Genomic DNA, 144179 nt, shown 5'->3' on the forward strand with positions numbered 1-144179 from the left:
AAGGAAGAAGAAAATGTAAGAAACATATTTGTAAATTTATCCAACATTATTAGCACTTTTTAGGTCCAGACAATAAATAAGATAATGAACCAAGCTCTTATTTGCATTGTTGTTTGTTGATTCCTGGGGTGAAAATGCTCATACAAAAAAAAATACCAAAAAAATAATAAAAACAATTCAATATATTTGTACTTTTGTAAAATTTACTCTATTTCTTCTCCAGTCAGCTTTGGCCTGACATTTGGTCTATAATTAGACAGTATTCAGTTTCTTTTCATTGTTCTTTTCATTTATGTTGTCATAATTATCATGTAAATTTTTTTCTAGTTTTTCTTACTTCATTTTGCATCAATTTTTCTCAATTCTTCAATCATTTTATGGCATAGCAAGATTCCACTACATCTATGCACCAGCATTTCTTCACGGCATCTATTTGATAGGCATCTATTATGTTTCTTTCTAGTTCTTTGCTCCCACAAAAAGATATGCAATGAATATTTTGGTATACATGTGGTCCTTTTTGTCTTTGATCTCCTCTGGGCACGTACCTGAGACATCTTAGATACCATATTTTTGTTCAGTCACATCCAACTCTTCATGACCCTATGGACCATATCATACCAATTCTGTCCACGGGGTTTCTTGGCAAAGACAAAGGAGTGGTGTATTATTTCTTTTTCTAATGGATTAGGGAAGAGGTTAAGCTAGTTAGTGTCTGAGGATGGATTTGAAATTAGGTTTTCCTGAATCTATATCCTGTGTTTTATTCACTAAGACACCTAACTGCCTCCCAGATATCTAGACATATGGATAGTCAGAAAAAGCAAGTTTAATCTTGATAAAGACTCTAAGGAAGAAAAGTATATTAGATTTTCAGCTAAAGTAGGGGAAGAACAGACAAAGGCAATGTAGAAGGGTGGTGAGGCACATTAAGCAGGGAAAATACTTGGCCAAGAGATCTCCAGCCCCAATGTCCTTTCTCTCTTTGGAAGGTCCACTATATCTCTGGTCAGTAGCTGCCAGACAGAACCAGGCTGGTGTCTTGATTTCTTGGCTCTTCTCAAGGTATAGTATCTCTGCTGGACCTGCCAGTCTCTCATGATTTCTCTTCCATGAGCAACCACAGACTTTTTTCCACCTTTAACCCCTGGCATTGCCATGTTCTCTTCATTTGGAGTGTTATTTGTGTTTAGGTTTTTTTTTTTTCAGTTAGAGTATTGCAAAGCTCTTAAAGTTTAGTAAAACAGGTTGGCAGAAGCTTCTTCCCTTTGATTCTCTCAGAGCTTTAGCTTTTAAGTTGTCTGTTATCTACATTTCTGAGATTAGAGACGGCTTTGACTTTCCTGTCTGCTTCACTCAAAAGCCTCTTCCTTCTATAAGCCATTCAATGTTACCTTTAGCGTTATGAGTTTCATTCAGTTCAGTCATTTCCAAATCCTATGCTCCTTTGGGAATCTTATGTATTCATATACATATATAGATATTGGTATTGATGTATTTACACAAAGGTCTAACTCCAGCCTATGTCTTGATAAACTATTTCCTTTTCATTATTCTTTTGGTCTTTTCATATCAATCAAAGTATTCAAGACTCAGAGGCAGCTAGGTAGCTCAGTGGATTGAGAGCAAGGCCCAGAGATGGAAGATCCTGGGTTCAAATCTGGCCTTAGACACTTCCCAACTATGTGACCCTGGGTAAGTCACTTAACCCCCCTTGCCTAAACCTTACCTCTTTTCTGCTTTGGAATCAATACCTAGTATTGATTCTAAGACAAGATAAGAGTTTAAAAAAAAGTATTCAAGTCTTCATGTTTTCTAAGGTAGGGATATCTATTTTGCATCTGAAGGCTTCTCCTTTTGCTGAAGATTGATATAGTCAACATGTGAGTCCATGGGTACACATATATGTCTATAGTTATACATGTGTATAAAATATGCATCTGTACATGTATTACATATGTAGATACATATACGTGTAATCATACTATGTGATTTTTAAATATGGTTTATATATGTAAATATAAATATATCTATTTCTAGGTTTAATTTTATATAACATTATAAAACTATATAATATGTTTGTGTTATATAATATATAATTTCATGACATAAAATTTATAAAATAAAATTATGTAATATTTAAAAATATTATACTTAATACAGAGTTCAGTTTAGAGTTGCCAAATTGCTCTTACAAGTTTAGCTGCTAGTAGGTATCTAGTTATAGTAGAAAGAACAACAGATTTGGCATCTGAGTTCCTGAATTTGAGTCTCTACTCCAGTCATTAGCTAAGTCTTCAATTCTTAGGACTTCTTAGGTTTATTCTAAGTATCAGCATTTGTAATGCATTTCAATATACTTGTTAACCAGAGAGGTCAATTCCGGTTCCAGGAATCTGTGAATTATTCAGTGATATTCAAAAGTAGTGGAAAATCATAGTTAAGTGCTAATTCAAGATGAATCTCATAACCGAATCCTAGTCTAGAATTCTTTCTACATGCTACTTGTTAGTTGATAAACTTATTATCATAGTACTTTGCATATTGAAGATACTTAATAAGTGAGCAATGAATGAATGGGAATGAAATTGAGGAGGACTAGGAAAGGAGGGTGAGATAGGTACCCTGATAGTCAAAGGAGCAGTATCTGACCTGCTCTGATACATAGACAATATTTCCTGTAAGTATTGGGAAATTTGACTGGTGTATAGCCAATTAAAAAAAAAAAAACAACCTGATGAATTCTTGCAAAAAGACAAATGTTTTAGGAAATGAAGTATCAGCCTTACAGACAGTTTTTCTAAAAGCCCATCAGCTTTTCAGCCTCCTTCTTACACTTAATGTCTTAGTGATGCTATCTGACAGAATGTAATGACAGTGAGCTACAGTAGTAGGAATACATAGAGTATGTGTCAGGAACATGTTTCTCATTAAAATGAAAGTTCTTGCTTGGCCTCAGCTTGATATCATGCTTTTATTAATTTCTTTCAGGGTGGGAGCGCTAATGATGTTCCTGAAGCAATCTTATTGTTGACACCACAGAAGAATATTTTCTGTATTGGATGGAAGATTGGAATTTTAATGGCTTTTTTTATATATGTGGACATGACATGTTTGAAAATTAGGAAACCAAAATATATAAAACACTTTTATTATGCCATTCCCTAGCTCAAGAATTTATAATGGCTCCCTATCACTTACAGGAATCAATTCAAACTCATCTTGGAATCTAATGTCATTTATAATTTGTCCCCTCTTTACCTTTCTACTTTAATTGTTAGCCTTTTGGTATAATTGGGCTGGTTTCCTCTAGTTTTTGTTCCTTAAATTTCACACTCATCCCCAATTCCAAGCATTTGCACATGTTATAACTATTCTTAAAGTGCCTTTCCCACTCCTTTCTACTTTCAACACCTAACTTTTGTCTTTATATCCCTAGTGCTTAGCTCAGAGCCCAGAACACATTAATCAGTACTCGCTGAATTAAATCAAATTCATGAATGTTTTAATTGACTTATATTTGCTACCATAAAGCCAAGATGTAAATTTAAATTTAAGAGCCTCTCTTTAGCCCACTCTTCTTCCAAAACATTCTTATCACATATGCTAGGAAGTTTTCTTTGTCTGCTTCAATGTATTACAGAAATATATGGATAGTAGTCACATCTATGGACAATTTAAAAAAAAAATTTACAAGAAAACTCAAAGTCCATCAGAACAGACATTTTATATCTACAGATGATTGTAATTTTCACCTTTCAACAACTAAAGAACCCTAGGTTTGAATGCCCACCATCTAAAATGACTAACTTTATAATTTAAACTAGAAATACTTCTATTAACTTTTTGTTTTCTTGGTGCTTAGAAAAGAATAAGTAAGTCCCATTGCTAACATAAGTCTTTGTGTGTACAATTTTGGCATGTAGCATGATTCAAGACAGTCAAAAGTGATGAACTGTCTCGACATATTAAAATGTAAATTTGACTGAAGAAACAACCTGCAAAAATTTATGCTTCTGCATTATCTCTGTGATTAAATGTTACTTGTTTCAAAGCTAATGTTTCTGACACTTTCAATTATAGCTTTTGGAAGCTTTATTCCACATCATTTAATCTATTTTAAATAACTTTCTTGTTTAGGCTTTACTTAATGATATATCTGTTTAGCATCCATCTCCAATGCAAATGCAACAATAATCAATGCCCAGTTTATAAATGTGTATTTTCATGTGGAGAATGAGTTTTTATTTTTGTTCTTAGATTGATCTTAAAATCCCAAGATCTAAAAATATATATTGAGTTACTATCACTTTCTATAAGAGGTTAGTTAAATAAATGAAATAGTCATTAAATCAGTAAAGGTCAAATCAAACAGAACACAGCTACTAAAATCATAAAGAACTTTATGAGGTTAAAGACAAGAATTGTATTTGTCCCTTTGTTTTTTATAAGGGGGTTAAGAATTAGAGGAGAAAACAAAACAAGTTATTGCTGAACAAGACACGAAATGTTTTACATTACATATACATACATTTGAAATGGTAAATTCAGTAAAGTATACAGTTTTCATGTCAGTTTCCTTTGGTAGATAAGTCTTAGAATTGAAGGCAGTCAAAACACAACCCCACCTCTAAACTGTTCTAAATGAGATGTCTTTGTTCAGAGAAAATTATAAGTGAAGTGAAGAAGAGGAAATTGCAGTTTTTAAATAGATCTCTCAAAACTAGGAGATAAAAGAACATTCAATTGCACTCACTGGGTGCTGATTTGACTGGGTAGTTCTTTGTAACGTGAGCTCCGCCATCTTGTGGTCAACTGTAGGGTGGAATTCACCTAGGGACCAATATTGGGAGAGAGGAGAATTCAGGCAATGGTGGGAGGAAGGGTGATGGTCTATGGGGTGATGACCAATAAAAAAACTTCCTTTTTGGAATAAAAATCTATCCCTTTGTATCGAGTATAAACCACTGTGACTCTCAGCACAGAAGAATCTAACCATCTTCATGAAAGAGTTGTCCCTGCAAAAGGAATAATGATAGTTGGTGTATGTGGTGCTCTTACAAAAATCTCATTTACTGTTTATAGCATCTTGTGAGGAAAGTATTTTCTTTGGGACTAAACCTATGATTTTATCAGTATAGGGAGCTCCATCTGAGAAACTTCATTCATTAATGCATATGGTCATCATAGCTAACATTTGTGTCATGTTTATTATATGCCAGGCACAATGTTCAGCACTTTCCGATTATCTCATTTGATCCTCACAACAGCCCTGGGAGTTAGTAAATGCTATTATTTCCCCCATTTTACAGATGAGGAAATTGAGGCAAATAGAAGCTAAGTAACTTGACCACAGTCTCATAGCTAGCATCTGAGGCTAGATGGATCTTCCTGATCCCAGACCTGTTGCTTTATCTGCTGTGAGCATTGTACTCTGTGATAGTCTTTTTAAAAATTTATTTATTTTAAGAAATATTTTCCCATGGTTACATGAGTCATGTTCTCTCCCTTCCCTCTCTCCTTCCCCCGTCCAGGGCAAGAAATTGACAAGAAATTCCACTGGATTATATATGTATTAATTTTTAAAATTTTTATTCCACAAGAAAATGAGGCTCAGAATGAAAAATTACTTGGTTAGGTTCACATAGCTAGTGGGATTCTAATCCAGGTCTCTCCTGACATCAAGGCTAGCACTCTTTCCATGTACTATATTTCCTCAATATTAGTGCAATTGTAAGGTGGAAAAGACATGGTGATGGCTTTAGTTAATAATTTCCACCTGACAACTTGATAGCAAGGTTTAAAAAGAGAAAATAAAAGTGAAGAGAAAATCATACATGTGCTTGCTAAACAGACTCAAAGATGTTTTCTCCCTTTGTAGCCCATGACTCCATTTTGAATAGTCTGATAATTAACAGCCAATTTTCTTTGTGCTTGTCATTATAAAATGGGCTCATTCAAAGGAGTTTTATGACCAGCAAAGACTTTTCTCTCTCTATTTCTTCCTGCATGTTTTATTATTATGATAACAAAATAATGTTGAGGATGATGTCACTAGAAACATTCTTACCAATTATTAAATCTCCATCTAGGAAGAGTCCCTGTCTATGACTTTACTTAATAATCTTCACCTGAAAACCAAAAGCAGTTTCTGTAACCAGATTCTCAATCACATGTTGAGTAGTCACATCTCCAGCCACCACTTACAATAAACTGCCAGACTATTGCCACACTAACTTCACAGTCCCAAAGATCAGTCAAAAGTTAGAATTTGGAAGCTAAAGTGAAATTTCATATTTCTAATGTAAAGGGAAGAGCCATTAATAACTCATGTACTTTTTACGAAGGATGGTGATTTAATGCCTAGTGGTATCATTCTCGACATTATTTTTGTTATTATAATACAGGAAGAAATATAACATAACAATCTAATATAACATAAAAATCCCTTGAATTGGACCCAATTTATGACAAGCAAAGAGATAATTGACTTTGTTATCAGACTTTAAAATGAAGTCATTAGTTACAATGGGAGAAAACATCTTTCCATTCTATTTAGTAAACACATGTATTATTTTTCTCTCCTCTTCTTTTTTGTCTTTTTAAAAATCTCCCTGATATAATTCAGTGGCTATCAGTCACATTGATCCTGTGTCATTTTGTCAAATAGACAATGTAAAAAATCCTATTGATTTCTATGAAACAGAATGCTTTAAGATCTACTCTATCACGTCCTCTCCATCCTAGTGGAATAATTTGTTAATTTAGAACAAACATAACTTCATTTTTCCTCCTTCATATTGTCTTTCTGCAGAGAGATAGACATGAGACTCAAGAAAAGACAAAGAACATGTATCTTTTTATTTGACTTGGAAGGACTGGGTTAGCTATCCAGGGTTGCATATCTATAAAATTTCCCTTGAGATTTTCAGAAGCAAATAATATAAAACAAAACCAGAAACGCATGGAATAGAAATGGTTGAAAAAAGGCTTGGAAATCAAAACATTCTTTTATGTTCAGATATACTCTAAAGTATCTATGTTTATTTAATTCTTTTGAATAGCTTATTATTTTTATTTTTCAAGTAACAAATATGTTTATTTTATTAATCTGTCTCTCCCACTACTACCCTTCAAGAAAAAAAACTGGGCAATTAAAATCTCTCAATAGTGATTGTATAGTCTGAAAAAATAACTTCTTACATTAGCCATTTAAAAATATATTATTCTTTCTGCCTTTTAAGGCCATTCATCTGTCAGGAGGTGGGTGCCATGTTTCATTCTCTTTCTTTTGAATTTGTGCTTTATTACTGCATTGATCAGAGTTCCAAACTTGCTTTACAGAATGGGTGGGTCAATTTATAGTTCCACCAATAATGCATTAATTAGTATACTTGTTTCTTTACTGCCCTTAAACATTTGTCATTTTCCACTTTTGTCATCATCACCAGTCTGATGGTGTGTGATGAAACTGCCAAGCTTAAAATACTCTTCATTTTACTTACCTGAATTGAATAATTGTGATTTTCTTCCTCTTCTTTCTTCCCAGGTATAGTTACTTGTCCCTCCTATTTTAGTATTATCCTAAGACCATAAAGATAGAACAAAACCACACAAAGTCTCTGTCATTAACTTTTCTCTATGGCTTTTAAAGATATTGGAGTTTTGAGAATAAATTTGCTACCTGTCCTTTAACATGTAAAGAATTCATGTCCACATACTACTCCCTTTCAATTCTTTAAATGGGTATCTTTCTTTGTTTCTCTTGGCACCTGAATTTACAAGTATAGGCCCTGTTTTGGCTTTTTAAAATCAGGAATTCTTGAAAATCCTCTATTCTATTAAAGATCCATTCCACCTATTTACCACCCCACCCTCCCACTCCATTGTATTATAATTAGTTTTGCCAATTAGATCATTAGTGGTTATAATCTTTTATTTCTTACCTTTTCAAATATTGCTTTCCATTCTGTGAAGTATGATTTAATCCTTAATATACCTCCTTTATATTTGAATTCTTTTTCTTTGTTTTCTTGTGTGTTATTTTCTTTGACCTAGAAGCTCTGGATTTTGACTATGATATTCATTTTACTTGGTGTTTCTTTCTAAAAGTGACCACTGGATTCTTTCTATTTTTCACTTTGCCCTCTAGTTCTAAGAGCTCTGAGCAATATTTATTTATTTCATTTTATTTTCTGAAATGTGGTATTCAAAATGTTTTTTCTAATTATACTTTTGAGAGAGCCTTATAATTCACACACTGCCTCCCCTTATCAAACATTTTCATGAATTATTGAGAAATATGAATGTAAAAGTAAAAGTGCAAAGCCAAATAAGATATGAAATTATACTAAGGAAAAATCAAAGAATCCCACCACATATTTTTACAAAATTATTTTTAGATTTATGCCATTTCATTTTCACATTGTTTCTTCTCTATCCTCTTTTGAACTACTGTTCATCTCCTTTAGGGGATACAGTAAGTCTGCTGAAGAGCCACTCTTGGGTTTCTGCAGAAATCCAACCATATTCCCAGTGCCTAGTCTCTCTATGTCTCTTATTTGAAATAACTTCAAAGCACCATGGGATTAGAATAGTACTGTGAGTAGTGCACTGAATTCTGTTCTCTAGAGTTCAACTGAAAGGATCAGAAAGTATCAATTGTCTGCCTGGTTCCCTGGCTATTATTTAGCATTTGAGTGACTGTTAAGAGTTGAGCTCTCTGAAGAGATGGGGCATGAAGTTAAAGATGTCTTCTATCAACTGACAAAACAACAATTACAATTTGCCTCCAGGAGACAAAGGGGAGAACAAATTCCTGATGGAGTTAAGAATTTTTTTCCCATGGAGGCATTTATTATAATTATTATTTTTATTGCTGCTCCTAGTATTGCTAATAGTTAATGCTGTTACCATGGAGTTTGAAACTATCTTCTGATACCGATTGGCAAAAAGATGAATGTTCCTAATAAAGAACACAGTTAAGGGAAAAGCTTTACAGAGAGAGACCTAGCTGGCATAAAAAAGTGTTACTTTTATGTTTTAAGATACTGTAAATGAATTTTTAAATTATTCTTTAAATTTGGAGAGTCTCTGAACATTACAAAGTGTACTTAGTACTTGCTGCTTTTACAGGAAAAAATAAAATTATAAATTTCTTTCATTTGGAGTTTGCATAACATTTTCAATTCTTCTGGGGTTCTCAACCAAATGTGATACCCAAAGGCACCAAGATATGTGTAGACTTTTAAGAGGGAAAATGGAGCAATACTTCAAAAACAGGGAGAGCCCAGAGACAAAGGCAATGTTGGACTTCCATTTAACGAAATTTGTGATAGATGTGTGACTATAGAGGTCAAAGAGATGAATACCCTGAGGAAGTGAATTAGCATATATAGGGGTGGGTTGGAAGAGAAGTATTTCATGGCTATGTCTAATCTTTACTAAGACAGGCAAGCTATGGAATGTGTATCCTTTGGGGTCTTCTTGAATTATAGTGGAATGAATGTGGGAAAAATAGTCTTGGGGGTCTGAGATTCCTCTACATCAATGCTCAGGATATTTTCTGAAAACCACAATTGTTCCTCCATTCCTACCCCACAAGAGATAAACTTTGTGATTTATTGTTGGGGAGAGAGGGAGGAGGAAATCATCCTCTGATGGTCAAACTTCTACTACTGAGCTTTTCTGAAATTAGCCAGCCTGGTCTTTAGATGACTGCAGTCTATTCTTGTGCCCATGCTCAAAAACCTTTCTAACTTGACCAGATCTGTCAAAGCTTTACCTTTCCAGGCTTAGCCTTCAGTTACCCAGGGGACCACCAATTTATAAGAAGACTCTAGGGAAGGATTTCCATAGGGATTGATTATTATAAATGGAATTTAAAACTCGGTCTGTTCTTATGCAGAGCTTATTCCATGTAGATATTTTATAAATTTTGACTCCTAGAAGCACTTAATACAAAGAAGATATAAAACTACACAAAGTTCCATTGGTGGAAATCTTATTGAGACAAAAAGGCATTATTCACATGGCAACTGAACAATAAGCACAACTATATTATTGAAGTACCTAGTTCTACAATGTGTTCATTTTGGTTTCCCTTCATGACCTTTAAAAGACAAAGAAGAGACTCCCCTCTCTCCCACAGTGAATGGATAGCATTTAGGCTAGAGGACCCAGATTCCTTTGGCAACAAAAGTAAACAGTATTCACTGACCAACTAATAGCCATGTGCCTACAGCAAGAATCCAAAGGAGGTTGGATGATCAATTTTAATTTGGGAGTGCCCAAGTCAAGTTCTACAAAAGGTCACATTTTAATTCAATGGCTCCAGAAACACATTTGTCATGTAGCCTTGAAGTTTATGCTTTTCTATTCCCAGGAACCAATCAAATGATCAGGCCATAGTAGGGCCCATGTAATTTTTTTAAGACAATTTATCAATTAGGAAATGGAAAGCAACAAAACAAAATGAAACCAAGCATGTCACAAGGGCATAATATATTATACCTTTTGGAAAATCTTTCTTTTCACCTTGAAAAAGTCAATTTTAAGTAGAATTTACAGCATAAATAGAAATAGCAGAAAAATTCATGAATAAGCAAATATCAGAATGCTATTCTTGAATCTATCATGCCTCTTTCAATGGTCCTCAAAGATAAGGTACATATGGGGATGGGGAGGAAGGCAGAATCTATAGCCTTTTTATACAGCATTCCATTCACACTAATGGTTTGTCTAAACTGCTAGTGTCAGCACTTTCTAAAAGAGTCTCTATAAATTCTCCTCTGAAAAATTGTTTTCTATTCCCTTCAAACTGATCCTTTTTACAAGAATTACACACAGACAATGATGGAGAAAAATTTTTTGATGTCCCGAGAGTTTTCCTGCTATCCAAATTTGAAGCAAAACATTTTAAGTTTATTGAATAAATCCAATGCTTTGATGATTATAGACAAAGACTTATGGATATTGACTTATTTTTTAAACTTCACTTGTGATTTCATCAGTGTAGAAAAATTCCGGAGAGAATGCTCCCTCTACTAATCGATGCCAGTCAGCTATGGATTCTGCCTTAGAGAATTGACCAGGGGCACTGAGAAGTTAAACTTCTTTCTTCAAAAAGGAAGCAGACAACCCCAAAAAATTGTATACAAGATTACATCAGTAGAGTAAGATCCTATTAAGGAGCTTTTTCTACCATTGTAGATTGCCATCTTCTTTGCAGCTTATCTTAGTGAGTTTCTAGGGGAAAATCATAAAGGAAAAAGATGCATGAAAATAAATTTTTGACCAGTTTGTCCTTTCTAAAATTCTGCCTTCAAATTGAAACTAGTACATGATTTCTAGAAACAGATAAAAATCTATATATAAATTTAAGACATGCATTGTACTAGATATAGCATATAAATATGAGTTTTTTTCCTTCTTTAGTAATTAAACAGTTTTTGATAATTTATATAAGTGTAATGCAGTTGAGCTAACATATCCATATTTTGGGAAAGGTATAGGATAAAGTTTCTTTTGGTGAAAAATCCATTTATAATTTGATCTTGGGAAACTGAAAGGCTAGTTTAAAGCTCTTTGGTCTTTTCCTCTCTTCCTGTCTCCTGCCTTCTTCCCTGATAACATGCTACAGAGGAGGTTAGATCTAATGCCTTGTATACAAATAGTTTTATATAGCAAATAGAACAGTTCTGTGCTATTTTTTAATGCTAGAATGTGAGCATTCACAAATATACTTTAATTTCCAAAATCCATTACATTTCCACCTGACTTTGTACCTCAGATATATTTTGCAACACTTAAAATTATCATTTGATTTCTGACCATACCAACAGGCAAGATCAGGCTTTACATGTCAGTTACTTTCAAGTTATTTTTCTGACTCCAAACCTAGCCATTAGGCCTCATTTCTTATTTTAGACAACTCATAAAAATTTGCACCCAAAGTGACAATGATTTTATATAGCCTTACTGAGTAGCACATTCTGAGGAAAGTGTTAGCCATTTCAGTCTTAGATGAATTAATTATATCATGAATTTAAAACATTGACAATAAGTTATAAAAAATGTCTATTTTTAAATTCTTCAAAATACTTCTTAATCTTTGTGATCTGTGAAAAACAGTTTTGTTTAAGAGCATCTTTAGGGTCATTTATTACACCTGAAATCATCCCCATTTAAGTTTTATTTTATGAAATCATCATATATAAACTATTTGGTAACCATCTTCATTTATTCATCCATTCTGCAAAACCTTATTAATTTTTTACAGAGCATTGAAGTAGATTTCTGGAGAAGATTGTTATGATGGGATTTTGGGAGAGGAAAGAACAAAAGGGAATATATAAATAAATTCATATTTATTGGTTGGGAAGGGCAGGAAGGAACAAAGGTTTAGGAGTGAACTATACTTATATTAATATCTATAAACTATCTAAACTATCTTATTAAGCTAAGAATTAACTTCCCAATATCCAAGTCTCATGCCAGGAGTCCAAACAAATGGGCCAGAATCTTCAGTTGGTTGATATCCAAGTAGGTCCAGACATCTTCTTATTGATGCTGCCAGCAACCAGATCCAAAAACCTCTTTCCTCTGTTGGGCTCAGGAGAAAATCTCTTCCAAGACTTACACTCAGGTCATTCCAGGAGAGAAGTCAGTTGGGCATAGAATCTTTCTTCAGATCTCTAGCCTCAGACTCCCATGTGACCCTTAGTCACATGCTCCTATCAATCACTCTGAGGTTTGCATCTCTCAGTTTTTGCAAACCTTCCATCCTTTATCACAAGATACAAAATTTAGATATGTGGTCCCAATTTTTAAAGAGCAGATAAATAAAGAAGGATGACACCAAAAGATGTTGTGAAGATTGGATTTAGCTATTTCCTGATTGTAATAATGTTGGTACTTCCCTCTTTCTTGATAGCAAAGATAAAATTGTAATTCCCCAGTCTATTTTTATATTTTAATCCCAAAAATGTTAAATCAGTATTTAAAGTAGATCTACCCATTTTAACTACAAAAAGGTGTTAACTAACCACAAAAAGGTGTTAATTAACTACAAAAGGTGTGACACCCATTTCATACATTGAGTGGGCAGTCCTGGAGAGAAGCATCTGCTGTGATTGGTAGACATAAAAATTTAGGGGAGGTGACACAAGAGAAAAAGGTCTTTAAATAGATGAAACAGAGGCACACAAGGGTCAATCAAGAATGAACAGTCACTCAGATGAGAGTCTGGAAGACAGACACTTGAGGAGAGACTGGAAGACAGACACTCAGACTTGGAGTAAAGATTACTTGGCTGTGGAACTGGACCCCTGGAGGAGCTCATGCAGTAGACCTCAGACTGCTTTCTTTTTAGACAGTCACTGTGGTGAGTATAAAGGCTGACTTAGTTACCTTGCCTTGCCTGGAGGTGTGAACCTCTGTGAAAGCTCATTGTCTTGAGACTGAGACTCCTTTCCCCTGGCTGGGGCTTAGAATTTCTACCTGGCTCTGAGGAAGCCAGAACTCTCTCTTCCTCTCTTTCTCTCTCTCTCCTTTTCTCTCTTCCTTAATATCTTCCCTGTATTGTAAATAATCATAAATTCCATTTACCTGAATAATTCTTTTTGGGATTTAGAAATTAAATCCCTGGTGACCACCAATTGAATATTAAGTTCAACCATAAATCTAACAATGTAGTTAATATACAGGACAATATATAGGTTTTAATCATCAAAATGTAAATTGTTTCATTTCTTCCTTAGTTCCTTTAAAAGGATTTATTAAATCCTTACAACAAATTTAAAGTTTTAGAGCATAAACAAAGACTCTAAATTTGTTTTAATGGATGAATTTCATATGATGTAGTTCTTGTGAAAATACATTGACTTATTAGAGTATTTAGTCTAATTGTAGGAGGTATTTGTTTTGTTTTTGATTTTCAAATTCAATAGTTTGCATTTCAAAGCTATTAATAAAATTAAGCTGAAATACACAATTGTCCAAGGCATAGGCATTTATAGAGAAAAAGCACTTAGTAAATAAACTTTCCATTTTAAAAAAGCACTCAAGTAATGTATGGAAACATTGCAAGCTACTTCAATTTATTGTTATTTAAAAAAAAGAAAAACTTATAATGGTTCAACACAATTTCAGAACCATTATCAAGTTTATTCTATCTACTGATAAAAAACATTTTGTGGAGAGGACAGAAAAATAATGCTCCATCATCTTGAGGGAAAAAAATACAAAGTCAATCTAAATAATAATATTCTTAAAGCTATGTGTTCATTCAAAAACAAACAAACCCCAAATCATTGAATTTAACCTTTTTTTTTTCTTTAATGGGTCACATGAATAAAGGAAGTCAGATCAAATAAATTTTTGGACCTAGTCTCTCCCTCTATATATAGTGATATTAGTTAGTTTCTTTTCTTTCCTGCTTCTCAATATTAGAAACCTGGTTTCTTGGTGACTATGTGGTTGCAAGGTAAGATTTTGTTATGTGGCCATCCCTAATTTCCTTTCAGACTGCTGCAGAGGGACACTCTTCTGTATTTTTAAAGAAAGTCACATGTGAAGGAAAATAGGAGTTTCAAATAGAAAACCTTTGTAGACTTTTGTGCAGTCCTCTATTCAATCCAAGTAGCAATATGAATATAATACAAAAGAAAAGGTCAATTTTTCCAGTGACTCTTACCATTCAATAATGCACCTTCCAGGGGCAATACACATACATTCTTTGTATGGGAAAACAGTTTTAAATATCTCTTTTGTAAATAAGAACAAAGCTCTCTGAAATTGTCTGGAGTAGATGTTCTTAGGTAATATAAGATTTAAATTCCATATGTGTTTATCAAGTTTACTGAGCAGATAATGCAGAGACTAGGGGAAAGGACCATGTTTTTCTGGGATGGCAAAGATCATTAAAAGGAATAGTTTTTTTTAAAATGTTTTTAATATAACTTAAAATTTATGAAAGTAGATGAAAAGGGTTGAAATTCAAAACCATTTTCCCTTGAGTGTATGTATGTTAGTGACTTGTCTGGACCTGGATGCATGAAAGAATATAAAAAAATAAACTAATTATGTTATTCAGAAGATGACTCATTGCCACTGTGGGAGTTATTTCTGAATCAGTTTCTATGTGTAGTCAGACCATTGCCTTATTAAAGATCAAAATCAATAACAAACTAGAAGGAGACACTGTAAACAACTGAGACAACTACAACCTAAGTTATGTAACAAGTTATTAACTCTAAAAAATGGGAAATCATAAAGGACAGAGAAAAACACACACTAACATTATTTCCTAAGGAAATTTAACTGAAATTAAAAATTCATCAGAACATGGATGCCAAGAGACTAAAAAATTTCTCAGCTGGTAAACACTTGATCTCTTTGCGGACTTGAAAGACATGATAACCAAGAGCAACATTAGTTTACAAATATTAGTGTTAATGAAATCTTGTGGAGAACAAAAATGGGGGCAGATTATCAATAGTATTGCCTTATAAAATGCCAGAAAACAGTGGGGAAACAAGTTTATAGAAATCTTGACAAGAACTCACCTAAATAACAATATTATAAGGTTTTAAAGGATGAAATTTGAAAATAACATGAGGAAATGTGAAATATGGGAAAATGGGAAAAATTATAAACATTTCTATAAAACATTCTTTTCTTGGGGGCAGCTGGGTGACCCAGTAGATTGAGAGTCAGATCTAGAGAAGGGAGGTCCGAGGTTCAAATGTGGCCTCAGACATTTCCCAGCTGTGTGACCCTGGGCAAGTCACTTACCCCCCTCCCCCTCATTGCCTAGCCCTTACCGTTCTTCTGCCTTGGAGCCAATACACAGTATTGACTTTAAGACAGAAGGTAAGGGGTTTTTTAAAAAAAATTCTTTTCTCCATTGGTGACAATGGAATAATCACATCTGTCCTCCATTTTCATATTCACTAATGTACTACATAAGAAAATAGAAATGATATTAAAGAAAACAAAATGAGAAAAATACCTATAAAAGAACAAGTATATTCAGAAAAGGTTCATGATAGAAATGATACAATTTTGAGGACATTCATGGATTTATTTTAAAGATATGTAAAATAGGAAAGGATACCAAATTCTTGGGGGAAATCTATGGATTTTAAAACTTGGAAATGGTAATTGAGAAAATATAACTACTGCTAACTCATTAATTACTTTCTCATATCTGTAAAATCTTTGTGAGAATAATCTGTTCATATATTGAAGACATATTTGATGAAGGTATGAGAGAGGAATGGATAGGCTTTTGCACATGATATTCTACAGAAGACTGTATCTTTATAGTTATACTGCAAGTACACAAAAATCCCATTGTGTCTATTGTTTAACTATAAAAAAACATTTATCCAATAGAACTAACTGTTCTAAACCTAAGAGGTTCTCCTCCCACAGGGTGTTTCTCATTTGTAGCTCTGTTTCCAGGCTACTCTCTCAGACTTGCATTTGCACTGGCAGGTTGGGTCCTCAAAGTGAGATTGCTACATCAGGTTCTGGGTTACTACTTCTAAAACCATAGTTCACAAGCCCCCTACAGTGAGCTCTCCATTAACAATCATCCAGTAGATACTCTTAACTCTTAGTATTTACTCAAATGGCATAGCAAAAATAATTGTTACAAAGTATTCCTCACAAAAAGCTGTGGTATATTCTCTCATAAATATATTCAGAATCTGTGGGGGAACATGAGCTAAAAGGCACAAATGTAAAATGGTATTGAGACACACATGTGGCGGAGAGAGCATATGTGGTCAAGGTATAGAATTACAAAACCACTATATCCTTTCTTTCTCTAGTTCACTGAGGGCAAGATACCCGGTTCAGAGCTGGCTTTTCTCAATGAGGGACCTCTTCTTAAATTATGGTAACCATCCAGTTACATTTCTTAAATTCCCCTTTGGCTTTTCAATGACTATGTGGGATTGGATGGAGGTAGTGAGGTGGTTTGCTTTGAAGCCAAGTTTATTCTCTAAACTAGCCTTTTCATAAGAAATTGTGCTCTTCAAAGTCTCAGACTCTTATAGGGTGTGGTATGCTTTTTTTTACACCTAAAAAGTCTTCACCTTTAGTTTTATTTCACTGCATGTGTCTTTGTCCCTTATGGCCTTCAGCTTTTGCCATATGTAACTGGGAAAAATAATACAGGATTGCTGTATATATAACCTATTTGAACATATATATATATATGCTATATATATATATATATATATATATATATATATAACATATTTGAATATGTTACATCAGAGATAATTTTGTTCCATGAACCTTATAAAGAAAGGCATAAATAGGAAGGATGTAGAACAATGGATAGAGTACGAGGTATGGAATCAGAAAGACTTAGCTTTCTGAGTTAAAATCTGCCTCAGACACTTACTAGCTGAGTGATCCTTGGCAAGCAACTTAACCCTGTTTGCCTCAGTTCCTCTCCTGTAAAATAGTTGAAGAAGAATCCGCCCTCAGGATCTTTTCCAAGACCCCTTTGCCACCCATGGGATCAGGAAGAATCAGACAAGACGGATATGACTGAACACCAACAAAAAAAAAAAAAAAACAGGAGAATGTGGGCTTGCTAAAGGTGGTCGCCACTATTGTAGAGGAAGTCTAAAACAGAGTTGAAGGAGAGGAGCATATATAGATTGGGAGGTCTTCCATATAGTCTTGTTTGCAAGGGTTTTAGTACTAATTCCACTAAACCTCTAAAATGAGTATCATAATGATTCAAAAAGAATTTAGCCTAACCAAACAGATGAAGAATGCCTATTTTCCATTCCAAAATATATAGGTTGAACAATCTACAGAGCTTATAAATCAACACAGATTTTTTGAATATAGATGGATGATGATCTGGGATAAGGATTAAATTGGAGTAGAGTGGAATATATTTGGGAAATGGTCCGATGCTTTTAATGGTGTCCAGTTTTGCCTTGAAGCAAATAAATGCTTGCTGGAATATTATATTGAACTGGTCTGTTAAACAGCTATTCAGTAATGTATAGAAGTTGGAAAGTAGACAAAAAGGTCATCAATAGACCGAGTGTGAGAAAATCTAGAAATGATGAATTATGCACCCCAAAAGAAAAAGATTTTTGATACCTCAAATTTTGAGCCAGAATGCTGTCACCCATTCCATTACAAAGCTTTTTTTCATATACTTCTTGATTTGTTCCAACTATATTACTTCATACTTGTTTGTTCGTCTCGGTGTAAATTTGTCCTGTCTCAGTCACCATGAGCTCCTTGAAACTAAGAATAAGGTTTTGATTTCTTCAGTGTCTCTTAATATCTGTTTTCTGTATACTGTGATTGCTCATTAATTAGTGTTGCCATCTTAAAGACAGAATTTGTATTACTAACAAGTGGTGCCTGATGTCTTTAACATCTGACCACAAGTATCCCTTGTCTGTTTCTTGGATGGCTGTGAAGAGCATATGGTTCTCATCATGAATTCCTTCTGAAAGGTAAGTCCCAGTATGAAAAGGTTGAATGCCAAATGAATTTTTCTTGTAAGTAATAATATAAATTGAATTAATTCATTCTAATACCCAGAAAAACCTGATTTTATAAGGTATTGTATACATTGTTATATTTTACTAAATAAACATGAATAGCACATAAGCATAAATAAAACCAATAAATAAAATAAAATAATTTAAACTTAACTTTACCTGTGTTGAGAGGAGTTCATGGCCTAAGGGTGTGATGGAGAGTAGAAATGTTATTGTGTGAAAGACAAGTCCCCTCCCATATTATCTGAGGGCACCTGTCCTTCTGGAGTTCTTTCTTTTTCTCTTTTTTGTATCTTATCGTCACTGAACCCTACTTGAGATTCACCAGGTATAAGCTTCACAAGAAACCTATCCAATGATGTTTGTTTTTGCCTGTATTTCAAAATTCCTCTAAAGTGGGAAACGGGTCATTTAACAAATCTATAATTCTGCTCATTTAAGCTTTATCAGGGTCATATTTTTCAACAACGTTTTGTACTTTGACCCATTTTGCACATATTTCCTTGATTAATGAAATGTACATCTTCCTTTGCCTCCTCCTCACCTGAAGAATGCCCCCCACCTCAGCTAGTGGTTGCTACTCCCTTTGAAGTTCCTGCGGCTTATCAGTGTTGAGCTCTTCTTTATGCTCCTGAACTAACACATGACCCTTCTTTTTGGCAGAAGTGGGCATATGCTTCCTGAGATCACAATGCCAATAAGCTTGTCAAATGCCAAGCAAACTTCAAATAGCATGACAAATGTTCCTCCTCCTATCCCAAATTTGATGAGTTTCAAAACCAAAGTCGCAGGGTTTGACTGGGCTTATATTCTGGGAGGGAAAAGAAGCATGCCACAAAGGGAATGGCTGGAGGAGCTACAGAATGAAGGTGACAGGAATTTGTTTCCCTGTGCAATTGTGTTCTTTGCCTTGCCTCCTTTTCTTGCTACTACTAGGATTGCCTGAGGATAGAGAGGATAACTTCCTTTTAAAGGCTTGCTTCTGCAGAAAAATATAAACGGTAACATGTGATATGTGCCATAGGAGAAGCACAAGGCATAAAATGAAACTAAACTCCCTGAAAGGGAACAGGGACTATTGTCTTGGTATCCTCAGAGATGAATTATCTTGGCATTTATAGAGAGCTTTAAGGTTTCCAAAAACTATTGTCTTAGTTAAACCTTACAATAAGCCTATAAGGTAGGAATGCAGATGTTATTCTCCTCATTTTATAGCTGAAGAAACTGAGGCTCAGAGAGTATAAATAATTTGTTCAATATTACACAGCAACTGAATGTTTGCATTTGAATATTGATCTTCCCATAAACTGAGGCTAGTATTCTTTCCATTGTACCATAATATCTCTTAAAGAAAGTGTGGAGGAGGCAGGTTTAGAGATATGAGGTCCTGGGTTCAGATCCAGCCTCAAACACTTCCTAGCTGGGTGACCTTGAGCAAGTCACTTAATCTCTATTGCTTACTCATTATCCCCCTTCTTCCTTGGAACAAATACTTAGTATTGACTTTAAGACAGAAGGTAAAATTTTTTTTAAATTAAAGTACAGAATTCTGAGTAGGGAAAGACCACCTGTATTTATCAGTAGGTATGTTATCTCCTCTTGGTTTTAGTCCATAACTTCTTGGCATCTCTGTTCCCAGTTTGTTTATTGACAGTCATTTTCTTTTAATGATTTTTATTGGATTTTTTATTGCAAGTTTTCTTTCCCCAAAGTATTATAAATATTATTTCTGCTTTGTGTTTTATGTCATGATTTTTGTGTGTGCTAAAATCATGTTTTCTATTCTTTCATGCTCTCTCACAAGTTTTTCTTCTGTTCCTGCCTTTCATTTTCTTTCTCCCATTTCACATTGTATTCACTGCTTCCTCTTATCTTTACTCTTCATGGACTTTGCAGTTATTAAAGATCCCATTCTAGTCATGCTTTCATTTTTTATTTCATTAGAAATCTAACAAAGAAGATTCACAAAACAAATAATAAAATCAAATATCCCCACAGAAGAATGAACATTTATGCCAGGCAATCATTAGCATTTTTCCCCAAAGGAGTTTGCTATTGAAAGATGCTTTGCCCAAAGAATATAAATACTATTGCATGATAAAGCAGAGTTTTAAAGTGGGTCCTGGAAATGATCAGACTATAGTTTTCATTTCAGTTTTTCATGTCTGTTATTATTGAATAAAGAGTTTTTTTCTTCTTCAGAGTTACTGTGTGGATGAAATAAAGGAGACAAAAGAACCATAGGATTGGGTCAGGAAAACCTGGATGCAAATCTTGCTTTAGGTACTGTAGTACAATGAGAAGAAATATGGATTTAGAATCAGAGATCTAAATTTGAATCCTACTTCTGTAATTTACTACCCATGTCATGTTACTTTCCGGCTCATTACTTTCTGGGTCAGGTTACACATCTGTAAATTGAGGGAATTGAAGTAGATGCCTCAATGACCTCCTATGTCCCTTTTAGTATTAGGTATAGAATATCATCCTAATATTAGGTATAGAACTATCATCCTAATTATTGTGTGACCATGGGCAAGTCACTTTCCCTCTGTGATGTTTCCTTATACTCAAGACCTCAAGTGGCTGCTGTGAAGTTCAAATGAACACTGATTGATTGAATGTTTGGGAAGAATTCCAGGAAGAAAGAAAATAAGCATTTTTTAAGTGCCTACAATGTGCTAGTCACTGTCCTACTTGACTTTAATAGCTACCTAGTTCAATCCACATCAGTCCTAGTAAAACTTTAGTCATCTGGAAAAGGGACAGAGATGTATGAGCAGGATTCATACTTGAGAGGTATGAACAGGATTCATAAGACTAGGTGCTAATAGGAGGAAACAATACAATCAAAAACTTGCCACTAAGATGAGAAGGATGGAGACCAAGAAAAAGTCAAGGGCTTTGTTATTTAAAAGGTGACTGGTAATCTTCCAAAGAGTGGGTCCTCCCAATACTTCCTATAACAGAGAATTTATTTCCATTTCTATCTGCCTTGCTTGCATTTTGCATTATGTTTCTAAGATCCGTGGGGAATTTATAGACATATAAGAGATAAAAATACTAAAAGATTTTGACTATTTTAAATGGTCAAAAGATATGAATAAACCACTTTTAAAAGAAGTGACAGACTGTAAATGATCACTTCAAAATGTTGCAAATAACTAATAGTGAGTACAATAAATAGCTTCAAAATACTAAGAATTCATCTAAAATCTTGATATTTAGCAAAAGAAGAAAACCTGAAATGGTTCATATTGGAGGGATTATAGGAAAATAGGCACACATGCATTGTTAAGGGAGCTGTGAAAAAGATCATTCTAAAATTGTGAAAGAAAAGTGACTAACCTGTTCGTTTTGTTCATACTCATAAGCATGAATAGTAGAAGTTTTCTAAATAGCCTGTTCCCTGAGGGGAAAGGGAAGTCCATTGAGAATGCTCTTTCTAAGTATTCTGGCATATATACCTTATCACTATGCATGCCTAAATTCATACTCATTGACCTAGATATCCCACTAGGATATTCTGTAGGTGGACGGAGAAGAGATAGAAGTCAAAGAGATCTAACATATAAACAAAGGTCCAAATATGTCAAAATCTACATAGTAGGTCTTGATTATCAGATAGAACTGGAAACAAAGAAGCTATCCATTAACTAGCTAATGACTGGAAAAAAACTGTGACATATAAATATAATGTAATATTTATTGTGCAATAAGAAATGATGAATATGAAGAATTAAGGGAAACATGGGAATATTAGTATGAAGTGATATGGAGTAAAATAAACAGAATTAAAAGATGATATAGGCAGTGACTTCAACAAGGAAAAGAAATAGATGAACTGGGTCACTGACAAACTAATAATGGTTTCAAGAAGAGATTGTTAAACATACTTCCTCTTTTATGGTAGAAAGGCAGAGGACTGCCAGTAGAAAATGCCATATAGAGAATCAGACAAGGTCACTTGATTGTCTGCTCAGTTGTTTTTCTTTGTTACAAAGGAGGACTCAGCCTTGAGGTGGGTCGAACGTGGTTATTTAATGGCCATAAGAATAGTAGAGAAAGAAAAAAATATATCAATAAAGCATTTTTTAAACCCTTAACTTTTGTCTTAGAATCCATACTGTTAGGGTTAGGCAATGGAAGTTTTGACTGGCCCAGGGTCACATAGTTAAGAAGTGTTTGAGTCCATATTTAAATCCAGGATCTCCCATCTTTAGGTCTGGCTCTCAATCCATTGAGCCATCTCACTATCCCCAATAAAATTTTTTAAAAGTACTATATTCCCAACCAAAGGGAAGGTTGGATCTCACTGATCTGAAAGCCCCTCCCTAAAGTGCATGGCTAAGATAGTTTCCACTGTTAGGTAGCCCCAGTCAAGTTATGTGGCAACATTATACTAGTGAACCCATTTTAGTGTGAATGGTATGAGTCCATCATCCCTCTAGGGTGGGAAGGTGGGATTCAATGGTGAGTTCTAGCACAAATCTTGCTGCTGGAACTCTGAATGGCTGTTGTAAGATGTAAGGTGACAGGGTGATGGAAGCAGAACCCTTGCTACTCTAATGTAATTTAAAGGGTTACTCAACCACCTCCAGAGACGTGACTCTTTTCTGAAGTAATAGAAATTAATCTGGCTTTGTAGCTGCACAACTTCAATAGATTTACAACATCAGAGGGAGAGAAATCATTTAATCATTTAGTCTGGTAGTTCAGCCAGTAAAGCAACATAGCATAAGGAGCTCTGGGGATGTAGTTCCCTCCACTGCACATCAAGAGTAACATAACTGTATGATTTCACATCAATAGTGATACAGCTTTTCAAGTTATCTACAAGGAGCTCCATGGGAATTTTCTCAGACCACACATTTTCTAACAGTATTGTGTGTAATGACCTACATGGGTCATTACTGTGTAAAATCAGATTTCTCTGTGGGAAATTACTATTATTTAATGAATGCCTTTTAAAATGTATACGCACAAACCTAAATCTGGGCAAGCTAGAAAAAGTAGTGTGTCATATGTAAGGCATATTCTTTCCTTCAGTTCTTTTCAAAGGAAAAAAAATGGCTATTAGTTGGGAAATGTGCAGGTGAACCAACAAGATGCGACAAGGAAAACTGTAAGCATTGTATGAGGAGGGTTTCTTAAACTGAGGTCACTGAAACTGTTTTTGTTTTTAATATTTTAGTAACGATAGTTCAATGGAAGTGGTTTCTCTAATAATCCTATGTATTTCATTTTCCATATTTAAAAGCATCATTCTGGAAAGGGGTCTATAGGCTTCATCAGACTACCAAAAGAGTCAATGACAAACAAAAATGATTAAGAAGCTTTGCAGTGATTAGTCCATTCAAAATGGGCAAAGCATAAGGGAATGCTCTTGGAAAGAGAATGTTCTAAGAATGGAGGACAGAATGTGCAAAGCCAAGGAAACAGAAAATGAAGTTTTGTCTGTGAGGATGGTCAAGTAGACTAGTATAACTGGATTGTAAAATACTATTTGTCCTCACAATAAGCCTGGGAGGTAAGAGTTCCTATTTTACAGATGGGGAAATGGAGGCAGAGTGGTGAAAAGATTTGCCCAGGTTCACACAACTAGTAATTGCCTGAGGCAAATATTGAACTCGGTGTTTCTAACTACAGGTTCCTAACTGCTTTATCCACTATACCATTCAGCTGCCTAACTTTGCTATTTGTGCCTTGAGCCACTTCCTTGAAATTTTACTCTTTCCCTTCAAATTTTCCTAGAAGACTTTTGTTCTTTCTTAGTCTCTTTTTTATTCCTCTTAATGTGTATGTCATATCCTTCTTCCTTTGTATGAGAGTATAAGCTCCTTGGGATCAAGAACTTGCATCTTTGTTTTCTTTGCACCTTTGTGATGTTAGCTTTAAACATACAGTAGGTGCTTAGTTAAGTATTTGTTGAACGAGTTGAATCTAAGTTTTTTTTTTCTAAAATTAAAAACAACTGGTGGGTGATATACATTAAAATACAAGGATTTAAGTTTCATCTTATTTTCCACTCTTTGGAGGTGAAAAATAAAACCACCGTTCTAAAGGTAATGGAGGAAGAGGAGAAGCAAGGAACCTAGATTATTTGCAAAAAGCATCATCAATGGATGCATAAAAGTCCTAACACTGTTCCTTCATATTATGACGTACTACTTCCCTTTATAGTCTATCTGTTAAGACTTTTATAGTTTGTGGGAGATTCTTAAGGCCAAAGCTCACAGGAGGCTATGAGACTGATAAGAACATTTGTTGACTTTTCTTTTGACCTACCAAATAAGGGAGACCCTTGAGAGAATAAACTATTAGTTAGGGAGAAATACTCTGAAAATAGGTTTATCTTACTGTATTTCTAGCCCCAAATCTCAGCTTTCTCAGTTACAAAGGTGAAAACCCAGGCAATAACTATTTCTTAACACCAGTGACCTTGAAGGTCCCTGGAGGAATCAGCTAAATTAAGAATAAAATATCGTGTTGTTTTTATCAAAACCTTAAGTAGAAAATAAGCATCATGTCAATCCAGTGGCTGTTCAACTACACCCTTTATAACTCTAACCAATGTTAAGAAGATGTGTTTAGATTTACATTGTGTATATTTTAAACTGCCATCTTAGATTTTTCTGTTTCTATAAACCATGCTACAGCTAATCTTGCTTTAAATGATGCTGAGACAGAAGAAAAGAACAAGGTATTTTTTCTTCTCACACATAAGGAGCTAAGTAAGATTTGAGTCCCAGCACACTTCCAGACACTAGATCCCCCCCCCCTCTCTCTCCATTCCCCTGCTTCAGAATGATTGATTGACCCTTCAGTTTTACATAAGGAACCACAAGACCAGATGAGACTCTTCTTTATAGTAAATAGTGAAATATGATGAAAAGACCATTTTTGCCATTTTTCAGCATTGTTTGCTTTTCTTCCCCTTCAACCCTCTCTTACCACCGCTCCTTTTATTACTGTATTTCTGAGAAAACCATGTCTTCCACACAAAGAGCAAAGTTATGGGCTAAGACAGATATGTCTTCAATGCTGCCTTTCCAAACAGAGCTGTTTTGTGACAGCATTTGAGGCACTACTTCTGCCTTTTACTTTTTGCGATTTGGTTGATTTAGAATGGTGCGAGGACATCACTGCCATAGAATGTGTGAGGGAAATGAATGCCTGATTAATTAACACACAAGCATTTATTGATAAGTGTGCTAAGTATACAAAGACAAAAAAGAAATGGTACTTGCCCTCATGGGGTTTACCTTCTACTGAGAGAGAAAATATGTAATCTGTGTTTTATTTGGCAGCTAGTCCCTAGAGGCAAGAAACTTGAGTTAAAATTCAGTCTCAGATACTTGCTAACTTGCTGTGTGAACCTGGATGAGGTACTTAAATCACTGTATGACTCAGTTTCCTCATCTGTAAAATAAATATAATAGCACCTAGCTCCCAGGGTTGTCGGGAAGATAAAAATGAGATATTTGGAGACTTCCAGTCAAGATGGCAGCTTAGAGAAAGCTAAAGTTCGGCGCTCCAGAAACCCTTCCTTACCGATCTCAAACGGAATGCTCCTAGGGCATCGAAATTCAAAACAAACAGCAGAATAGACCCCAGAAACAATCCTCCTGGACCTGGATCAAAAGGTATGGTCCCCCAAGAATCCGAGCCCGAGATCACTTGGATCTAAGGGGAAGGCAAAGGGAAGGTCCCAGGACCCATCCCCCCCAACCCAGAGTGCTGAGTCCAAGGCAGCAGCAGGAACCTCAGGGCAGGCAGATGGGCCTCGGGAGCCGGCTGTTCTGAGGGCTGCCCCCTGAAAATGACCTGAGCCAGTTGTAGGGGCACCCAGACAGCAGGGAGGCAGAGAGAGATGGGGGGAGCCTGTAGCCCCCTGACCAGAACCTTCCATCTGAGTCTCACTGAAGGTCCTTGCCTGAGGGCATACTCAGTCTGAGGTTAATCCTATCACCAGCCCTCAGAGCTCCAGGAAGCCTCGGGCCCTCCCCCCTCAGAGTGCTGGCTGAGGCACAGAAACAAGGGCCAAGCCATAGAAAGGACAATCTGCCTAGGGCTAAAACCTCTGAACTCCAGACAGAGATAAGAAAAGCTAATTCTCCCCACTCAGATAGAGATGGCAAACTCCACAGAATCACAAAAAACCCAAAATTCCAAAAAAAAAAAACAAGAAGAAGGGGGCGACTTTGGACACATTTTATGGAGCAAAAATACAAAACACAGAGGAGATAGAAGAGGAAACACAAGCAAATGCCCCAAAACCTTCCAAAGGAAATGGAAACTCTCCACAAACCCATGAAGAATATGAATCAGAAATGATCAAAAAGATGGAAGCCTTCTGGGAGGAAAAATAGGAAATAATGCAAAAGAAATTCACGCGTCTACAAAACCAGTTTGACCAAACTGAAAAGGAAAACCAGGCTTTAAAGCAAGAACTAATAAAGCAAAGCCAAAAGACCAAGAAATTAGAAGAGAACATAAACTATCTCACCGACAAGGTCATAGACTTGGAAAATAGAGGGAGAAGAGACAATTTAAGAATAATTGGACTACCAGAAAAGCCAGAAATAAACAGCAAACTCAACATCAAAATATCAAAATCAATATAAGATATAATAAAAGAAAATTGCCCAGAGATCCTAGAACAAGGGGGCAATACAGGCATTGAAAGAGTTCACAGAACACCCTCTACACTAAACCCCCAAAAGACAACTCCCAGGAATATAATTGCCAAATTCTAAAGCTTTCAAGCAAAAGAAAAAATCTTAAAAGAAGTCAGAAAAAGACAATTTAGATATAAAGGAATGCCAATCAGGGTCACACAAGACCTTGCAATTTCTACTCTGAATGATCTTAAGGCATGGAACATGATCTTCAGAAAGGCAAGAGAGCTGGGTCTTCAACCAAGAATCAGCTATCCAGCAAAACTGACTATATACTTCCAAGGGAAAGTATGGGCATTCAACAAAATAGAAGATTTCCAAGTTTTTGCAAAGAAAAGACTAGAGCTCTGTGGAAAGTTCGACACTGAAAAACAAAGAGCATGGAATACCTGAAAAGGTAAATATGAAGGAAAGGGAAAAGGAGAAACGTGTTATCTTCTTTTATTCAAACTCTCTTCTATAAGGAGTAGTTTTATATCAATCTATGTATACTAACATGTGGGGAAAATGTAATGTGTATATAGGGGGAAAGAAAGACCAAATAGAATAATCTTTCTCACACAAAGATTCACATGGGAAGGGGAGGGGAAGGAAACTCATATAAGAAGGAGAGGAAAAGAATTTTTACTTAAACCTTAATCTCAGGGAAATCAACTCTGAGAGGGAAAAACATCCAGATCCATTGGGATCTTGAATTCTATCTTACCCAACAAGGGTAGGGAGAAGGGAAAACCAGGGGGGGGAGGGGCAGAGGGAAAACAAAAGGGGAGGGAAAGAGAGGGGGGAGGGGGAGGGAACAAAAAGGGAGGGACTAAAAAAGGAAACATATCAAGGGAGGGGACAAGGGGGACTGATTTAAAGTAAATCACTGGACTAAAAGGTAGAGCTGAAGAAGAAAAGGTTAGAATTAGGGAAGGATATCATAATGCCAGGGAATCCACAAATGACAGTCATAACTTTGAATGTGAATGGGATGAACTCACCCATAAAATGTAGACGAATAGCAGAATGGATTAGAATCCAAAACCCTACCATATGTTGTCTTCAAGAATCACATATAAGGTGGCTTGATACCCACATGGTCAGAATTAAAGGATGGAGTAAGACCTTCTGGGCCTCAACTGACAGAAAGAAGGCAGGAGTGGTAATCATGATACCTGACAAAGCCAAAGCAAAAATAGACCTGATCAAAAGGGATAGGGAAGGTAATTATATTCTGTTAAAAGGGACTTTAGATAATGAGGAAATATCACTAATCAACATGTATGCTCCAAATAAAATAGCACCCAAATTTCTAATGGAGAAACTAGGAGAATTGAAGGAAGAAATAGACAGTAAAACCATATTAGTGGGAGACTTAAACCAACCATTATCAAATTTAGATAAATCAAATCAAAAAATAAATAAGAAAGAAGTAAAAGAAGTGAATGAAATCTAAGAAAAATTAGAATTAATAGACATATGGAGAAAAATAAATAGGTACAAAAAGGAATACACCTTCTTCTTAGCAACACATGGCACATTCACAAAGATTGACCATACATTAGGTCACAGAAATATGGCACACAAATGAAGAAAAGCAGAAATAGTAAATGCAGCCTTTTCAGATCACAAGGCAATAAAAATAATGTTCAGTAATGGTACATGGAAAACCAAATCAAAAACTAATTGGAAATTAAACAATATGATACTCCAAAATTGTTTAGTTAGAGAAGAAATCATTGAAACAATTAACAATTTCATCGAGGAAAATGACAATGGCGATACATCCTTTCAAACCTTTTGGGATGCAGCCAAAGTGGTAATCAGAGGTAAATTCATATCCCTGAGTGCATATATCAACAAACTAGGGAGAGCAGAGATCAATCAATTGGAAATGCAAATAAAAAAACTTGAAAGCGATCAAATTAAAAACCCCCAGCAGAAAACCAAACTAGAAATCCTAAAAATTAAGGGAGAAATTAATAAAATTGAAAGTGATAGAACTATTGATTTAATAAATAAGACAAGAAGCTGGTACTTTGAAAAAACAAACAAAATAGACAAAGTACTGGTCAATCTAATTAAAAAAAGGAAGGAAGAGAAGCAAATTAACAGCATCAAAGATGAAAAGGGGGACAGCACCTCTGATGAAGAGGAAATTAAGGCAATCATTAAAAATTACTTTGCCCAATTATATGGCAATAAGTACACCAATTTAGGTGATATGGATGAATATATACAAAAATACAAACTGCCTAGACTAACAGAAGAAGAAATAGAATTCTTAAATAATCCCATATCAGAAAATGAAATCCAACAAGCCATCAAAGAACTTCCTAAGAAAAAATCCCCAGGGCCTGATGGATTCACCAGTGAATTCTATCAAACATTCAGAGAACAGTTAATCCCAATACTATACAAACTATTTGACATAATAAGCAAAGAGGGAGTTCTACCAAACTCCTTTTATGACACAAACATGGTACTGATTCCAAAGCCAAGCAGGTCAAAAACAGAGAAAGAAAACTATAGACCAATCTCCCTAATGAATATAGATGCAAAAATCTTCAATGGGATACTAGCAAAAAGACTCCAGCAAGTGATCAGAAGGGTCATCCACCATGATCAAGTAGGATTTATACCAGGGATGCAGGGCTGGTTCAATATTAGGAAAACCATCCACATAATTGACCACATCAACAAGCAAACCAACAAGAACCACATGATTATCTCAATAGATGCAGAAAAAGCCTTTGATAAAAAACAACAACCATTCTTATTAAAAACACTAGAAAGCATAGGAATAGAAGGGTCTTTCCTAAAAAAATAAACAGTATATATCTAAAACTATCAGCTAATATCATCTGCAATGGGGATAAAATAGATACATTCCCAATAAGATCAGGAATGAAACAAGGATGCCCATTATCACCTCTACTATTTGACATTGTACTAGAAACACTAGCAGTAGCAATTAGAGAAGAAAAAGAAATTGAAGGCATCAAAATAGGCAAGAGGGAGACCAAGTTATCACTCTTTGCTGATGACATGATGGTCTACTTAAAGAATCCTAGAGATTCAACCAAAAAGCTAATTGAAATAATCAACAACTTTAGCAAAGTTGCAGGATACAAAATAAACCCACATAAGTCATCAGCTTTTCTATATATCTCCAACACAGCTCAGCAGCAAAAACTAGAAAGAGAAATCCCATTCAAAATCACCTTAGACAAAATAAAATACCTAGGAATCTATCTCCCGAGACAAACACATGAACTATATGAACACAACTACAAAACACTCTCCACACAACTAAAACTAGACTTGAGCAATTGGAAAAACATTAACTGCTTATGGATAGGACGAGCCAATATAATAAAAATTACCATCCTACCCAAACTTATTTATCTATTTAATGCCATACCCATTGAACTCCCAAAATATTTCTTTACTGATTTAGAAAAAACCATAACAAAATTCATCTGGAATAACAAAAGATCAAGGATATCCAGGGAAATAATGAAAAAAAAAACATATATGATGGGTGCCTTGCAGTCCCAAACCTTAAACTATATTACAAAGCAGCAGTCATCAAAACAATTTGGTACTGGCTAAGAGACAGAAAGGAAGATCAGTGGAATAGACTGGGGGAAAATGACCTCAGCAAGACAGTATACAATAAACCCAAAGATCCCAGCTTTTGAATCCACTATTCGATAAAAACTGCTGGGAAAACTGGAAGACAGTGTGGGAGAGATTCGGTTTGGATCAACACCTCACACCCTACACCAAGATAAATTCAAAATGGGTGAAGGACTTAAACATAAAGAAGGAAACCATAAGTAAATTGGGTAAACACAGAATAGTATACATGTCAGACCTTTGGGAGGGCAAAGAATTTAAAACCAAGCAAGACATAGAAAGAATCACAAAATGTAAAATAAATAATTTTGACTACATCAAATTAAAAAGCTTTAGTACAAACAAAACCAATGTAACTAAAATCAGAAGGAAAACAACAAATTGGTAAAAAATCTTCATAGAAACCTCTGACAAAGGTTTAATTACTCAAATTTATAAAGAGCTAAATCAATTATACAAAAAAACAAGCCATTCTCCAATTGATAAATGGGCAAGGGACATGGATAGGCAGTTCTCAGATAAAGAAATCAAAACTATTAAAAAGCACATGAAGAAGTGTTCTAAATCTCTTATAATCAGAGAGATGCAAATCAAAACAACTCTGAGGTATCACCTCAAACCAAGCAGATTGGCTAACATGATAGCAAAGGAAAGTAATGAATGCTGGAGGGGATGTGGCAAAGTAGAGACATTAATTAATTTCTGGTGGAGTTGTGAACTTATCCAACCATTCTGGAGGGCAATTTGGAACTATGCCCAAAGGGCAACAAAAGAATATCTACCCTTTGATCCAGCCATAGCACTGCTGAGTCTGTACCCGAAAGAGATAATAAGGAAAAAGACTTGTACAAGAATATTCATAGTTGTGCTCTTTGTGGTGGCCAAAAATTAGAAAACGAGGGGATGCCCATCAATTGGGGAATGGCTGAACAAATTGTGGTATATGTTGGTGATGGAATACTATTGTGCAAAAAGGAATAATAAAGTGGAGGAATTCCATGGAGACTGGAACAACCTCCAGGAAGTGATGCAGAGCAAGAGGAGCAGAACCAGGAGAACATTGTACACAGAGACTAATACACTGTGGTATAATCGAACGTAATGGACTTCTCCATTAGTGGCGGTGTAATGTCCCTGAACAATCTGCAGGGAACCAGCAGAAAAAACACCATTCATAAGCAAAGGATAAACTGTGGAAGTAGAAACACCGAGGAAAAGCAACTGCCTGACTACAGTGGTTGAGGGGACATGACAGAGGAGAGACTCTAAAGGAAACCCTAATGCAAATATTAACAACATAGCAATGGGTTCGAATCAAGAACACATGTAATACCCAGTGGAATCACACGTTGGCTATGGGGGGTGGGGGGGAGGAAAAGAAAATTATCTTTGTCTTTAATGAATAATACTTGGAAATGATCAAATAAAATATTATAAAATTAAAAAAAAGTTCAGGATAAAAAAATGAGATATTTGTATAAGAGTTATGTGCTACATGTTTTGCTCATGTAGGTTTTGTGTGTTCAAATGGATCTTTTTTAAAAAATATTCTTAAAATATTATTTACAGATTACATGTAGATACAATTTTAATAATCATTTTCTGACATTTTGCATTTCATGTTCTCTCCCTCCTAAAGACAACAGGTGATATTATATAGGTTGTACGTATGCTATCATGCAGTATATACTTTCATGTTTGTCATGTTGTCAAATGGATCTTTTTTGGATGTGGCTAGCAGGGTATTATGTACCATTAACTACATGTTCTTTCTTGAAAGTATCTCTTTCCATTCATTTCATCACACTATATAATATGGTATAGTGCAAAAGTACTGACTTTGGAGTCAGACATGGGCTTAAATCCCATCTCCAATGTGTCCATGAGCTAGTCAATCAACAAACATTTATTGTGTTTACTATGTGCCAGGCACTATGTTAGATAATTTCTGAGTCCCTTTTAGCTGGAGGTTTATGATTCTATCATTCTACTCTCTTTGATTAATCTTTTTGCCATGTTTACTTCACTTCCTTCTCCCAAATATGTTACCACTTTTAGTTTTATTTTCTTTTACAATATTTTTTTTAAAAATCTGTACATCTCAACCATATTAATGACTTCCAGCTGCCACCTACATATTGATGACTTTAATATTGTAATATAGGAGCAGAATGGGGTCACTCACACTCTCTATGATGAACTAGAGAGAGATATGAAGGAGCTAAAGAATGGAAAGAGGGAAGATTGATCCCCCTTTCTCTTCCCCTTGGGGGAATGTAGCACAAACTGTCTTCAAGAGGGACAGAATATGTCTTCTCAGAGATTAGATTGACTGTGGAGGTTAAGGACTGAAAGAGAAGGTCTGAGAGAATAAACCCACTGCCTCCCCACTTTGACCATGGCTATTGTAGGAGAGCAGAATAATTCTCTTGCTCCTGGATTTCCCAATCTCCCAACTGCCCTCTTTCTCCTTTTGGGCCCGAGTCACTCTACAGACTGGTTTGGAGTTGACTCTTCTCTTTGAGGGGAAAGAGTAAGATTTCCTCCCAAGCCTCAGTCCCCTTCTATAATGTTAGAAAGTAGTTCTGAGGGGGCAGCTGGGTGGCTCAGTGGATTGAGAGCCAGGCTAGAGATGGGAGGTCCTAGGTTCAAATCTGGCCTCAGACACTTCCCAGCTGTGTGACCCTGGGCAAGTCACTGCCTAGCCCTTACCACTCTTCTGCCTTGGAGCCAATACACAGTATTGACTCCAAGATGGAAGGTAAGGGTTAAAAAAACAAAGAAAGTAGTTCTGATCTAAAAAGTAACTTTATTCTAGGGGACACACAAAGCAGGGAGAATGGGGTTGTTGAATGAGGAAAGTAGAAATGGGAATCCCTATAAGCTAACAACTGACCCCCCCACTCAAGATCTTGAGGATTCAGGCTGTCTGCCTGACCCTCTTTTGGGTCAGTTGTGGAGCTGTCCTTCCTTCTGATCTAATCTAGTTGTAAGATGAAATTTAAGGACAGTTTTTTGGGGGATAGAGAGGATCTTTAGTAGATGGCTTTTCCCAAAAGTCCCAATATACTTTTATCATCTTCAGAAGGAACCAAAAGAATTTAGGGTTCACTAGATGGTGATCAATGTCCTGAGAAGCTCTCTGTATCAGAGGCTTCCTCATGGACCATCTACCCCAGGAGGGCTCCCAAGAAGAAGGGAAGAAGTGAAGTAACTGTTTTTGAATCTTCATAGCTCATCTGTTCTTTTCTTGGAATCTTGGGTCTTCTTTGCCCTTCCCCCATTTGGGTTGCTCCTTGGTCATGCTGGATCTGATTTCCTCTCTTACAATATACATCTATATGTTCAGTTCTGACATCTTGTGTGAGTCCCAGTCACACACTTACTGCTTCTATTTCTACCTGGGTGTACTACTATCCTCTCAAGCATTCTATATGTAAAGTCAAACTCATTTCCTTTCCTTCCTACCTGCCTATCTTTAAAAAAATGATGAACCTCTTGTCCATCTTGATGGTTTCATTTTTGTTCATGGAAATTTTTCTTCCAGTTACTAAAGTTTGAAGCTTGTCGTCCTTGGTTTGTCATTTTTGTTTCCCTTCCTTCTTTTCTCCAAAGTAGTCATTGAGTATTATTAAATCTTCCTCTGTAATGTCTTTAAAATCTATACCTTTCTTTTCATTCCCACTGGTGCCACCCAAGCATCTCCTCATATTGCCTAGATCAGAGAGGTTTCTAAGTTGTCTTGGTTCACAGCACCATCGGTATTTGAGTAATTTTTCATGGCAACTCTAGGCCAAAAGAAATTCCTGTCTATGAAGTAGTTAGATCCAAACAATTTGCAAGTATTTATCTCCTAATGACTTACTATTTGAAAATATAACACACATATGTATCAAGGAAAATTATCTCCTCCCCCTGCTGAGGAGCTTGATCTGTCCATCAAACATTCCTGAGATAACACATTGGCACCAGGTTTGTGTCTGTGTATATTCTGTACATCAATAAAAGTCAAGGTTTTAGGCTTGAGAGGGGGAGAATTAAGAGAACCGAGAAGAGAATGAAGAAGGAAAAAGTCAGGAACAGAGCAGGTAGGTGAGGGGGGAAGGGGAAAGAGACTTGCAGGCTAGGGACCATGCAGTCAGGTTACTTATAGAAATGATTGTCTATGCTTCCTAATAAACTTTATAAAATATATATATGGGTAGAAATATTATTTCAATTCTTACACATATTATAAAACACACACACATATATACCCACAATAACTTCCTGAATTCAGCCTGTTTGCAGGTCCAAAAAGAGGAAGAGGGAGGAGTTACCACCACTTAAATACAATCACTCAACATGTGGGAACACAGGAAAATGGAATCTAGGGAATTTCTAAGGGACTTTGGGGGGGATGAAGTCTAAAGGCTCAAAATCTCCATTTAAACAATAGAAAGAAATGAAACACAATCTGATGTTGAAACTGTGAACTGCCCTAGTGTCTGAAAAATGTGAAGTACTACTATATTTCCCTTCAAATTTTCAAATACCCTCATAGCACCCTTCTGAGTTCATTCCATTGCACAGTTTGGAAGCCCTGGGCTTAGACTGCTTCAACCTTCTTCTAATAGGTATCCTTATCTCTCATTTGTTCACACTCTAGTCCATCCTGCACAATTGCCAAAGAAAACTTTCTAAAAACATGTTTGATAATGTCACATCCTTTCTTAGAAAAGGACAGTGGCTTCCCAAGGTCTATGATAAAAAACAAACAAACAAATGAAAAACTACATACACCTCGGGGCAGCATTTTTGTTGTTGTTGTTATAAATCATTTGCATCTTGTCTGATTTTGGGGGGATCCTATTTGGGATTGTTTTGGCAAAAATCCTGGAATGGTTTGCCATTTCCTACTCCAGCTCATTTTATAGATGAGGAAACTGAGGGAAACAAGGTTAAAATACTTACCTAGGGTCACACATTCAGTAAGTATCTGAGGTTTGATTTGAACTCAGGTCTTCCTGACTCTAGGTCTGGTATTCTATCCATTGAACCATTTAGCTGATAACAAAGTAGACAAATCTATATTTCCAATCTTCTTCCTCCTTAGTACTCTCCTGATATTTATACTATATCCTAGCTAAACTGGAGTACTTACTATCTCCCAAACATAAACTATGCTTTACTTCTACCTGGAATGTCCACTGTCCTTATCGCCATCTATTGAAAACCCTCCTCTGAAAATATATTTCAGATGATAGCCCCATCATGTTTTCCCTGACCACCAATTAGAAAGAATTTCTCCCTTTTCTGAATTCCTATATGATGTTTGTACAAATTTTATTAAACTTATCATATACTGTCTTTTATTCTCATTTTTATATGGTTTCTCTTACCTGGCATATCATATAAGCCTCATAAATCTAGGGATGTGGATCATCTGTAGTACTCAGCACAGTGTATGATCTTAGGGATTGGGTGTTGGCCATATTATGTAGCTTTTTACAGAGAATCATAGAATCATTGATTGGGAGTTAGAAGGGATTTTAGAGACTATATTCTCCAACATCCTCATTTTAAAGAGGAGGGAACTGAGGCTCAAAGAGGAAAAGTTCCTTTTGTAATATTTATGGGGGAAATGTAGGAAATTGAAGAACAGGGGATATGGAAGGTTTAAAACAGGGAAATGAGGAGTTGAAGGGATAGAGGGAATATGGCTGCTGGTCAGGTAAAAGGTGAGAGACACCCCTACTGAAAGGCTATATTTGAAAATTGAGGTTCCTGAGAAATGGGCCACTTATGATAGCCTGGGGGGAATGTCTTATATATTGATTGATGTGGAAGATACCCCAGAACAGGTAAGCATGGACCCCCCTGAGGGACCAGCCTGCCCTCAGAACAAGGTCACCCAGCAGGGGTCCAATAAGGACTGTTTAGGGTTGAATGGCTGTCCTTGGGTTCAGCTCCCTTTATGTTCCCCTAAAATGAGAGTCCTCTTATCTGACTGCAGTTATGTAAATAAAGATGAATTTAATAACAAGGTTGGATTGGGAGGTATCAGGGAAGAGGGAGTCTGGATTTCTTTAGATTGGGTTTGAGTCTCTCTCAGCTTTTGAGTTGAGGCCAGGCCTCACAGACTGGTGGCGGGTTTCTTTTATTCCTGTCTATGCTAATCTGTGCTAGTTTTCTTAATTTGAAAGTTTTTAGCAGTAGACAGCAAGATGGAGAAAAGTTCTGATTTTCTGAATTGGTTGGGCCTGTCTCTTCATGCTGAAGCTTCTAAAGACTGGCCTTACAATTCAAACTGCTCCCTTTAAATCCTTTTGTTGATGACAGGATCACAGGAATCCAGGCAGAGCACATAGTTGGGGAAATCAGGAATAGAGGCACTTCAATCCAGAGAGAAGGGAGAGAGGCTCCTTCCAGTCAGAGGGCCAGGAAGAGAGTGAGTCAGGAGACCAACTGCCACCCCCAGTTGCCCCTCCTTTCACCAACTGTCATTCTTATCAATATCTTCTCTCTAACATTCCAATTGCTGTTTGTTCCACCTGATTGGCAGAAAATCTAAAACTTGCTTATGTTTTCCTTTCCACAATCGTCCCCTTTTTTTGTTGTGACCTTCCCAAGGTCACTTATTTTTATTATAGTTATCAATCTACTAAATCTAATTTCTGATTAGTTCCCCCAAATAATTAACTTCCCTAAATTACTCTATCACTATTCTATGCTAACTTTATCTACTCTAAGGAATTCTATGCAGGAAAGTTTGGGTAAGGGTAGTTTTAGGGTTTGACTATAAATTCAGTACAATAAATATTTGAACAAAACCATTACAAAGAAATTTGAATCTTAGTGCTAATACTATTTACTCTTGCTAAGTTAAACTAATACAAACAGTTTTCCTATTTATATATCTATTATTATTTGCAAACCATTTTATCTATGTATATATTTCCATTAAACACAATTTCAGCATCAGCTTTACAATAAACAATTAAAAGTTTACTATCTGCAAATGAAGCTTAAGTCTATTCTTAAGTATAACTGTCTATGTTATGCTTAACTTAACTTACTCCTAATCTATTCCCTACTTATTATAATTATTCTCTAAATCCCTAGTCTAATCTATAACCTAATCGTATGCACAACACATATACATGCTATGCTAAATATTTACAGACTATATCACTATGTTACGAACCTAATTATAGTATATACATTATTTATGAAGATTATTTACATATAATACAATAATATATATAGTTCCCTAATCTTGATGTCAGCCAAATAGAAATATCTATTGATCTTTCTATTTGGCTAAGACCTTATGGAACTAACTATATACATATTTACATTTTGCATAAATATAATTTCAGACACTTGTTTATTTAAACAAGGTCTCCCAATATGCCAGATTGTGGTTTTGTGTTTTGTGTCTAATAGTGTTCTGTTGAATTTATACTTGTCAAGTTTCTTCAGATTTCCACTTCTCATGTTGACTGAAGGATCTCTTCTTTCTTCCAAGTTATGTGGTGTTGCATGCTATTTCCCAAATATGTGAAATTAATTTTGTTTTATTATTTCAAAGCACTTAGTCTTACATACAAGTCTCATTTTCTGTGTGTCCTCTTCTTATATAAACAAATTTACAATGTTCAAAGTCTTAGCTGTCCATTTCAGCTTTTTCTCTTTGTTTCTTCTCTCTAGCAGCTTTTCTTGATGCTTCTCCTCTGGGATGGTTTAAAATCTTTTCCTATGGACTGGTTTAAAAACTTTTCCTCTGGGCTGGAAAGTTGTCTTCTCGTTTTGGCATGCTTGACTGCTGGGATCTTGTTATCTCAAACATTATGTGTCACTATTGTTTCTTTGTGGTGTACTTTTTGATGTTTATCAGTTTATGTTTTCATTTCTCAGCACTATATTTTGTCTAGCTCTCTCCTTCTTCTATGTCTGTTACAGTGATGTTGAATTTTTCTGGTTTTACGTGGGAATAGTGGAACCATGAGTCTTTCCCTAGAATTTCTATAGTTGTTGGGGTAGTAAGCAATACTTCATGTGGTCCAGTCCATTTTATGTCTGTAGCCAATTTTCTATTGAAAAATTTTAAGCATATTTTGTCTCCTGGTTTGATGTTGTGCAAATTGTATTCCAGGGGTATTCTTTGTTGTATCAAGCCCATTTCATGCAACTCTGCTATTCTTGTTTGTAAAGCTTGTATATATTTTGTTAATTGACAATCTGATTTGTGAGAAGTTCTAAATCAGAGAGAGGAAAGTGTGATAGGATCATTACATTGTTTGCTTCTTCTTCTGTTTGTTTTCTATCAGGTATATAATTTTGTTCTACTTATAATTCAGAGTCTTCTTCCTCAACCTCATACTTTTCATAAATTTCTTGATAATTCTTGACTCCCAATGCCTCTAGCATTTCTTTTAATGAGTTTGTGTATTCTATGTCCTGAACTAACTCTTCTGATAGGATCATTTGTTCTTGATTTGAGTTGTTAATGTAATCATCTCTTGTAAAGCTTTGTGATCTTTATTGTAAAGTTTGATATATTCATGAGGTTCTTGGTCTTTCTCTCTTTCTCAGTCAAATATTATCAGATATAGTGGTTTTGTGTGATTTGTGAATTGCATTGACCCTTGCTCAGTGATTTCTATATTCCCCAAGTCTTTTGCAAGTTCCTGCCTAATAGTATGCTGTAAGTCTGTGTTCTGTGTTGATAAATTTGATTCTTGTGTGTTTGTTCCTTTCTGTGGATCTGCTATCATATCCCAGTTTTGTTTTTTAGCTACAGACTTCTCTTGTTGCTTTGAACATTCTTTTTGTAATCCATCATCAGTTTGCAATGAAAGTGCATTGTCATGGAGTCTTAAAGATGATGTGATAATGTTTGTGTTTGCTTTTTCTTGTACAGTTGCTCTTGGTTGGAATTCTTTTACATAAAAATTTAAAGTTGACTTTTCTATTATGTCATTGGTATGTTATTTATTAATATCATCCTTACATTCAGTGTCATTGTCTCTAGGATGTCTGCTAATTTGAATGTTCTCTGTTATTGCATTTTCCTCCCCATTGGACCATTCCGTTGTTTGCTCATGTGCTTCAATTAATTAATTTGCAGTTTGCTTAGAATCTCTAGAACCCTCTACTATTTGTGTCTCATATGGTTCTGTTTTTAGTTTTGCTATTTGTTTTATGCTTTTTGTTTCTAAAGTATATTCTTTCCTTTCCATTAAGTTACTTTTGTCTTGTGCAGAGACATGTTGCGATTCACTGTTGTTTGGATCTAATCTTTCATATTCTTTGCTTTTTAAGTTATAATGTCCTAATAAGTTTAAGGTTTGTATATTACTTTCCCATTTCTTTGTATCTTGTTCCACTGTTCCAAAATTTTTCTCTCTAATCTCTGTTACATCGTTATCTAATTGGATTTCTTCTTATATCTGCTCTTTAGTTTTATTTTATTCTTTTGGACCCCCAAATTCTATTTGCATGTAGTATCTTTCCTTTTCATTTCCCCTATTTCCTTTCCCATTTTTCCTTTTTGATGTTACCCCATGTACCTGGTTTCATAACCAACTTTGTTTGGAAGCACCTGAGACTACTTGCAAATAACTTGGTTTCACTCCTTGTTGGATGAATCTCTCCATGGTTTCTAAATTTGGTGCTTGCAATGAATTCTCACAATTACAATTACAACATTTTGTATTTGTTTGTGTATTGTTGCTGCTATACTTTATGTTGCTTTTCCAGAACCTCTTTTTGTTGTTAGCTTAGACTGATTGTGCCTTTAAATAGCAGTCTCAAACCATGTGACCAATTTTTCCACATAGGAGACATTAGGGTACATTTCTCCTGTGATTGTTTTATGTATAATTTCTTGTGGGTTTGTATGATTACAGAGTGGCTAGATTTTTTATTTCTTCAATTTATTTATGTTTAATTGTGCTATTTGCCTCCTTGAGCTTGGTTTTAAGCTCTTTTATTATTTCATCCTTTTCCTCTGGGATTTCTTTATGACCTATGAATATGTAAGTTGCAGTTTTTCTTAAATCTTCCAGACTTAGTGTTTCCCGCTCTGGGCATTAAAGCTTAAAATATGATCTAATAGGTATGTTATTGCCTTTCACAAATTTTCTCCTTATGTGTTGGAGATTTTGTTAAGTTAAATTTTCCAAACCAAGCATATCCTCTGCTACTTCAACACTCTATCAAGGAACTTTAATGAATGTTCCCCACTCTCCTGTCTCAATTTCTCAAATTGTCCCCAAGTATCTGGTCTTTGTGAAAAACTTTTCATTGCCTCTAATAGACCTTCTCTGGCATTTTTATAGATAACACAGATTTGCTTTATTAGGTTATTCTAAGTCTGTTCCTTACTCTGGCCATGATGTTAAATTTGGATTATTTCTAGTTTCATCAATAAATTGTTGCTTTTCCCTTTTTAAAAATAATTCTGAGAGAAGAATTCCAGTGTCCTGGAAATTTGGATCAGAAAGCCTAGTTGCTCTTTTAAATTCTTTCCAACATGGTACAGGATCTGAAAACCAGGAAAGCATCTGTTTGTTTTTTTTTCAGACTTTCAAGGTCTGCTACTTTAAATGGCTTATGTGTTTTAATATGAATTATGCCTTTGTCTGGTTGTAGGCTTGTTTGGTCTCTTAGTGGCAATATTGGTGTTCCCCCTTCAATCCCATATGTCTTTTCTTACTCAGTTACATTGTTATTTTTTAGGGGTGTCTTGTTGTGTGTTAATATATTTACCACTTTGTTTCTCCTCAGTCAGTTGCTTAATCATTTGCTTTAGCTCTGTGATCTCTTCCCTAATGGCTAAAACTATCACTGTCATTTCATTGTTTTTTGCTTTTTTGCCATAAATTAGATGCACACCTTTTTTTTTTCAGGCCATAGTATAATTGGATTAAGAAGAATAATACTTCAGAATATGTGGGAATGAATGAAATCAAGTAATCTACACTTATCTTCAGCCACTGAAAACTTTCATAGCTATTAAGCAAAAAATACATATAATCTGGAATCTTGACAAAAAATAAGTTGAAACCATATAAAAGAAATGTCCAATCAAGGTCAGATAACACATGGCAAATATTAGTTTCTTTGCCGTCTTGTATCTTAAAAAGCCGTTTGCAACGGAAAACAAAATGTTTTTAAGTCTGGCCCTTTAAGAGTTGTCTCTTCCCTTTAGAAGGAGTGGTTTCTTTTGGCTGTGGTATTGCTAGGCAGATTAGTTGCACTCAACACTACTCTTAAAATGTCTATTTTCCATAGTCACACAGACTTTTGAAATGTGTGTAGGCTTGATTTCTCTGAAACTTCTCTGACACTTCCAACTTCTTACTTTTTCCAAAATTCTTAGCAAAATAGGCTGGAAAAACCTAGCTGGCTCTGCCCAAACTGTAATATTATAGGGAAAATGTAGGGGATTGAAAAACAGGGGATATGGAAGGTTTTGTAACAGGAAAATGAGGAGTTGAAGGGAGAGAGGGAATATGGCTGTTGGTGAGGTAAAAGGTGAGAGATACCCCTGCTGAGAGGCCATATGTGAAAATTGGGGTTCCTGAGAAATGGGCCACTTATGATAGTCTGTGTGGATGTCTTCTCTATTGATTGATGTAGAAGATATCCCAGAGCAGGTAAGCATGGACCCCCCTGAGGGACCAGCCTGCCCTCAGAACAAGGTCACCCAGCAGGGGTCCAATAAGGACTGTTTAGGGTTGAATGGCTGTCCTTGGGTTCAGCTCCCCTTATGTTCCCCTAAAATGAGAGTCCTCTTATCTGACTGCAGTTATGTAAATAAAGATGAATTTAATAACAAGGTTGGATTGGGAGGTATCAGGGAAGAGGGAGTCTGGATTTCTTTAGATTGGGTTTGAGTCTCTCTCAGCTTTTGAGTTGAGGCCAGGCCTCACAGACTGGTGGCGGGTTTCTTTTATTCCTGTCTATGCTAATCTGTGCTAGTTTTCTTAATTTGAAAGTTTTTAGCAGTAGACAGCAAGATGGAGAAAAGTTCTGATTTTCTGAATTGGTTGGGCCTGTCTCTTCATGCTGAAGCTTCTAAAGACTGGCCTTACAGTTCAAACTGCTCCCTTTAAATCCTTTTGTTGATGACAGGACCACAGGAATCCAGGTAGAGCACATAGTTGGGGAAATCAGGAATAGAGGCACTTCAATCCAGAGACAGGTAGAGAAGCTCCTTCCAGTCAGAGGGCCAGGAAGAGAGTGAGTCAGGAGACCAACTGCCACCCCCAGTTGCCCCTCCTTTCACCAACTGTCATTCTTGTCAATATCTTCTCTAACATTCCAATTGCTGTTGTTCCACCTGATCGGCAGAAAGTCCAAAACCTGCTTCAGTTTTCCTTTCCACACTTGCTCAACCTATTCCTTTCACAAAGTTTATAGGTAGCAGAGCTAAGGCTTGAACTAAGGTCCCCTGGATTCATATACCTATAACTCTCTTACTAAGGCATGCTGCTATTCTCCAGAACCGTCGCTCAATAAATATTAGTTAAGTGAATGAATGAAAAGAGAGATTTTATGACTTTCTTCCATTATGTATATACTGAGTCCTTTATTGATAGCTCTCATGGGTAACCTTTTCAATGTAAGAATAATTTAATGCATCTTGGAGCTTCAGGGTATAGAGAAAGGGGCACTGGACTAGAAATGAGAAGACCTGGATTTTAGCCATTGCTTTGTCATTCACTCAGACCTAGATTTATATCACAGTCATGGACAAATTGGGTAACCTTACTTTTCTGAGTCTCATATGTAAAATTAAATGACTGGATTAAGGAATATCTAGGGTCTTTTCCAACTCTAGTGTTCTATAGTGTTTCCTATAGATTTCATAGAAGAAATCTTTCTACTTTTTATTATTCTCACTTGCTCACCATTATCATTCCTTTTAAGTAGTTTGTCAGAGAAAAGGTGCTAACCATATTTCTGTGATCCAGTTAGTAGTCATTGTTTTTCCCAAAACATGCATGCACTCATGCACACACACACACACACACACACACACACAGACTTTTGTGTTAAAGTTGGAGTAATTACAAATGTATCTACAAGACAAAAAGATAAAAATTCCCCCACCACAAATACCCCTTTCATATACTTAGACACATACACATATATACTAAGTCTTCATCATATAACTTCATCATATAACATTAAAGAGAACTTTATTGCTTAAAACTTTCACTTGGCATCCTATTTCCCAATCCATGCTTAGCAGAGTAGACATAAGTAAATATGAATTTTGTGACTCTATAGCAATAGAGATCCTTCCCTCTTCAGTACATTGCAGTGACTTCACCTGAATATAATGCCTATTCCAGAAGAAGTAGCAAACACTGATTCTGACAGAAAGATACAGCAACTGCAAAGCAGTGGTGATGTGAAAGTCTTGGGAAGGACCAAAGAGACAAACATCCATTTGGAGCCACTGGCTAAGATGGAGCAATATCAAAGCTGAGAGAAAGAAGACTAAAATACAGGTGAAGCCAGACATTTCCCTTAAAATTCCAAAACAGAAAATCTGAAGAAATCCTAGTATAACAAAAGTATCAACTGAATCATAAAAAACAAAAGAAGACATGGGAATGGGATAGAGAATTAACTACTGAAATGAGGGAACAGTCGAGATTAAATAACATGTATCTGTAATGAACTAGTCAACATGGAATTGTGATTTCCTCCAGTTCTGTTCTGCTACATATCAGTAAGATTGGAGGTACATTGTAAGAGTAATCCAAAATTGGAATTTGGCAAGATGAGAGTAGCACTGGAAGAGGAGAGCAAGGGATTTGAGAATAGAGGATGGTATTGAGTTGGACTAGTTCACTTAGAGGTCAAGATTAGGAAAGCAGGAAACTATAGCCAAAATACTTAGGGTAGAAGCATTAAATTTCAAAGTAAAGATTGAACATAGGTTTAGGAGTAATATTAGGTAGAAATTGAATGATATAAGATAAAGGAATGACAAAGTTCTTGATATCAGAAATAGAATAATTGTGAGTGATGGAAAAATGAAGTAGGTCATGGGTTGTTGAGAAGATTGGGGAAAGTCAGTGTATCAGATGGGAACATCAATCTGTAAAATGATATCTCCTAGAAGACAGTCATTGAATCCATTGAGAAAGTTGGAAAAATTTCTTACGAGTCAGTAAATATAACTATAAGATCTGAATGGGTGAGAAATTTGGATAGAATGACTGTATTAGCAAGGGGGACTTTGAAAAGGAAGGAACCAATGTTCAGCTGTTGGGGATTGAATTATACAGGACACTTCCTCCCCCTTTTTCTAAGCTGAGGTGTTATCAATGGAGTCAGTCAGTCTAGATTAAAGGGTAAGTCTGTTTCCCCTCAGCCACCTTCTTAACTGATGGATTTGAAGTTCCTCTCCTAACACATAGACCCTGATTCAAGTTATATTATAAATCAAGATATCTAATTTATTTGGGTATAAAATTTATTGAAATGGTAATGGAAAAGTAATGAAAGGACAGAGGGAAGAGGAAGTCACTAAGATTTATTTCCTATATAGCTTTTGAGGGTTTGATGTTTTTTTCAGGAATGTTTTTTCAGGAATAAGCTCTGGGTTCCCCTAAGGGAAAAAAAGAGCCTTTATCCCAAAGATTTGTTTTCAGTTGAGAATTGAGATCTTCTTTCTTATGTTCAAGCAAAGGATTTAGAGACTTGTATATATTCCCCGCCAAGTAGATTTCCCTCTCAGCTCCAAAGAGGCAAAGATCAGAAGAACTTTGGTTTTTCTCCTCCAACTGCTTTTGAGCCTGAATGGAATTCCATTCTATCCCCCCAGGTCTTGTGAAGTTGCATTTGCTCCTCTTCTGAAGCATTTCTTCCAAATTCATTATTTCTTTGCTTCTGGATCATTCCCTTGTAGACATGACTGGCAAAGGAGGAGATGTTGTTGAGTAATGGTGGTAGGAGTATTTGAAAGTAGGGATAAGTGAGAGGAGAGAGGATTATTTCAACTTCATTTCCAGGACCAGTGAGTCACAAATTATGATTAATTAAATTTATATCCTTCCTAACACATACTGCAGTATTTTGCATGTAAGAAGTACTTAATATACATGTAAGAACAATAAATATGAAAACTAATGAGAAGCTATTTTTGTCACCTGGAAATTGCAATTGGTAGAAATCTTGAACCATGCTAAGTAATTAGAAAAAAATGTGATTGATAATAGTCTATATTGTTCTTAGATTGAAAAACTAAAGTATTAAAAAAACTGATCAATAATATAAGAGACTAGATTTTGGCCCCACTAATAACTCTAAAAGGGCAACTAGGTATCACAGTGGATAGAGTGCCCAGCCTGGAATTAGGAAGACATTTTTCTGAGTTCAAATCTGGACTCAGACACTTACTAGTTGGATGACCCTAGGCAAGTCACTCAATCCTGTTTGCCTCAATTTTCTCATCTGTAAAATGAGCTGAAGAAAGAAATGGCAAACTTCTCTATTATCTTTGCCAAGAAAATCCCAAACATTGTCACAGTCAGATACAACTGAAAATGACTGACCCACAAAGTAACTATATAAATGTATTATAACCTAGCTGAAAAATTCATTAGAAAAAAAGATCAAATGCATACACTGAACAAAAGGTGCTGCAACTCCATCATTTTAGGGATAATTGTACAAAGCTATATCTAATTTATTGCTTAGAAAAGGCAAGGTGTGGTGAGACAGAAGGCAAGTAGTAATTGAAAATAAAATTAATGACATTAAATATTATCACAAATGTATAATAATGGAAAATTTGGTATACAATAGGTAGAAAATATGTATGGCAACATAGGAAACAATTAAATAGATAATTGGATGATGAGACAGATTGGTTGCTATGAATTATACTCAAAGGCATAATAATGCTCCTAAAATTATCACCATTCATTAACCCTCAAATTGTTGATAAAGTTTGATGGAGAAATTAATTTAGTACAATAATGTAAGCAAAAGACTAAGAATATTAAATAGCTACTACAATATCCTAAGACATAACATTATTAGCAAATTATAAACAACGGCCAACAAATCAGATACCTTATCATTCAGTCAAACTAAAAATGTAGTAGGAACATAAATACAGAGTATCAATTCCAAGACGGAAGGTGAGAGTTTAAAAAACAAAAACAAAAACTGTGGACCCTCAGTTTATATTGGATAGATAAAACAATTATAGATTTGCTTATATTTGTAGGAAGGTAGATAAAAGATCTTGAACTACTTTAGACATTATATATTCCAATCTTTTTTATTTAATTTATTTATTTTTAATATTTTATTTTCCCAGTTCCAAACTCCTTTTGTAAATGAGGAAACTGAGGCCCAAGGAAAGAAAGTGACTTACTCAAGGTCACATGATTCAAATACCACTTCAAGTCAGGAATATTTTCACCTTATCATCCACACAATACCCTCAACCCCCACAACCAGTCTTCTCTGATTTTAGGAATTGTGACTCCTGAGATAATTTTCAACACATGAAGGTGTCAATAACTTTCTTATCATAATGTGAAATTCCTCCAAATCTCTCAAGATAAAACTCCTTTAATTTACTCTGGAAAAAAAAAAAAGCAAACTCAATTCTCTCCACTATCTCAAACCTCTGCTTTTCCCCATCTTGGCAGTACAAATCATTAGAGGTTGGCATGAGAGGCTGGTAAATGCCATGTCAAATTGTTCATTCAGTCTGTATTTTAATGCTGCCACCAATTTACTTATTCAATTCCATTTAATAGTCTTATACAGTCTTCTCTGGGGAACCCAGCTGTCATTGCAAGAATCATTGATGTAATGTCACAAGGTCTTCTTGGAAACTTATGGTGATGAATCATTTTTCTTAGGGTAATCTTCAATCATCTCTGACCCACTTGGTGACATTATTTCCCTTTATTTTATTCATATATAGTCTATGAAGAATACATATATTCTACAAATCAAGCCACTAATATCCTCTCCATACCAGCAAAGCTATAAATCATAACTGTCTCAAGGGCAGACATTTGATTATTACATGTATGATTGTCAGAGACTCCAAATTTGGGAGGAACCTCTGAAGCCATCTGTACTAACATGAAACTTGCATAGGAGTCTTCTTTATTTTGATCTTGATTAGCAGTCATCTAATCTTTGCTACAAAATCTGTGAGAGTCTGGAAAAAAAAAATCTTTTCTGGGGAGTGGGATAGGGACCTAGTCTTTTTTGTGGTCTACTAGTTCTTTTTCAGTCTCATCCCTTCCTCCTTCCAGTACCTTCTCCCTTCCTGGAAAGTCCTTGTAATTTTAAACACCAGAAATTTCCATCTTCTATGTCACCATGCTAATTAAAACTCCCAGTCTGTGGCACCAGAGGAGAGAGACCAAACAAGTGTGCCCTGCTCTAGTTGTATATTTGTCTTATTAGTAACTGTGATTGAATTCTACCTATGAGCACTGGCTGCTTCTTGTCCCTTCTTCCCATACCCTACTTCCTTGTGCCTTTATTTATCTCCATTTAAACAGTATGGCTTTTTGCCACTCCCTACCTGCCCTCAGAATAGACCTCTAAAGTGGGCATCTATGTAAAACTAACTTCCTTAACTCTCTTAGCCTTACCTAAAGGGTGTCAAATAAAGGACCTATTGTTTTGCATTAATGGCCTAATTCTGTAATAATATTTTTAACTTCCTAGAAATGAACCAGCTTAATAGAGATCAGTTTTTGACTCATGATTGCAGTTGACATTAATAAAAACTTTTTGAGTATGTACCTTTAATATATGTATATATATATATATTTATTAATTATATGCATATATGACTATATTCTACATAAAATAAAATAAATACAAAAAAGCATTTTAAGAAAGATGAGATAAAGGTGAAATAAATGATATACTATCCTTGGAGCAGGAAGACCTGGGTTCAAGTTCTGATTATGATACATGAAGTTAGTGCTATTTTCCCATAACTGTCTTAAACTTAATTTCCCCCAAACTAAATCCTTTCCCTTTCCTGTCCTCTCCCCACTACAAACCCTTCCTTCTGGTCCTGTTTCTCTTTTACTGTTGAGGGTAACACCATCTTCCTAGTCACTCAAACTTGCAATTTTTCATGTCACTCCATCTACTTCATGATTCCATAAACTCTAATGGCTCCTCATTATCTTCAGGATCAAACATAAATTCTTCTCTTTGACTTCATGGCCCTTCTTACTGGTCTATTACTTTTTCTGTCTTAAACCATACTCTGTGTACTTTGTAATCTAGTGGCTTTGGCCTCCTTCTTGTACCTTAAACAAGACAAGACACAACTCTCATGACTCAGAGCATTGTCATGGCTGGCTTTGATGTTCTCCCTCTTAATTTTCACCTCTTGGCTTCTTTCAAGTCTTAGTTAAAATCCTACCTCCTACGAGAAGCCTTTCCCAATCCCTTTTAATGCTAGTCCCTTCTCTGATGATGATCTCTAATTTATTTTGTATATATCTTGTTGGTACATAGCTGTTTTCATGTAGTCTCCTCCCTTAGATTGTGAGTTCCATGAGTGCAGAAATTGCCTCCCCCCACCCCTTTCTTTGTATCTGTTGTCCACAGTCTTCAGAGCATAATTAAGTGGTTAATAATATGATTTTTGACGTTTTGTATGAACCTGGGACAGTTTCACGAGTTGTAAGATGAGGATACTATCATCTACCTTTCAGAGTTATTATGCTGTTAAAATGATGCAATATTAGTAAAGAATTATTTATTAAAAATTATCTATGTTATAGTTTGGAATCATAGTTTGTTTCCTTAAATATGTATGTATACATATGTATATGTGTGTGGAGGGAGGGTAGACTATCAAGATCACATATGGAACTAAGGATAACAGATGTAGTTATAAGACATTATAGAGGGTAAAGCTATTAATAGACTTGCTTTCAATTTTTAAGGGAAAAAATACATGACATAGTGAGTTAATGATTTAAATAATGTTTAGGGGCTAGAGAAAAGCCATGTATATGTCATTTATGTGACTGTCATTTGAGAAGACAATTACATACTGAGTCTCATTAATTCATATATAAATATATTGTTAGTATTCAATACATTTAGGTGATAGATGCAGGGATATATGTTTTACTCATACCTGGAGTACTAACACTATTCAATGGAGTAATATTTTTAAGAGCCCTAAATTTGTAAAGTTATAAATAACTAAACTACAGAGACAGTAAGAAGCTAACTATATGAATAGTAGCTTGGTAAATAAGGAATGTTAATTAGACCATAGTAGAAAAAGTTGAATAGTTTTCTTTTAATAAATCTGTCACTAAGCATAAACCACAGAAAACTATTTGTTTTTGAAAATTAGAACCCTGATTTCACATGGGCTGTCTATAAGTGAGTCTAATACAGTCAAGTTGTCAGAATTTCTCTGACATGTCATTTGGGCCCCAGAAAACTAGTGAATTTGGTTTATTGTGCAGGACTTGGACCAGTCTTCAAGTCATTTTCCTTTACAGAAGAATTAATTTATTGTTGCTTTGCCCAGTAAAGAAAGACCAAGAAAAAGTAATCCCAGATCCCAATTATGCCTTTGGCCCTACCTAGGCCTACTCTACTTGGATCTCTGTGGACAGGTAGGAATATCTTTTATTCTATTTTTGGGAAGCAAGCAAAAATAAATGAAGAAGCCTGGTTGGGTGCATGTTCTCATCAGTTGACTGTACACTGCCATGTTTGTAACTTTTGTTTTTTAAAAAAAACAATAATAACAACAAATCAATTGTCAATTCAATCCAATCTACATTCCCAAATTTCATATAAAATATTATGAATGACTTTGAAGGATCTTTATATAACTTTAATCTATTTTCTTATGATGGGGTTTGTACTGGATCACCTCTGAAGAAGACCCTTCCAGGTTGTTATCCTAACTATAACTTAACCTTTTATTTCAGCAGTTCAAAGATTTAGAGTTGGAAGGGATCTTTGAGGTTATGTGGTCCAATCCTCTTATTTCAAAGATGAAGAAACCAGAAAAGTTGCAATGTCACTCCCAAAGATATCAAATGTCAGAACCTAGTCCAAAGACTCTCTGCCCTAGCCTCCCACCCCCATTCACTCTGCTCAAAGAACCTGCCCCTAGGTGGAAGTACAAAGGAGGCAGAGTTTACAATCTGGATGCTGCTTAAATACATATCCCATACACATCTTCCATGCTCAAAGGCCAGTTCTAAAGAAAGGGTTTTAGGATGAGGTTAAGGGAAAAGTGGTGTCAACCTGGAAAAACACTGAAAGAACCATGAAAGCAGTTACAAAGAGCAAGTCTTTAATCAGGACAAAGGAGACAGTTTTTATGGTCATCACACAGAATCATAAACCTACACCATACAGAGCCTTAGCTCTGGGGCTCTGGGAACAATGTCTCTGGGGAAATACACCATGAATGGGAATGTCCAATAAATTGAAGAACTTGAGGTCCGGTATACTCTGGGGAATAAAATGAAAGGAAGGATAATGGATTGGTTTACTGGGAGACTAGGGAAGGAGGATTCCAGCCATGGGCTGGAATACCAGGGAGAGGCCTAGATACATGGCCAGAGACTTCTAAGGCAAAAGAGAATTTAAGATTTGATTAGGTCTATCACTCTATTCAGGATGCTCAATGGGTGCTTTAGGGTTTATTGTTCAGCCTGGGGAAAGGGTCTCTATCAGAGAGTTCCTAGAAGGCAAGTTCCCTAGGGTCAAAGGTAAATTTTGGGGTACCATAAAATAAGGTTATCAGTGGGAAGAAGCCTCCTGGGATAACAGACAAATTAAACTATCCATTGGGAGTTCTAACCACTTGATTTGGGTCAGCAAGGCGTTCTCCTCAGGAAAAGAAATAGAAAGATCCCAGTTTGGCTAGGGGAGTAGGGGGAGGAGAGATTAGGGCTGGAGCCGCAGGGTGCAACTGCTTCTGATTGGATGCCCTCCCTCTCTTCATTAGTTGCAAGCAAGCAGCTTGGGGGGCGGGGGGGAAGGAGGGCGTAGCCGCTATGGTGACTCCACCTTGCGGGTTTGTCGCGAGAACACCCAAACGAGCCCTGTGTTTAGGGCTTCGCATTGGTTGGGATGTTCATTACTCCTCATATCAGTCACCTTGCACCTCAGCTCCTTCATCCAATCACCTTTCTCTGGGCGGAGCCGGCAGTGACGCAGCCGGCTTGGAGCTCGCGGGAAAAGAGCGCGGGCGCGGGGCTTTCAATCTCTCTGAGGAGGTGAAAGTGGGCCAGCATGAGCCTCTGGGTGGACAAGTATCGGCCCACTTCCTTGGGGAGGCTGGATTATCACAAAGAGCAGGCGGCCCAGCTGCGTAATCTGGTGAGCGTTTTGCCGGCCGTGTGAGGGCCGGCGAGGAAGAGCTTGAGCTTGGGGGAGGGAGTACTTGACCCCTTCCTCATTTCTCCCCATTGTCTGGGAGATGTGCTTGCTGGCGGGGTATGGGGAGCGGGAAAGGGATGAGAAAGGTGGTGGTCCTCAAGGAATCCCTTCTTCCTGCTCGCAAGACAGGGGCCTGAGCCTTAAGGGACCGAATTGTGACAGTCGATAAAACTTCCCTCCTCCTCACCTCGCTCCACTTCAGGTGACCGAACCTGCTAAACCCACTTCCTCCTTTCCACTTCAATTTACCTGTCAGATTGATCAGTGAGTCAACAAACATTATTAGGCCCTTATTATGTATTGAGTTGCACTGAAGATAGAAAGAAAAAAAACAAAGGTAATAAAAAAATAACAAAAATAGTTTCTTCTCTCAAAGGAGATTAATATACATACACAGATACAAACTGTGGAATAAGTGGAAGATAGCCATACACATACGATTTTTCTTGCTCTGCCTATTTTCTTTAACTTAACTGGAGTAACACTTTCTTTGATTTTTTTGTTTCTTGTTTTTTTCCCCAGACTAATCTCTCCGACTTAAACCTAGGACTTCATTTTCACCCACAGACATGCTGCTTTTATAATGGGAAAGCTGAGGGACAAGAGTTGGGTGCTTTTCCCCAAGTAATTTAGCAAAAGAATTCAGGGTGTCTGTTTCTAGGAAATTCTGTGATAAAAATGAAGCACTGAGTATGTACATTGATTGGTAGAATCATGTAAAATGGGAGAGGGAGTTGGGATGGGGTTGACTGAGGATACATATACTCATATATAATAAAAGGTAGAATGTGATAAATACCATAAGAAAAATAGCAGAAAAGTGTTATGATTTTCCAGAGGGGGAAGAGTTCTGATTGCAGAAGATCAGTGAATTAGTTAAGCACCTATCGGTGCTATTATTATCTCCATTTTACAAAGGAAGAAACTAAGGCAGAAATGGGTTGTCACATAAATATTAAGTGTCTTGAGACAGTATTTGAATTTCAAACTCAGGTCTTTCTGACTAGGCCCATGGCTCTATTCACTCTACCACCTTGCCTCCTTGGAAGCCCGGAATTTCTGGCTATGTGAACTTGGGTTAGTCACTTTAACTCTTCTGTACTTTAGGCAACTATAAGAATATCAGTTAGAGATAAGGTACTAAACTGCATTTATAGGGTTTCCTCATTAGAGAATTCGAGTTCCAGACCTTATCCCTAATCTACAGGTGAGGAAACTAAGGCCTTGAATGATTAAATGACTTCCCCTTAATCACTATGAGCAAAATCTGAGGTGAAATTCATACTGCATTTTTCACATTCCCAAGTCCAGTGTACCTTTTACTGTTTCCATACTTTTTTTCAGAAGTAGGATAGCATGAAGCTGTATAGCTTATAGGAGAGTATTTAGAGAGAAAGATGAAAACTAGATTGTGGCATCTCCTGGAATGCCTTGGATACCAGAGTGGTAAGTTTGAACTTGACTCTGTTGGCAATCACTGGAGGATTTAAAGCAGGGAAATGACAGCTTATTTTAGGAAGGTTACTTTGTCAACAATATGTAAAAATATTTAGGCAGGAGGAAGAGGGAGAGAAATGACTCTTGGTCTAGAGCCAGTTGCATTTTATTTGTATTTCGTATCCTCAGAATTTCAATTTTGAAAGATACTAAACTGTCTACAGCTGATAGCCCTATTTTAGGATATGATGTCCCATCTTATCTCTGAACTATTTGAAATCACTCCTCTACATCAACTGCTTTGTAAGTCAGACTATTTCCAAAATTGCTGGTCTTATCTGTCACAAACTCTAAGATGGTTTGGCTGCTGCTTTCTAAGGTATCTAATGTTCCTTATTTGTCTGAACTAAGTCCAGAAGAAAAATGTCAGTGTTTCCTCTGTTGTTTCTAAAAAAATAAAATTATCCACACAACTAAATTAAAAATTTTTCAGCTCTGTTTTAAGTAGAAATCAACTGCCAGAAAATATATGAATAGATGATATCTCCCATCTCAGGTTTACATCTTACCTCAGTTGTCAGCATTGCAATCTATGTTGTGAATTCATCAATTTATTTCAGATGTCCTGGCAACATAAGTTTACCATTATATCAATTTTTGATCTGCACCCAAATGGTCACTACTATACTTTTGCCCCACATCAGGTCCAAGAATTGCTATTTAGGTGGACACCTTTTTGATCTATGGACCTTAAATTTCATAGCTTCTTAATTTTTGAATTGCTGCCATGCCTCTTCTTACCTAATCTGTTCTTGATTATAGTATATTATTCTGTTGTCTTAATCAGGAGTTACATAACATCAGGAGTCCAAATCTGTGAATCTAATTAAGGTTTCTTATCTTGGGCTCTGTGAACTTTTGGGGGGTAATATTTTGATAAATATTTTAATATAAATTGATTTACTTTATAATTCTATATATTTTATTTTATCCATTGAAAAACATTATTTTTATATTGTAACCGATTTCCAGAAGGATTCATGACACAAAAAAGATTAAGAACTCCTAATTTAAGACTACTTTTATAAAGATGGCTACATCTTTATTTTTTAAAATGCTACTGTTTGTAACATTTTCAGAGCTTCTCTTTTATAGTTTACTTCAGAGCCAGTTTGTGGGCAACACAAGAAATCCATCTTGTTATTTTATAGTTACGTTGGTTTTTTTATAGATATCTTGGTTTTGATCCAAAATTGTAATATTCAGAGGTGCATTTAGTTATTTTATCCACTTGTCTTGGTTCTGATTAATTTTGACTGTTTTTCAAAATTTATATAGCTTAGAAGCTGATGGTAAGTACAGTATGGTTGACCATTGTGACAATTTTGGCCTTGAGCTGTTAAAAGTTCTGGAAATATGTTGGGTCTGTTTCCTGTGTCCTGTTTGATTCTTCTTATTGGATAGTAAAAGTCCCTTTAGAGGTTTATCAGAGAGGATTTGTCATGAATACCTGGAAGCCAGAATAGAGAAGTATATGGAAGGGATTGACATGGAGGTCTTAAACCATAAAGGCCTTATGCATATTTTCCCTTGCCCTGGAATCATTATGATAGTAAGGAACATTTATTACCATCTTCCTTAGTATGAATCATTTGTATGATATGGAAGCCAAAAGTAATGACATCTAAGCTGCATTAAGGGAGGGGATTGTAACATGCCATCCTCAACACTGCCTTTTGTAGCATATGGATGTGATATGCTTGCAATGTACCATATTACCAATGGCTGTGTTAACATTTTTAAAAAGTTCTTCACAAAATCTACGAAAGGAAGAACACTTGAAATGGAAATATTGCCAGAGTCATAAAGAAGAGAGACTTTTTATTAGAATTAGATTTAAAAAAATTGATGTAATTGAATAGCATGACCATGGGCATAGTAACTCTAAAATAGGACAAGATGTTAGAATATCTGAATCTTATATGTACAGAATATCATAAAACATGAAGTAAAAAAAGACAAAGATGCATCAGCTTTTTGTGGTTTGCAAACAACTACAAAGAATAGTTGTATTACATGTATAGAAGTGTTTTTTAGCTGTTTGGATAGAAGATTATAGTAAAAAATACATTCTTCCTAGAGCAGCCATTCAGATAAGGTTCAAGTTTATTTAAGGAAATGAAAGAAAATGGAAACACAGCAATTAAATATGTTTTTGTTTTAAAGAAGATGTTCAAAAGTTGATAAACTGATAAAAAAAATATTTTGATTTTGATGAGACAGAGTTGTTTTGGAAAAGGATGCCTTCCAAAATTTATGTTTGTTAGAAAAAAGAAAAAAAAACTCAACCTGGATTTAGTGTTTTAACACTTATTAGGAGGTAATGAAGAAGAGGATTTAAAATTAAAACCAAAGCTTGTTTATTGGACTTGAAATTCATTTATTGAGGCTATAACTGCTGATCACTTCCAGGTTTTGGTGGTCAAATAAGAACAAGTTCTTTTCAGAGTCTGGTTTCCAAGTTATTTTAGCTCAATTGTTGAAAAATATTATAAAGGCAACAATATTATATTTAAGATATTTCTAATTTTAGATAAGGTCCCAGGTCATTCAACTACGTGGTTCTTTGTATAGAAATGTAAGCATGCAGATTTGAGGAGATGTGGATAAAGCTCTGTACCTAAAGTGTACATATGAAGATTTAATTCTTTAAGAGGGAGCAGTTTAGTCAATGTTGCTAAAATATTATAACTGGCAATACTGATATTTTTGTTATATTGTTGGAGTATATTTATCTTTCAGTTATAATCAGTACTTTTTTGGTTTTGAAAATTTTGCTTCATGTAACTACTCTATTTGTAATAAATTAATCAAAGATATACTTTTTGTAGCATACCAGCTATATTAGAATCTTGAAAGTATGATTGGTGTATTGATATTGTATCTTATGCATTCATTTACCAGACTAGTGGTCATGTTACTTATTGATTACTGTATTGCCATATCTTCAGTCCAAAGGACAAAAGAATTCCTGAGCAGGACATTATTTGCCACAGGTTCTTAGCTTACACATTGTTAGACCACATTCCTTACCAAGTCACAAGCTTGATTAGCCTCCTCCTCTTTGATTATGTGATTGTCAATTCAACACCTATGCTATGTCGAATGTTCATTCACCTTCCACTCCACATTCCTAAACTCTCCAAAAAAAGTTTGAGGGCATGGCGCCATAATGTAACCTCCTGTAGTTACATCTTACAATTCTACTGGGTGGACACCTGAGAAGGAGATTGGAAACAGTGAAAATGGATAGAGGAGAGAAAGAGACAAAGGAATAAAGACTCAGAGACAAGGAGTTAAAAAATATGGGCTACATGTTGCAGTGCCCCTCTGATGGAATTGAAGGAGGGCTCTACACATGCCCTCAAACTTTTATTGGAGAGTTTAGGAATGTGGAGTGGGAGGTAACTAATGAAAATGTGACATGGCATAGGCTTTAACACTGGCTCAATTGACAATCACATAATCAAAGAAGAGGAGGTTAATCAAACATGTGACTTGGTAAGGAGTGTGGTCTAATGCTAGTTAGTACCCCATGGCAAACAATGTCCCGCTCAGGAACTCTTGTAACCTTTGGACTGAAGATTTAGAAATAGAATGACCAATAAGTAACAGGACCATGCATCTTGTATATGAGCACTTAAGAAACAATATCAACACACCAATCATACTTTCAAGATACTAATATAGTTGGTATGCTATATTTTTCTTATCCTTTGTTATGTTAGTCAACAGATATTTATGTAAAAAATTCATTTCATATTTCTACTGGTCTGAAACCAAAATATGGTACCATATTTTACATCTAACTCTAATGTGGAATAGTATGAATTTAAATAATGTGAACACTTCATGGGTTTCATTGTTTTCACTGCACTAATTTGCTAGAACTTAAACATTAAAATGATACAAATCTCAGGTCAGTGTATTTTGCTTAATATTTTCAGAGCTGACAGGGGTGTTGATTAAGTGTTACTATAGAAAATTTCTTAAGTGTGGCTTTTGTTACTTAAGTTCAATAATGGTTACAGAGGCAATTTGTAGTTACCTTGTTCATATTTTTAAGCCTTTATGTCATTGCCTCTGGCAGGTAACATTGTAGTGAGAAAAGCATTAGTTATAGAATAGGAAAAGCCCTTTCTATCATTGCTCAAATGAGATCATATATTTAGAGTGATTTGTGTACCTTAAAATGCTATATGACTGTTATCTGTAAAATTAGAAAGGTTGAAATAAATTATCATGTTAGATTAGGAAAAAACACTGGAAATATTTAATCTTTCCTCATTTTACAGAATGAATAACCTGAGTACTAAAAAGGTTAAGTGATCTGTTCAAAGTTACACAAATAGTTAACTGTAGAAATGGACGTAACTAGGTCCCGGTCTTTTGTATTTCAATTTACTATTCTTTTCATTAAATCATATCTCTCAAAATGAATTAACTACCTCCAAGATTACCTACCAACACTAATTTTATAAATTCTTTGTATGTAGAAAGCCTTTGAACACATTTCTTCTCTGAGGTCACACATTCACTGTGTGTGATCAACTCATTATCTTCTGCAAACACAATGATCAGATGGAAATAACTATCCATAGGAAACACTCTTTGACTTGGATCTTTTGCTAGATTTCTTCAAGAGAATATAACTATTTCAGTTATATGCCTTGCTTGGCATTTGTGACAAGAGGATGATTGCATGAGAATTATTAGTGTTATATCTTTCAAGGAATCTATTTTTTTAAAATGTAGAATATTTTTCCATAACTACATGATTCATGCTCGCTCCTCCCCAGCTAACAAGCAATTCCAATGGGTTATACATGTATCATTGTTCAAAACCTATTTTCATGTTATTCATATTTACAGTACAGTGATCTTTTAATGCCCAAACTGTAATCATATCCCCATCAAACCATGTGATCGATCATATGTTTTTCTTCTACCTTTCTGCTCCCACAGTTCTTTCTCTGGATGTGGATAACATTCTTTCTCATAAGTCCCTCAGAATTGCCCTGGATCATTGCATTGCTGCTAGAAGAGAAGTCCATTACGTTAGATTATGCCATAGTATATCAGTCTCTGGGTACAATGTTCTCCTGGTTCTGCTACTTTCTCTTTGCATCAATTCCTGGAGGAATTGATTTCCAGTTCACATAGAAATTCTTCAGTTTATCATTCCTTTCAGCACAATAGTATTTCATCACCATCAGATACAACAATTTGTTCAGCCATTCCCCAATTCATGGATAACCTCTCATTTTCCAATTTTTTTGATACTACAAAGAATATGACTGAATATTTTTGTACACATATTTTCCCCTATTATCTCTTTCGGGTATAAACCCAACAGTGGCATGGCTGGATCAAAGGGCAGGCAGTCTTTTATTTATTTGTTTATTTTATTATTTTTTTCATTGTAAATTATTTATTTAGTCAATTTAAGCACATGAAGAAGTGTTCTAAATCTCTTATAATCAGAGAGATGCAAATCAAAACAACTCTGAGGTATTACCTCACACCTAGCAGATTGGCTAACATGATAGCAAAGGAAAGTAATGAATGCTGGAGGGGATGTGGCAAAGTAGGGACATTAAATCATTGCTGGTGGAGTTGTGAACTGATCCAACCATTTTGGAGGGCAATTTGGAACTATGCCCAAAGGGCAACAAAAGAATATCTACCCTTTGATCCAGCCATAGCACTGCTGAGTCTGTACCCCAAAGAGATAATGGACAAAAAGACTTGTACAAAAATATTCATAGCTGTGCTCTTTGTGGTGGCCAAAAACTGGAAAACGAGGGGATGCCCTTCAATTGGGGAATGGCTGAACAAATTGTGGTATATGTTGGTGATGGAATACTATTGTGTTAAAAGGAATAATAAAGTGGAGGAATTCCATGGAGACTGGAACGACCTCCAGGAAGTGATGCAGAGCGAGAGGAGCAGAACCAGGAGAACATTGTACACAGAAACTAATACACTGTGGTATAATCGGAGGGGGTGGGGGGAGGAAAAGAAAATGATCTTTGTCTTTAATGAATAATACTTGGAAATGATCAAATAAAATATTATAAAATTTAAAAAAATTATTTATTTAGTCAATTTAGAACATTATTCCTTGGTTACAAGAATCATATTCTTTCTCTCCCTTCCCTTTCCCCACCCTTCCCATAGCTGGTCTGCAATTCCACTGGGTATTACATGTATCCTTGATCAGAACCTATTTCCATGTTGTTGATGTTTACATTAGGATGTTCATTTAGAGTCTTCATCCCCAATCATATTCCCTCCACACATGTAATCAGGCAATTGTTTTTCTTCTGTGTTTCTACTCCTACAGTTTTTCCTCTGAATGTAGATAGTGTTCTTTCTCATTGATCCCTCCAAGTTGCTCAGGATCTCTGCATTGCCACTAATGGAGAAGTCCATTACATTCGATTGTACCACAGTGTATCAGTCTCTGTGTACAATGTTCTCCTGGTTCTGCTCCTTTCACTCTGCATCAATTCCTGGAGGTCATTCCAGTTCCCATGGAATTCTTCCAGTTCATTATTTCTTTGAGCACAGTAGTATTCCATCACCTACATATACCACAATTGGTTCAGCCATTTCCCAATTGAAGAGTATCGCCTCATTTTCCAATTTTTTTGCCACCACAAAGAGTGCAGCTATGAATATTCTTGTATAAGTCTTTTTCCTTATTATCTCTCTGGGGTACAAACCCAGCAGTGCTATGACTGGATCAAAAGGCAGACAGTCTTTTAGTGCCCTTTGGGTACAGTTCCAAATTGCCCTCCAGAATGGTTGGATTAATTCACAACTCCACCAGCAATGCATTAATGTCCCCACTTTGCCACATCCCTTCCAGCATTCGTTACTTTCCATTGCTGTGCCATGTTAGCCAATCTGCTAGGTGTGAGGTGATACCTCAGAGTTGTTTTGACTTGCATCTCTGATTATAAGAGATTTAGAACACTTTTTCATGTGCTTATTAATAGTTTTGATTTCTTTAACTGAAAATTGCCTATTCATGTCCCTTGTCTATTTATCAATTGGAGAACGGCTTGATTTTTTGTACAGTTGATTTAGCTCTTTATAAATTTGAGTAATTAGACCTTTGTCAGAGGTTTTTGTTATGAACATTGATTCCAATTTGTTGCTTCCCTGCTAATCTTGGTTGTATGGGTTTTGTTTGCACAAAACCTTTTAAATTTGATGTAATCAAATTATTTATTTTACATTTTGTGATTTTTCTTTCTAGCCCTTGCTTGGTTTTAAAATCTTTCCTTTCCCAAAGATCTGACATGTATACTATTCTGTGTCCACATAATTTACTTATAGTTTCCTTCTTTATATTCAAGTCATTCACCCATTCTGAGTTTATCTTGGTATAGAGTGTGAGATGTTGATCCAAACCTAATCTCTCCCACACTGTCTTCCAATTTTCCCTGCAGTTTTTATGAAATAGTGGATTTCGGTCCTAAAAGCTGGGATCTTTGGGCTTATCATAGACTTCCTTGCTGAGGTCACTTACCCACTGATTCTCCTTTCTGTCTCTTAGCCAGTACCAAATTGTTTTGATGACCACTGCTTTATAGTATAGTTTGAGATCTGGGACTGCAATTTTTTACACTACCAATAAGCAATTAATGTTTTTCCAGTTATTTAGATCTAGTTTTAATTGTGTAAAGAGTGTTTTGTAGTTGTGTTCATATAATTCCTGTATTTGTCTTGGCAAATAGATTCTTAATCTTTTATATTTTCTAGAGTGATTTTAAATGGAGTTTCTCTTTCTAACTCCTGCTGCTGAATTTTGTTGGAAATATATAGAAATGCTAATGATTTGTGTGGGTTTATCTTGTACCCTGAAACTTTGCTAAAGCTGTTAATTATTTCCACTAGTCTTTTAGTTGATTTTTTAGTGCTCTTTAAGATTACGATCATATCATCTACAAAGACTAATAGTTTAGTTTCCTCAATGCTTACTTTAATCCCTTCAATTTCTTATTCTTCTCTAATTGCTAATGCTAGTGTTTCTAGTATAATATTAAATAATAGAGGTGATAATGGCCATCCTTGCTTCACTCCTGATCTCATTGGGAAGGCTTCCACCTTGTCCCTATTGAAGATACTTGCTGATGTTTTAAATATTACTGTTTATTATTTTGAGGTATGGCCCATCTATTCCCATGCTTTCTAGTTTTTTCAATAGGAATGGGTGTTGTATTTTGTCAAAGGCTTTTTCTGTATCTATTGAGATAATCATGTGATCTCTTGTTGGTTTCATTTTTGATAGGGCCAATTATGTGGATGATTTTACTAATTTTAAACCATCCCTGCATTTCTGGTACAAATCCCACCTCATCATAATGAATAACCCTCGTGATCACTGGCTGGAGTCTTTTTGCTAGTATTCTATTTAAGAATTTTGCATTGTAAGAATAATCTAATTAATTTTGGTCACCAGGGAATATCCCAAATAAAATACCCAAGACAGTTTTTAAATTTATGGTGTTTTAATTAATATAGAGGGAAGGAATTAAGGAGAAGGGAGAGGGAAAAGGTGTAGAATTTCTCCTTCATGGTCTGTTCCAAGGGGAGTTCAAAGTCCTCCACCACGAGGTCTCTGAAGAAGATTAGTGGCTTTCTAAGAGGATAGTGTTTGGAAGGTAAAGGAGAAAGAATCAGCCTAAACTCAGAGTTCAGTAAAGATGCCTCATCTGAACTAGGTTACTCACTTCCTCCAGTATGGTATCATGAAAAACTCAGCGCTAAACCCACCACCTAATATGCCGAAGCGCTCAGCACGCTCCACCAGCCACCTCTCCGCTGCCAAAGAAGCCGGAGAGAGGAAGTGACGCGAAATATATAGATGATTTTTACATTACTTTCCTGCGTCTTACATGTACCAATGGTAGCTTAAGCTTGACTTAGGATAGCCAAGGGGTCTGTCAGTTGTTTCTGATTTGTCATTTGGGAGCACATGTCTGTCATAGGCCATCCTTCTAAATACTTAATCCTTAAGTATGGGTGTAGACATTACTGTTTTTGTTAGACGAAGTAGGGTGGAGTAATCTAAAGTTCACAGCATCTATGTTCATTAAGATGATTTCTCTGTTTTTGGTCTGCCTGGCTTTGGAATCAATACCAATTTTTTGTCATAAAAAAGAATTTGGTAAGACTCCTTTGTTTATTTCGTCACAGAGTTTGTATAGTATTGGGATGTTTGATAGAATTCACTTTGTGAATCCATCTGGCCGTGGGGATTTTTTTCTTAAGAAGTTTCTTGATGGCTTGTTCAGTTTCTTTTTCTGAGATGGGATTATTTAAGTATTCTATTTCCTCTTTTGTTAATCTAGGCAATTCATATTTTTGTAAATATTCGCCTATTTCACCTAGATTGTCATATTTATTGCCATATAATTGGGCAAAATAGTTCTTAATAATTACCTTAATTTCCTCTTCATTAAAGGTGAGATCATACTTTTCATCTTTGATACTGTTAATTTGGTTCTCTTCTTTCTTTCTTTTTTTTTCTTTATTAGTTTAACCAGTACTTTATTTTTTCAAGGAATCTTGAATGATAACTTATGGGTACATAATGCCTTGTTGGAAGTCTTTAAGATGACATCTTCATGTATTCAGTCAAATGCTTAGTTTATATTCAGCAAAAAAACCACAGTGGAATCTTTTATTTATTTCATCTTTCAGTAATTCTTAGGAGGCCAAAGGTGTGGTCTGCTATGGAATTCTGCTCACAAAAGCCTACCAGTTTCTCTATTGGGGAAACAAATGAATAAAGATTATTTGTTGCCCATATTATGACATGAAGTACAATATTCTGTAGAATTTGTCCATCAGTATGTGGGCATGTTTTTACACTGTACACGTCACAACTTCCACATGATTTAGCAATGTGACGACAGCCAGAAAAGTGAATGTGTGGGGTGTGTGCATGTATATCTGTATGTATGCATTCTGTGTGTGTGTGTTTGTATCTATCTGGAACAGATAGTGAAAATAGACAATGAATTTGGCTCAAAATTAAACAAGATGGCAAAACAGGCTGGTTTGAAATTACAAAGCTCTTTGAATGATTCCATATTTCTTTACCTAAGTTTTTTTTTTTCCATCTTTTTAAATACTTGTGTTCCACCAGTGTTGTTCTATGGCTTTTAGACAAAGGATATAGCAGTTGCTGAAGAATTTAAGATGAATGTATCACATAGAAGGACAATGGAGAGGCAGGCATGTGATTATTATAGGCTGGCTGTTTCATATATCAAATCAGTAACTTTGAAGATGACCCAGGCATGTGATGAAGACCAGGGTTGATAAATGAATAGGTCAAGTGCTCCACTGGTATTCTTAATTTCAGAAGAAAGAAAAGACAGCCTTGTCCATTGTTAGGTAGAGCTGTTCTGGTGAGCTTAAAGGACAACATTGATGAGAGAGAACATGGATAAGGAGCCATAAAGAATGAGTAGGTATGGATAGGTTGTGATTTCCTAATCTATTTGAGGATAAGGGAAAAAATTCCTAGCAATTAGAACTGACCCAAAATAGAACTAGATACTTTAGTAGTTAAGACACCACCATATCAAAGTTCTTTCATTGGAGACCAGATACATATGTATTGGGGGTCTTATACATAGAAGAACTTTCTGTTGGGGTACAACTTGAAATAAAGACCTTAGGAAGTCTCTTCCAACTGAAGATTCTATAATTCTATGAGGATATACACTTGCTTAGGCTGTGGTTTCAGATTCACTTTTTGGAAATTTATATTTTATATTAGTGTTTTCAGAGATATGAAAAGTCAACATTACAGGGAATAAATGTGTTTTCCCCACATGGAAAAATGTCAGAATCATTGTTTTTCTACCTTTTCCAGGTACAATGTGGAGACTTTCCTCATCTCTTAGTATATGGGCCATCAGGTGCTGGGAAAAAGACGCGAATTATGTGTCTCCTGAGGGAATTATATGGAGCTGGAGTGGAAAAGTTAAGGATTGAACATCAGACCATCACAGTAAGTACTTTCTTCCTCTGAGAAACTAAATGTATTTGTAAGTAGAAATTCACTTAGTATCACAGGTTTCAGAGCTTTTTTAGAAAGTACTTTAAAGGTCATCCAACCCTCACATATGAATAAGTGAAACATATATATTGGAGGAAAGATGACAAACACTTTTGGGGGTGGGTCTTCAAGAAAAGCTTCATGTAGGACATGGCATTTGAGCTAAGCTTTGAAGGTCTTTGATAGCCTAAGAGATTGGGATGAGGAGGATGGGCATTTTATGGAAGAGCAATCTATATAAAGGCTTGGAGACATTTCTCCACTTCTTCAGCACCTACTTTTCAACTTCCTTGAAATATAGCTTTCACCTCTACTACTCTTCTGAAACTGCTCTTTTAAGGTTACCCAGTGATTTATTTATTAACTGCTGAAGACCTGTTTTTATCCTTATTTTCTTTTATCTTTGCAGATTTGACACTTTCAAGTACAACTTTCCTTTAGGGAAGTTCTCTTTCCTTGACTTCTATATCATTGTTATGCCCTGACTCCTACTAATATTACTGGTCCCACTTAATCTAATTTGCCTGGTCCTTGTCCATTTTCCATTGTGTTATTATAGATCACCTTCCAAGATTTTGTTTTTGGTTCTCAAATCTTTTTTTTTGGGGGGGTATGTTTTCTCCCAGGAGAAGCTTCTGTGAATTATCCTATAATCTTTAAACAGGTGACTTCTAAATCGAGATATCTCGTTTGTGGAGTCTTTCTTGATTCTCTCTTTTTAACAACTGTTAAAAACCTAGTTTTGATTGCCGCTAGCAAAACATGTAATTACTCTGTGATAATCTCTATATGATTAATAGTTTACCCATCTGTAAAAAGGGAATAATAGTAGCACTTACCTCACATGGTGATTATGAGGATTAAGTAAAATAATATTAATTAAATAATAATAAAAATTATTTACATACCTTATAGAGTAGAAATGTCAGTTATTTTTATTATTCTTCATCTATATAAATGTTAACCACCTTGTGAATAAGAATCTGCCTACACCATTTCCAAAATGGTCATTTAGCCTTTGCTTGAAAACTTTAGAGAATAATGACCAGCTGGTGTTCAAGGCAGCTCATTACATGTTTGTACAGCTCAAGTTATTAGGATTTTTTCCCTAAACTAAACTAAAAACTACTATTACAAAGTCACTTATTCTTTCCTTTTCTGTCCTGGGTACAAATAAACAAATTCAAAATCTTCCACCTGAAGTACCTGCAAATAGTTTTCATGCCCCTTTAGCTAAATATCACAAGTTCTCAAAGAACCTCAGATTTGGGAGTCACCTCAATGACCATCCAGTCCAATTCATACATGAAAAAGAATCACCTCTATAATATATTCATCAAGTGGTTATCTAGCCTTTTCTCCCTTGGGAGGAGAACCCACTACTTCCTGAGGTATTACATTCCTCTTCATGGAAATCTCATTATTAGTAAGGTTATATGTAATTCAGGTTTAACATATGAGTGTGTATTCATGCATGTATGTGAAGAGGTATTTGTGTTTAGCTACACATCCATACCTGCATATACATGCATGTATAGACACATATATGTGTGTTTACATATATGTATCATTTAGGCAATATATCTAGCCTGAGTAGATAAACTATGACACACAGTTTATCTCCTCGGGCTAGACACACACACACACACTGTACCCATGGCTTTTAATTTGTTCTTCTGGGGCCAAACAGGAGAAGTCTACATTTTTCTTATAAGTTCAAGACAATTATCATTTCCCCACCAAGTCTTCTGTTCTCCAGACCAAACATTCCCAGGTCCTTCTACTAGTCCTTATGTTTACTCTTCTATAGACACTTTACAGTTTATCATTGTTTCTCTGAAAAGGTACCCAGCATGGAACACATTAAACTTAAGTGCACTTTGACCAGAACAGAATATAGTGGCACTAACACTTCATGTACAACTATGTTTCCGCTTTGCATCCTAAGATCATGTCAGTTATTTTGACTGTTTCTATCTCTCTTTTGATTCCTGTCAAACTTACAGTCAGTAAACATTTAAGTGCTTATTATGTGTCAAGTACTAGGCTAAGTGCTAGAGATATAAATAAGAAAAGACAGTCTTTGCCTTTCAGGGAGTTTACCATTTAATGGGGGAATATAGTACCCAAAAGGTTCCTACAGTCAAAACCAAGTAGGGCAGCAGATAGGAAATGGAGTTAGCTGGAAAAGGCTGAACTCTTTATGGAAGAATGTATTGGGGGATTTTAATTGCTCCACCTTTCAGCCCTCTAATCAAAGGGTAGAGGCAACTGAGGGAATGGATTAGGAGGTATAGAATATCAAAACTGAATTAGTCTTATAGATGATCAAATTGCAGGCGATGAGTGTTTCCTGGGGGAGGTATGATATATGTGGAGCCCTCCTTGAAACCAAGTAGAACAGATACATGAAGTCTACTAGAACTTCAAGATAATTTTCAAATAAACTGCTAGCTAGCCTCGACCCATCTTGCAAATGTGAACGAGTTACTTTTTCAAACTCAAGTATAAAATTATACATTCATCCATATAACATTTTCTGTTACTGAGTAAAGTACTTGAATTAATTGAGACATATGAAAGGAGTAATACACAGATCCTGAACCTTTATTTTTTCATAACAACTCTATAAAAGTTGGTAGAGTATATGTTGATTAAATATATTTGGAAAGGGTTGGAAAGATACTCCTAAACTATTTTTTTCATGTTATGAAAGTGACTCTAGGGAATATCTGTCCTTAATCTACAAATTAATCTATAATGTATACTAAATATAGTTTTTTTTTTATATAAAGACCCCATCTAAAAAGAAGATTGAAATCAGCACAATTGCAAGTAATTACCATCTTGAAGTCAACCCTAGGTAAGTTATTAAGAAGTGACCATTCATTTGTAAACCATTATTTCCTTCTGTATTCTCTCACTGCCTTCATAGGTAGATTTTTTTAAAAAAGTTATAATATATGCAACTTGAAATAAAAGTGAACATGAATTTAATGTCATTTACTGAATATAGCTGATATATTATTACAGCACACACACATAATTTAGCTTTCCCTGAACAGGGCAAAATGCTTTGTAGAACATTTATCACATAGGTTTTGTATTGAATTAAATCATCTTTATTTAGAGATTTGACTAGAGAACTGTCTAAAATTTGAAATTTGCCTTGTGGGAATATATATTCTGAAATTGAGTTAATGAAGAGAAATAAATCAAACAATATTTGACTTATTTCCTGTATGTGTTTTGAATGCTATTCAGGGCTGTAGAACAAAGTTCTTTTTTTTTGTCATGAGCCTCCTTGGCAGTCTAGGAGAGCCTGTGGACCCTTTCTCATAGTAGTGTTTTTCAATTCATGAATTAAAATATAGAGGATTGCAAAGTGAGGGAATGGAATTTTGACAATGAAGCTCTGAAGGGAGGAGGTCAGAAACAGAGGTGAGAGGTCATTGGAATGTTGAGGGAAGAGGCAGTTGGGATTTCTTCCTATTAGCTCTGGAGGACTCTTGTCTGGGACTGGAGGGAGCAGCGCTGGCTGAGAGATTCTCAAAAGACTAGATCTTTTCAGCCATTGTCCTCAACTATTCAAAGAAGCCATTTTCCTGATCGTACCTGAGAGAAACTGAGAGAATTGATTTATTAGCAAGTTATCGCAAAGAGATCTTCCAGAGAGAAACTAAGCTTAACCGAAGATCCTTCTGATCTGTTCCAGCCATTCTAGAGACTAAACCTTTTATTTGATTAGCCTAGGGTAGCCATTAAGATCAGAACAGATAGGGAGGTCAGACCAGCCTGGCTGAGGAGGTCTGTGAGAACTTGAACAGTGGGCTCAACACCTGTGAGTTAGGGACCTCCTATTTCCCTCTTTCCCCAAATTAACCATTGATATTCTGTTCAATAAATATTTCAGTTTGAGTAAAACAGTCAAATAAATCTTAAGAAAGCAAAGGGAAGAAAGGAGGGTGAATGAAGGGTTTTGGAGGGACAGTTCTAATAGTTTCAGGTTACAGCAAACCCTGAACCAGAAAGCCATTACTGTCTCTGACAGGAGTCATGATGAAAGGACATCAAGGGGTACTAGGCATTTTGCAAAGACCTAGCAAACCGCCTATACTCGGCCCCAGTGGTGTTCCTATTTATTTATCGGCTCCTGTTTCCCTTTTTCCTTCAAGTTTCCTATCTTGGATAGAGAAACCCTTGACCCTCTGTTAGGAAAGGAGAGTCTCTCCAGCTAGTCGTCTCACACTCATGGGACCTAACTAGCCAGTTCTTTAACATCCTTAGGAGTTTCTCTGTTCCCCCTTTCTTTCTTTTTAACAAAAGGAAACCAATTCTATTGAAATATAATTATCCAGATATTTTTAAAAACACAAGTTTGTAGGCCCCAGTTTAATCATTTCTGTTGTAGAGGATATTAAAATAAATCAGAGGCCTATGTTTTGCTCTTTAAAAACTTATAATGTTTTGTAGTGAACATTAGGTGGTAAACTATGTTCCTGACTACATTAAGTGTAAAAAGAATTCTACAAAGACATAGATTGTTGTGGTCTGGAGACAATGAAGTGATCAAAGCTGGACTTTATAGTTAGTAGCATTTAGATAAGCATAGGAGAAGGAGGAGGAAAGGCATTCTAATATAAGCAGGAAGGACAGCACAGGCAAATGAGCAAGTGGCAATGACTGTGGCACATGAAAGGAAAAATGAGATATAAGTCTAATTGGAAGAGAAGTTGATTATGAAACAGGTATAATTGTCAATGAGCTAATCCATCTTTGTACCACTTTAGTGATGGAAACATGAAAAAAAATCAGCCATTCATTCTACCCTCATCAAGATGGTTACAAGGATCAAAACCATATTACAAGGATTAATTGAAAGAGCTAGTGATGATTAGCTTTGAGAAGACACACCATTGTCAATTTTTGAAAGGACTAAAGGGCCATCTTTTATATGAAGCCTTTCCTAATCCCCTTACCAGTTAGAACACTCTCTTCCCAAACTACTTTGCATTCATTTTCTACCAATACCCAGCCCCCTCTCCCCCCAACCCCTCACTCTTTCCCCCATTCTCCACTGTTAGAATGGAAGCTCTTTGATTGTTTGGGAATATTTCACTTCTGTCTTTGTATGACCAGATCTTAATACATGTTTGTTAGGTGATTGATTTTTATATTAGGCAGGTCTTTTAATTTCTCTGCAAATCTATCTTATGTGTAAAATGAATATTCACTCAGCAAACATGCTCCCACATTTTTCTACATTAGAGTAGAGACAGATCGTAAAGTAGAGTTCTGCCTTTAAGGATTTAAAATCTAATAGATGGGGGTGGGGGGGAAATAAAGCCTTTTTTACTTAATTGTTATGTGTTAACATTTAAAAAACTAGATTACTACACAAGTATTTTAGTTTAATTAAGAATGGGTATAGGATTTAGATAAACAAAAAGGCTTGCATTAGAGATAGTAAAAGGAAAGACATGAGAATAGGAATGGTCATATATTTGGGGAATCTATGCCCATGTTAGCAAAGGCATGGCATGCATGCTCTGACATGCCAGAAGGGGTTGCTCCACTCCCCCTCTCCACCATGCCTGAGAACAGTGTTCACATGTCCCACCCCTCTGCCCAGCAGCCCAATAAGATCACTTCCTCCTCAGTCTGGGATAATGTGGGGGTCTCATAGGCTGCTTGAAGGTGCAGTTTGGCCATGCCAAATGAAATTTTTGCATTTTAGTAACTCATTTTCCCTTGAATTGGGATCAAAGGTAACTCTACTTCATATTGAATTGTGCTTTACATATAGTAGTCAATAAAATAGTCAATATACATTTGTTAAGTGCCTAAAAGGTACCAGCCACAGGGCTAGGACTAAGATTCATATGTATGTGTATTTGAAAAAAAATTATTGATAAACATAACTGTTCAAAATGATCAATAAAATATCAGAAAATGGAAAAATGGCTGCTAGAAAAAGTGTACACATGTAAGTTTCTTAAGTTAATAAAAATAGTTATCTCAATTATTTTTATAGATGAATAAAAATAAAAGGTATGAGCAAAAGTTTTAACTAAGAAGGTGAATAATTGTGAATGTAGTTTAATGACTCCTGAGTGCTTCAGCTCGTTTCAGAATACAGTTACAAAATATAGTATGTTAGAATTTAACAACAGATTACTGTATTTCTGGAAAATGTAATGATACACATTGAATATCATCTTCCTGTAGAAGCAATGGCATTTTCTTGATGATAAGTCTGGTGCCCATCTTTTTATAGAAATGACTAAAAGCAATCTCGTTAATAAAATATTTGATCAAACTCTTGATCTCATGCGTCTGTCAATATAATTTTTGTCACACATACATGTATGTATACATGTGTATATCTGTGTATGTATAGTGATCCATGTACTTAAATATGTATTTTTAAATATATGCTGTCATATTTGTGTTATATATATTATAAACCAAAAGAATAAGATTGAGATTAAGTATTTTCATTTTTTAATGGTATAAAACTTTTTTCTATCATTAAAATACTTTTTTAGTGAGAGTATGATTGAATATGCTTCATTACTTTTGAAAGCTTTGGTTTAACACTGATACAGTGATTGAAGGTCTGATTATAACTTCAGTTTATTTCAAAAATTGGTTTTAATGACTGTCTACCAGTAAAAGTTACCTCACAAAGACAGATCCAAATGGAAAAAGTGTGTCATAACTGGCACTTAATGATGATCATTTTCAATTTGTATATCAATTATGCAAAGATTTTTTTTTGTTGTTGAATTTCACTTGGTAAATGTATATCTTCTATGATGTCAATCACTTGTTACAAATTAATCAAAAGATACTACAATTTCATATATTTAAGGAATGGTTCAAAACCCACTAAAACTCTTTATTTGGAAGATGTTTAATTATTATTGTTATTTTTAAACCCTTACCTTCTATCTTAGAATCAATACTGTGTATTGGCTCCAAGGTAGAAGAGTGGTAAGGGCTAAGCAATGGGGGTCAAGTGACTTGCCCAGGGTCACACAGCTAAGAAGTGACTGAGGCCAGATTTGAACTTAGGACCTCCCGCCTCTAGGCCTGGTTCTCAATCCACTGAGCTACCCAGCTGCCCTCTTTTCTTTCTTTCTTTCTTTTTTTTTTATCAGGAAGGCTCTTGTCCATTTTGTTAGGGATAGTTTAGTTAAAACTTGAAATAATTGTAAATCCATGTAAGAAGTAAATTGTAACATAATTCTCTAAAATGAATGAGTGTAGGTACCACTCAAATCTACATTTTCAAACTCTTACTCTTCCCTCATGATATGTCGTTTTCCATAAATGACATGTGGTCATTTTACATATAAACTTGAGTGAGAGCACCAGTGTTATTTTACATTTTAAATATCAGTAATGTCTGTTTTCTTATTTTTTTAAAGAAAGAAATAATTGTAACAAGAAGTTCTAATATTTTCTTTTTGTATTCCATTGGATTTTGATCTAGACCTAATGTTAGAAATTAATATTCTAATATTTAGAGCTTTTTAAGTATCTTAAACTTAGGTAAAGAGCCAGTAACATGTATATCATTTCAATGTTTCAGTTATTTGTTATCTTAATTCTCCTGTCCTTTCACTAATGGAAATAACTTCTTTATAACTTAATAGTCATTGAGAGTTATGGCAAAAAAACAAAACAAAACCCTAAATCATCAGCCTGTGAACAAACTGAAGATGAGCCTTTTTGAACTTATCTAGGCTAGTCTTCAGAATGCAGATGTATAGATCATAACCTTTCTAACTTGGTATACGATCTGCCAGAGTTTCTACTTGATTGCTGTGGCCTTCAAGAAAAATTAACTTTATGCCACAATTACACAGTGGAATAGGCACTATACCTTATGCTTCTTTTCACAATTTCTGCAACATATGACTAGATGAAGAAACACCATTGGGGTCACAGAATTCAGGTCAGTTTCAAGAAGACAATACCATTTACTAGTTTTTCTACCAGCTGATCTTTTGGCATTTGTTTGCTGCCCTTTTTCTCACTGTAAAAACTCAACTGTGAATAACAGGGTGCTGGAAAACAAAATCAACAGAATCAACAAAAATAATTGTTACATTATCTTTTCTTTTTTTTAATGTAGTGATGCTGGAAATAGTGATCGGGTGGTAATTCAAGAATTATTGAAAACAGTAGCACAATCACAGCAACTTGAGACAAGCACCCAAAGAGAATTTAAAGGTACATAAAAAAATGAACCAGCCTTGGGGAGTGAGAAATGGTGTTATTCAAATTTTGAAACAATATATATACAAGATAAAATGTCATGGAAAATTTAATGACGTTGAGGACAATTTTTTTGTACATTCATTTATCTGTGTTTTGCTATTTTTAGGCTTTTTGCTAGGGACTTCTTGAAAAAAATTGAAGAGAAATGTTATAGTAACTGACAGCTAATAAGTAGTGCCTTAAAATTTACAAGGAGCTTTATTATGGTATCTTGCTTCATATCTTATTGTTTACCAAAAAAGCACAAGTACTATTTCTCTGGGTACTTGCTGAGTTCTAATGCACACATCTTTGTTTTAAAATAACCTTTTACAGTGCTTTTGCTTTGCTTTACTATGCTTTTTGCCTTCTGCTAATGTACAACCATGATTTACACAGACCCCATTCCTCCCTCCCTCCCTCCCTCCCTTCTCTCCCTCCTTCCCCTTCCATCTTAGAGTCAATACTATGTATTGGTTGTTTAAAAAGGAATTCTTTATTCCTTTTTTAATTTAATGGGGGACCTGGAGGTCCTCTTACCAATAGAGATGTGTAGAGATTAACCAGCCCACAGTGACAGAACGTAGAAACCATAGAGACAGGAAAGAGGAATAGAGAGGGAGGGAGGTAAAAAGAGGGGATAAAAAGTTGCCAGTGTCAGTTGGTGAGGTTGATCAGTTATTGACAGTTAGGACTGGCAGTTGCAGGGAAGTTGGCTGCTGGGAATGAGTTGGTCCTTGGGGGTTGGTTGCTGGTGGTGTTGGTTTTTTGGTGATTAGTTGGTGATTGTTATTAGAGGTAGATATAGGCAGTTTTAGGTAGTAATTATAGGTAGTTACAGGATAACTAGTATAGACATTAGGAAATTTTCTTTATCTTTTTCCTATATTTCTCTCCTTTACTATCTATATTCATTTTACTATATACTTTTACTATCTATTTTAATTAAACTAAATTATTAAATTATTAAAAGCTGCTAGAAGTTTTTTCTCTGGCTTAAAGGGGTAATATTAATTTACAACTCTACTATATTCTCATTAAAACTTAAATTATTAAAAGCTGCTTTCTTATTTTGTCAAACTCCTAATTTAACCCTTACAGTTCTAAGGCAGAAGAGCCGTAAGGGCCAGGCAATGGGGTTAAGTGACTTGCCCAGGGTCACATAGCAAGGAAGTGTCTGAGGCCATATTTGAACCTAGGACCTCCTGTCTCTAGGCCTGGGGAACTTTTTTTTTTTTAAATTGAAAAATTTATTTAATTATTTTAGAATATTTTTTTCATGGTTACATGATTCATGTTCTTTCCCTCCCCTTCCCTCCTCCTCAACCAACGCACAATTCACTGGATTTTACTTGTGTCATTGATCAAGACCTATTTCCATATTATTGATAATTGCACTAGGGGGATTGCTAAGAGACTACATCTACCTGGGGAAACTTCCTAATGAGAACCCTTAACCTGAATCAAAACTGGCACAGGGTGAATGAGCCTTTATCCCAGGGTATCAATAAAGTTGGAGAGATGGGATCAGTATTCTTTTCAATAGCAGTTGCTCTCTGCTATGTAGTACAGCCATATCTGAACATACTCCTATATTACCTACAGGATCTTATTGCTTGGAGATTGTAGGGCTCACATTCTATGAGGAAAACGAACTCTTGTATTGACATAGCTTCACTTGAAATTCCACTCTTTCCAGGTCTTTGCATTCTCCTTCCTAATCCTCCCAATACATCTTGAGTGCTATTGCCTCTATCCTTCATCTACTATCAAATAAGTTTTCTGATCACTGTTTGGTTAGTCTTTATTAAGACATCTAATATTCTTTTGAGTTTTCAGTATATTATTAATAATTGCATATTGTTAAAATTAAAATAAGACCTTCTGTTTTCTTTCAGAGTATTTAAAAAAAACAACTATTTACCCTTTAAATAAAATGTTGAATTCAAATCCTGCATGGAACTGCCTTAAAAATTACTATTGGTTAATAATGAGTATTTTTCTTTTGGTGAGGAAGAGGGGGCAAAGATTGGATAATTATCAGTTTGGGAAAAAATGAAGCCTAGTTTAAAATAAAACCTTATAATTAAAATTATGTATTCAAATGTTTCCTTAAAGAGCCAGATTTAATCAGTAAGACCTGAGTTTAAATTCTGCCTTACAACGTTATTAACTATGTGACCCTAGGCTAGCTTTTTAACACTCTAATCCTATTTCTTTATCTTTAAAATAGAGATGATAATAACAGTTTATCTCCCTCACTGAGTTATGTGGGTCAAACCAATATGTGATATAGGTACTATATACAGTTTAGCTATTATATGGGTTAAAAAAAGCTTTAGTTCTAACATGGACTGGTAAGAAAATAAGAATGAAGTTTGTAAATCCATCCCTATTATTAGCAAAACAACTCAGAACACTTGGAGGCCATTAATATTTAGAGGTATCCTATCATGCATTAATAAAGAACATTGGATAGGAAGTCAAAAGTCTATTATGCATTTCATTACTGTGTGCCCTTGGGCAAGTCCCTTTATCCCCAAGGCCATTTCCTTGCTCTAAAATAGGAATGGCAATTTGGTTTGCTTATCTTATGAGGATGTTGTGAGGATCAAAGAAGATATACAATAATAATGTTTCCATTTGCAAAGTAGAAAATGCATACAAACCTATGATGACATTTTATTAACTTTGGGAAATGAATGAAGAAAGTATTTTTTGCTGTTGTAAATGGAAGAAATCTGTTTTTTGTTGTTGGAGGTAGAGGTGTATGTGTTTGATGTATCTTCTATGCTCATCCTAGTATTTCTCCTTTTAAATTAGATTAGCCTTGCTGGTGTTTGAAAATAAGGACATTTCAGAGAAATCTTAAACATTAGTGGTAAGAATAAAGCAAACCACCATGGTAGTAATATGTAAGAAATACAAGAGATTGTATTAGAATATTTAAAATGCCTTCTGTGTACCAAGGTAGGCATAAATATGATATATTTTAATAGGAAGAACTCTTATTTGATTTACTGCATTTTTATGTCTTTGAAATAAATGTTATTATTGCTGCCACGTATGGTGGTATAAATGAAAAATCTAGAATTATATTGCCTGATGTATTTATAATTTCTTATCAGAACACAAGAGGAAGTATCATCATAGATTAAACCAGCAAAACATTTTACAGATAATTTTTCTTCATGGTATCCAGGTTCTATTTTTTGTAGAATACTAATTTATAACAAAATTAAAAGGAAGAAAGGATGTTAGAAATTATCTGGTATACACCTCCCTCCTCTTTATGTCCCTTGTTTTAGTGATGAATGCTTTGAGACCTAGAGAGGTTAAATGAATTGTGTAAGGTCCCAGCTGCATCTAGAATACAAACCTCCCTTAATTCAATGAAAAAACCCTGTCTAAATTTACATAACATTTGCCATTGTAGTATTTTAGAATAATAAATATTTTATGTTAACCATTATGGAAAGTGGAACATACCTTTCTGCTAACCACTGCCCCTCAAACAATTTATTTTCTGACCTTTGGTAGAGAAAGGGAAACCATATGGAGATTTCCTTTTTGAGTTAATTCATTTTAATTTTATGCTTTTTAAATGTTTGTTTCAGTGGTTTTACTGACTGAAGTTGATAAACTTACCAAAGATGCTCAGCATGCCTTGCGTAGAACCATGGAAAAATATATGTCTACTTGCAGGTTAATCCTGTGTTGTAATTCTACATCAAAAGTAATCCCACCTATTCGGAGTAGGTGCCTTGCAGTTCGTGTTCCTGCTCCCAGCATTGAAGATGTAAGTTAACTTGGAACATAAAATATATATTCTTGAAAGATTTAAGTAGTACCTCTTGGACATTTGTAATGTTCTTTGCCACATTAGACAAGAATACCCCTTTAAGTATGACTTTACTATGAACTTATTAAAATCTGAATGTTCATCACCTTTTTTTTGCTCACCTTTCTCCTTACCTTGGAAGAAAGACCCTCTTACTACAGTCTTTAGAATTGGATAGACTAAATGAACACTTTTCTTCTAACTTAATGCATTAATCCTATTTTCTTGGCTAGCATGAGTTGTATTGGGTAATAAATTTAGAGATCAAGCTTTACTAATTTAGTGCATATCTTTTGCATGTATATCATCTGAAATTAATTAAAGCTCTTGCGGAGTAGATAGACAGTAAAAAAGAACTGTTGTAGTGCAGAAGGGATTTGGGTCTCTGGTTATGTACAAAAGGGAATTTAAAATGAGGTTTTTAGGTTTTCCCTCAGTATTTTTCTTACATAATTATCATATAGTATCTACAATTATCAGTAAAAATTTTCATTTATGATATCAAATAGCCCTTCAGCTTGGAGACTTATTCTATAGTGAATTAGTGATTAGTGAATGCCTTTATTATTAATTGAATCAGAATGAGTTACTTTTGTTAAAAACAGATCCAAAACCTCATGAGTTACTGTAGAAGGGCCTATAACAGGTGTCCCCAAACTACGGCCCATTGGCCATATGCAGCCCCCCGAGGCCATTTATCCAGCCCCCACCACACTTCCAAAAGGGGCACCTCTTTCACTGGTGGTCAGTGAGAGAAGCACTTTATGTGGCGATGCTTCAAAATGTGTCATCGCTTACGTACAGTACTACTTTCGGTGGCATAATCCTTTGTGCCTTGTTCTGAGAGTAACTGCATGGTGAGCAGTGATCTGGGGGAGGGGATTCCCCACTGTGTATACTGCTGCACAGTATAGTGGTGGCGGTGATGGGCCTTTGCAAGGTGTGACAGGCCCATCACAGCCAGTGCTGCAGCCGCCTCTGCTATCCCAGACAGCGGTATACAGATTTGTTCATAGTTTTTTGTTTTTTTTTTAAATAGTCCAGCCCTCCAATGGTCTGAGAGACTGAACTGGCCCCCCGTGTAAAAAGTTTGCGGACCCCCGGCCTATAAAGATGTTCTTGAATGGGTGTTGTACTATCTAGGAGAAGGTGATTTTTCTCTTTGTCTCTAGTTTTATTAACTGTCTTCTTCATAGATTTGCCATGTGTTATCCACTGTATGCAAGAAAGAAGGTCTGAATCTTCCTTCAGAGCTGGCTCATAGGCTTGCAGAGAAATCCTGTAGAAATCTCAGGAAAGCCCTGCTTATGTGTGAAGCCTGCAGGGTGCAACAGTGAGTCTAAATGAGAAGTTAATACAGCTAACTTTTTGTAATAAAAGCATGTATATCTTTATGTTAGTTTCCAAAATACAAAGTGATCTTTTTTGTCATATAGGTATCCTTTTACTCCTGATCAAGATATCCCTGAGACAGATTGGGAAGTGTATCTGAGAGAGACTGCAAATGCTATTGTCAGTCAACAAACTCCTCAAAGGTAAAACAGTTTAACTTTTAAATATTTTAAAAATATTATGCAAGAGAGCAAAACCTTAACATTAAAGTAGTTAGGAATTTTAGAATTTTCTGTGGTCTTATACAGTTTTAACAATTTTAAGTTAAAATTTAGGCCTTGTCTGCTTGGTGTCAGGAAAACCCAAGTTCAAATCTGGCCTTAAATACTTAATGAGCTGTGTGACCCTGGGCAAGTCACTTAACCTTGTTTGTCTCACTTTCCTCTTCTTTGAAATGAGCTAAAGAAGGAAATGGCAAACCATTCCAGTATCTTTGCCAAGAAAATCCCAAAGGGTCACTAAGAGTCAGACACAACTGAAATGACTTACCAGAAAACAATCTGTATTTAAAACCTAGAAGAAATTGGTTAGATTAGCTCTTAGGAACCTAGTAATTGAGAAGTATTGTCTACAAATAGATAATAAACAAAAACTTTAATACCTTTTTTATTAAACTCTTGATGTGTGAATGTACTGAAATTATATATTACTTATAACCACTAGTGGGAGTCACTTTGAATTCGTCTGTATTTCTCACATGAATCAAATAGCTGACTTAGTATTTCATCATATACTGCCATCTTCCCTGACTTCTAGTTGTGTAAAGAACATAGCTATAATATATAATAAGGGTACAGAAAGCTCTCTTTTGGCCTGTTTTGCCAACTAAACTAGTTTAATTCTCAAAATGACCAAAAATAGTTTTTCATAGAGAAATGTCTCAGCCTTGAAGGTTATTAATTATATAAGTTAGATAAAAGCAACATCTGCGGAAGGTTTTTTTTTAACTATTCCTTCTGCTCCTATCAGTGAAGTTGGTGAACCATTTCTTCTGGTGTCCCATATGAGGAACACTTCAAAGAAATGACAAACATGTTATGAGTGGACACTGGCCATCCTTCAAATTAGATTATAATTTTGTAATTTTTATATTAAACCTTAAATATTTAAAGATTTAGTTAACATTTTAATTTCTATTTAGTAATACATATCTCTAAAATCATAGAATATTAGAGCTAATGTGGACCTTTAAATTGAAGGCCAGACAGGTTGAAGGACTTGCTGAGAGTCACCAAAGCTAGTTTGTGACATGGCCAAGAATTTGACCCCAGTCTTTAGGTTTCTTGCTAGTGTTGTTCATACCACCATACTATCTATTTAGGGAATGACTTCTTAAAAAGGAAGTTATATATGTCATTTTGAAAAATGACATTCCATTCAATAATCTAAGTTTCAGAGAAAAATCTTGTCAAGCATTTCACAAAAGATAGTGAGGTCTTTTTAGGATGTTTGCATTCTTGATTTTATTTTTAAAAGAAAGTTAGTTTTATATGCTAGTTAATTGACTCATGAGAATTTTTTTTTAGCTTTTATACTTACAGGATATTGGCAGAGTTCTTGCTTTTAATTGATAGGTTTGTCCCATAGCCACATTTTGTTACCATCAAGTTATTGCCGTTTTACATAACCATTCTGGCTGTTGGTAACTTTTCCTGTAATTTTCTTAAGAGATCTTGACAACTAATAAAAACAGTTGTGTAATGGAGAGGTACTGCTATTTCTTCCTAAAACTGATGATGTGGGTGTTATTTCCATTGTGTTATATAAAAAGCATTTTTAGTTGTTCAGTGAAAAGAGTGGAAGGCAACTATGGTTGATAATTTGTACAAATGATGCCAATTTTATTTTCTCTTTTGATAGAAAAAAGGAATGATGAACTGTTGCCACCAATCTGAATCCTTGATTTTTTTCTTAAGTGATTATGACCTTTATTCTAATTTAATATGCTACCTTAGAAGTCAGATTTTCCTCCTAATATACAAAATACAAGATAAATTCTCATTATTTAAAAATGAACAGGATAAGTTTATATCAAAGTTATGTGGTTATTTATGAACCAGTTTTTCAGATTAAAATAATTGAAGCAGTAAGTGCTCTCAGCACTCTTAAGTGATACCATCAGTAATCTCAATATTAAAATATTTCTATATCTTGTGGCATAATCTTGTTTTATTTTAATTCAAGTCAGCCAGCTCCACTGTTACGTAGATTGGTACTATTTAGATTCATAACTTACAAATAAGAGAGACTTAATTGTGCTTTGTAATACTGTGGCAGGATTCCTTAATTTGTAGATTGCTAAAGTCTTACAAATTTAGGAAGACATTCTTTCTACTAATCACCCTTGTGGAAAGGAAAACTGAGATTGAACAGCCATCCTTTGGAATGTGACAGGAGGGGGAGTGACAGTTGGAGTATGAGAAGAGGCTTGTGGGAGAAACTGCTGAAAAGAAGGGTCTTTGAATTCTGTTGAGTGAGGAGCTAAGGACTTTGAACTCTAGATCCCAACCTGTGGAAAAAGCCTTGTCTCCATTTCCCTTACCCAGAAGGAGAGAGAAGATTCCAGAATATTTGATAGTATCAACTAGAAGAAGAACCAAACAACAACTGCTTCTGAAAGGGGATGATCGATCCTTAAACTTCAAGGGATCATCCTGAAGATCTTTTCCATCCCTTGATCTTCCTAAGTACACTTGCCATCTGTTTAGTTAGGATAGTGTGACAAGGAAATCACTTTAAAAGACTGATATATATCAATTTAAGGTCGCCAAGGAATTCAGCTATGTAATTCCTAAATGAAAACTCAAGTCAGCAGTCAACGTTTTATGGAGTTTAATTACAAACAGGAGGAAGAAAGGAATTAGAGATAGAGAGAGGGGGAGAGAGAAAGGGGAGAGAAGGGAATAGGGCTTAAATACCCCTTCTGTTTAGGCTGGGCCAAAAGGCCCAAGCCCTTAGATAGCTGGGGCAAAGAAAAGAGATCAGTCCCTATTACTCACGTGACCAAAATGGAGAAACAGTCTCAGAGGCCCCCACCTTCAGCTTCCTTCAGAGCAAGCTTCTCAGAGCACACTCCAACCACTCAGACAAACTCCTCAACCACCACCTCGAGTCTCAGACCCTTCTATCTTTAAGGAAACCATCCAAGTTCCCTCCCCTCAGTTCTCACATCTACCAATCACTGTCCATCAATTTCCCTGTGCCAATGGAGGCTCTAGCTTAACCCAGGACCGCCCAGAGGTCTCTGGCTTTGCACATGTCTGTTGAAGGTCATAATTTCAAATAATTAAATCTTTGATCCTTTGCTACAGCCCTTCCTAAATCCTGTTAACCTGAGTAGGGTAGAGATTGGAATAATTAAATTTTGATCTATGTTGCAGCCCTTCCTCAATCCTGTTAGGACTGAATAGGGTGGAGATTGATTCCAAGTATCTCCATTGTATCAATTCTAAAATCAATCATGACTCAAAGAAATTCCTGTTCTATGCTTAAGCATAGGTCAAAGTCTTTTCCATTGTTCAGCAAAAGGTTTCTGTCCTAAAGTAATCTTAAGTAGGGAGGAGGAGGAAACTCTCATGCCAATGGGGTTCACATTCTAGTAGCCAAGACCCACTATCAATAGGAAATTTTTCAAGTATGAAATTTCCCAATGGTGAAATTTCCAACATTTATAAGTCTAAGGGGGGCCTGATGATCATTGGGAGACTAGTCTCCCCATTGATCATTTAACATAATCAATTTGTAGTTCTAAATTCACTTCTAACTAAAGATATACACAATATTCAATTTTCTAAGAGAAATTAGAATAGTGAGAGAGGAAATAGAAAAGAAAGGAAAGCAAAACCAATGTTTGCTAGGCGCATTGACAGAAAGCCAAATTAGGGGCAGTCCCTTTTGGCAGTAATTAGAGAAGAAAGATAAGCTGAAGCTGAGCCATTTTCAAATCCCCCATCCACTTCCAGAACACATTCTTTTTCATTTTCTTTGCTTTCTCTTTTATTTTTTGGCAACCCAATCATAATTTCCTATCTCCCTCTTTTCAATTATGGAGGAGAAAATATCAAAACTTTTCTACAAATATATATATATATATATATACATATATATATATATACTCAAGTAAATCATAGTCCCATATTGATTGTGTTCAAAAATATATATGCATGCCACCTAACAACTTGAGTTCTATCACCTTACTTAAAAGAATTATATAATATGTTTTATCATTGGTCTGGAAATCAAAGTTGGTCAGTGTATTGATTATATGAATTGTACTGATTCTGCCCCTATCTTGCTATGTTACCTAGTCTGGATTGCTGTGGTCACTATTGGACTAATCCCATTGCTGATCAGCATAGAGGCTTTGATCTCTGTTTCCAGTGTGAGCTACTTCATCTCTCTTTAAGTATACCTTTGCCCTTTGCTCCTGAGGTTCCCCATATTCTTGCCAGACTTAGCTTTAGCTTTACTTCAGAACTCTGGAGCTCAAGCAAGCCTCAGCTTCCAAACCAGTAGCAAGGATTATAGATAGGTCCCATCACATCCAGCTCTTAAATCATTTCTTATGGCATGATCTTTATTTTGTTTTCCCTTAACCCATTAATGTATCTTGGTATCAAACAGAAGGATCATATTTGGAGCACCTTCAATTCCATTTACTCTTAACTGTATTTTGAAATATAATGCAAAGCTCATATTGAAGAAAGAGAATCCTTGAAATTATTATGGAAATCAGTGGGTAAAAATTCATTTAAATTATTTTGTCACAACTTGTAAACCTTTACTATTGTAGAAAAAGTTGGGAACATATTAGCATGTATAGTTAATTAAAATCATAGTGACAAAAATTTAAATTTTTCTGTGTTCAAAGTGATATAGAAGAAAATTTTAAAAATATATTTCCCCCTATGTCCTTCTTTCTTATCTCTCCCAGAGAATCATTCCTTATAACAGAATTTTTCAAAAAAGAACAAAGTCAGTAAAACCAACATCTCCTGATGTTCTGTGTAATATATCCATGTTCTTACCCCCCTCACCCCACTCCTTATTGCTCCCATAAAAACATTCCTCTGCAAAGGGAAATTTCTTTTCTCTTGCCTCTTATTTGAGGCGAAGTTTGTGTTATATAATTTCACAACTTTTATTTTAAATTGTTTTATGATTCTTTTAATTTACATTTTTGTAATTATATTGATTATTGTTTTCCTGACTTTTTTCATTTTTGCACCAGTTTATATGAATCTTTTTCATTCTTAACAGTACAGTAATATTCCATTATATTCACGTGCCATTTTGTTTAATTATGCCTCATACTTTGTTTTCAGTTTGTTGCTACCACAAAAAAGTGCACATACACATATTTTTGTTTATGTTGAACCTTATTTTGTCAGTCACCTCTTAGGGGCATATACCAATCAGTGGATCAGAGTATGGATATCTTAGTCACTTTATTTGTAGAATTCCAAATTGCTTTCCAGAATCATTGTACTAATTCACAGCTCCACTAGCAATGTATTCGTTCTCTTGCCTTTCTGTAACTCTTCCAACATTAAAGATTCTCATTTTCTGACTCACTGGGTGAAAGTTCAGTTATCATAATTTGCGTTTTCTTACCTTTAATGATTTGCAACATTCTTTTGAATAGCTATTAATAGTTTTCAGTTCCTTTGAGAACTGTTCATTCATATCCTTTGACCATTTTACTGGAGAATGGCTTTTGTTTCTACATATTTCTCTTAGTTATTCATGTATTTTGGAATTCTCCCTCCCTCAATTACTTCCCAATGAAGAGAAACTTGAAGGGTCAGTTTCATAATTTCATCAGTGAATCTCAGATGTAAAAAATTCTTAGTAAAGTAAATTATAATTCACTTTTACATATCTGATTATCTGCTTTGTAGAGTGACACAACATAAGTTAAGTGCTTATAAACATTGTTTGGTGATAAGTTGTAATTATTCCCTATTTTTATTTTAAACAGACTACTTGAAATTCGTGGACGACTTTATGAACTATTAACTCATTGCATTCCTCCTGAAATAATAATGAAGGTAATCTGATTTCTAGTCTTTTAGTCTTAATAGCCCTAGAAAATTGTATAATAGAAAAAAAAATTAAATACATATGTTTGTTTTGTTTCCTGTCACAGTTTTTGGTTGTGTGAAGTTAGTTTTAAACAATTGGATTTTTACTAATTTCATTTTTACTTTACATCAGAGGTAAGGAGGTATTTTTCTGTTGAAATCTGATAACTGAGAAAATTTTGAGTGTCACATACAAAGTATAAAAATTTCTATAGCAGTATATAGATAATTTGGTTGTCTTTTTGCCCTATAAAAGTATAAAATGTTTAATTTACCTATTTTTAAAATTAAGAACAGATACCATCACACTTCATTCATTAAAAAGGATTATAAAAACATATTCCAAATCCATGTTATGATTCTTCAAGTAATAAGAAAACAAAGGGAAAGATTCTCAGAGAAATATAAAACAGGAAGAAAAGAGAGAACACTAAAATTGAGGGAGAGAGCCCTGGAGGTAGGGAGATGCTAAGATTTTTTTTCTTCCCATAATCCACTGTTTTCTTCAACCCAAACCTACTATGTTTTGCCTATATGTACATCTTTGGTTCTCTGTCTTACTCATTTAAATTTCATTCTATTTTCAAAAAGAACAAAATAAAAGAAAGCACAAACTTTACTGTCAGTCAATGTTATTGTTGTAAATGAAAGGTAGCACATTATAGGCCCCTGCCTCTTTCATAATTCTTTGGATATGTGATCTCTATCCCTTGGATTAGAGTACAGTTTATCTAAGCTATCTCATTTCAATTTGTGGCCACTGAAGGGGAAAAAGTTAATTGATCAAAATGGCATTGAAGTAGTTTCAGATAATGAATGCTACATTTCAAATATCTCTTATAATAGTGAAACAGTTGTTCAAGACATTGGAATCCACATGAAATCTGTTACTATTAACTATTTCTCTTAATAAGGCCCCAAATTCCATGAGCTTTTTTTTGGCTAACTCATAACATTACTGACTAATAAAACTGTGTGGCAACTTCTTACTTCATATCATCCTTAGAATAACTACTCTCTGAGCATGTCTCTTTTTCTGATACTTGTGAAGTTGATTGTATTCAAGTGCTGGATTTTATATTTATTCCTATTGAACTTCACCTATTGGGAAGTAAGGAAATAAGCATTTATTAAGCATTTCATGCATTTGTAACTGTGCTAAAGTGCTTTATAAGCATCTGATTTTATCCTCACAACAACCCTGGGAAGTAGGTATTTTTATTTTTCCCATTTTACAGTTGAGGAAATGGAGGCAAATAGGGATTAATTGATTTGCCCAGGGTCACATGGATAGTAAGTGTCAGATATCATATTTGAAATTGGGCCTTACTGATTCCAGGCCCAGAACTGTCCATTTAGCCACCTCACTGTCTCCAGTTAGCTTCAGCCGAGAGCTCTAGCAAAGGACAAGGAGAAACATAAAAAAAATCAACACAAAAATTTTTGCCAGTGAATCCCATTTGTGGTGTGATGAAGCCTATGAACCCTTCCTCTTATAATAATGTTTTTAAGTACATAAAACAAAATACACTGGATTAAAAAAAAATCAGTTCTATTTAGGTAAAGTTTAAAGTCTTTTTAAAACAACCAAATTGACATATCTTGGATTAAGAACCCGTCTATGCTCTCTAGCTGACGAGATCCTTTTGATCCTATCAATCCCGTTTTAGCTATCCATCTCAGCTTTCTGTCACCTGAACATTTGATGAACATACAATCTCTGCCTTAATAAAAGTCACTAATAAAAATGTTAAATAACACAAGGCCAAAATATCCCTGGATACTGTATCAGAGACCTCTGAACATGATGACATTGAGCCATTTTTTAATCCATTTTAATTTTATTTCTATATAATCTATAGCTCACTGTTCTGTCAATAAGAATAATGAGGTACTTTAACAAAAACTATTCTAAATTTTTGATAAACTATACCTACAGCATTTCTTTTACCTATTAGTAATCTAATAAATCTAAATTAGTTTCTGAGTTCATTGTATCAAATTTGGTCTTTAGAAAAATCTCATTTTTCCTCTTTAGTGGAGTTGTTTCCCTATTTGGATTTAAAATTTCAATCATGAACTTTTTATGTCCTTCTTTTATTGAAGCATTTTCATTTGTGAGCTTCTACCTAACCTTCCTCTGAACCCTTTGACATTTACTTTCACAAATCTAGGGAAATATTAAATTATGCTCACATTTCCTGTCCTCTCTCAGAAAGAGTGATAACTTTTCTCCACGGTTGCCATTACTTTTATCCCAGCAACTGATTCCTTCCCATTAGTGAGAATTAGAACCAGAATAGAATTTCCCCTTCATGGTTTCTACCTTTTGAAAGATAAAATTATCAGTCAGAAGGCCTGAATTCAAATCCCAGTTCTGTGCTACTTTCTAGACTTCTATAATCCTATCACACTTCCTATTTTTTATACTCATCTCTAAAATGGGGAGATTGAATTTAATAACCTACAAGAAACTTCCCAGCTCTATATCCCATTATCCTATGACCTAGCTATTTTTCTGCCAGGCTTTGCCTTGATTAAATTTTTCTTCTGCCTGTAATGTACATTACTTAAAGTATGTTGAATACACATCTGATTTTATGCCTTTATTCATTATTTACAGCATAATTTGAAGTAATGTAAATTTTTTTTAATGTTGTAAATTATAGATGATTCAGCAGGAAGACTTGGCTGCAAGTCTTTCTTTTAATTCTAACTGGGTAATCCTAGATAATTAATTTACCTTCTTTGGGTCTCAGTCTCCTTATCAATAAGATGGAGATAATGATAATACCATTACTCTTATGAGGAGCAGATAAGCTATATGTGTAAAATGTACTCCAGATTTTTAAGCATTACATAAAAATGAGTTGTTTTTATGCAAATCCTTAGGACTTTGCTACTATTTTCTGTCTACTTAGTGGAGAGAATTCCCATACCAGAAATTCCCTTCAGATCATGGAATAGTAAGATGTAGAGCCAAAAGAAATCTCAGGAACTTGAATTTAGTCTAATCCCTTTTATTTTACTTATTAGAAACTTGAAATCAAGGGAGGGTAAATGACTTGCCCAAAGTTAGAATCAGAGGTGGGATTTGAATCCAAGTCCTCTTATTCCAGAGTGATTGTTCATTCTATTAAACAAAGATCCTTTACCTATTTGCATAACTTAAAGAACAGTTCTCTTGGGATATGATGTATTTGTAGGAGGTAGTATATTAGTTGGCCAAAAATTGTTTATATATTTATAAGATTTTTTTAACTAATCAATAAGCATTTATTAAGCACTTATTTTGTACCAAGCATTATGTTAGACTTCAGGGGTTCAAAGTGTAAAGATGGGATTAACTCTCCCCTGTCCATTTTTAGATTTACTTAACAGAAGTGTATACACCCCACTTATCCTTATGTGGGGGAGATCTGTGACCCATGTATGCTATAGTGAGTGACGAATCAGAACCCACTGACTGCCCTGGGCAATCCTAAGAAAAACTATAGCTATAATTGGTCCACATAAAAGTGGAAGGAAGGCACAGGAAGTGAGGAAAGGAATGGTCTTTAAAAATGCCCAGAGCTTCATGTGGGAAGAGGGCTTGTGCCTTCAACTTGACCCTGGAGGAACTCTGGCTGAGGACCTTGGACTGCTTCTATTTTCTATTAGAACTACTATGTGGGTGAGTGACTCCTTTCCCTTGCTTGTTCTGGAGGTACTAGCCTCTGGAAAGGACCCTCATTTTGGAGGAGGCCTCGTGGCTGAAACCCTTGTTTAATTTACCTCTGGGCCTCCTTTGCTGAGCCTCTTAAGCCCTACCTGGTTCTGACCCAGGCCAGAGTAAATATCTACTCTCTGAATTTCTTACTTTCACTCTTTCTCTCTTTGTAAATAAATTACCATAAAATCATTTGGAATGAGTAATAATTCCTGGTGACCACACTCTTAAATATCTTATCCAACCCTTTAATTTTAAACCCCCTACATTCTTACCTTTACAAAAGACAAAAAAAAAATGAAACTAGTCTTGCTCTCAAGGAGCTTATATTAGGGGAAGACCTATATATTCTAAAGCATATGCAGAGCATATACAAGGACGTTAAATACATTAACAGTTGGGATCAGGAAAGGCTTTGTGTAGAAACTTGCTAAAGTTGTGTTTTGAAGGAAGGGAGAGATTGTCTTTGAGATGGGGGTGAAAAAGTGTAGTATTTTTCAGGCATGGAGGGTGACCAGTACAAAGACTCACAAGACAAGAGGTAGAATGCCATTTATGATGGACAGCGAAGGAAAATTTAGTTGGAATGTAGAGAAATAATGTTATAAGAAGACTGAAAAGATAGGTTTGGGCTTGGCTGTGAAATGCTTTATATTTATCCTAAAGGTAATAAGTGACCATAGAAAATTAGCAAATAAAAGAGTTACATGGTCAGATCTTCATAGGAGAAATATCAGTATGGCAGCTATGTGAAGGACTAATTAGAGAGGGGCAAAGGAGATCAATTTGGCTGTTATACACATGCAACAGAAGGTGAAGATAGCTTACTTATACAATGTACAGAGAAACTTTCATTTTAAGTTAAATGTTTATTATTTGAAAATTTCAGTGCCACTTGAGTTTCTTCCACTTGGACTTGTAATTATGATTTGTGTGTACATTTTATCAGCAGAAATTATACATGAAAACTGGTGAAAAGGTAGGAAATTTTTAGAAGAATGAAGAGAAATTGGTGTTTTAGAAATGTTTCTTCTTAATTACTAGTTATTTCTCTTTAGGGCCTTCTTTCAGAACTCTTAAATAATTGTGATGGACAACTGAAAGGGGAAGTTGCACAGATGGCAGCTTACTATGAACATCGTCTTCAACTTGGTAGCAAAGCTATTTATCACCTTGAAGCATTTGTGGCAAAGTTCATGGCAATTTATAAGAAGTTTATGGAAGAAGGACTAGAAGCCATGATGTTCTAAAGTCTTTCAATCGGTATCATTTCTCAAAATATCTTAATATTGATATTTTTCATATGCAATTTATGCTGTAAGCCCTGTAGGTCAAATAAATTCATATTAATCACTATGTTGTTTTAAAATTAGTATCTTTGTAAAGTATTTGTCATCATTTAGGAATAAAACAATTATTTCTAGGTCATGTAGTCTAATGGAAGGCTATAACTATGATTATACTTTCCAGTGTAAGCCAGCATGATACTTTCTACTTTTAATAAATTGTAACACAAGATTGGTTTAGTCGTGAATTGTTATATGTTTCTTGATTTCATTAGCCTATATTTTTACAAAAGAATTTAAGTTTGAATCTTGGCTCTACCATTTGCTACCTGTGTGATGTTGTTCAAATCTCTTAAATTCTCTGAGCCTCAGCTTTCTTATTCTTATTATTATGGGGTTGAACTGTAAGACCTTTAAGGTCTCTTATGGTCATACTGTACTTAGTGCTGGTAAGGAGTATTATGTTCAGGATAAGGGTCTCCCTACGCTTTTATGGAGACTGGAGAGAATCCAGTATTGTCAGGCTGCTGGAAACCATTTCTAGAGGAACATTGGAGAAAACCAAGAATGGAGGACACATGAGGGAAGTGGGGAAAGATGAAATTAAATTATTTTTATAACATACTTGGAAGTAGAAGTAAGAATTTTTTATTCAGAAAGCAAAATTAGTACCAGCTATAAAGAATAACTTTCCAATAATTAGAAATATTGAAGAATGAAAGTTAGAATATCCTGGAAAGATGGTAGAGAGATGGGTTTGCTTACATATACCTTCCCCAAACATATCAAAACATTAGTGAGTAATCTCTGCAAATTCAGAAAATAGCTATGAAAAGAATAGTGAAAGAATCCTCCATAATTTTATAAGGCAACTTTTACTGAAAAAAATAACGAAAGACCAACTCCCTGGCTCATTCCAGATGTTTTCACATTCTCTATGACAACTCATAATGACCTTATAGTTGTTATGATTGTTGTAATCTTGGACAATTCATTTTTGAAATTTGGTCCTTTACTATTTTCCAAGGCCATCTACAGAATGGGTAGGATTGAATGGCCCTGGGTCACTCTTGGAATATTTAGCCTACTTTTCTAACTTCTTAGTTCCTGTACTGGCATAATGTAATTTTATGACACAACAGGTTGCTTTGATTTTAGACACATAGTTTTTAGGGTTAACTTCTTGTTTTAAAACTTCTAATGTAAAAATAGACTCGAACCCAGGACTTAAATCCCCAGAAATCCTTGCTTCTCTTCCCCAAAATGCTTTGTAATCTCACTGAATTCTCACCTGGACCGAGATTGAGAAGGGGTATTTAACCTGATTGGAAAGGCTTTTGCGGGTCTTTCCTGTTTCTGCTTGCAAGCAGATGCAGCTCTTTTCATAATGTAGGTGAGGTTGTCTAGGCCACTGGGCCTAGACACATGCTTTCTTATCCTGTATTTTCTTTAATCCTTAATCTTCAATAAACCTCTAAAAATATAATACTCCTTGCAGAGAGAAACTAATTTCTACCTGCCTCAGCTTCCCCAAAATTTTAATCTTTACAGTTCTGAAATTTTATTTTCCCAAGAGTCACTGTGACATAGGAGTTAAAGAGCTGTTCTGAAAGACAAACCTGGGTTTAATTCCTGTCTGACATATGGCTGTGGAACCCTCACCTAATCACTGAATCTCTCAATGCTCTAGGCAACACTCTAAGACTATTAGTTGCCAAGAAGGTGCTGACTTCACTGGTACATGTTTTCTTAACTGGGAATCTTCTCTACCAGTGATATGGTAGGTTTAATCATGATCCCCTTTTATTTTTCTTTTGTCCTTGCTTTTAAATTATAATCCCTTCATTTTCTTTACCATCTGGTAAGAGATAGGAAGTATGAATCCTCTATATTCTTTCACTGTTGGTTAGATTTGAGATATCTTTCTTAGTGATTTCTTTGAAAAATTATAGTTGTGTGAAAAAGTGACTCTGAATCACTATTGGTTAGAAACATGCAAATTAATATAACTTGAGGTACACATCACACCTATCAGACTGGCTAAAATGACAGAAAAAGATTGCAAGAAATGTTGGAGATATGGAAAAATTGGGTTACCCATGCATTATTAGAAGAGTTGTGAAGTGTTCCAACAATTTTGGAGAACAGTTTGGAACTGTCCAAAGGGCAATAAAACTGTGCGTACCCTTTCACCCAGTAATACCACTAATAGGTCTGTATCCCAAAGAGATTTTTAAAAAAAGAAAAAATATATAAATATATAATACACACATACACAAATGTAGCCCTTTTTGTAGTAGTAAAGAATTAGAAATTGAAGCTATGTCCATTAGCTGGGGAATGGCTGAACAAGTTGTGATATTTGATTTTAATGGAATACAATTGTATTGTAAAAAATGTTAAGCAGGATGATTTCAGGAAAACCTGAAAAGATTCATATGAACTGATGCAAAGTGAACTGAAGAGAACCAGGAGATCATTGTACATAGAAACAGCAATATTGTGTATCAGCTGTGAATGACTTAGCTATTCTCATCAATTCAATGATAAAAAAACAATTCTGAAAGACATAGGTTGAAAAAAAGCTCCCCACTTCAAAGGGAAAAACTGGTGGGAGACTGAATGTAGATTGAAGCATACTTTTCCCCCCTTTTTTTGGTCTGTTTTCTCTTTTGTAACATGACTAATATGGAAATATGTTTTGCATGATTGTTATGTATACTCCATGTCAAAATACTTGCCTTCCCAAGAAAAAAGGAGAGAGGGTGAGAATTTGGAATGAAAACCTTAAAGAATGTTAAAATTGTTTATGTAATTGAGAAAAAAAAAAACATGCTATGGGGGCATCAAGATACAGACAAACATTTTTCAAAAGAAATGAGTACTATTGAAATGAGTACATGAAAAACATGAAAAAAATGTTTCAAAGCTCTAATAATAAGAGAAATGAAAATCAAAATAATCCTGAAGTTTCAACTTCAAACCTGCAAATTGGCCTAAATAAATGACAAAATACAGAAATAACCTATGTTGGAAGTGCTCTGGAATGATGGGTGCACTAATGTTAATTTGTAATACTTTTAAAATAATTAGTTTATTTAAGCCTAAATATCAATGTGATGGTTACTCTGGACCATATGGTTTTCTCCTCTTCATCTGTAGGGAGTTTACTTTAGACAAAAAATTATGAGTTCAGTCACAGTTGCTCTGAGCACTTAGGAAAACATCTAACATTTAGTCAGTCATTGGGTTTTCTAATTTTACATTTACCTTGATTGCTACTTAAATTTGAACTGTTATGATTGAAGCAAATTCTATTTATTAGAAACATTTGGTTAAAGGCAACATATTATTGTGGCTGACAGGAAGGAAATTGGAGAAAGAACTGATCTTGGAACTTTCCTCATGTGGGTCCATTGCTTTCTTGATACTTGACAGGTATGTTGATTCCTGTCAAACCAATAACTTGTTAATATTCTGGTAAGCAAATTGAAATGATAGAAATAAAATAGCTAAAATACCCATAACTTTGTTGATTCTGCTAGTAGACATCTATCCCAAGGAGTCACTGACAAAAAGTAAGGTTCCATATACACAAAAATATTTATAGCAGTGCTTATTTTTTGTGATAGTAAGTAATTGGAAACAAAATGAATGCCTATTAATTAGGGAATGGCTAACAAACTATAGTACATGAATATAATGAACATTACTCTGATTTTAGGGGGAAATGAGCATTATCAATACTGGGAAGCATGAAAAAGACCTACTTAAAGAGATGCAAAATAAAGTCAGCAAAGCCAGGAACACACACACAATGCCTATACAACAATTCAAATGGAAAGAACACCTATCATAAAATAATTGAAAGTTGTGGCTAAAGTATAGAAAACAATCTTGGCCCTAATGAGAAGATGAGAACAGAAATTCCTCATTCTTTTGCAGAGATGTAGGAGGCTTTTTGACTGTAAGATCCCTTAAACCATCGGATATTTTTTATGTGTTGATAAGATTTAAGAAAAAAATTGTTAAGGAAAATTCTTTATTATAAGAGATAACTGGGAATATGAAGGTGAGAAATACAAGGGATCTGGCAATGCAAAAATTAAGGATCTTGTTAAAACACATTTTTTCCCATTTTTTTTATGTTTTCACTCAATTATTTGATTATTCATCTCAGCCTGGAGCTCTTGGAATTTATCCTTAATTTTCAAGGTATCTTACAGAATTTGTGCTTCATCTTCCTTTGCTTCCTTTATTGCAAAATTCTTGGCCTTTGCCTTTTTCTGTCTTAATCTTATTGCTGATTTTTCAATGGTGTCCTTGCTGAAAATTGTTCTGAAGAGCCTTCATGGGTATTCTCTGTTCTGTCAGATCACCAAGGTTGTAGCGGTTCTTTTCCCTGTGGAAGGCAATGGTCACATGTGGCAACACTGCTATGGATTCAGTACAATTGACCATGAAAGTAGGACCTATTTGATAGGACCTCATCAAGGAAGAAGCTATAGAAGTTTGGTAAAAATTAGGCTTAGAAGTCTTAGCCCAACAACTTGTGGTATTTACCACAGTAAGTTCAAATTGGATACATGATTTTAATATAAAGATCACACCATAAAAATGGTAGAAGAAAACATAAAATTAGGTAACCTTTGCATCCACAGGAGAAAATTTTGTATTAATTCTGAACTTATATATATATATACATATACATATAGAGAGAGTATTTATATATATATATATATATATATATATACTCATTACAAAAAACATTGAATGTGAAACTAACTCCATTTCATGCTGCTTGCTTTAAAATCTGTACAGATATATACATATGTGTACAGACATGCATATATGTGCATATATATATAATTCCATATTTTAAAAAATCATGTTCATCTGCTTTCTTCTAAGCTTATTTCTATACATTAAAAAAGGTTTCAATGTGCCCTCCCCACCTTTTCTGGACAGCTCTGTTGTTGCCTCCTTCCTCATCTATCCCATCCAGTCCCTGCAATTAAAAAACAAGAAAAAGAAAAAAAATAACCTCATGCCATGTAAACATAGTCAAGTAAAATGAATCCACAGAGTGGCTATGTCCAAGAACGTATGTCTTTTTGGAGCCCCTCAAGTGGGTAACATGTCATTTTAGGTAGACATGGTTAGGAATTGCATTGATCAGAGCTTTTTATTTATTGTTTTTCTTTCAAGGTTGTTTTTCTTTACAATTGTCCAGTTCTGCTTATTCACTCTGAATCTGTTCTTACTACCAGGAGTTTCTGACAACATCTTTTGTAATAATATATAATATTATTACAAAATAGTATTACATTTTGTTCTGTCATTCTCCAATTGATGGGCATTCCCTTAGATTCTAGTTCTTTTCTTTTTCTCACTCCTCCTACCTCTTATAGTGCCTTCTCAAGACCAAGAAGTCTTTTTTGCTTTTTTTAACCATGAAGGCTATTTCCTCACCTGGGGGGATAGGATGATACAACAAGGAACAGAAGATACCATAAAGGATAAAATAAAATTTTGACCACTTAAAAGTAAAAGGATTTTGTGTTCAATGAAAACAATTGGAAAAGAAACAGCAGAAAAAACATTTACATCAAATGTCATGGATTTCTAAGATACATAGGCGATTGAACCATTTACAGCATCAATATCCATTCTTCAAATTTATGAAGAGCCAAGAGAACAATATACACAATAACTACAACAATGAAAATTAACGGACCACCAAAAGGAAGCTGAACTAGTAATTGAAAAGCCTATGAAGTTTCCACAGAAGAGAATGAAACACAAAATACTGTATATATATTCTCAGACCACCTGTATTAAATTAACAAAATACTTTTTTTTTTTATCATGAAAGTGTTGTTTGTCTCGGGTGAGGTAGGAAGCAACTGATTTAAAGACAAAACATCTCAAATTTTAAATTCAGTTATTTTGTGTTCTTGAGTAGTGACTACCATTTCACTAGAAGCTTTTACTTAAAACACTATCACAAATATATAAGGGTGATAACCAAACCTCAGGAACCTTTTAAATGTGAACAGTTTGAGAGGCAACAAAGAAAATCTGGCTTAGAGTCAGAAGACCTTTTTTTGGGTTTCGATGTTAAGCATATACATAAGTACATACATACACACACACATATATATATTTGAGCAAGCCCTTTAACCTAGAATATAATGGCAAGTGTCTAACAACCAGCTTCAAAAAATAAAATGTATGCATAAGCTATTTTAAATTTAATCTGCATTATTAACATTCCTGTCATTTCTTTAGACAATCTACAAAACAAGTCAAATGCTGATTTGTAATGTTAGCCCATTTCTGTGGCATAAATACACAATGAAGATATAACAGTCAGCCCTTGTGATCTGGTATGAGCTAATTCCAGCACATCCCTGCCCTCAATTTATCCAATATATAGTTATCTATATTTAAAAAAAAAAAAGTAGAGATAATTTCTTCTAAGCCAACTTTAGAGTCACAATCTGGCTCCTATCTATCTTATATTAATTAGTCCTATCTTATATTAATTAATGAATTATATTAATTAGCACTTATAATGCCAGGCAAACTGTCTTGCTAATTATTATTTGTACACATTATTCCATGTCTTCCCCCATGCTTGTTTCCCAAACCTGGAATGCACTCCCTTCTAATCTCTACTTCATAAATTCTCAACCAGGGATTCATGGTGCCCTCTCCATCCTCCATTGCTAATGAATATTTATATATTTTGAATTTTTATATATATATGTGTACCCTCAAGTAACCAACAAGATAAAATGACTGAGGAAACAAAGGTTTGATCTGAGCATATCAATTTATTATTGTATGCTAATTGCCTAACAAATCAGGATCAAGTTCTTTTGTCAGCTCAGAGCCAGACCCCCAAAACAGGGAGAGAGAGACCATTATACAATAAAAACAATAAAATAATACCAATTAAAACGAAACAAAACATTAGGTAATTTGATTTCTAATTGGATGAAAGGTTAGGGACTTTCCAAATTGGGAGAGGGAGAGGGAACAGCTACAATTCCCTTGAATTCAGGAAAAGAGGTGTCTTCCCCAAGTATCTGTCAACAATCAAAGGAACATGGAAATAGTAATTGATCACTGTGGGACCAATTTTCAGATAAGCCGTATGGATTGTTTGCGATGTACAATTATAAAAACTCCTGAAATCAATCTCAGAATCTGACTGTTTCTGGTCACCAGGAGCTCAGTCCTTGGTTAAGGGTCTCAACAGCAGGTACAATTTCCCAATCATGAAGAGCTAGGTTCATACAATGCAATAAGGTTTTCACCCAGTTCTCACAACTGAATATTTTTCTTGCAGGGCAGAATTTGGATTGGACCCATAATTGAATAGAAAAGGAACAGGGCTAATTTCAGAATTGTCACATGATGAAGTCAGTGGGGTTCACTTAATTCCCACAATTAGCCACTTCCTGTTCTAATCCCCCTAATCCCTTCAATTTTCTTATGCCCATGCCTTGAAGCTATTGCTGGGAGGGTCTGTTTTGGTTTTGTCTTTCTATCCCCTGCAGTGTCTTATCCATAATAGATATTTAGTTCATGCTTAATAGATATTTAATACATGCTTCTAGAATGAATGAATCAAATGAGATTATGTATATGAAAACACATTGTAAACTATAGAGTGCTATCCAAATGTACATTGTTATTAAGATATTATATAATTGACTAGGTAGCATTAGTTCAAATTTAATTTCCAGAATTTTTTCTTATGCAAAGAACTTTCATAATAAAAATGATCCACTGTATTTAGGTGGTATTCTGTACTGTGCCTGAGGAAGACAGGAATTGGGTAAGGTTAATTTGAGTGTAATTGTGAAAGTACAGCAGTGAGTATTATTAAATATATTCCTTTGGGGGAGAAAACTCCCATTGGCACTTCTTCTGTTCCTTGCTTCCATATACTATATGATATTTTTATGGTTTTTTTGCAGACTGATCAGTTGAGTTTATTTGATTTTGGAATCTTTTTTAAAAAAAAAGTTTTCTAACACTATTGAAATTCTAGTAAAATTGTGTAGTATTAAATGTGGTATATACTTTATCGATATTTCATTGGTGTCAGGCTGCATATTCACAGTACTGGGGACTTTTTAAACCATTGTTAATGTTTAAATTACAGTCTTACCCCACTTGATACTCATCATTGCCAGAGGTATATACTGGTAGCTTGTGTTTAAAGCAGGTATTTCAATGAAATGATTGCTTTTTGTATCCATATTTCTTTTGATTTAACAGGAATATGGGAATTTTCAGCAATATTTTCAGAGCTACATCTGGTAGAAAAAGACTTCATGACCCATCCCGTTTTGGCCACCATTTTTCAGTACAACATTAAAGGGCCTATAGCTGGAATCAGAGAGCTGGATTCAGATTTTACCACTTATATCATTTGTGTGACTGCTGGGCAAGTTACTTTATCTCTGGGCCTTTATTTCTAGTGTAGACAGAAGAGTACTGGACTAGATGGATGGCCTTTTGGCTTCTTTCCATTTCTCTATTGATGATCCGATAGAAATAATTATCAAACCCATGAGAGTGAACCAACTCTGTGATGGAGAGAGTGTAAGAGAAAAGCAACCAGCCAAAGAATGGACATCAAACATTCACACAGGCATGCACACACATCTTTGCACATTGTTAATGAGGATTTTTAGAAGTGACAAAATAGATCTGCAGAAAAGCAAGAGGCTTGGAACTTTTGGGAACTGCCAATCAACTGAGGTGGAGTCACAGTTCCGTGGAATCTTGAAGGGAGCAGTTAAGCAGCTTGAGCTGTTTTTGAACCTCACTTCTTCCTTCTCTGAAGGAAGGTGGAAAACTCTCTTTGGGGCATTGCCTATTCAGGAGACTGAATGCTGAGAAGACTTGGGATTTAGCTGAGAAGAAACCCATCAACCTCTTGCTGTCAACATCTCTCTTTAGGGAAATTAACGTTGTTTCTTAAATTCCAATTTATATCTCATCTTCAATCAACAGGTATAATTTATAAAATTAGGGAATGCTATTTTCCTCTCACCCCCTCCCCTCTCCTTATTTCTTCTACCTAAAAGAATAAAATACCTCTTAGTTACAGATTTGATCGTGGGATTTAGTTATTAGGGGAAATCTTTAAGTTTACCATTCTGAGAAGAACATTGCAAGACCATTGAAGAGGGAACAGGAAGTAAAGAAAGGGAGGGGCTCAAGATCCAGTCTCCCCTTTAGCTTATTTCCGAGTGGTAAGGTTCCAACACTTCCCTACTACCATAATTCTCCCAAGAGTGGTATCTATTACAACATACATGCACATAATGTATCCTTGCGTGTGTGCATGTGTATACCCTCCATCCTCCCCGTCCCCAGCTGCTGGAGTCAGTCTTCACTGAGTGGGTTACCCAAAGCCCAGAATGGGTCATTTGCTTTTATTTTACACCTTTATTGGAGAACTGGTTCACTCTTGTGACTTCATTAATCACTTCTGTGTCTGCATGTCTATCTCTATGATTCTGTTGCTGGGTATGAATGGAAATGTGTGTGTGTACATATATACCTACATATTTTTGTATTTAGATAAATATACATTAGGGCAGCAAGGTGGTGCACTGAGACAGAGTGCTGGGATTGTAGTCAGGAGGATCTGAATTCTAATATGACCTCAGACACTTAATAGTTCCATGATCCTGGTCAAATAATTAACCCTTTTTGCTTCATTTTTCCTCATCTGCAAAATGACCTGGAGAAGAAAATGACAAACTACTGTATATTTGCCAAGAAAATCCCAAAAGTAAGACATGGCTGATGATTTAAACAAATGTAACCATGTCTTTCCCTGTGGAGGTATGTTTGTATGTTTCCCTCAATGACTTTTTCCTTGAATTTCCATTTGAATATGCTTCCATTTCCTAACTCAACATGCCCAAAACCAAACCAATGTTCTTCCCTACATGGATTCCCTTTCCCTATTTCTATCAGTATTGCAACCCTTCTCTTTGTCCTTGTTTGCAGTTTAGAGCCCTTTGCCACATCTCTACTTCGTGTTTTCCTTTGCATTATCTCTCATTTCATCTACTTCCTTTTCATCCCCTCACCATATGTATGTGAAGTACCATAATAGCCTTCTAGCTGATTCTCTCTGGCTCCAGATTCTCCCTTTGCTAATTCAGCCTGAAAAAGAGTGCCAGATTAATATTCGTTTAAATTCTGCCTTTAAAATATCATACCTCTGCTCAGAAACATACTTTGGCCTCGAGCTATCTACTCTATCAAGTTTTAAGTTTTCTATCTGATTTCTGAAGCACTTCATAAAGACATTCTGCTCCTAAATTTTCACTGCTCTCCAACGTGCACTCTACTTTAGTCAGGACAAGTCTCTTTGATTCTGTTTGGTTTTGGTCTGGAGCTGTGATTTCAGTGTAGGGAACCTCTAATTCAGATTGGCAATTTATTTGTAGCTTACAGTTTTAGACCCCTCTGAGGAATAGAAAGGCTAAGTTACTTTGTCCTCTCCTCTGACAGCTATGGACTTTCTGAGTAGGTCTTTCCGATTCTGAGGCTAGCTCTCTCTCTGCCCTCCCTCCAAGCCTTTCCTCTGCTCTCTTTGCATATTGTTTCTGTTTCCACATTCTTTCTTCCTCCTAGGAATGAATGCCTTTTGTCTTTTTGCCTACATAAATCCTTTATTTTCAAATTCCAACCTATATACTACCTTTTGCATGAAATTTCCCCATCTAACACTTCTCCAATGATTTTCCCCATGAATTCCTATATTTGTCGCATATACCGTATTTTTGGATCCAATTATATTGTCTTCTATTTTTCAAGTGTTTATATGTTTGCATAAATAGAACCATAAGGTGGAGAGAGGTTAGTTCCCAGGGGCTGGTTGAACTCATCCACCTAAGAACTAAGATGCTAAAGCATAAAGTCTATGTGTAAGAAATCTTACACAGCCTTTTGGCTTCTAGTCACTCCCTGGAAATGAAGATCACAAACGGAGTACTGAAGATTGAGAAGACAGTATGCCAAGCTTTGAAGTAATTGAGGAAAGTAGAGTGTTCTCAAGTTCCTGTGAGCGTAAATAAAATGAGATAACATATCAACAAATACAGTCAATATATATATCAACATAACAGGTCAAGAATGAGAAGAAGATGCATATAGAACTAGATGCCGTGAATTTTAAAGAGGGAATGATGATTAAACAAAGGTTTGTGAGCGAGGGGCATGAGAGAGAGCAGCCAGCTGTAGAAAGAATGGTAAAAGATGTGATAACCAGGTCTGAACTATGACAAAGAAAAGGAAGAGATTACAAAGGAAGAGATTCAGAACAAAGGACTGGAAGAAGACAAAATGGGAAGAAAGCAGAAGTTTGAAAGGGACGAGTGTTAGGAGAAACTCTAAGAAAAGGGGTTAGTGTGAGGCGTGGCTAGAATTGGGAAAGTAGAAGTTAAGGGCTAAACAGGTAGGACTTGCTCATTGTATAAGAGGAAGCTGACTGAGTAGGGCAGAAACCTACAGAGGAGGTGAGGGTTCTAATTAGAATGTTTGGATGGAACTTTCAGGAATTCTTCTCCCAGTTGCCTCCCAGCAGACTGATTTTAGGCACTGCATGGGAGGAGAGGCAATAAACACTTATTAAGGGCCTCTTATTCGCATTTGGTAGATTTGTTCTTACCTCTTCCTGGGAGTAAAATAACATTTGCATCATTGCATTGCTGAATCTGTGTACACTTTCATATAGCCAGGGTTTGGGCTTTTACTCTAGCATTACCTAAAAATATTCAGGGAACATTTTCTCCCTGTGCTTAGAGGGTTTGGGGTTTTATCTAGTTGGTATTGATAAAAATATGTTGCTTCTTAATGCAGTCTATTTGAAGGCATTGATTCAGTTTTCTGAAATGAGCTTTTCCCTGGCATGTAACTAATAAATATATATTTGCCACGTTCTTGTATAGAAATCAAACCTTTCATACAGAAATTTTATATGTAAGTCAGATTTAAGAAAAAAAAAGTATCACATTTAAGTCAATACAATCCATATCAGAATTTTTCCATCAGTAAATGCTTCATGTTTCTTACAACTCCAATGTATATATTTTATATAAAGGTAGTGGCACAGGAAGAAAAGCACTGGCTCTGGAGTCAGAGGACCTGGGTTCAGATCTCTCCTATGATGCTCACTAACCATGTAACCTTGAGAAAGTCACTTGTCCTCCTTAGGCATCAGTTTCTTTAATTGTAAAATGAAGATATTAGACTGGCTGGTCTTTTCTTGCTTTAGATCTAAGATCCATAGTATGATTCTGTGATCTCTGAGGCTATGATCCTAAGTGTATTCATTCTATTTTAGCAAAAACCCATAAGCAGTGTGAGAAAATATAAATGTTATAGGCCTTACCCAGACTTATAAACATAATGAGAGAGAGAAATGGTCCTATAGAGAAGATTTATTTCTGATATTGTATTATTTCTATTTCTTAGTAAAGCCTTATATAATCTTCTAATTGAGGCTTGGTCTGTGCTTCAAGCCTCTTTTCTCATTGTCCTGACATTCTCATATATTCACTGTCCCAGAGCACCTTCGAAGTTGGGATGGAGATTGTGAGTCCATTTTGTTTGGTGTATAAGAACTGGATGAAGCCAAGCATGTCTTGTGCAACAGAATAGCATCCTTAGGTCCCCCATTGAATGAAATATGGAGGTCAAAACTTAACCATACCCAACTTGATAATCCCATCTAGTTCTCCAAGGCTATGATCAGGCACAACTCCTCTCACAATTATGCAATACCCAAGTAAAGACTATAAAAAATTAGACCTTCTCCTCATTAGCAATTCACTAATTAAAGATTTCTAGGGGAGGACTGAATGATGAGATTCCAAAATTTAATAATTCAGGGTACTGAATGTCTTTGACTTTGAGCACTGAGAGGTTCTCGACCATTTAATTTGTTGGTTATTGCTAGCCTGATCAATAAATTGTTCGTTCTTTCTTTCCTTCCTTCCTTCCTTCCTTCCTTCCTTCCTTCCTTCCTTCTGTTTTTGACAACTATATTCTTATAAACATATCAGTTGCTTGTTTTCAATTAGTCATTTAGGCCATATTGATATCTTGGTTAAGGATGGCTAATAGACAGCCTTCCTAAAACACTGGTTTTAGGAATTTCTTTAATTTCTTGATTAGGTTAACAGAAAATTATTGCTAATTTCTTATGTCTAACAGATTAAAGAGGTTAGCTGCAAGAGCAGTAAGAAGGGAATAATGCCCAATTTATAGAATGTTAGAAATAGGAGATAATATCCAAGAAGATGGAGAACATTGAAGGTTCTTTAGACTTCCACATTTTGGTGTATTTACACGGGAATGAATCATACCAGTAAGAGAAACCTAGGGACTATGAATTCCTAAGTTAAGAGTTATGAGAAGAGATATTGCTTTCTATCCTTTCTTTCAATGAAAGATGTTAACTTGGAAAGAAAAAGGAGAACCGGTAAATCAATAACTGCCCAAGTACAAAGTACTCAAGATTGGATTTGACTTTATAGACCTCAATTTAGTTTCCAGATTAATGAAGTCCTTACAAAGAATGCCTGATTCTGCCAGTCAGTCAACAAATATTTATTAAATGTTTACTGTATGACTACACTGTGCTAAACACTATAGATAGAAATACTAGCGAAAGAGAAAGAGGCTGTGATCTGATTGAATCTGAGAAGTATTTGGCCACAGGCTCACTGATTTAATCAATGGAATTTTACATTAATAACTGAAAAGAAGTAGAGAAAAATACTCAGATAAAAATGTGAAAATGTACAAAGAATAATAGTTGCAAAGTCAATGAATGAATATTTAAGTGCCTACTATGTGCTAGCTATCCTGTTAAGTACTGGACATACAAATAAAGACAAGAATAGCTCTTTCCATCAAGTATTTCACAATCTAATAGAGGTGCCAACATGCAAACAGCCATTTACAAGATGCTTATGTGCTCTGGCCAATTACACACAAATTTCTATGGGCAGACTTCCTATATCAGTGATAGGCAACTTTTTGAGCGTGGTGTGTCAAAATTCACCAAAAAAACAAGCATAACTTGAGTGGTGTGTCACTTTGAGAAAAAAAAAACCATAATTTTGTGATATTTATAGTTTAAATAACCAAAATGTATAATTGTAATATATAACTATTTAATAAACCAAAAACTAGACTTAGAAAAAGTCACAAAATGTAAAATAAATAATTTTGATTATATCAAATTAAACTTTTTGTATAATCAAAACCATTGTAACCAAAATTAGAAGGGAAGTAACATATTAGGAAACAATATTCATAACAAAAACCTCTGACAAAGGTTTAATTACTCAAATTTACAAAGAGCTAAATCAATTGTACAAAAAATCAAGCTATTCTCCAATTACTAAATGGGTAAGGGACACGAATAGGCAGTTTTCAGATAAAGAAATCAAAACTATTAATAAGCACATGAAAAAGTGTTATAAATCTCTAATAATCAGAGAGATGCAAATCAAAACAACTCTGAGGTATCACCTCACACCTAGAAGACTGGCTAACATGACAGCTATGGAAAGTAATGAATGCTGGAGGGGATGTGGCAAAGTAGGGACATTAATTCATTGCTGGTGGAGTTGTGAATTAATCCAACCATTCTGGAGGGCAATCTGGAACTATGTCCAAAGGGCACTAAAAGACTATCTGCCCTTTGATCCAGCCAAAGCACTGCTGGGTTTGTACCCCAAAGAGATAATAAGGAAAAAGACTTGTACAAGAATATTCATAGCTGTGCTCTTTGTGGTGGCCAAAAATTGGAAAATGAGGGGATGCCCATCAATTGGGGAATGGCTGAACAAATTGTGGTATATGTTGGTGATGGAATACTATTGTGCTGAAAGGAATAATAAAGTGGAGGAATTCCATGGGAACTGGAATGACCTCCAGGAATTGATGCAGAGCGAAAGGAGCAGAATCTATGAGAAAGAACACTATCCACATTCAGAGGAAAAACTGTGGGAGTAAAAACACTGAAGAAAAACAACTGCTTGATTACATGAGTCAAGGGGACATGACTGGGGATATAGACCCTAAAGGAACCTCCTGGTGCAAACATCAACAGCACGGAAAAATAAGATCTGATCAAGGACACATTTAATACCCAGTGGAATTCCATGTCAGCTATGGGAAGGGCAGGGGGAGGGGAGAGAAGAATAGAATATGATTTTTGTAATCAAGGAATAATGTTTGAAATTGACCAAATAAAATAAAAATAAACCAAAAACCAATTTTTTAACCTACCTACTTAGTGACTTCTTTGTTCATCTGTTTCTTTTGTTGGTCTTAATATTATTTAACTTGTGTGAGGTGCCGTGAACTAAGATAAGTGAGGGGGAGGGGGAACTCTTTTACTAACCTGCCTATTAGTGACTTTTTTGTTGCTGAATTTCATTGGCTAAATATTCAATTGAAGTTTGGTATTTTGTACACTTCAAGCACAAGTAAGTGCTAACTTTATCTGTCAATCTGTTTCTTTTGTTGGTTTTGATATTATTTAATGCCGATAATAAGATCTTACAAAAGTACATAGAGGGAAAAATTGTGAGTAAATCCATTGCTATATTTTTCAGGGTGCTAAAAGTGTTTGGTAATCAGTTCCAGACACTCCTCCATTGTATGTGGGCTGGAGCCCTGCCCAGTCTTCCCCTGGCCTGGCCCCACCCCTCCCTAGCCTGCTGGCCCAGGGAAGAGCACCAGCCTGCCTGTCCACAGGAACTCACTCCTCCTCCCCACCCTGGAGGGAGCCCCATGAGCTCCAGCAGCCTGGTGCTCACTGCCTGGTGTTCGCCCCCTGCCCCCCATGGCTACCTAATGGAGTAGCACTCCCCTCCAGGTCAGGCCAGGGCATGGCCAGGGCCATGGCTGCAGGAACGGGCCTGAAGGTGATCTGAGCTTACATGAGGTCATGTGTCATCGAAAATGGCTATCAGTGTCACTGCTTCCATGTGTGTCATAGGTTTACCATCATGGTCCTATGTTGTTCCATGAGCAACAAAATGGAACATTTTCTCTGGTCATCATGACCTCTTAAATTTCTCCAAGATAAAAATTGTGCACCAAAGATAAAAATCCTCATCCCTCTTACCTCAGTTTCCCATTCTGTTATCCCAATAAACCTTGTAGGCAGCTCCCCTATATACCAGGATTCCTGTGTGGCATCCCTCAGCATTTCTCATTTCTACCTCCATTACAAATAAGCAGCCTCAGGTTCCTATAGTCAGACCTCTCTAGACACAGCCAGCCAGAGGACAGCAGTCATTGTAAAAGGAAACAATTCCCTTCAGTTTCCAAAGTTCTCTACTTCAATAAGAAATCGTTTCCTTCAGTTTACTCTTCTATTTCAGTGTGTGTGTGTGTGTGATCCTCCTTCCTTCCTAAACCTTGTGAGGACTCATCTTGTGTGAATCTTAAAATTTCTCAGACTCTACCTTGGAACATTTGATTAAGACTATTCTCCATTTTAAACAATGAAGGTACTTGGTCAGGAATGTATTGGGAACTCTAACATTACTCCACCCATACTTAGGCATACTTTAGGGGAAGATAAAGTTGTAAACTCCTGATGGAACAACTGAGGAAAAGTCCTTAACCCATACTTTAGTAAGGCAAAAGCCCTTAAGCTAGTTCTATTTTTAGATCTAATACAAAAGGGTGCTAAGTACCTATGAAGGTCAAATTAATGACTAAAAGGTCAAACAACTTACAAAGGGCAAGCTTAGCAAGAGGTGTGAAGTACTCAGAAGATATAATCTACCCAGAGAAGGTGAGAACTAAAGAGTGGTGAAAACTAAGAATGGGAAGTCCTGGGAAAAAACATCTACTGTGATTGGTAGATGTGAAAATTTAGGAGAGGTGACACAAGAGAAAATTTTCTTTAAAAGGAAGGAGCTTGAGGCCTCTGAAGCAAGTTCAGCTTTGGAAGCTGAATTGGTGGAGGTCAGGAGTCAGAGCTGGCCTCTGAACTCAGTTCAGGAGTTGAGGATTTCAGTGAAGAATTGGAGTTTTGCTTGGGACAAAATCTTGTGGTGAGTGATTAAAGACTGACTTAGTTTCTCTCTTAAAGAGAAAGGCCTAGGCCATTTTGGCTTAGGCCCTAGGCCTTTTCCTACTATTTCCTCTTACTCTTGTCTCTTTCCCTTCCCTTAATTCCTTCATTTGTATTAATTAAAATCTCTATAAGCCGACTTGGGTATTTCATATTTGGGAATATTTCCCATGGTGACCACTTATTTTTGATTTAACTCAAGACACTAAAAATTATATTTACAGTTTTGGCAATTCAAAGTCTTGAACCCACATTTTCGTGGTCACACTTGAGACTGCTGTGTTACCCAACAGAGGACTCTGGTGTTGTGAGAATCTGGGCCCTGTGGACTTTACTAATACCCCTTTATCTTTAATTACCCTTTTATTTAATTAGATTAAGGTTATTTAGAAAGGTTAAGATTTTAATATCTGGGTGGATTAGAAATAAGTTACTCCCTGATTCCCTTTCCATTCCCTTGTCCCTTTAGCTAATAAACCTGGTTTTATAGAGAGAGAGTTAGTTTGATCCCTTCTGTTTAACTTCCCTATAACATTTGGTGAGACAGTAGGTGCTGGAAATATAGGTCAGAGACAGGTAGTGTAGTGCAGAGGCTTCCCCAAGTTCCATCTCCATGTGGATGTCCTGGTAATCCTTAGCCAGAGATCCTGGTGGTGTCTTCAGCCAGAGTTCCACCAACTCAGCCTCCTCCAAAGCCAAGGCAGGGATCTCAGCTACTCACTCCAAATGCCAGGAAACAAATGGTGTCCTAGATCATGTTGATCTCTTTTTATACCCCCTTTTCCATGTCACTTCCTGTCTCTCCTCTTCACAGAAACCAATTTCAGTCTTTCAATTTGTCTAGCACTGGGGGGGTACAGTGGGGGATTTGGGGTTTTGGGGGGGCAGTGGCCTTTGGAGGCATGAGCTTACTCTAGTAAGTGACTTGGTAAGTAAGGGTACTTTAAGTTCTTGATTTGATTAGCTAAAAATAGGCAAAGGGAGAGTGAATCCCCTCAGTTCTCAAAGCCTACAATAAAATAACAGGGAGTGGCTATTCATATTTAACAGATTTAGGGTAGGAGAGATGGGGGGCTCACAGATAGGAGAGATGGTCATTTCACAGTTAGATATGTTATTTCTATTTGGAATGCATGATTTAGAAGGGAATTGGAGTGAATAAGAATGTCTTCAAATATTTGTCAAGAAAAATTTAATATTCTTTGCCACTTGAAAGGGCAAGATTAATTTCTTGATGATTTTGGGCAATGAAAATTTGATGGGTTTAATTTGTCCTTATCATAATGGTAAGGAATTAAATGTTTTAACTTGTATAGATTAAACCACAGATCATGTGACTTCCCTTCATTTATGGGCTTAGAGGGAGTCCTGAGATAAGTGCCCATTCTCATGTGCTAATGATGTGACCCAACTGGTTAAATGCATCACATTCAGTTCAGGATTCCAAATTGAGATACATCTAAAGCCAGTGCTGAATGTTTTGGAAAGGGTGATTCTGGTGGTGGTTGGGTCTGCCTTCCTCAGGTTTCTCCTCACTCTACTCCATCCACCAAACTGATTTTCATAAAGTGCAGTCCAACCACATTACCCCCACCTCCCACCCAATCAATTTCAGGAGCTTCCTGTCTCCAGGAGCAAATATCAAATCATGTTTGGCATTCAAAGTTCTTCATAATTTATCCCCCTCCTACTTTTCCAGTTTTCTTACCTTATATCCCTGCCACATACTCTTCAATCCAGTTACATTTGCTCTTTCCTTGTTCATTGAATAAGAAACTCCATCTCTTCACTTCAGGCATATTCTCTGACTATGCCCCATGTTTAAAATGCTCTCCCTCTTACCCTTTGCCTGCTGACTTCCCTGGCTTCCTTTATGTCCCAACTAAAATTCTATGCTTTACAGGAAGCCTGTCCCAATCCTTTAATTCTAGCATCTTCCCTCTTTTAATTTTATCATATTTATTCTGTATTACCTTAATTGTACATATCTGTTTGCTTATTGTCTCATTAGATTATAAGTTCCTGGAGGGCAGAATCTGTCTTTTCTCTCTTTTTTTTGTATCCCCAGGTCTTATCAAAGTACCTTGTATATGAGTTCTGTGAATATCATTTCATAGAATTTCAGTTATTATAAATATATCAATGAGTTTTGCTGATTTTTTCATTTAAAATTCTTTATTATGTGGATTAACTCAGAGAAGGGAAAGGAGGGATACTGGAGAAAATGTCAGTGATATAAAAAAAGAAGATATAAATACAATTTACTTTTAAAATGTTCTGTTATTTAGAATGACTCTGAAGGGAGGGAGTGTGAGATGTGTAAAAATGTTGGCATAAAAACAAAAGATATAAAATTATTTTAAAAGCTTCCTATGTATTTTATTGCATCCTATAGAACAATTTCTGAGTTTATTATTTTCCGGAAAAATTCCTGTAGTGTGCAGAAGCTGGGAGACAATGAGGTCAGGGGGATGGCAAGGAGAAGAAAGGTGGAAGTTTATTTACTACCTTTGAACATCCATCAATGGCAGTGAGATTTAGGGACAAAGACTTTAGCTTCAGCCTGCTCAGGGTTTAAAGAGTTACTGAGGGCACTGATCCATCCGCGAGGCGCTCTTGTTTTGGGACAGATCTTTCCCAATACAATAAGTTCAGTAGTGTTTCATCAAAGGCATAGGAAATTATTATTTGCTGCTTTTCTTGTAGCCAGAAGTGAGCACAATGGATATAATTTATAGGAAGATAGTATAGAGGATAAAAAGCAAGCCCCAAAGGCAGAAACACCCGGATTCAAGTTCCATACCTAGCATAGACTGTATTAACTCTAGGCAAATCACTTAAACTTATCATGCTCTATGCCAGAATTGTCAACTACTTGGCTAGCAGGGTTACATCTTGTCTATAATACTCTCTAGTGGATTCTGAACTGGATTAAAAGGTAGTTGGAAAATAGTTAACAACATTCATAAAAATACAATAAAGCAAAGATAACATTATATTTTCCTAAATCAATATGCAACTTGCTGGCATCTTTACTGTGGATTAGTGGTCCCAATTTCTGTTTAAATTCGACACCACCACCACTCCACTCTAGGCACTTCTCTAGCATTATAGGTTACAGGGAAGGTATCATCCTCTATTAGTAGAGCAAGATTTCTCACCTGGGAGTTCAGTCCCAAATCCTCATCATCTAAAAAAAAAACCAAAAACTTGTTGACAAAAACATCTAAAAATAAGTTGAGGTACAGTTCAAAGTAGTTATTTCTGAGTCAGTGTTCAAGGATATTTGATTGCCTCTCTTATGCTGTAAAAGGAATATGTATTAGGTGTCAGACTTGATTAGGTAATCTGGTGATGGTCAGTACTTAGCATAGTAGTAGGACTTTACATAGAAATAAGTGTTGGTTGGCTGACTGACTGACATCACTGAGATTTGATCTGATGAGGTCATTGACTAGAATATGACTTTGAAAAGTTACAAGATCCCAGGATCATCAATTTAGAGTTGGAAGAAACCTCAGAAGCTATTTAACTTAATGTCTTTATTTTCCTTGGATCTAGGATGGTTAAATTACTTGCCCAAGTCACATAAATGACATGTATCAGAGGTTGGATTCCAGTCAAAGTCCATTGATCTCAAGAAGCAGTGTGGTGTAGTGTATAGAGTCAGGAGGCTCTGGGTTTAAATCTTCCTGCAACTCACTAGCCATGTGCCCTTGGACAAATCATAGAACTTATTTGGACCTCATCTGTAAAATGGGAATGAAGAGGGAGCAGCTGGGCAGTTCAGTGAATGGAGAGCCAATCCTAGAGACAGGGGGTTCTAGGTTCAAATCTGGCCTCAGACCCTTCCCAGCTGTGTGACCCTGGGCAAGTCACTTAACCCCCATAACCTAGCCCTTACCACTCTTCTGCCTTGGAACTAATACCTAGTATTGATTCTAAAACAGAAGGTAGGGTTTAAAAAATGGGAATGAGGGTTGGACTCAATGACCTCTAAGGTCCCTTCTAGTTATAAATATATGACCTATGATTCAGTGCTCTTTCCATTATAACCTGCTGGTTAGATCTTATTAAAACAGAACGGACTAGATAAAGGACTGGAGTAGGGGAGGAGGGAGAGGCAGAATAGTATAATATATTAAAGAGATGTATACTCATGCAAGGAAACTCAGGAACCAGAGCAGGGAGTGATATTTTCATGGGAATGAAATAATATAGGTCACCTGGACAGGAGAAAATGGATGAGGAGTTTGGGAAATCTTACAAACTGGGCACGGAGGCCTGATGTGGTAGGCAACATCAATCATCCAGACATCACTCAGAACTCTCTCTTTTTGCCAAAAGCAGAGCAGCAAATAAATTCTTGGCTGGTCTTAATGATAATTTCATTTTTTAAGAAGAGGAGAAAGTAACAAAGAGATCTCCTGTCTTGGACCTGATTCTGACTGATGAGGAGTGGATTATTGAAGCAGAAATGATAACCTCTTGGGGAAAGTGTCCACTTCATTTTAGAGTTTGTGAAAGGGTAGGAGTAGGCCAGGTGCAGGATGACATGTCCCTTAGATTTGCCAAGAGTGGATTCTATGTAATCAGGATTCAGAGAGTGAATGGGGAGGGTCCTAGAGCCCAAATTTACACAGGGAACGTTATGTCAAGAGAGCTGGGAAACTCAAAAATGAAATTCTGAAGACAGAAAAAAAAGTATAATGAGAAAGAAATGGGGGGCTATTTAAAGGTACTAGTGTAGATGTCTATGGGATTTATGTACCAGCTTTGATTTTTTTTTTAAAAAGATGTATATAAAAGCAAAGCAAGATTATTATGGATGAATAAAAAAAGTGTCATCCCAGCAAAACTGACAGTTCATGGAGAGTATATGAGTTTATACAAAAATATAAACCATCATATATTAACAATGCAAATATAAAGGAATTGGTTGGCATAGTGGATAAAACACTAAACCTAGAGTTAGAAAGAACCCCATTCAAATCTGTCTTCAGGCTGTGTGATCCTATCTTCTTTCTGCCACAGTTTCTTCAACTGTTCAATGGAGATCATAGCAGTACCCATCTCACAGAATTTGATCCTGATAGAGGATCAAAAGTGTCTAACAAGGTGCCTAGACCGTAGTAGGTGTTTAATAAATGTTCCTTCCTCCTCCAATTCTGCATCCTCCTCCCAGCCCAGAATATAATCATGGGAAGTAAAAGACAAAATAGAGATGTGCAACTGAAAAAAAAATGAGGTTGTAACTGCCTATTTCCTTTCAGAAGTGTGAACAAGTTTCTCCTTGATTGAATTAGAAGGAAGATTTGGTTCCTGGCTGACCAAAAGATTGGCCCTTCCCTCTAGTAGCACTTAAAAGACATTTGAACAGTTGAAGAGTTCATCAATCTGAAGCAGTCCAGGATAGAAGTAGCTCTGTGGAGTTTGACCCCTGGCATTCTACTAAGTTGAGGGTGGGAAGGATAGAAGGGGGATATGGTCTCCCCTTCTCCTCCCACAGGGGTGATAATATCTAGCAATGGTTCCTTCTAGTAATTCTGTGTGCAGTATTTCTGGTGTTCATGAGTTTAAGAGATTTCAGGCACAATGATATACACCTAGGAGGAAGCAGACATACACTTAAAAAAAAACCCCAAACTCTGACTTTCCATCTTAGATTTAGTTCTGTGTATTGGTTCCCAGGCATAGAAGCAGTAATGGCTAGGCTATGTGGGTTAAGTGACTTGCCCAGGGTCACACAGTTAGGAAGCATCTGAGGCCAGATTCAAACCTAGTAGCTCCCATCTCCAGACCTGACTCTCAATCCACTGATCCATTCAGCTGTCCCTGAAACATACACTCTTTATGAAGAAAGATACAGAAAAAGAGGGTGAGTTTTTTACCTTTATGGCTATGAATGTTGAAATTTCTTTGTAAAATTATAATCTTTTTCCATTCCATTTCTCCCTATTACTTAAAATCTCTAATCATGTTCTTTATCTTCACTGGGACCTCCAACCCCTTTTCCTCTCAATACTTTTCTAGGGCATCACTCCTTTTCTTGAATCCCATACCCTCTTTCCTTCTAGTTGATTACCCACCTACTCAACTCCCAACCTTGAATTACTCTCATCATCCCCTTCCTTTTTCCCTGTTCACAATTGAAAAGAGCTGAAGAAAGTCTTGAAACTGTGATTTTGTCCCCTAAAATTTGTTATCTAATTTTAATTAGGTCTTCAGTGCAGCATAGACTAAGACTCTGCCATAATTATTTATCCTAATCACCACAGTGGCTGTTCCAGTTCTTGTTCCTTCAGCATCCCATGGCACTTCCTATGTTGTCCTCTGTTACAAGGGAATCACTTTAAAAGATTGATATATATTAATTTAAGGTCGCCAAGGAATTCAGCTATGTAATTCCTAAATGAAAACTCAAGTTTGCAGTCAATCTTTTATGGAGTTTAATTACAATAGGAGGAAGAAAGGAATTAGAGAGAGAGAGAGAGAGAAAAAGGGAGAGAAGGGAATAGGGCTTAAATACCCCTTCTGTTTAGGCTGGGCCAAAAGGCCCAAGCCCTTAGATAGCTGGGGCAAAGAAAGGAGATCAGTCCCTATTACTCATGTGACCAAATGGAGAAACAGTCTCAGAGGCCCCCACCTTCAGCTTCCTTCAGAGCAAGCTTCTCAGAGTACACTGCCACCATTCTGATCAACTCCTCAACCCCTCGAGTCTTCAGACCCCCCTGATCTTTAAGGAAACCATCCAAGTTGCCTCCCCTCAGTTCTCACATCTACCAATCACTGTCCATCAATTTCCCTGTGCCAATGGAGGCTCTAGCTTAACCCAGCACCGCCCAGAGGCTTTGCACATGTCTGTTGAAGGTCATATTTTCAAATGATTAAATCTTTGCTCCTTTGCTACAGCCCTTTCTAAATCCTGTTAACCTGAGTAGGGTAGAGATTGGAATAATTAAATTTTGATCTAGGCTGCAGCCCTTACTCAATCCTGTTAGGACTGAATAGGGTGGAGATTGATTCCAAGTATCTCCATTGTATCAATTCTAAAATCAATCATGACTCAAAGAAATTCCTGTTCTATGCTTAAGCATAGGTCAAAGTCCTTTCCATTGTTCAGCAAAGGGTTTCTGTCCTAAAGTAATCTTAAGAAGGGAAGGAGAAGGAACCTCCCATGCCAATGGGATTCACATTCCAATAGTCAAGACCCACTATCAATAGGAAATTTTTCAAGTATGAAATTTCCCAATGGTGAAATTTCCAACATTTATAAGTCTAAGAAATTTTGAGGTTTACACCTCTCAAGTGAGAAATTGACCTCACATTTCACACAAAAAATTGAAGGTATTTACTGAGACCTCTCCCCTTCTCTTTCACACGCCCCTCTAATATTGCATCCCATCATCTACTCCTTTCTAGTCCCTGATAATGAGCTGACCTCCTTGCCAACTCTATTTCCTCTGCATCACCTCTTGATGCCATCTCTTCCTGTCTTCTCTAACAGATTGTCTTTGTTGTCATAACTACCCTCTTTCTTATCTTTGAACTCTCCATATTTATGTGGCTCTTTGTTGTTACCTACAAACACACTCATGTCTCAACCTTAAATTCCACAACTGATCCTATTGTCTTTGCTAGTTATCATCATCTCTCTCCTAAAACCCTTGAAAAATCCATTTGTGCTTCATTCTTCCACTTCCTCTCCTGTCACATTTTTTTCTAAATCCTTTGTAATCTGGATCATCATTCAAATGAAACTGCTTTCTTCAAAGTTAATGAAGATCTCTTAGGTACCAAACCTAAAATAATCTTTTCTATATACTCATACTTTTTGACCTATGAAATATTTGACACAGTCCCCTCCTGTGGAATACTCTCTTCTCTGAGTTTTTGTGACTTTGCTCTCATTTGGTCTCCTCCTACCTTTCTGATCATTCCTCATACATTTTCTTTTGTGGTTCTTCCTACCTGTCAACTACGCTAACTGTGGGTGTTCCTAAAGGTTCTGTCCTGTATCCTTTTTTTTTTTTTTTACATAATATTATCTCATTCATTGGTTCCCCTGTGTTCAGTGATCCTCTCTATTCAGATGATTACTATCCTCTTTTAGCCAAGAACAACCCCTCTATAAGGAATGCCTTCCCCTCCCATCTTCTCCAGAAGAGAATCATCATTAACCTCTTTCTTGAGCTACAGTTCTGCATCACCAACTGCCTTATGGACACTTCAAACTGGATGTCCCATAGTTAATCAAGCACAACATGTCCAAAACAATTCATTATTTATCTTCTCATTCATCCATATTTGCAACTTTGGTGTCATCCTCAGATTCTCACTTCTACTAACTCAACCTATCTTGTGATAACTAGTACATAGTAAAATATTAATACATGTTCATTGATTGCATTCTTATTCATTCTCTCCAGCATAGTTTAAACCTTCTTTCAGTATCCTTCCTCTCTCTTCTCTAGCTTGACTGGTCCTGGATGAGGAGTCAACATACTCTTTTCTCCCAACTGTCATTTCCAGATTCTTTCTTTGAACCTTTTTTCCTTTTAAGCCCATTTCATTTTAATTTTCCAACCTAGCCATATTAGGAAATTGTTATAAAATTATCAAAGTGCTGGATTATGAGTCAGGCAGACATGGGATTCAATTTTGCCTCAGACACTTACTGGCTGTGTTATCCTTGGCAAATCATTTAACTTCTTCAGGCCTCAGTTTCTTCCTCTGCCAAAAAGAGAGGTTGGAGATGACCTCTTAGGTCTCTTCTAATCCTAAATCCATAATTTTTTCCTACTTGTTCTGATAAAATACAAGGTCCTTGAAGGCTGGAACTGTATAATTTTTGTCTTTGTATCCCAGTTCTTAACACAATGTCTCCACATGCTAGGTGTTCGACGAATATTTATTGAATTGGGTATATGAATGAATTTAGCATGAGAAAGAAAATGATTATAAATCAACCTGAGAAAAAGTTCCTCTGAAAAAATAATTGGTTGGTGCTGGACATTGAGAACACCAAATAACACCAATAAAAATGAAATAGATTTTAAAAATGTAAATTATAGGGAAAGACTTGTTATTGATGTGAGAGTTATACTTGAATCAACTGTGTACAATCAGACTATTGACTTATCACAGCAATCAGCAGAATTAGCAAAAAGCAAGGAGAATAATAATGGAAAAAGACATTGTGTAGTTCAAATACCTCAATTCTGAATTATTGAGCAATAAGCATTAAAAATGGGAAGCGGACATCAGAAATCATATTAACATTGATTGTGCAATTTTACATGGCAGTCTATTTATGGTATAATCACTTACCACCTCAAGAGAACCAAAAGAATCCAGAAAATGACTTTATTAGGAAATACTTGATTTATTCACCAAGCAAAAAGAGATGATGCTCAAATACAAAAGTAGGATAGAATATAAACTTGTTTGTAAAATATCACAAAGAAGTTTGATGAATGTTTACGAACTGTATTGTTTCATGAAGTGAAGGGAAGCAATAGAAGGTAAAGGCAATTAAAAGAAAGTTTGGTAAGAGATTCTAAGAACCTTTCAGGTTGAAAATGGAAGGAGGACCACAAATAGAAGATGAATGGAAAAGAACTGTAAACATTACTATAACAAACTGTTTTCACTTCCAAGGATGGGGGAACCATCATATTGGACTCGAATATCACTGTCCCATATACACTTATAAAAAAGAAGGTTTAAATGCACTAAATTAAACAAAGACAGGAAAAGTAACTGTGTATATGTTCTCAAGGAGAATAATATTGAGAAAAGTCATATCGTGTAGTTTGAACCACCATGTTGGAGATAAAATTATGAGAGCACCAGAAGGGGGTATGAAGGAAGCCAAGATACAGAGAGCAAACCAAAAAATACCTCAGGTTTTAATACCACCCCAAAGCAGCCTACATATTGCCAAATAGAACAATTTCCAAACACTCTCTTATTTTTCCATTTCTTTAAACCCTTACCTTCCATTTTAGAATCAGTACTGTGTATTGGTTCCAAGGCAGAAGAGTGGTAAGGTCTAGGCAATGATGGTTAAGTGACTTGCCCAAGGTCACTCAGCTGGGAAGTATCTGAGACCAGATTTGAACCTGGGTCCTCCCATCTCTAGGCCTGGCTCTCAATCTACTGCGCCACCCAGCTGCCCCCCTCTTATTTTTCCTCTTATACAAACTCCTTATGCAAGTAACCAAGTTAAGGATTTAAGGGAATTATCTTCACTAAGAGGACCTCTTGGGAGAGACATACCTGTTATCAGAAGTCCTATAAGTATGGGTCAACAAGAGGAGGCTAACTGAAAGAAATTTATTATCATGCTAAGGAAAAGTAACTGTAGCTCTAACTGTTTAGAATACAAACTGAATTTTTATAATTTTTAGATCTATTTAGAATACACAGCCAATCAGGATCATAATAAATAAGTAAAGCATTTCACAGGAGAAGGACTGTTAGATAAAGAAGATCAATCTGGGAGGAAAGGAACGTTCTTAGAATGTGTCCATAAGGATTTATTAGAAGAAAAGAATCATTATTCCTGAGCAGGAGAAAGGAGAAGTGACCAAATACTTTTACAATTGTGAAAGAAGTCCTTTCAGACAAAACTGACCGGTCTAACCAACAACAGCAAGTAGTTGTTACAAAAACAGAAGAGATCATCTCTTTTAAGATGTTCTTGAATAGTATGGCAGATTTTATTTCTCTTTCAGTAGGGGTTGGAGACTTTGTAATATTAGGTCACTGTGAATGGTTAGGGTAAGTAGTCCAACAAGAGATTGTGAAATGATTGTGTTTTCCATTCTCCTTCCCCAATTAATTCCCCAAGGCCATCATTAAGTGGGATATTATTGAAAAAATAGACTTTGACAAGTTATGTTCAATAATTCATCATTGGTACATACCTTTTAAGTCTCTCAGTTGACAGAAAGATACAGAAAACTTACAGACCTTGTCCATCAGTCTGTCTATCTAGGATGGATTGTACAAAGAGAATACAAGTTGGGTCTGGAGTTGACTAAGAACAGGTTAAGTTGGTTGGACCGACTTTGGGAAATTTTACCTTTTGGGAAAATATTGTGCTTTTTAATGACATTGAGCTTTCTATTGAAACAAAGCTTCAGGTTTTTAACAACATTTGATTAGTATTTTTGTATAGTGGTGAGACAGAATACAACAGTCTTCAAAGAATTAAAAATTAGTCCTACAGAGAGGACAATGGAGAGGTACATGGTGATTATGAGCAGGTTGCATCATAAAACCTATGAGAAATACTTCTAAGAACAGAAGTAGGAGGTGCCATCAAGGTCGTGTCTAGTAGGAAGTAGTAGAATGATCTACTGATACCCTCTAAATGGTAGCAGAATACAAGGAAGTCCTCCAGAATGTTGAACCTCTATGTCTAACTTGTGTGAAGACAGGGATAAAAATTGTACAAGATGGATAGGTGCAGATGGCTTGTGTTATGTATCACTGCAAGAGTGACCCTGGGTTTAATTCTCTCTTCATTGCTGGAGAAAATGACACCGTGTGCCTGTTTGAGGAACAGAGTTGGCACTTCCTTCTATGAAGTGTTTCATCCTTCCTGCTTCCAGAGGGTTCACAGAGGGTTTCAGACCCTCTTGGGAGAAAAAGATGAAGAGAACAGACTTTGGAAAGAAGATATGTAGGAGAAGGCTAGATCCTTGACACATCCCTGATTTCTAGATTGTCTTCCTAGAGACAAAGGAGAATTTCCCCTTGGGTGAGATTGGAGATCTCTTTTTTTTTTTTGTTGAGCTAACCAAATCTTACTCCTAGTGGGAGGACTTTTATATTCATTATATTCTAAGCACCATAAGTAATCTTATTTCTGTTTGCTTTCTTTTTGGATAAATTACCTCCTCAGCACGTTTTGTGATTGTCTTGTTTGTAATTAGAATTTGGTTGTTAAGGATCAATAGGGCAGGTTAGGAGGCAAAGAGGATAGTATCAGACCTGGAGTTGGGAAGACTCATCTTGCTGAGTTTAACTCTGGTCTCAGACCTTTGTGGGGCAAATCACTTAACTCTATTTGCCTCAGTTTCCTCATTTGTAAAATGAATTGGAGAAGTAAATGGCAAACTACTCCATCTTTGTCAAGAAAACCCCAAATGGTGTCACAAAGAGATGGAAACCATTGAAACAACTGAACAACAACAACAAAATATTTGTATATATTTGGGGTAACTTTCTTCTTTAAGAGTTAGGGACAAGGAAAGCAACTTGATCCTAACAAAAAAATCATTTTCCCTAATATAGAAATATTGAATGGGACAAATATGTATAATTCTAGCCCAGTAGTCTGTCTTTGAGAAAAGCCTGATAATCCAAATTAGTGGCTCCTATTTTCCTTCAAGCAGGATTCAGTCAAATTCTTCTTAGGAAAGAGATAGGCATGATTCCCAAGATATCCTTATTCATATCTCCATTTGAGTTTCATTTAAATAATCCATGTGGACCTACATGTAATCTGCATTGGCAACATACATACTTTACACAAATTCTAAAATCAGTGAGATGACAGGGGCATGTGAGTATGAACAAGAAATAAAGCATTATAAACACCTATATGTTTTTTTTTTTGCTTGCTTTACTAAACTCAAATATCATCAACCACTATTTAAGTAAAATTTGGTTTTTCTTTTTGCATGAAAGAACTGTCTTTTGACATCTTCTCACCTATGGTGCTGACCTGGCCTACTTCATGATTTTGACTGCTTTTCCCATTCTAGCTATTTATCAGAATAAAGATGTGAGGTATCTAATTAACCTAGCACTTCACTCTTCTTCTAGTTTCTCAGAGAGAATCTGGCTTCTCAATTCCATGCCCTAGAGTTTTCTTAGAGTTATAGTATCATAGCATCTTAGATATAGAAAAAGCCCTAGAGACCATATAATTAAAGGTCACATCTAATGCAGAAACCCCTTGTCAAAATATGTTTAGTCCATTTAAAAATCTATTTATTTATTTAGAAAGCATTTATTATCTCTCCTTTTCCTTGTATCACCACCCTCATGAACAATGAAAAGAAAAATATGACCCTCATAACAAATATATATAGTCAGCAAAATAAATTCCTACAAAGGTCACATCCAAATAAATAAACACATTCAGACACACATATATAATACCTATAAGTTCAATGCATGGTACACATATATGTTTATTTATATGTATCTTTATATATTATTTTTTTACATCTATCATACTTTTGTCAGAAGGTGTATAACTTGTTCCATCTATACAGTCCTGTGGACCCACTGATTATCATTGCATTGATCAGAGTTCTAAATTGTTTTTTTATAATATTTATATTTTTATATATTATATATTTATTATATATTTATATAAGTCGTTTTCCTAGTTCTCACTTCACTCTGTATCAGTTAATAGAGATCTTCCCAGTTTCCTCTGAAGCAGTCCATTTTATTGTTTCTAATGACATAATAATATCCTAATCCATTCATATAGCTCAATTTGATTAGCCATTCCCTAGTAGGTGGGTACCCCCTTATTTTCTAGTTTGGGAGTACTATGAAAAAGCTGCTATAAATAATTTTGTATATATAGGGCTAATTCCTCTTTCTTTGAACTCATTTAGCAGTATAGGCTTAGTAAATATATAATTTTAGAACATTTTCATTTATGTTTTTACTGAACTGGTCTGCCTCCATGTAATTTCCTCTATTAGTCCTAGTTGTGTTCATAAGAACTATTCAAAATAAAACCATTCTCTTTTCCACATGGTAAACTTTCTGATACTGTAAGACATCTCATGCATTTCTTCTTAGTGTAGGAAGTATGATACAATGGAAAATGTGGTGGAATAGAAATCTGGAGCAATAACTAACAGAGCTTGAGAACTTTAAGACTAGCCCAAGGGTCTCCTCTATAAAATGAGACTTAAAAGTCTTATCTATGAAATGTAGGCACTGGACCAGATAATCTCTATAATTTCTTACATCTCTATCATTTTATGATTTTTCTTCATGCTAAATATCTTCAAATAATCCAATTATTCTTCATTGTACACTATTTTTGTGCCCATTAACATCCTCTCAACATTGTCTACAACAGTCTTCAACAAAGGACTCTATAGATATTATCTTATTTATTCCTCCCAGCAACATTGGGAATTATGGACTACAAGTATTATTATCCCCATTTTACAGGTTTGAAATCTGAGGCTCAGAGAGATACCTAGTTCCATAGGTACATTTCAAACCCTAGATTCCTCCTAACCATGTATGTGTCCATTACTGAAGCATGAATCTTATGTGAATCTCTCTATTTCTGTGACATCACTTAGAAATTTCTCTCTCATTTTCATATAATGACGGTTTATCATTTCTCCATGTCTTTCTGTAGGCTCTTTTCCTTTTGGTAGGCTTTATCTAACCTTCATGACCCAATTTCCACCAGGCACTGACTACCCTCTTCCAGCTAGATCTTGATTTCTCCATTACCAGCCCAACCAGAGTTAACTCAAAATAGTCCTTCTCCATTCTGACCCTTGAGCCAATTACTCCTTTCCAGTAATCATTGGTTGGGGACAGTTTTCTTTGCTATTACCCACCAACCTCCACTGGGCCTTAATATACACCCTGTCATTTTGTCCATGGAAACTGATATCTGATCTGACACTGCACCATACAAAATTCTGTGCCACGTCATCTATCCTGACACTATACCTCAAGAAGCACCTCGCCTTTTTATCTGCTTTGAAACTGAATTTTTCTAAATCTTTTGCTTCTATTAGAATGCAAGCTTTTTGAAAGCAAGGACTCTCATTTGTTCAGTTGTACTTCCTATGCTTAGTACATAGTAAGCATTTAAATACTTGAATCTGAAATTTTTAATTAGATTTGAACAGAAAGAGCCACTTCATTTTTAAAAGTTTTATCTTTATTTTAATAACAAATGTACACATAAGTTTTCTACATTTATATAATTCATGTTGTTTCCCTCTCTTCTTCCTTCTCCCCTTCTGGAGTTGACAAGCAATTCAATCTGGGGCATATGTGTATTAGCAACTCAAAACACATTTCCATATTAATTTTTATAAGTGAATAATCTTATAAAACCAAAACCCAAATAAACAAGTGATAAATCATGTTTTCTCATCTGCATTTTCCTCCAACAGTTCTTTCTCTAGGTGTGGATAGCATTCTTTTTCATAAGTTCCTCAGAATTTTCCTGGATCTCTGTGTCACTGTTAGTAGCAAAGTCTATTGCGTTTGATCTTCTCACAATATTGCTGTTACTGTGTACAGTGTTCTCCTGATTCTGCTTATTTCACTCTGCATCAGTTCATGTAGCTCTTTCAAGATATTTCTGAAATAATTTTGTTCATCATTTCTTATAGCACAAAATATTCCATCACCATCATATGCTACATTTTGTTCAGCCGTTTCCCAGTTGAGGGACATCCTTTTATTTTCCAATTCTTTGCCACCACAAAAGGTATAGCTATAAATATTTTAGTACAAACAATTCCTTTCCCATTTTTTTTATCAGAAAGAGAGACTTTAAAAAAAGTTTTAGGATGATTCAACCATAAATAGCAGAAAACCAAACCACAGTAATAATAAAAGCTAGTATTGATGTTAGCCTGTTAAGATTTGCAAAGTACTTTACAGTCCCATTTGTACCTCATAACTCACAACAATGGAGTTAGGTAGGTACTGTTATTAGCAGTTAAGTGACTTGCCTAGGGCCACACACCTACTTAGTGCCTGATGTTAGATTTGAACCTAGGTCTTCCTGATTAGAGTACAGCTCTCGACTCACTGTGCCACCTAGCTGCCAATAAAAAAAGTACATTCATTTTTTTTTAACATTATTTTATTTGGTCATTTTCACACATTATTCATTGGAAACAAAGATAATTTTCTTTTCCTCCCCCCCTCCCACCATCCCTCCCATAGCTGACACACGATTCCACTGGGTATCACATGTGTCCTTGATTCAAACTCATTTCCATGTTGTTGGTATTTGCATTAGGGTGTTCATTTAGAGTCTCTCCTCAATCATGTCCCCTCAACCCCTGTAGTTGCTTTTCCTTGGTGTTTTTATTCCCACAATTTGTTTTACAGTTAAAACACTGCTTGTGGCTAGTGTTTTTCCTTCTAGATCCCTGAAGAATGTTCAGGGATGTTGTATTGACACTAATGGAGAAGTCCATTACGTTCGATTGTACCACAGTGTTTCAGTCTCTGTGTACGATGTTCTCCTGGTTCTGTTCCTCTCGCTCTGCATCACTTCCTGGAGGTTGTTCCAGTCTCCATGGAATTCCTCCACTTTATTATTCCTATTAGCACAATAGTATTCCATCACCAACATATACCACGATTTGTTCAGCTATTCCCCAATTGAAGGGCATCCCCTCATTTTCCAATTTTTGGCCACTACAAAGAGTGCAGCTATGAATTTTCTTGTACAAGTCTTTTTCCTTATTATCTTTCTGGGGTACAAACCCAGCAGTGCTATGGGTGGATCAAAGGGCAGATAGTCTTTTATCGCCCTTTGGGCGTAGTTCCAAATTGCCCACCAGAATGGTTGGATCAATTCACAACCCCACCAGCAGTGAATTAATGTCCCCACTTTGCCACATCCCCTCCAGCATTCATTACTTTTCTTTGCTGTCATGTTAGCCAATCTGCTAAGTGGGAGGTGATACCTTAGAGTTGATTTGCATCTCTCTGATTATAAGAGATTTAGAGCACTTTTTCATGTGCTTATTAATAGTTTTGATTTCTTTGGCTGAAAACTGCCTGTTCTTGTCCCTTGCTCACTTATCAATGGGAGAATGGCTTGATTTATGGTACAATTGATTTAGCTCTTTATAAATTTGAGTAATTAGACCTTTGTCAGAGGTTTTTGGTATGAAGATTGTTTCCCAATTTGTTGCTTCCCTTCTCATTTTGGTTACATTGTTTTTGTTTGTACAAAAACTTTTTAATTTGATGTAATCAAAATTGTTTATTTTACATTTTGTGACTCTTTCTATGTCTTGCTTGGTTTTAAAGACTTTCCCTTCCCACTGCTTTATATAGTTGAGATCTGGGACTGCAAGGCCACCTTCCTTTGTATTTTTTTTTCATTATTTCCCTGGATATCCTTGATCCTTTATTCTTCCAAATGAACTTTGTTATGGTTTTTTCCAAATCAGTAAAAAAATTTTTTGGAAGTTCAGTGGGTATAGCACTAAATAGATAAATAAGTTTGGGTAGGATGATATGATGGTCTACTTAAAGAATCCTAGAGAATCAACCAAAAAGCTAGTCGAAACAATCAACAACTTTAGCAAAGTAGCAGGATACAAAATAAACCCGCATAAGTCATCAGCATTTCTATATATTTCCAACACAGCTCAGCAGCATGAACTAGAAAGAGAAATCCCATTCAAAATCACCTTAGACAAAATAAAATACTTAGGAATCTATCTCCCAAGACAAACATAGGAACTATATGAACACAACTACAAAACACTCTCCACACAACTAAAACTAGACCTGAGCAATTGGAAAAACATTAACTGCTCATGGGTAGGACGAGGCAATATAATAAAAATGACCATCATTTTTTTTTTAAACTTACTTTGGAATTAGCACCAAGTATTGGTTCTGAGGCGGAAGATGTAAGGGCTAAGTGATTTGCCCAGGATCACACAATTAGGAAGTGTCTAAGCAAGATTTATACCTAGGTCTCTGTGATTCCAGGCCTGGAGCTCTATCCACTGAGCAACCTAGCTACCCCTAGCATATTTATTTTAATGTTTGTTGGGAAAGTAATGAAACAAGTCTATGGATTTTACGTTGTGATTTTATACATTTATATCAGGAAAATGATCTTTCCTTCCCATAAGTTTCTTGATTATTTCTGATTGCAAAATAACTTAGAAAAGGAATAGATCATTTTCTGACAGAACTAATATTTTGAATTATCTTAGTTGATTGATGCAGAATAATAGATGACATTTCTCTTGTCTGAAGGAACACATACAGCTTCGCAATCAAGCCTAAAAGTTTCTTTATTTAATACATCCTCTGGACTAATGCTTCTCTACTTAATAATTCTGCTGAATTAGTCAATGACATTTTTTTAAATAGAAATCTCAGCTTGAAAGCATAAAAGCTGACTTCTGTGGGGAGAGTCTATATTCCTAAGACTGTTAAAATTTTTTATTTCTTGTAAGCAGAGAAAACTACCATTTGGAATTATATTTGTTATATGATAAAATATTCCTTGGGAACATTTGGAGTGTCATATTCACAATATAGTATGTCTGTATAGATATTGACAATTGTAAGATGACATATTTTGTCCTTCAAATAATCTAAATAATATTCTCTTTTGATTAGCTCAGTTACTCAGTCTACATCACAGCCCATATTTTAAAAAGTTCTTTGGCTGATTTCCATTACAGAAGAATTTTCGATATTAAATCTAATCTTAAGAAAATGTTTCGTTGATTTTTAAAAAGTAGCCCTTTTTAAAGTGTTTTATTTCAAAAAAACAATGGCATTGGATCACAGATTATGGAGATACACATACACACTGAGAGAGAGAGAGAGAGAGAGAGAGAGAGAGAGAGAGAGAGAGAGAGAGAGAGAGAGAGACAAGAAGACAGAAAGTTGCAGGGAGTAGGTTGTGAACAGCTTCAAATGCCAAGCAATTTAATCTTGGAGATGAGGGAGTGATGACATGGTCAGATTTGCTCTTTAGGAAGAACAACTTTGAAAGATATGTGGAGGAGGAGATGAAATGGGAGAGATGAAGAGGGACTTGTGTGAGAGTCCATCAATCTATTACAATGCCTCAGGCATAGGATGATGTGTACCTGCACTAGGATGGTTTCAGTTAGAGGAGAGAAGGGGGCATATATGAGAAAAATTACAAAGGCACATCGACAGGCTTTGGCAATAATTTGAGATAGGAGGGCTGTGAGAGAGTGAGTAGCTAAGGATTATGCTTAGGTTGGGAACCTACATGATTGGGTGGATAGTGGTACCCTCAATAGTAATAAGGTAGTTTGAAAAAGGGGAAAATTTTAGGGAAAAGATATTGAGATCAGTTTAGGACATACTGAGTTTAAGATGTCTATTTGACATCCAGTTGGAGATGCCTAACAGGCAGTTGGAAGTGTTGGGTCTAGATAAGTAGATTTGAGAATCATCAGCATAGAGATGGTAATCAAATCCATGGGAGCTAATGAGATCATCAAGTGAAGAAGTGTAGAGACAGAAGAGGAGAGGGCCCAGTACAGAACCCTGAGGGTCACCTAGAGTTAGAAGAAACAGAAAATGTGATCTGGAGGAAGATTCAGCAAAGGAGACAGAGGAGTAGTTAGAAAAGGAGGAAGAGAACCAAGATGGAGAATCAAATGAAAATCAAGTATCTTTACTTTTGCTGCTCTCTGTTGGACATTTATGTTGCTGCTGCTCTCAGGGGTCTTTAGTTTCTCTAAAGCCTCTTCTGCAAAAGGACCATAGGTCTAGCAGACCATTTGCCTGGTGTTTTCTGGGGCTTTCTTTAACTTTATTTAGCACTATCTATCTGGCTTGTTGCAATCAACTTCATAGCTTGAAAAGTCTGTAGGCATTTTAAATCTGGCTTTTCTTTTGACTTTATAGTCTCTTCCTTAAGCTTCTATTTAAGCTGTAGTCCCCTTTTAACTCTTATAGGATTCCCAAGGCACTAGTCTTGGTTCTTTCCAAACCATCTTAAGGACTTCACTTAGCAAAACTACAAAGAAGGTAGAAAGAGATCAAGGAGAAGATATTCCTTTTAACTACACCTCTGTCTACTAATTTCCTTAGTTGTCATACAAATTAATTTTGAAGCAAAACTGAAAAGGTATCTTCATAGCTGATAACTTTTGCCAAACTGTACCCACAAGCAAAATCGCTAGATTCCCTATGTAGGAATTATTTTAAAAATTAATTATTTTGAAACAAAGAATTAATAATATGGAAAAATAGTAGTTCATAAGGATTACAAAACCATAGGATCATAGATTAGAGCTATGAAGGATTTCAGAGGATATTGAGTACAACCATCTCATTTAATAGATCAGAAAGTGGAGGCTGAGAAATGTTAAGTAACTTCCTGAGAGATACACTGCTAGTATGTATCTAAGGTAGGTTTCAAACTCAAGTCACTATACCAGCAGTACTAGAGCTAGAAGGGAACTAGTCCAACTCTCTCCTTTTACTGTTGAAAAACAGGAAGCCCAAAGATGTTAAGTGATTTGTTCAGGGTCTCAAAGGTAGTAGGGGCAAAGCTGAGATTCTAACTTGAATCCTATTATTCTAATTTTATCACTCTTTTCACTGCAAGTTAAATAAAAGATATTGCATAGATGTGGGGTGTGTGTGTGTGTGTGTGTGTGTGTGTGTGTGTGTGTGTGTTAGTGGTTGGGAGAAGCAGTGTTACTAAATTTATTGGAACCATAATAATAGCAAATATTAAGCAGTGTCTCTTGATGTTTTGAAGTTTATCCTATTTACAGACTGGGTATCTTGCAAATTAGATAAATTGCTAGACTCTAAAAGTTTTAGCATTTCTTTGGTGTCAGGGTCCATTTCAGTGATCCCATCCAAACTAGAAACCTCAGGGACATTGTTGTTTCTCTTCTCTCTTTCTTCCCAAGCTTGGTGGAGATAGCTCTCATCAGGCCTCTCTGAATGAATTTCATCAGATGACTCCTTCAGAAATCTTGGCTGAACTTCTTGTAGGTGATGATGTTAATCTTCCATTTTCTCTAATATACCAGCCCATTTTCAAGGGGAAGTTGTTCTTCAGGCAGATGTAGGGTTTCTTGAAGATAACCTAGGCTTCTTTCTAATCTTGGTTCTGATACGACTCACATTGACTCCATTTCTGAAGCAACGATTTCCCAATTTAAGATTTTTAGTGGATGCCTTTTCTTTTGAAACCACTCCCTTCCCCCCAAAGAACCATTATCTCTACTGTACTTTCTCACTAAAAAAACAAAAACAAAACTTGGGCATAGTAGTAAGGTTCAGGATCAAACCATATGATTAGGGAAAGGGATTGAATCTTAGGACTGTGGTTTTGAGAGGAGAAATATTTTCTTGTTTCCCAGAAAGGGTGATCAAAACATTTCTCAAAACTCAAGAAACATATTTAGTTAAATGAATGAACTAAAGAATATAGATGAGGGGGGAAACTTCTGATTTTGGCATTTGTTGGGTGATTTTTTAGTTTAAGATCCTGTGTTCCTGAAAGCAAAGGTGAGAAATGAGTTCTAGAGTTCTGATTCAGAATCAAAATGAACTCAGGATGAAGTTAAAACCAGTTGGTAAATGATACTCTATTTGAATTAGGGTAGATGTGTAGTATTCACCTTTAACAGGAAGGAAAGCAGATTCATTTCCATAGATTGGGGACCAGATTGTTTTAATAGGAGTATCTATGATCAGTTGCGCAGTCACTCTCTTGGAAGACAAAGGAGAATTCTTAAGTAGCAAAAAGTTATGCTAAAAACAATGTTAATAAAAAGCTGAATGAATTATCAATATGGTTTTAACATTCTGAATTTTAAAAATCATTTTGACCTGATTAGATTAGATATTCTACTTCTTTTCAAAATAATTATAAAATAATAATGTTTTAAAAGACAATAGCAAGAAATAGATTCTAGATTTGATGTTATTTAATTTGGGTTTAGGGTTGTTGGCTTTATGAAATTAGTTTAGTATATTTTATAATATATTTTTAGTATTCAAGCAGTATGTTCTATGCTCTACATTTCAAACAGAACACTTGTGATAACTTTCTTTTCTGTAGATTTGGACACCTGGGTAGTCTTACTGGGACCAAAAGAACTAAAGTGTAAGTGAGCCCTTACCATTACAATTTTACTGGATGAATTAGTGGTACTAAAATGAAGGCCTGGCCACGTGATTAGAAGTGTCAGGAAAAGACATTCAATTAAGCTTTTATTAAGCATCTACTATTTATCACAAGCAAAGCATGTTGGAAACAAAGTCTAAAAATGAAAGTGACTGCCTTCAGAGAACTTATATTCAATTGAGAAAAACAAAATGCAAAATATTTACACATATATGATATATATACTACATACACAAAATAAACATAAGAAAATAGGCACTGGCTATTAGGAGCTCAGGGAAGAACTGCAAGTTTTTGCCTATTTCTCTTTCCCATTAGAATGTGAGCTCTTGGAGGTTAATGACTATATTTGGCCTGGGATTTAAAGTACCTGGTACCTACTAAGTGCTTAAAAGCTTTGGTTTGGGGGAGAAGAAAACATAATGGGGCCTGTTACAAATGGCAGCATTTCCATTCCTACTCATCCTGTGTAATTCTCTGCCCACTTAAATTACAAAGGAGGAGTCAGGGCTCTTAGTGACTACTGGTTGATGGCATACATATTCATCTTCTCCAGCACTGGTGATTCCTTCTCTCAACACTCCCCACTACATTAGTCCTGGAAAAGAGATTAGAATATCCTTTCATCTACTTTGTCACTTCCTGAATCTATCTTAAACACCACTACTTAGCACCTTCTCCTTCTCTGAAGTCCATACAAATAAAGTTTTCTACCAAATTAACACCATGGTGAGAGTTGTATACTAGGTCCTAGTTTGTTCTCCCTCCTTTCTCTTTTTTAATTAATTTTTTTTTCAGATTACATGCTAAAAACAATGTTAATGAAAATCTGAATGGATTATCACTATGGTTTTAACATTCTGAATTTTTCTTTCCTTCCTTCCTTCCTTCCTTCCTTCCTTCCTTCCTTCCTTCCTTCCTTCCTTCCTTCCTTCCTTCCTTCCTTCCTTCCTTCCTTCTTTTCCTTCCCCTTACCTTCTCTCTTAGAATCAATACCTAGTTCTGGTTCCAAAGCAGAAGAATCTTTAGGGCTAGGCAATTGTGGTTAAGTGGCTTGCCCAGGATCATGCAGCTAGGAAGTATCTAAGGCCATATTTGAACCCAGTACCTCTCATCTCTAGGTCAGGCTCTCTCTCCACTGAGACACCTATTGTCCCCAATACAATTTTCAATAATCATTTTTTGACATTGTGATCCATGTTCTCTCCCTCCTACTCCTCCCCAAGACAGCAAGTATTAAGATATAGACTGTACATATTTTACTATACAGTATGTATTTCCGTGTTCATCTTGTTGTGAAAGAAGACATATCACTTACACTAGAGAAAAATTCATGGGGAAAATAAAGTGAAAAATGGAATGCTTCAACCTGTATTCAGACTCCATCAGTTCCTTCAATGGTAGTAAATAGCCTTTTTCATCTTGAGTCTTTTGGAGTTGTCCTGGATCCTTGCATTGTTGATATTTGTTGCATTGTTGCATTGTTGGTATTGTGTATGTTGTTCTCCTGGCTCTGCTTACTTCATTTTGCATCGTGTTATGTAAGGCTTTATAGGTTTGGCTTTTTTTTTTTATGATCATCCCTCAAGGAGTTCTCAAGGAGCCTGGTTCACCATCTTTCCCTCTTCTCCAGTTTCCCAAAGTGGGAACCAAGACTACCTGAGGGGAATAGTCTAAACCTTAGAGGCCAGACTCTGTTTCAGTGTTGTAATCAGATGGTGGAAAGTTAGATCACGTCCCAACCTCTCTGTAATAATCATGAGGCTTTCGTCCAACAGAACCATATGCCCCATATCCCTAAACTCCTAAAGTTCACCCTTTGTCCACTGAATATGTTCCTACTGTAAATCTAGGTTTTAACTCACCTACTACCTCAGCACCCCATTTCAATTATACAGGTGCCATTGGAAAAAATTTCCTTCCCTTAATAAACTATTCCCTCTTTTAATCTCCTCTCCCATTACTTTGTGGCTGTGGAATATGTCGCTTAGGGGGTGAACTCTGCACTCTGTGGCAATGATTTTTTTTTAAGATAGCAATGGGATTAGCCAGCTTCTGAGGTCTCTTCCAAACCTGAGATTCTGAACAAAACAAAACAATTCATAATTCTGCTCAGAGTTCTTTAGTGTTTTGTATGAATTTTCAATAGGTTCCACATAATAATTATGACCATAAATGTATATAATATGTCTCATGGTATATAAATTTCATGCCAGCCATAGTTCATGAGATACATTAAAATCCTCCCCTAATGTCTTCCTTTGATTCTAATGCTTTACAGTGGAGGTGACCTTGAATCTGAAAAGGCTATTCTCAACAGAGTGAAAATTGATAGGATTTACCTTGTTGGAAAAGTTTTGAGTTTGGGTTCTCTCATAGGCTCTGTATCTATTATCTGAGGAACAACTTAGGCTATTTTGGAGAGGCTCATATTAGATTAGACATAGGGTCATGAATTTCTTAGGCACAATAATTCATGAAAACCTTCAACTAAGATATGAAATGCTTGTGATATGCATTGTTGGAGCGAGTAACTACACTGGCAGAAATCATAGATCCTTAAAATATTGAAGTATATATACAAATATACATACCCCCACACTCCCATATATTCAAAAACTAATAATTGAATGTCAATATTTTCCACTGAATTTTGGCTAGAAGATATTTTAAGGTTATACTTCCCGGTCTCCCCTAATTTTGCCATGGGGAAAATGAAACCATCTTGAAAAGATAGATGTTCACTTGTTTTCAGGAAGGATATTGCAGAACATCTTTGGTAACAATCCTTTCATCTGTAGGATGGAAACTGTTTAGCAGTTCACAGTGTAGTATCATTTTCTGTCTCTCTTTTCTTCTCCTCTCTTTATTATCCTGCTATGTGTGCTGATCTGTCCTCTTCTCTATGCAATGGATTTCGGATTAAATGATCTGGATTTGACCTTGGGCAAGTCATTTCATTTTTCTGAACCTCAGTTTCCTTATCTGTAAAATGAGGAGGTTCAGCTAGATGATCTGTAAGGTCCCTTCTAACTCTTAATTTGTGATATCACATTTAAAGTCTTTGTCTCATCTTTGTTTATTTTTGTTTGGTCTGTAGAATTGACTGGTTTTGGATTATGTGTAGGGTACTGATGAGTGTTCTTGCTGCAGGGAGACAGAGGCTTATGTTTTCTTAGCCTAATACAGGGATATTCCTTGATTTTTGAAGACCAACTGGCTAATTGGATGTATGAGAGGAGTATCAGTGTGTCAAAAGGAAAGGAGCTTGGCAAGTCATGTGATGCAGAGAATAGACTGCTTAATAAATATCCTGAGATGAAAATAAGATGATCATTTTCCATTTACTACATGAGCAGGAGCTAGTAAGACATAGGGGCAGTTAAGTGGTCCAGTGGACAGAGTTCTGGGCCTGGAGTCAGGAAGACCTAAGTTCAAATTTGGCATCTTACACTTGCTGTGTGACCTTGATCAAGTTCCTTTAACCTGGTTGTAGCTTCAGCTTCTTTATCTGTAAATGAGCTAGAGATGGAAATGACAATCCACTCCAGTATCTTTACCAAGAAAACCCCAAATGGGGTCACAAAGAATTAAGAGTGGAACGTGATTGAAAACACCTGAATAACAAGCAAGACCTACCTTCAGATTCTTAACTCATTAAAGTATCATTTATGGAAAAGATCAAGTTCAATGAATTTCCATTTCAGAGTCAGAGCACATAGGTTAGAATCCTGACTCTTGCTACTTATAATCTGTATCACTTCCAGTGAGTCTCCTAAGTTTCCTGGTCCTCAGTCTCCTCTGTCAAACAGTGAGGGGATGGACCTAGCTGAATTCCCTTGGAATTCCCTCTGAATCCATTATTATCTTCTCCACATGTTACATAGCTAAATATCACACGTAATTTAAAGATATGTTCTCAGAAAACTGAAGCATTTCGATTTTACAGACAATAGATTCTTTGAATCTGGTGAGTTGAGAGGGCTTGCTGGAATAGTGTGTGATGAAAAGCTTAGGCTGCTTACAACAAATACAGTGTTAGGGGACTGTCCTGGATGACCTCTGGATGGCTCTTCCAGCCCTACACTGACTCAGTTATTCTGAGACATAGAGAAACAGTAATGTAGTATATACTTTCTTTAATCTTGTCTCTTTTTGGGGGGGGTGTGGGGAGAACCAGTATCACGGGAGAATGGGAGAATATTTGGCAATCTAAAACCATAAAGATAGTGGTAGTACAAGGAAAAAAGACAAAAATCATGTTAAATGTACATCATGAAGTGCTAGTTATATAGAGCAAAGGCAGGGAGGCTGAGATGGAGTCAGAGTGACTTTCATGTCCACTGGAAGGCATCCATGTTCAACAGCCTGTCAGAGGGGGAGAGACAGGTGCAGCTGGCATGCTGCCTGGGGTGATGACGGTTACAGTGCTTTTATTAAAATTACTGCACAGGGAGGAGAGAAGATAAACACTCTCCAGGTGTGAATGGAACAGGAACACCATATGTTTGCCCAGAACAAAGCATCTATTTCTCCAAAATAAACCAACTAAGCAAAGCAGTATGATTTGCCTTGAGATCTGAGGTGCACCAGGCAAATGACATCCCAAGATTAATAAATGAAAATGTGGTTATGTCCCCACTGTTGTTCCCCAATATTTATCATCTAGTTTGTATTCCCTTTTGACCTAACAAATAAGAATGTAACCTCCAGTGTTGAAACACTTTCTAGAGGGCAAGAACCTCATTAACTTCTGTTGTTACTTTGTACATTGCTCAGTACAGTGTTCGTCATAAAGTCACACCATTTTAGGAGTCCACTAGTCTAGGTTCCTAATTTTATGGACCATAAAACTGAATCCCAGAGAAGTTAAATGACTGATTCAAGGTGACATAGTTTATAGGTGGTAGATCATGGTCTGTCTTCCAGGTTTTCTGACTGGTCCAGTGTCCTTTCCATCATACCATGCTGCTTCTCTCAAATCATCTTTCTTATCAAATGCTATTAGATATTAAATATTCCTAACTAATAATAGTTGTTATTTAATATTTTGACTTTTGTAGTACTTAGGAAATATTGATCAGCCATCATGTTGGGTTATGATAAGTCACATAGATCATAATCAATGCCCATCTATTTCTTAGGTTTATTCTTGGCTCAGATAAATATGTCAAACAGCATGTAAAATGAATTTATACTTCAAATCTGATGCTTTCAAAATTTTACTGAGGAAGAATAGTAATACAAAAGTATTTCAGAGAAATAAATAGTAGCAGATTTATATGACAAAATCATTCCATTCAAATAGACACAACTTAATTATCTTGGAGCTAATATTCTCAAATATTAGGACTATGGGGATATTTAGCCATAAATAGTAAGATAAGATTTAAGATAAGAGTGAGACTAGTAGAATATTAGATTTGAACTTTCAATAATTTTATTCCCTTTAAAAATTCCTTTTTTATCTACCGTATTTGTACTAATTCAAAAAAAAGGGGAAAGCAAGGTTTTTGCCAAAAATATTTTTCTTAATGACATTGCCTTTTGTCAGACTATTTGCATTTATGTAAGAGACAACTTACACAAGGAACTAACTTAGTTGTAATTTATTGCTGTTATGACAAAGGAGACATCAAAGACCCATACCAGTTGGTGATAAAGTTACCTAGGACCCTTTTATCCACATCTGGAACAATCACAGCACATATGAAGTCCACTCAGGAGATATTTGGCTCTTTTAAGAATAGACTGAAGACTGGCACTAACACTGTTTTATATACAAGTGTAAATTTAGAGATTCAAGACCTGTTGACCATGTTCCTTTGTAAGTTTAGGAATTCAAAGCCCTTTGGAAATTGAAGATCAGCAGACCCTTACAACATTTAAATATACCAGTAAGCTATGTAAAGATGCATATAGTGATTTTTCAAATTCTTTTGGTGTTTACTATAGGTAAATGAATGGTTGTGGTGGTGAGGGTTGAAATAAGTCTAATCAGACCAAATTTTCACCTTTATTATTAACCTCATTGAGGCTTTGTCAGTCGTCTGGACTCCTAGGTAACTCTTGTGTCAAGTTTCCCAAGATCATTTCTCCCTTTCTCCTTTTTCTTCCTCTAATTCTTCCACCTAACTTTGGACAATGTTCACATTATATTAACTGTTTAATTGCTATGATAATGCCTCCCCTAAGACTGACTATGAAATCTTCTTGTCCCTGTAACAAGTACTTCAATATACCTAGTAATAGAAGCATAAAATAATGGCTAGGAGTTTCTGTGACCAGCTACTTCTCAGTTATCCTTTCATGTCTCTCCCACTTCCTTGGTTGCATTATACATACATTTCCAGGTGAATACTAGGATTTCAGTGACCTGTGACTACTGCTGCCTCAGATAGATGACCAAGTAACTTCTTATGGAGAACATTGTTGTGGATTCTTACACTCCTCTCCAGTTGCAATACCAGTCATGGATAAAACCGAGGAAGGACACGTGGAGTATACTCTCGGGAAGGAAAGGAAACCCTACACATCCCAGATATATAACCAATTCTTCAAGTGGGGAAAGAAATTTCTCCCTTCCCTCCTCTTTTTTTTTCTCTTTTAAAAATTGACTCAAATATCTTTTATTTTCTCAGTTATAGGTAATAATTTTCAACATAAGTTTTCCAAAATTATAAGATCCAAACAGTCTCTTTCACTCCCCCTACTCAGAGATGGTAAGCAATTTGATCTGGGCCATACATGTATTAGCATGCAAAACACGCTTCCATGTTGGTCATTATTGTAAATGCACACTCACAAAAAACAAAAACTCCAAAATAAAATTATTATTTATGATCACTTATTTAAGTGATGTGAAAGACAGTATGCTTTGCTCTTCATCCAATTCCAACAGTTCTTTCTCCAGAGGTGGATGGCATTTCTCATCATAAATCCTTTAGAATTGCCCCAGATCATTGCATTTCTGAAAGCAGTCAAATTTTCATAGTTGATTATCATACACTATTGGTGTTACTGCAAACAGTGTTCTCCTGGTTCTGCTTATTTCACTCTGTATCAGTTCATGTAGGTCTTTCCAGCTTTTTTTCTGAAATCATCCTGCTGCTCATTTCTAATAGCACAATAGTATTCCATCCCCAACACATACCATGATTTGTACAGCCATTTCCCCAGTTGATGAACATTCTCAATTTTCAATTCTTTGCCACCACAAAAAGAGCTGCTATAAATATTTTTATAAAAGTGGGTCCTTTTCCTTTTTTAATTATCTCTTTGGGATACACACCCAGTAATGGTATTACTGGATCAAAAGGTATGTTCAATTATATGGCACTTTGGGCATAGAAACTCTCCCTTTTGACTCTGTCTTATGTACTAAGACTCTACAGATATACTCTACCAGGCAGAAAAATGGCCGTTAGTATATCACCAACAGCCATTTGCTTTTACATCCTGATCTATATGCTTTGCAAAGAACCCTTATACTCAGGGTAAAATGTTGTTGTTCATTTGTTTTAGTTTTAATCATGTTTGACTCTTTATGACTCCATTTGGTGTTTTCTTGGCAAAATATACTGGAATGGTTTGTCATTTTATTCTCCAGCTCATTTTACACATGAGGAAACTGAGACAAACAGGGTTAAGTGACTTGTCCAGGGTCACACAGCTAACAAATGTTTGAAGCCATATTTTAACTCAGATCCTACTCACTCCCTGACACTCTATCCACTGGGTTATGTAACTACTCAAACTCTTTGAGGGCAGAGATTAATTCTTTTGTTTCTTTGCATCATGCTTTGTATGCAGTGTGTTCTTAAACACCGTTAGTTATCTTTCAGCCCAAAGCATAGTGCATCCATATTCCTTCCTTATTAGAATGGTTTAAGATCTTATCTTTTTTGATTCTCTGTGGTGGGTATATCCCAGTGCTCTTTGCTGGCCTCCTTTTTTTTTTGTACTTTCTCTTGGTGACCTCATTAGCTCTCATGGGTTCACCTCTCTATTATCTCATTGTCATACAATTCCCAGATATATATATATATATATATATATATATATATATATATATATATATATATATATCCTTAATCATCTCCTGAATTCTAGTCCTGAAACACCATTATCTAACAGTATGTCTTTAACTGGATATCCAAGAAGCATTTCAAAATTATACATTTCCCAAATTGATCTCCATGTTTTTTTCTAAAATGCTTCTTTCTCCTGAACTTTTATGTTTCTTTTGAGAGGATCATCATCATTGCAGTCACCAAGATTCACAATTTTAGGACCACCCTCAACTTTCCCCTTCTCCCTCATTCACCACATCTAATCGGTTGTCAGGTCTTATCAATTCTATTTCTCCAATAATCTCTGTCCCCTTTTTCCCTCTCTTAGGCACCATCCTTCTTGGGTCTTCATCACTCCCAGCTGTACTACTGCTTTCTACTAGTCTCTCTGCTTTGACTACCACTAGCCTCTTTGCTTTCTAATCCATCCATATAACTTCAAAAATTATATATATATATATTTAAAACCCTAACCTTCTGCCTTAGAATCAATACTGTATATTGGTTCCAAGACAGAAGAACAGTAAGGGCTAGGCAATGGGAGTTAAGTGACTTGCCCAGAGTCACACAGCTAGGAAATGTCTAAAGTTAGATTTGAACACAGGACTTCCTGTCTCTAGATTTGGCTCTCAATCCACTGAGTCCTCTAGCTGCACCACTCCCTCCTTCTAATGATATTCTTATTTTGATTTTAAATTTATTTGTTTATTTAGAATATTTTTCCATGGTTACATGATTCATGATCCTTTACGCCTTTCCCCTTTCCCCTTCTGGAGCAGACAAGCAAATCCACTGCCTTATATCATTGTTCAAAACCTATTTCCATGTTATTCACATTTGCAGTAGAGTGATCTTTTTTTTTTTAAACCCTTACCTTCTGTCTTGGAGTCAATACTGTGTATTGACTCCAAGGCAGAAGAGTGGTAAGGGCTAGGCAATTGGGGGTCAAGTGACTTGCCCAGGGTCACACAGCTGGGAAATGTGGAGGTCAGATTTGAACCCAGGACCTCCCGTCTCTAGGCCTGACTCTCAATCCACTGTGCCACCCAGCTGCCCCCAGAGTGATCTTTTAATGACAAAATCTTAATCATATACCCATTGAACCATGTGATTGATCCTATGTTTTTCTTCTGCATTTCTGCTCCCACACTTCTTTCTAGATGTGGAAAGCATCCTTTCTCATAAGTTCCTCTGTGTTATTTTGGGTTATTGCATTGCTGCTAGTAAAAAAAAGTCTATTATGTTTGATTGTACCACAGTGTGTTAGTCTCTGTGTACAATGTTCTCCTGGTTTTGCTCCTTTCACTCTGTATCACTTCCTGGAGGTTGTTCCAGTCTCCATGGAATTCCTTCACTTTATTATTCCTTTTAAACAATAGTATTCCATCACCAACATATACCATTATTTGTTCAGCCATTCCTCAATTGAAGGGCATCCCTTCATTTTCCAATTTTTGGCCACCACAAAGAGCGCAGCTATGAATATTCTTGTACAAGTCTTTTTCCTCATTATCTCTTTGGGGTACAAACCCATCAGTGCTATGGCTGGATCAAAGGGCAGACATTCTTTTATCGCCCTTTGGGCATAGTTCCAAATTGCCCTCCAGAATGGTTGGATCAATTCACAACTCCACCAGCAATGCATTAATGTCCCAACTTTGCCACATCCCCTCCAGCATTCATTACTTTCCTTTGCTGTCATATTGGCCAGTATGTTATGTGTGAGGTGCTCCTAATTATATTCTTAAAGCAAGTCTGAGGATATGAATCCCAAATGCCTTTTAAAAAAATGCAAACTATATTTTTTGGCTTTTAAAAGCCCATTCCAATCAGACACAAACTTACATTTCCAAGCTTACTGAGCATTATTTTCCTTCATGTACTCTTGGCTCAAGTTATATTGGTCTACTTATTATAACTATGCATGATTTTCTACCTCCCACCACCATGCATTTGGAAAAGCTATTATTCCCTATGCCTAGAATGCATATCCTCCTTACATCAGCCTTATAGAATACTCATCTTCCTTAATAGCTCAGCCCAAGTATCACAGCCTACAGGAAGCCTTTCTTGACCCCACCCTCCCTTCTGCTCATTGCTAACATCATCTTTGTAAAAAAGGTTAGACTCCAAATGAACCATGAGATGTGAGACAGTTTGGAATGTAGCAGATATAGTTTTGCTTCTAATAAACAGCACAAGCTTAAGTATATGTTATAGAAATACTACTAAAAACCTGGAGAAGACTGAAAGGGGATGGATAGGATCACCATTTTAAAGTATTTAATGGGTTGTCATTGGGTTTCATTTCCATGATTACTACTTGCTCTAGGATAGTTTTTCTACAAACTAGCATCCTTTCTTTATTGTGTAGCTTCAGTGATTACTTGGTTCATTGTCTCATCTTTTTAAAACAAAGAGTTATATAATAGCAATAGGATAAACCAAGCTAACAATAACCTGTCTAGGGGGTCTAATTCTTTATATGTTGGCTTTAGGAATACACTCATTTCCTCCTTATCATCTCACAAGATGTAGAAGAAAAACGCTGGTGCAGTTTTCAGGGTTATTGATAACAGCTTCTACCTTGCTGTACCATAGCTTAGTTTCCTTGACTTCTCTGCCTTATTTAGCCAAGATCTTGGTTAAATACTCTGAAAACTACCCTTGGATGGCATTGTTTATAGGCACAGCCCAATCTAGTAAGCTCCCTTTGTTCCTATACCTACCCTATCATCATCCTTTGTGTGTGTGTATACACATGTATACAAATGTATTTTATATTTATATATTAGTATATTTACATCAATTATATTTTATATTGCTATAATTTAGGTATTACAATTTATCTATATGTAGATTTGTATGTATATATGTATAAACATATACACACATACACACCCACACACATTTCCTTTTTAAAACTAGCAAGATGAAACATATTCAGTTTATTTTTTCCTGTAGAGGGATAATATTCAGTCTTAAGAAAATATAGCATCAGCTGTCCTGAAATGCTTTGGAGACTGGGAGAGTTCATATGAATTATAAATATTTTTATCACCACTGTCCCCCAGGGAAACAATCAGAGAGAAAGAACCTCAAGCTGTCTGGGAGGAGCATAAAAATTATATTCAGCTTTCCAATGGAAGCAACAACCTTGCCTCTTAATAATAACTTAAATTTACACAGCACTTTAAAGATACTGGGGGCTTTATATCTGCTGTATCTCATTTGACCCTCACAACAACTCTGTGAGGTTGATAGTACAAAAATGATCATCTTCATTTTACTGCTAAAGAAAATGAGGTTCAAGTGACTTACCTAAGATCTTATACCTAGTAAGTGGCAAAGGCAGGATTAGCTTTTCTGAACAGTTCAATATGCTTTCCACTATAATGTGACATATTATGGCTCCCTCAATTCAGGCTCCCATGTTTTCCTTATTTATTATCATTTATTTGTTCTTCCATAAAGATCCAAAGATATCACAGGGTGATGTCTAGAAGACTCCTGGGTGAATTGATTTTAAGTGAAGCAGGGTTGTACAAAGTCATTAGTTCACTCTCTCTTCCAGTGACAAAACAAAATTTAAGATGACTAGTGAAAGCCTGGGATAGTTACATGACCTTGCACAGCACCTGCTTCAACTGCTTTCATGGCCATTGGGACAAATTGTTCTTATCTGCCCATTCAATGTGTAATAATGAAGTTTTGTTATGGGAATGAACAAGAAGGAAACATAAAAATCAGGTTTATTTTTGGGAAAGGGAAGAGGGTATAGGGATAAGGAAAATTATTAAAATTAATCTTAAACCCTAATTTCTATAAAACTATCTTAACCTAACTTTCTAAGCTAAAAAACATTAAGTTTTCCCAACACAAAATTCACAAATGGAGTCCAGTCAGTGGGCCAGGATCTTCAGATGAAAACTGTCCAAATCTGGTCCAGTGGAGAAGTGAGTATTTAGTCCTCTGTTCTAGCTGCCAGGAGCCAGTCCAAGCTGGATTCTTCTCTCTTCAGCTGGTATCACCAAAAGCTAGAAACCTGATGTAAAGCCTCCAATCCAAGGTCCTTCAGGAGAGAAGTGAGTAGTCTGTTGGGACCTTAGAATCTTTACCCAGATCTTGACCCTTAGGCTTCCATGTGATTCTCTGTCACATGCTCTTGTCAATCACTTGAAAGTTTGCATTGCACAGCCTTTTTGTAAAGTCCTCTTCCTATTACAAATGGAGGAAAGTCTTTGCATATTTGGAGGAGATAGCCTCCTAACTCACTGATGGGTTTAAGACCTGGTGTTTATCCTCACTCTGGTTTAATTCTCCTACTGGGACAATTTTGCTGGTGTGTGGTTGCTATACATGCTATGGCTTCTTGGAACCACAGATGAGATCTGAGTGAAAGGTAGACATCAAAGGTGGATGAGCAGCCCTGAAAAGAGCCTGCCAAACCCTGACAGCAGAGGTGCTAATTTTCCCTGAACATCCTATATATCTCTGTCATTTATTTAATATTTTTATGACTGTATATAAGTTGTTTTCCACCAAAGTTTCTGTATTTTCCCCTTTCCTCTCTTCCCCACATACAAAGGAAATTTCAAAGGGAGAAGCAGTGAATTTCCAGGAAAGCAGGCTTGTTTTCAAAGGGCCAAAGAACTGGAGACCAAATTGCCAACATTCACTGGCTTATGGAGAAAGCAAGAGAATTCCAGAAAAGCACCTACTTCTGCTTCACCAACTACACTAAAGCCTTTAAGCTGGTGGATCACAACAAAACGTGGCAAGTCCTCAAAGAAATGCGAGCACTAGCTCACCTTAGTTGTTTGCTGAGGAACCTGTATGTAGGTCAGGAAGCATCAGTTAGAACCAAACATGGAACAACTGATTGGTTTAAGATCAGAAAAGGAAAATGACATTTTTCACCTTATTTTTTTAATGACATTATGATAATGTGATAATGACATTATCACCTTATTTTTTTAAAACTTTTATGCTGAGTATGTCATGCAAAATACCAGCCTGCTACATGAATCAAAAACCAGAATTAAGGTTTCTAAGAGAAATATCAACAATCTTTTATTCAGATGATACAATTATGATAGCAGAAAGTAAAGCAGAAGAAAGGAGAGAATATAAAAGCTGGCTTGAAGCTTAACAAAAAAAACCCCTAAGATCATAGCAATAGTCTCATTTTTTTTCTGGCAAATGAGGGAGAAAAAATGGAATCAGTCTGAGATTCTATATTCTTGGGCTCAAAAGCCACTGCAAACAATAACTGCAGTCATGAAATTGAAAAATACTTGCTCCTTGGAAGGAAAGATATGGCAAATCTGGACAGCATATTAAAAAGCAGAGATATCACCTTGCCAACAAAGGTCCATATAGTTTTTCCAGTAGCAATGTATGGTTGTGAGAGCAGGACTATGAGGAAAGCTGAGCATAACAGAATTGACACTTTTGAATTGTGGTGCTGGAGAAGACTTTTGAGAAGCCTTGAACTGCATAGAGCTCCAATCAGTCAACACAAACTAATTCAGACTATTGATTGGAAGAACAAATAGTGAAGCTGAAGATTAAATACTTTGGTGACAAAAAGGAAAGATAGGACTCACTGGAAAAGTTCCTGGTGTTGGGCAAGATTGAAGGCAAGAGGAGAAGGAAGTATGTCATGGCAGCAATGAATATTCACTGCTTGGACAGATTTAAGGAGATAGTGGAGGACAGAAGGGCTATGGTCCAGGGACTATAAAGAGTCCAACCCAAATGAATGATTGAACCACTAAATAAGGGATTCTGAGAAGCAGAAGTGAGGAGAGAGGACATTCTAGCTACGTGGGCGAGAAAGGCATGGAAATGACACATTGTCTTGTGTGAGCCAGTTTTGTTGGACCATAGTGTACCTGACGGGGAGTCATATGCATCTTAAGACTAGAAGTTTAGGCTCTAGCCATGTGATAAAAGGCTTTCAAGGCTAGTGGAGTTTAGAGTGGGCCCTAGAAGGAATTGGGAGCCACTGTTTTTTATTAAGAGGGGAGTGACAAGGTCAGACTCACTTTTTAGAAAAATCACTTCAGAAACTTTATGGAGGATGTTTGGGAGAGGAAAGGAACTTGATGTAGGGAGACCAATGAGGATGCGAATGTTATAGCTGAGAAGAGTTTGTATGAGAGATATTATAAAGGTAGTTGATATTTATATCGCTTTTTAAGGTTTGTGGAGTATTTTATATACATTAAATAATTTGATCCTCAAAACAATTTTCTTATAGTTTGACTAATTTTCTATTAGTTGCCTTTCTTGATTTTATCACCTCCATAAACTCATCATCCATCAGGATGAATTCAACATTGAAGTTTATGCCTCCTCAGTATATCTTCCCTTTAGGATTTCTATCTCCTTCTGGTTGGAAAAAGTAGACATCTAGGAGCTTCTTTGTTTGAGGAGTGTACCTGGGGAATTCACCTCACCATATCCCATCTGGATTATCTCTTAGATTTCATAATCTGCAGAAACTCATTATTTTGCAAGGTGAAATCAAGTCTAATTCATCTAGATCATTTTTTCATTATGTTTAGGATCATAGTGGTCCTGGAATCAGGAATATTTGAGTTCAAATCCTGCCTCAAACACTAACCATGTGACCCTGGGCACCTCACTTAATTTCTGTCTACCTCATAATCTGTAAAATCATCTGTAAAATAGACACAATAATACTTCCTAGATTATTGTGAGAATCAAGTGAGGTAATAATATTAAAGTGCTTAGCCCAATGTCTGGCATGTAGTAGGAGCTATATAAATGTTAGTTGTAATTTTGTTATTATTCCACACATCTTTAAGACTTCTTCCTTCCCATAGTAGCCTTATGCCCACCCCACCCCACTTTTCAACTTTTTATATGTAATCTTCCCTCATTAAACTGTAAGAATCTAAAGGGCAGGAACTCCATAATACCTTTATTTATATTCCCAACACTTAGCACATGTTTATCAACTATTTATTATTAAGAAAATTGAGATTTGGAGAAGTTGACTAGGAAGAGTCAGAGGTGGGATTCCAACTCTGCGCTCTAAGACCTGGGGTCTAGTAATATCTAGATGTATGTATATATAATACACACACACACACATATATATATATACATATATATATATATTACACTCAATGTATTACACTATATTCTATACTTATTCTCAACATAAGACAAAATGAGAACTGACTTCATCTAGTAGAACATGAAGCCAGAAAAGGGGACCTAGAAAACCCAGATTCTTGTCTTAGCTCTGCAACTAGCTACTTGGGTGACCTAAGTCAATTCCATTTCTCTTCTGTAAAAGAGAAGTAATATTATCTGACAAAACTATTGTAAAAATCAATTTAGCTAGCAGATGAGAAAGCTTTTTGAAAAGTATAAAGCTGTACACAGATGTACATTATTATTATAATTATCTTATTCTTCTCATCTTTTTCATTGGGATTCAGATAGAAACAGTCCTGGGATGTCATTGTCCTATTATTATTCTTTTATATTTAATATTTTCTAATCCGTTTCACATGTGGGTAAAATAGCTCCTTTCT

The 144179-nt window shown here is 35.8% G+C and overlaps 1 protein-coding gene across 1 annotated transcript; it reads left to right on the forward strand.

Moving 5' to 3' along the window:
• Positions 1-51951: 51951 nt before the first annotated feature.
• Positions 51952-89685, forward strand: RFC3 (replication factor C subunit 3). The gene is made up of 9 exons (XM_001367705.5): positions 51952-52231; positions 64689-64826; positions 67670-67737; positions 73018-73115; positions 76760-76941; positions 78180-78316; positions 78420-78518; positions 84356-84425; positions 89226-89685. The coding sequence occupies exons 1-9, from the start codon at positions 52145-52147 to the stop codon at positions 89415-89417; spliced, it is 1071 nt and encodes a 356-aa protein (XP_001367742.1). The 5' UTR covers positions 51952-52144; the 3' UTR covers positions 89418-89685.
• The last annotated feature ends 54494 nt before the right edge of the window (positions 89686-144179 follow it).

This window comes from Monodelphis domestica, chromosome 4, assembly GCF_027887165.1.
Source record: "Monodelphis domestica isolate mMonDom1 chromosome 4, mMonDom1.pri, whole genome shotgun sequence".
In the NCBI taxonomy this organism is placed as follows: Eukaryota; Metazoa; Chordata; class Mammalia; order Didelphimorphia; family Didelphidae; genus Monodelphis; species Monodelphis domestica.

Coding starts and splice junctions, on each gene's coding strand:
- RFC3 (XM_001367705.5), top strand. CDS start 52,145: ATGAGCCTCTGGGTGGACAAGTATCGGCCCACTTCCTTGGGGAGGCTG. Junction 78,317..78,419: donor GAAGCCTGCAGGGTGCAACA/GTGAGTCTAAAT, acceptor TTTGTCATATAG/GTATCCTTTTACTCCTGATC. Junction 78,519..84,355: donor AGTCAACAAACTCCTCAAAG/GTAAAACAGTTT, acceptor TATTTTAAACAG/ACTACTTGAAATTCGTGGAC.